The following is a 110,909-nucleotide window of genomic DNA, read 5'->3' as shown; positions in this document are numbered from 1 at the left end:
GAAATTTAGGTGGTGATGGGGATTTAGGTGCTTTCAGGATTAGATGGCAACTGAGCAGGGGTTTTGAGAATGGCAGTGGTGCCTAAACAGAACGCCACTAGCCCCCAACTAGAACCTCTCCAGCGCATCATCAAGGATCTACAACCTATCCTGAAGGACAATCCCTCACTCTCACAGACCTTGGGAGACAGGCCAGTCCTCGCTTACAGACCACCCCCCAACCTGAAGCAAATACTCACCAGCAACTACACACCACTCAACAGAAACATTAACCCAAGAACCACTCCCTGCAATAAACCCCTGTGATGTTACACTCTATATGATTTTATGAAAATATGGTCATGAGTGTGAACATAATGTAACTGGAATATGCTTCATGCAAAAGGTCTCTGGTAAAGTATAATTACAAAGCTTTTAATCTATTGAGCACAGTCATCCAATTTGTATAAATGTATCGTTCTTGTATCTGAAACTAGAAATATGAAATATAACTCTGAGGTCCTATTGTAATTATGCAAAGTGTGGGCCATTAATGGTGGCTTGAAATCTTGATAGCTCCCCTTAACCAGGACAATTGGTTGTAAATGGCTCTGTTTACTTGTAAGTATCCCTGTATACTGTGTGCTGGCAAGTGGATAATGAAGTCTTACAGTGATGTGATTGTGTCACCAAAACTGAAATCCGTCTTTAACCTGGTAATTTTCCATTAAGAAGGAGGGGTGAGAACCCAGAGAGGGACAAAGAATTCCCTCCTTGTGCAACTGATATATAAGGGATTGGAACAGAACAAAAGGGGCTGCAGTCATGAGAAATCTCCTAGTTACCACCTGAGCTGGAACAAGAACTGTACTGGGGAAAGAATTGGGCCCAGACTAGAAAGGAGTCTAGTCTGTGAAAGAAGCTTATTGGAACATCTTTCAGGGTGAGGTTTCATCTGTAGTCAGTTTCTTACTGTATTAGACTTAGACTCGCGTGTTTTTGTTTTATTTTGCTTGGTAATTTACTTTGTTCTGGCTGTTATTACTTGGAACCACTTAAATCCTACTTTTTATATTTAATAAAAATCACTTTTTGCTTATTAATTAAGTCAGAGCAAGTAATTAATTCCTGGGAGAGCAAACAGCTGTGCATATCTCTCTATCAGTGTTAAAGAGGGCAGACAATTTATGAGTTGTAAGCTTTCTACAGAGTAAAACAGATTTATTTGGGGTTTCGATCCCATTGGGAACTGAGTGTCTGGGTGCTAGAGACAGGAGCACTTCAAGCTGTTCTCAGTTAAGCCTGAAGCTTTTGGGGGACGTGGTTCAGACCTGGGTCTGTGTTTGCAGCAAACTAGCGTGACTGGCTCAACAAGACAGGATACTGAAGTCCCAGGGTACTGAAGGGAAAACGGGCTCAGAGGTAGTCTCAGCACATCAGGTGGCAGTCCCAAGGAGTTTCTGTGACCCAGCCCATCATAACCCCATTGCCAACTCTGTCCGCATATCTATTCAAGGGACACCATCACAGGACCTAACCACATCAGCCACACCATCGGACTCGTTCACCTGCACATCTACCAATGTGATATATGCCATCATGTGCCAGCAATGCCCCTCTGCCATGTACAGTGGCCAAAATGGACAGTCTCTATGCAAAAGAATTAATGGACACAAATCTGACATTAGGAATTATAACATTCAACAACCAGTAGGAGAGCACTTCAATCTCCCTGAACATTCAACAACAGACTTAAAAGTGGCCATTCTTCAACAAAAAAACCTTCAAAAACTGACTTCAGCAAGAAACCGCAGAATTGGAATTAATTTGCAAACTTGACACCATCAAATTAGGCCTGATTAAAGACTGGGAGTGGCTGGGTCACTACAAAAAACAATTTTCCCTCTGTTTATACTCACACTTTCTTGTTAACTGTTGGGAATGGGCCACATCCACATGACTGAATTGGCCTTGTTAGCACTGACCCCTCACTTGGAAAGGCAACTCCCATCTTTTCATGTGCTGTAAATTTATACCTGCTTACTGTATTTTTCACTCCATGCATCTGATGAAGTGGGTTCTAGCCCACGAAAGCTTATGCCCAAATAAATTCATTAGTTTCTAAGGTGCCACAAGGATTCCTCATTGTTTTTGCTAACTTAGTTGCTTTATTGTGTAAGTGATTGTGGTCTGTGAGGAGACTGGATAGATACTTGCCTCTCTGGTGAGGGCAGCAGGAGCCACAGAGCTGTCTCTGAGTGCATTACACAGATCTCAGGATAGTAAGTCCAGCCTTCTGACTCCTTATTTTGACCCCTCTCTTCCCCATGGGCAATATGTTCTTTTGTTATGTATTGAATCTGTGGGGTTTGTCAGTGCACACTAGGTGGCAGTCTTTATCTTACATTTCTCATGTCAACTAATTGCTAATGAGCATTTTCCTACATACTAAAAATGACTAATCTGCTCAGGCTGTAAAACAGCAGGGAATCAAGGGAGACCAGCTCTGCCAGTAATCTTACTGCCTCTACAAAGGTTTAATTTAGAGCTGCAGTTAACTGTTCACTAAATATCCAAACTGGCAAATAAGCTGCAAATGAATGGAGGGGCCTCCTTGTAGTCATTATCTGTCCTGTTTTGTCACACCTCCAGTATGTTCTTTATCCCATTGCTGGTAAAAGATTCTGAACACACTTTTGCCTACCAATTTTAGATGTCATCAGGCTCCATTACTGTAGACTCACTTAAACAAAGTCCTTACAGTATCTGCTCCCATAAACACACTGGTTAGGGATAGTACAAACAACATCTTACTATGGCTGGTTCGGGATAGTACACAGGGCCTGTAAAATAAATGCCTTTAAAAGTTGGCCTTTCTAGAATTTTAAAATTAAAAGTAGTTCCTTCAGAAGGAGGAATAGCACCTAGGAGCTGTGCATTATGTTGTAAAAACATAATTCTGTATATTTTCCAATTGACTATTATTTGAGCAATGGGGGCGGGGGGTGGGGGGGACAAAAACAGCCCAAGACAGATTGGACTATCAGCAAACAGCACTCATTTTGTGATGCATGTATTTATTGTATAACTGCAAATCCTTTCTTCCTAATGATAAGGTGTCAGTTTGATATGCAGAGCTCTAATTCATATACACATTTCTGTGAATTGTTAAACTTTCTACTGATGAGCCTAATTCAGACAAAATTATCTATCCTTGGCTTCTCAAGTTGAGAAAGCCCCAGAATGTAATGGATCCTGGCTCTTCCACAGGTGGACATATTAGAAAGGAAGAAAAGGAGTACTTGTGGCACCTTTATTATGCTCAGATAAATTTGTTAGTCTCTAATGTGCCACAAGTATTCCTTTTCTTTTTGCGAATACAGACTAACACAGCTGCTACTCTGAAATCTTAGAAAGGAAGGTCAGCCTGTACAGAAGTCCAATACCTCCATGCCCATAAGCTGTGAAGTAATAATTGATCAGGAAGAAAAGAATACATGAAAAAGATTATGCACATGAACTTTCCATTTCCTGTATTGTTCATTCCTGATTCTTTTTAAGCCCCCATGTGCAGCTACACAGGAAACAGGAGTTACTCCAGTTGCACGCTGAAGTAACTTCCCTGTATGGTGCAAGTGAAGAAAACAAAGAAAGAAAATTCCCCCCTTTAAACAGCCCTTCATATTTTCTCAAAAAAACTGTTCATTACAGTAAGGGGAGACAGTAATAATACTTAATTCATAAGGGTATAATGGGGATTAACTAATGTTAGCAAAGCTCTTTGTGGATGAAAAGTTTAAGTATTATCATCATTAGTACATTTGACCTTATTCAGAACATACAAGGGAAAGTAATGTTTGTCTGATGCAGGAGCATAAAATCAGTAATGGAATAAATATTAGTTGCAATCTTATAAATTTGAATTACAAGAAATGGGGAGGGGAGATGTAGCCATTATGATAGTGTGCTGTGTAAATATTATACTCAAAAGGTGTCTAGCCCTACCTTTAAGATTTTATTTAATTTCAGTTGTGAGGTCAGTAAGAGAAAGTGACTATTTTCAGTGTCTACTTTTGTGTCTATTCCATATTTCCACCCTCTATTGCTGATCTTGGTAACTAACTGTAAACCTTTGGGTGCCAAGTGTACTGCTGACATGCAGGCAAGTTTCCTTAGGGCCAACACGTTTCCCCCCCTATTCTATTGATAGGACACTTCAGCCCATATCCTCTGGATGCTGATGTGAGTGATACATACTATATAACCTTAGGCCTAAATTGTGCTGAAAGTAGCCACTTTGTCTGCTGGCCCATGAAAATGCCATTGGCTTCTTGAACCCTATAGATGTGGAAGCTAATATCTATCTAAAGGCTAATATTCAAACTTTCCTTTTCTGGTGATGCAGAATGCTCAGTCAGGCATTTCATTCTGCCTCCTTACCCCTTGATTCTGCTGTGCCTTCTTTCTACACCAGATTGAACACTTGGAAGTGACATTGGGAAACTCCCTGATGCCCTGCATAAATGTTAGAAAAGAATTTTTGAGAGGCAACAATCCAAGGATCTTACCTGAATGGCAACACCAATCCAAAGGTCAGCCAGGGAATAGCAAGAAAGGGCCACGAATACGTCACAAATGAAGATCCACCCACCACTCTCTCTCTCTCTCTCTCTCTGTGTGTCTCACACACACACAGTCACACTTACTTCCCCCTCCCAAATGCACTGAAGTTTCACAGAGTACCATACTTTGGAAATCTGGGGAAAGAAAGCCTCTTGGGGCTCTACTCCCAGGTAATGTTTATTGAAAGCAGAAGATAGTAACTCACTTACAGATGCACAGAAATATTACTATAGTGTAGAGTTGGAATAATTTCTGTGGTCTTCATGGTTGCGGAAGGAGAGTTGGAAGAGACCGAGACTCAAGCACTGTGTGGTGGGGGGAAATGTGGATCTTACTCACATAACATCTCCTCTAGCTCCAGATTTGCAGAAGTCTCAGAAACCTGAGGTTATTCTTTCTGTTGAAGCAGACCTTTTTAGTGAATGTCTGCCTTTTGTGGAGACAGAAGCCACAAATATGGCTTGCACAGTTTGAGTAGCCTGTAATATTTTGGTCAGATCAGGACCCTAAGGTAGTGGAGAATTAATTATGATGGCACCAGGATCACAATCTTGGAGAGCTCCTATTAAAAGGAACAAACCTGCTCAGTGGGCAGATTTTTCTAAATTCTCAATGCTAGCTCAGTACCTGTGTCCAGTGCTTTTGATTTTGAAAGAAGAGAATTCATTATTTGATCTGATAGTGCAGTGTTGCTTGTAGTGTCATAACATCTTGTTCTAGCTGAGTTAGAGCTTTTTCTTTTTTGTCCCTTTTATCACTCTTCAATGATCTTTCCCCAAGCTGTGAAGTACAGTCAGTAAAATGCTCTGGGTCATGCAGTATCAGCTATCAGTACTACTGGTGCCGGCCGATTCTCAATTTTTGATCTGTGGTAAATTCTATGCACTCTATCTCTTTAAGATAGTTTTGGCAGAAGTAAACAAAGCAGATCTTAATAGCTGGAGACAAAAGTCATCAGGACAAATTATTCTGGTTATATCCATGCTATCCCACTGACTTTATCAGGGTTGGAGAGGTGCAGATGAACCTCAGATTGAGAGGGGTAAAGTTATTGAAATCAGAATATTAAACAAAAGAAAAGACCCATAAGGGAATTGTATTGTGTACACTAGAGGACAGTATATTTGAGCAGACAGACAGTATATTTGTGCAGATAGCTAATTTAAACTCTGGCTGTGGTACCCTTGGGTATATGGGTCAAAGGGGAAGAGAGACAAACAGGCTGAGTAATTGAGAGAGAGAGAGAGCACACATGCACATGAGAACCTTAGTGAGAAGAACACAAATGTAGAAAACACTATATGGCATTACTATAACTGTTCTAAAGTTCCCCATCAGACCAAATATTTAGCATTTCAGCCCCATTAGTAAAATGTTCAGAAAAGTATGAGCTTGTGAAAATAGCGTGAGACTGGGACTCCATCTCTAGGCTTAACAGCAGTATTGGTGGAGTGATCTAATATAAAATAACACCATGTAGATAGATAGCTTGGCTTCACACATACTGGTCCCACTTCTGGGCTGCACCCAAACTTTGGTTCCCAGCAAAGCAGCATTGTGATGAAGAGAGTAACAGCTCTGCCAGCTATCTCCTGTTACAGTGCCCCCTACATATGGTGCTGTAGACAGAGTTTATGCCTAAAATTGACCCTGTGGATGGGGTGGTGTCTTGCAGCTCCCTGTTGAGTCTCCTGTTGAGAGCAACTTGCTTTTTCCTCTTCTAGTACAAGATGTTCTTTTCCTATGTCAGCCAGGTGGATTACTCCCTTGCCTCAAGCCAAAGAGGACCTACCAGTCACCTTTACACTGGGGCAGCTGATCTCATCACTTTGAGGCATCTTGAGGCTTTCCACCTAATTTATACCCCAGAACACAGGCTGGTATTATAAAACCATGTATATGCAAGATCCCTCCTTGCCTCCCATTCCTGGAAGAATAGAAAGAATCTTGCAAACCCCAAAATTTTACATCCCCTGGTGCATCAATTGTGAGGAAGCCTCAGCCGTTTCAATGTTTAAGCAGCAAGATAGATGAGCCCACCAAAAGGTGTACTGCCAGTAGTAGATTAAAGCTATGGGTGGCCTGGATCTAACAATATTTTGGGGTACTCTTGTGCAGAGTGTTGGACTTAGTCTTCCTGCCCAGGCAGATTGATTCTTCCAGTCCTCCCTGACTTCCAGCTCTGCCCCTCCTCTGTTCTTGATGCAAAATTGCTGGAAACACTCAACTGTGAACAGCACCAGGTCCTGCTGGGCTGCCTTTGACTCATTGTTATTTTTACACTCCCTCTTAGTGCAGGAGCTTTAATTCCTCCTAAGTCCCTCTGCCCCAATAGTAGAGCACATAAATATCTTGGTAATCAAATTCAAAGTAGTATATAGCAATTTGATGAGGCTTTGGTAACATTCAGTGCTGCTTTATAAAGTTTACTCAAATCATTGATTTATTCCAGACTGAGTCCCAACATTTCCAGGAGCAGCTCAGGTATGTTTCATGAGAGCTCCCACAGTTACCTACTGCTAGCTTGTGTGGGGTCTTTGGTTCAATCACTGGCCTGTGAGTCACAGTCAAACTGCAGTAACTGCAGGATTTCAACAATTTCCACCCCAGCATCAACCTCAGCCTGGACCAGTCCACACAAGAGGTCTACTTCCTAGACACTACAGTGCTAATAAGCGATGGTCACATAAACACCACCCTATACTGGAAACCTACTGACCGCTATACTTACCTACATGCCTCCAGCTTTCATCCAGACCACATCACACAATCCATTGTCTACAGCCAAGCTCTAAGATACAACCGCATTTTCTCTGATCCCTCAGACAGAGACAAACACCTACAGGATCTCATCAAGCGTTCTTAAAACTACAATACCCACCTGGTGAGGTGAAGAAACAGAGCCAGAAGGGTACCCAGAAGTCACCTACAACAAGACAGGCCCAACAAAGAAAGTAACAGAATGCCACTAGCCATCACCTGCAGCCCCAACTAACACCTCTCCAGCACATCATCAAGGATCTACAGCCTATCCTGAAGGACGATCCCTCACTCTCACAGACCTTGGGAGACAGGCCAGTCCTTGCTTACAGACAGCCCCCTAACCTGAAGCAAATACTCACCAGCAACTACACAAAACTCAACAGAAACATTAGCCCAGGAACCAAACCCTGCAACAAACCCTGGTGCCAACTCTGTCCACATATCTATTCAAGGGACACCATCATAGGACCTAACCACATCAGCCACATGATCAGGGGCTCATTCACCTGCACATCTACCAATGTGATATATGCCATCAAGTGCCAACAATGCCCCTCTGTCATGTACATTGGCCAAACCGGACAGTCTCTACACAAAAGAATTAATGGACACAAATCTGACATTAGGAATTATAACATTCAAAAACCAGTAGGAGAACACTTCAATCTCCCTGGTCTCTCAATAACGGACCTAAAAGTGGCAATTCTTCAACAAAAAACCTTCAAAAACAGATTCCAACGTGAAACTGCAGAACTGGAATTAATTTGCAAACTGGACACCATCAAATTAGGCCTGAATAAAGACTGGGAGTGGTTGGGTCATTACAAAACCTAAACCTAATTTCCCCAATACTCATTTGCCCCAACTGTTACTCACACCTTCTTGTCAACTGTTTGAAATGGGCCATTCTTATTACCACTACAAAGGTTATTTTTCCTCCTGTAGTATCCTACTGTTAATTGAATTGTCTCATTAGACTGACCTCACACTTGGTAAGGCAACTCCCATCTTTTCATGTATTTATACCTGGTCCTGTATTTTCCACTCCATGCATCTGATGAAGTGGGTTCTAGGCCATGGAAGCTTATGCCCAAATAAATTTGTTAGCCTCTACGCCACAAGGACACCTCGTCATTTTTGCTAATGCAGACTAACACAGCTATCACTCTGAAACCTGACAATATGTAGGCACTCAACGTAGGTATATACATAACTTAATTTACATTTTAATGAGTCCATGACACTGTTTTATATTGTAAAATTAAGCAGATATGTTGTCACAAGTCTGCCAATGCTTCCCTCTTTTTTTGCAGGGAGGAGTTGCTATGATGCAATTTTATCTTGTGTGAATGTTTTTAATGAAGCATCAGATATATTTATGCTTTGCAAAATTCATTTTTGAAATAATTTTTACTGATAGTGATGTTTATTTAAGCATTTTTTAATCAGTGTATAATTTCACAGCTATGGGAAATTAGGGGGGGGTCAGACAGTTATTTAAAGACAATGATTGAGATTCATTGAGGTTCACCGGGGGAAGGAGACCAAAGCCCTGAGGTAAGTGGGAAAGCAGGATACCGGGAGGAAGCACAGGCAGGAATGTCTGTGAGGGGAGGGCTCCTGCCTCATACTGGGAATGAGGGGCGATCAACAGGTTATATCAAGTGCTTATATACAAATGCACAAAGCCTTGGAAACAAGCAGGGAGAACTGGAGGTCCTGGTGATGTCAAGGAATTATGACGTGATTGGAATAACAGAGACTTGGTGGGATAACTCACATGACTGGAGTACAGTCATGGATGGTTATAAACTGTTCAGGAAGGACAGGCAGGGCAGAAAAGGTGGGGGAGTAGCACTGTATGTAAGGGAGCAGTATGACTGCTCAGAGCTCCGGTACGAAACTGTGGAAAAACCTGAGTGTCTCTGGATTAAGTTTAGAAGTGTGTGCAACAAGAGTGATGTCATGGTGGGAGTCTGCTATAGACCACCGGACCAGGGGGATGAGGTGGATGAGGCTTTCTTCCGGCAACTCACGGAAGCTACTAGATCGCATGCCCTGATTCTCATGGGTGACTTTAATTTTCCTGATATCTGCTGGGAGAGCAATACAGCGGTGCATAGACAATCCAGGAAGTTTTTGGAAAGCGTAGGGACAATTTCCTGGTGCAAGTGCTAGGGGAGCCAACTAGGGGGAGCGCTTTTCTTGACCTGCTGCTCACAAACCGGGTAGAATTAGTGGGGAAGCAAAAGTGGATGGGAATCTGGGAGGCAGTGACCATGAGTTGGTTGAATTCAGGATCCTGACGCAGGGAAGAAAGGTAAGCAGCAGGATACGGACCCTGGACTTCAGGAAAGCAGACTTTGACTCCCTCAGGGAACAGATGGCCAGGATCCCCTGGGGACTAACATGAAAGGGAAGGGAGTCCAGGAGAGCTGGCTGTATTTCAAGGAATCCCTGTTGAGGTTACAGGGACAAACCATCCCGATGAGTCGAAAGAATAGTAAATATGGCAGGCGACCAGCTTGGCTTAATGGTGAAATCCTAGCGGATCTTAAACATAAAAAAGAAGCTTACAAGAAGTGGAAGGTTGGACATATGACCAGGGAAGAGTATAAAAATATTGCTCGGGCATGTAGGAAAGATATCAGGAGGGCCAAATCGCACCTGGAGCTGCAGCTAGCAAGAGATGTCAAGAGTAACAAGAAGGGTTTCTTCAGGTATGTTGGCAACAAGAAGAAAGCCAAGGAAAGTGTGGGCCCCTTACTGAATGAGGGAGGCAAGCTAGTGACAGAGGATGTGGAAAAAGCTAATGTACTCAATGCTTTTTTTGCCTCTGTTTTCACTAACAAGGTCAGCTCCCAGACTGCTGTGCTGGGCATCACAAAATGGGGAAGAGATGGCCAGCCCTCTGTAGAGATAGAGGTGGTTAGGGACTATTTAGAAAAGCTGGACGTGCACAAGTCCATGGGGCCGGACGAATTGCATCCGAGAGTGCTGAAGGAATTGGCGGCTGTGATTGCAGAGCCCTTGGCCATTATCTTTGAAAACTCGTGGCGAACGGGGGAAGTCCCGGATGACTGGAAAAAGGCTAATGTAGTGCCCATCTTTAAAAAAGGGAAGAAGGAGGATCCTGGGAACTACAGGCCAGTCAGCCTCACCTCAGTCCCTGGAAAAATCATGGAGCAGGTCCTCAAAGAATCAATCCTGAAGCACTTAGAGGAGAGGAAAGTGATCAGGAACAGTCAGCATGGATTCACCAAGGGAAGGTCATGCCTGACTAATCTAATCGCCTTTTATGATGAGATTACTGGTTCTGTGGATGAAGGGAAAGCAGTGGATGTATTGTTTCTTGACTTTAGCAAAGCTTTTGACACGGTCTCCCACAGCATTCTTGTCAGCAAGTTAAGGAAGTATGGGCCGGATGAATGCACTATAAGGTGGGTAGAAAGCTGGCTAGATTGTCGGGCTCAACGGGTAGTGATCAATGGCTCCATGTCTAGTTGGCAGCCGGTGTCAAGTGGAGTGCCCCAGGGGTCGGTCCTGGGGCCCGTTTTGTTCAATATCTTCATAAATGATCTGGAGGATGGTGTGGATTGCACTCTCAGCAAATTTGCGGATGATACTAAACTGGGAGGAGTGGTAGATACGCTGGAGGGGAGGGATAGGATACAGAAGGACCTAGACAAATTGGAGGATTGGGCCAAAAGAATCTAATGAGGTTCAATAAGGATAAGTGCAGGGTCCTGCACTTAGGATGGAAGAATCCAATGCACCGCTACAGACTAGGGACCGAATGGCTCGGCAGCAGTTCTGCGGAAAGGACCTAGGGGTGACAGTGGACGAGAAGCTGGATATGAGTCAGCAGTGTGCCCTTGTTGCCAAGAAGGCCAATGGCATTTTGGGATGTATAAGTAGGGGCATAGCGAGCAGATCGAGGGACGTGATCGTTCCCCTCTATTCGACACTGGTGAGGCCTCATCTGGAGTACTGTGTCCAGTTTTGGGCCCCACACTACAAGAAGGATGTGGATAAATTGGAAAGAGTACAGCGAAGGGCAACAAAAATGATTAGGGGTCTAGAGCACATGACTTATGAGGAGAGGCCTGAGGGAGCTGGGATTGTTTAGTCTGCAGAAGAGAAGAATGAGGGGGGATTTGATAGCTGCTTTCAACTACCTGAAAGGGGGTTTCAAAGAGGATGGCTCTAGACTGTTCTCAATGGTAGCAGATGACAGAACGAGGAGTAATGGTCTCAAGTTGCAATGGGGGAGGTTTAGATTGGATATTAGGAAAAACTTTTTCACTAAGAGGGTGGTGAAACACTGGAATGCGCTACCTAGGGAGGTGGTAGAATCTCCTTCCTTAGAGGTTTTTAAGGTGAGGCTTGACAAAGCCATGGCTAGGATGATTTAACTGGGACTTGGTCCTGCTTTGAGCAGGGGGTTGGACTAGATGACCTTCTGGGGTCCCTTCCAACCCTGATATTCTATGATTCTATGATTCATAAAGTTAAAACTTTAACCATTCAAACACAAATTCTCAAAATATACAAAATAAATATCCCTAAATCAAACTCTGATGTTCTCATGCAGTAAATTTTATCATTGTGTGTGTATGATGAAATTGACATTTATCAATTTTTATAGATTAAAAAGTAATCCTTCCAAGCCTATAAATAACCTACAGCAAGTTATAAGGCCAGGATTCTCATGTTAGTTTATAAAAGATTTGACTATGAAAGTTCCAGAGACTGTGGAGCTGATTCTCATTTACAATAAAGTCCCTTTACACAGTACTCTGGCAAATACAATTACAAACCCTGAGGCTTCTTTATACTGCCAGACTAATATAAAAGGGCTTTATGTAACTGAGAATCAGTCCCCGAAGCCTGGAAATAGTCTGTTGTCATTACATTCTGTATAACAGTGGATTGAAAGCTATCTGAACTTTGAAAGTGACTTTAATATTTGATTTTATATTGATGAAACATTCTCATACTATATGGTGTATGAGCCATGCTTTTCCCTGCACAAGACAAGCCATTAGTGGATTCTTCTAATGTTACAGGGTATAGCAGAAGACGGGAATAGTGTGGCTGACCAAAAATGTGGAATCCAAACTTCACACACACACACACACACACACACCCCATAACCCCTAAAGAAAATGAAGTTATTTCTTAAGTTACCTTGGGCATTAAACTGAGTCTCCCTTGCCCTGAGGAGGTGAAAAAAAGGGGCTTTAACACATTCTGAAGCAACATCTGGCTACATGTTCTGAACAACACATGGCTAGAAAGAAAACTGATAGTGAAGGAGAAGAGAAAGGATGAGGGGGATGGGCAGGGAGAGGGAGCATGGAGGAGAAAGATGGATCTTATTAGTGAGGAGAGATATGAGCAGGAGGGGAAGGAGAGGAATGATAAAAACTGGGGAGAGCAAGAAGGGACAGAATAGAGCAGGAGAGTGAACAAGTTATATGGGGAGAAATGGGAAGGGGAAAAGGACAAAATAATTGAAAAAGGGATACAAGTATTTATTCAAGCAGAGAGAGAAATAAAAAGGGAAAGAAAACAAAGTTGGAAGGAAGAAGGATGTACATGGAATGAGGATAAAAGCTGATACGAACCTCCAAAATGCACTTTTGTATACATTAATGCACCCAGGGGATGCATTTCCAGATGAATTCCCTGCAATGTCTGCATAAGTTCAGACAGCATTTTTATAAGGTTATTTGATGCCATTCTCTGCCCCACAGTTCTGTATCCAGTTCTTTCCATGTGCCGGGGCCAAAGGGTACTAACACAGCACCGGAGAACATTACTCTGCCCAGTTTCCTGGGAACTAACCCTGTCTTTTATCCCATCATTTCCTTTTAATTCACTGCAAATTGAAAAACTTTTAGCTAGCTACACTTTTGCTCACTTTCTGCAGCTCTGTCCATTTTGGAGTACAGACAAGTCCTTGTCATAGGAACACAGAATTACCTTACCATGCCACCGGTTCAGCAAGTCTGGTATTCCACCGCCAGCACTGGTCACCTGGTGCTTCATGGGAAAATGAAATACATACAACCTCACATACCAAGACAACTGTGGGCTTTGGCAACAACCTTTCTTCTGAGTTTTGGGTAACTGGACACATCTGCCTCTTTATTGAGTCTTGGACACTTACCTTTTGAATTATCACGTGCTCTCCTATATGGTGCACCCCAGAATCCATCCCATCTTATATGGGCATTTAAAATGGAAGCAGCTTGATTCAGCTGTTGTTCACTAAAGAGTAGGGTGACCAGATAGCAAGTGTGAAAAACTGGGACAAGGGGTGGGAGATACTATCTGCCTATTAAGAAAAATATATCCCCAAATATCAGGACCATCCCTATAAAATTGGGACATCTGGTCACCCTACTGAAGAGGTAAGGATACTTGTAAAAGACATGGGAAATCATGGGCAGAAAAGAATGTGAAGACATGCTGGGAAGGAGAGGAAAATACTCAGCCCACTACTTGAGTAAAGAAAATGTGACACCACTGCATAAAGGAAAAAAAAAATATGAACAACAGATGTGTGGTCACATCCAAAGCAAAGGGCAAAGGTTACTGCACTGTAGTTAACAGATATATGAGAGAGATCAATTAGGCTGAAATTGCGAAAGTAAGCCATGGGAGAAATGTATCTGACAACTGAGCCATAGAAGATGTAATTGAGAACCCCCTATGTTCTGATGAGGGCACTTAACCAATGCAAATACAGCATTTTGCAACAATGTCTCTAATTGTATATTTAGATGGCTAAAAGTAGGGATTTGTCAATGACCTTGGAGAAAAAAACTAGTTACAATCTTTGCCCAACCTTAGAATGAATTGAACAATTTTGGGGCGTATAAGTCATTGGAAAGATCCTTTTTTGTTTGTACATCTTGCACTTTGGCTGGGCCCAGAACCTCAGATACCGTACCTGGAAAAACTTATTCTAACAAAATATCCAACTCAGATTATTGGACATTTCTATGAACTGAAGTATTTCTTAATATTATTGAATCATAAATTATCTTGGACGTAGGCTGTGTGGGCAGGGCATGCATTACAGATGTGTTAAATATTTGCATAGATCTTTAAATCCACTCAAACTGGTCCTCAGGTCTGACATTCTTTACTTTCCCAAATCTCAGCAGATGCTCACTAAAGTGAAAATGTAAGCTGATGTTGTTTACCCATCTGGAAATCTGGCAAGTCTTTCCCCACCAGCCAGCTTCCCTCTCTCCAGGCTAACAGACACCCTTTGGCTTCCTGAAGACATCTAAGCTCAGAAAGAGGAATCCTGTGGCTTACTAGAGAGCAAGGGCCAGCTGTTTGGGGGGGAGGAGGGAGGAGAAGGGGAGAAGGTTGTTTGTTGAAACCGCCAAGCAAATCTGCAAGAAGTCACTCACGTCCAGCCTGGGCAATGCCAACAAAACCGTTCCGTTTCTGAATCTATGTTACAAGCCAGCTCTGCAGGGTTCACACTAGAGCTAAAGTCCTATTGAATTAAATGCTGTGAGGAATGAGAGAAGGAGGAGATGATTTACATGAACTTTTTACCTCTTGGTCAGCTCTGCATCTTGTGACTCTTTTGTATGGGTTGCCATGGCAAGCTGACCTGTCTGTAAAATAGGTCATCCTCTCACTGAACCAGAATCTGTAGCCTGTTGGGCATCCACAGGATAGCATAATACCATATAGGGGGGCAGATTGCTTGTGACATTGAAACACTATGTAATCTGGGGTCCACAGGGATGCAAACCTCTTGCTGTAATGCAGAATTCAGGGATGATTAAATATCCAAATCTCTTGTATATTGTTGTACAGTGAGAACACATGGGATTTTAAGTTTATTTTTACAGTCTGCTAATGTATTAACATTACTATTAGCATGGTGGTGTTTGTAGGGACTCTCTCATGCAGACAGAGCATGAGCAGTTGCTGGTACAAGCATCCAAATAGGGGTAGGGGAGAAAGAGGACAGCTTTCACTGTTCCAGCAGTGAGTGTAGATTTACTTAACATGATTTAGGCTTGAATCCTGAAGCTGCCTCACACTGATGTGCCCAGGCACTCTAGCAGAGCACCAGGAGATCCCCATTAGGGATCTGTCCACATGGAGCTGCTTGTAGGATCAAGGCTTCAATTCTGAAAAAAAATGTATTTTGTATAGAGGAAAACTCCTTGAGTCTCCTTATTTTATATTTGGGTCTTTTATATCATCCTATCCAGTCCCAGTTCCATTTTTAGAACAAATAAATTACTGCTCAGTAATAACTATACAGTCAGCTTGTCACTGCTCATTGTCAGTGTAGACTACATGTTTGATATTTATTGGTAAAAAGAGTCTCAAATAGGGATGAAGTAGTCCTTTTAACATTTCCTTTACTTCTTTCTGGTTGTTAGGGATGCTGTGTGTAGCAAAGTTGCCACCCCCACTCACACTCCTCTTGGCTATAGTATGGCATTTCAGCACCTTTGCCTCAGTTTTCCTGACTGTCCTTTAGCCTTCTCTACCCATAGGAGTATCCTAGCCTTCCGCCCACCACTTTAGAGTCCATCCCATTCCAGGGCATAGCTTTTAACCAAAATCCAACAGAAAAGTAAAAACAACTAAACCTTAAACCCATCGAGCTCAGCAGCTACCTCTCTCTCACAGCCATACTTTTGCCCCCTATAGTTTTTTCCCTACCCTTTGTCCTCTGGCTCCTAGGCTCTCAAACAACCCCACTGCCCAGGGGGTAATACACCCCTCCCCTCACTCAGGGGTTCAGACAGCTTCATCTAAGTTCCTACCTCCATTGAGGCATCCAACTCACACTGGAAATAGCCTGTCTACTCTTCTCCCACTTCTGCTTTTCAGCTTTTCTTAGGGCTGCTTCCCACAAGACAAGACCAGAATCTTCCTCCCAATCTGATGTCCTCTCTCCTCTTTAAATCCATCCCATTCACCTGACCACACCCTTCCCAGGTACAAGCTGTGAAGTTGCATCACTCTCTGGCTCCTTTAACCCTTTTGGTGCCAGTATGAGGTTTACACCCAGTCACACTGAGCTAAATTCTCCTCTCACCAGTCTAATTCAAGTCAATGTGCCAGTACAGCTGAGAGGAGAATCTGCCTCCTCTGTTTTTATTGCCATTACTACACTGTGTTTTTTAAGAACTACTGAGGTAACAAGTTCCATTTTATAATATATGTTGTACACCTTGGGCTGGATTGGACAAGGAGATACAAATTACAGCTCCCTGACCCACATCATGCAATGTGTCTACTCCCTTTCTCCTTGGGGGTTGCCATTTGGAGAGGCAGATTTACACCCTAATTTTGCAGGTTGAGATCCGAGGTGAACTCCTGCAATTAAAAGGGCTCTACATGAGTGCAGAGGTCCACATGCATAAGCCACTTGCAGGATCAGGGCCTTAGTTTCCATCAGAGACACAATATGATCCTGCTGAGCGATCCACTTGCTTTGGAGACTTCACAGCAGGCTCTGCACCCTGGTTTATGCAATTTGAGCAGGTATAAACCAGGGATTGCATTTATCCTACTTTTTTAGTTTCAGCTGTGGAAAAACTGTTAGAAAGGAACAGTATTGCATCACATCAGTATTGATGATCTGCTTTCTAAATATTTGCACTCAGGAAGACTAAAATATTAGCAGTGCCAGAAGATAAAGTTTTCTAATATTGTCTTTGGGGTAGTATTCAGTTAACAGAGTACTGTTAATTACTTGTTGTCTCTGTGGGGAGTATCGCAGTACACGTATTACCCATAGAAACAAAAGTAATGAGGATATTGTTTTAGAAGTATGTAAAAGAGTCTGTAACATAAGGACAATACACTTTCCTTTGTTGAGAGTCATGAAAAAAACATGTCACACTCTTGCATCTCTTTTAGTTTAAAATTTTGCCATGAGAACCATGGCTCAACCATTTTTTCCCTAGAAACTTAAAAAGAAAAGGGCAGCTTGAGACAGACAAGACACCCTGCATGAAAATTTCAGCTCAAACAGTTCAAGTTTTGGCAAAGTTATAAACAACTGAAAATGTTCTTATAAATGGGAAGTTTGGGGCATCTTTAACTATAGATGGTGCTATCATCTCTGCCTAGGACTAAGGGGCCCTGATCCTGATTAAGCTTTCTGGGCAAAGTAGTAATATAATATATAATAATAGTGATGTGTTATATTTGGTTTATATACAGTACTATCACTTGGCCATGACACCTGAATACATGACATCTGTATATAAAATATATCTTAACTAATGCATAATAAAACATGAAGTAGTTATTCAGCTCTGAGTTCTAAAAACGGGCCAAATCCTGCAGTCCTCACTCAAACAATAATAGATGTGAACACCCCCTCACACCCAACCCCCCCCCAACAAATTAAACAAAAACACTTTGTTTTGAAGGTGGCCTGCAAAAGAAAAAAATATGCTATGCCCCTGTTTTGGCTTTATGATTTATACAGAGAGCTTTAAATTTTTGAGATTCTCTCCTCTCCCCCATGTTTGTTCTATTTACACTAGAAATATGTCTTAGCTGCCTACTTATTGCTGGGAAACTCCTGGGACAACTGAAGAAACAACAGAATTATGAGAGATGGGAGGCTGAGAGGGAAAAGGATTTTTAACCCAGACTCTTTTAAACTCTGTGTCTAGATAGGTTTTGTTAACACCCAATTAATGACATGGGAGCAATGATCTCCTTTCATAGATTCAACTGAGTGTTGAGGAAGCTCTCATCCCAGTTCTTTGTGTCCCAAGGAATCTGCCAGCATAAACAGGGAAGATGAGACTCGATATTTCTAAGATGTTTTAAAAAGGGGGTGGGGAGGGCAGAAAGTACTAATTAAACACAAATGACCTTTTAAAAGTCTTTATATATACATCAATGAATATTTTCCTTAAAGGGCACAAACACTCTTTCTTTTGCAAATCACCTTTAACTCCCAGATGATAATAAAAGTAAAAGTGCAGGTGTGCACTTTCCCAAAAGATGACTTAACACCCTGTTGCTACTAAGGAATAAACTGGAAAGGTTTGGATCTGCTGGAGAGCAATTTATTTTATTGCCTAATAAAACAAGATTGGGCTAGGGAAGTTCTCATACTTACTGCATAGTTATCACAATAGATAACATGAATTGATCTCAAGTATTGGTAACAGGTAATGCCTTAATCAGCTAAGTATACATATATCCATAGTTTAGTATTTTAAAATCATTGGATATTATAAATTTGATAACATCAGGTACAGTGTATCCAATAAGCCAAGTACAATTGTATCTTTGACTTAGTATTCAAGGTCTGTCTAATTTACCTTGTACCGAGTTAGAGGAAGAGCAAGAGAGAGATCAGAAAACTATCCGCTCAATAACAAATAATCCTGTCCTCCTAGAAGTTGCAACCTTGACATTCTTTGTTGTCTACATTCTCATTTTGCAATGTTTGCAGATTTCAGTTTCAGGTATTTTAGGTTTGCTGATAGATTTTCAAAAGTAAAAACTTAATACCATACAATATCTGTTAGAGATTGCAATAATACAAAGATACTATGTATCTGGTAGTAGATAAGAGACATTATGTCACTGTAGGAACGACAGGTTGAGGTCATGGAGATAAATCCAATAGAGTTTTTCTGTAAAGGAAACAAATCTAACCTCACTTATGCACATAGGGCAAATGCTGCCTCACTCTCTTTATAGAGTACAGAAAGCCCAATATACAAGAGAACCAGTGAGGGGCAAATGGGTAAGGCTTGGGCAGGCCAGATGTTAGAGTGTGGCTCTGACAATCTGTCTAGAGACAATTGATGAATTCTGTTTGCTATTATGAACCCTCTATGTATCTTTATGAAATGACAAGCTCCCTTTTGATTATTGTTGGGTCTGCGCCTTCTCTCTTGTCTTTTTACTTCCATCGTGGACTGAAATTCCAAAGGGCATTGAAACAGGGCTAGCAATGGTTGCTAAAGATGATCAGGACCTGTGTAGATCTTGCCCAGGCTGAGCAAAGGAGTCACTGCATTCTAGATAAAACTAGTTTTCTCCAACTTCTCTGCAGAGGACTAGGATTTGAAGGAATGGAATTTCCCCAGAAAGGGAACAAGATGAGATGTCTGGTGCAGCCTTCTGAAGACAGACTGGGTTGGTTGGACAGACAAAGGAAGCTTGGGGCATGAGAGAGGAACAAAGAGGTAGGCTCTTATAGCACCGGGATCTTTTTGACTAATGTGCCAGTCAGGAACTTAAGGACACCAACTGCAAGGGGTCAACGAGAGACAGACTCAGTAAGTAGGAGAAGTCATGACCATCAGGAAAAGGATCCTGGACTTGTTAGAAGAATTTGACCAAACCCCAAAGGACTCTTAAGTGATGTGGAAACTGAGACAGGGAATGATATATAGGTATTTTGTATAGGTGTATACATCTCTTGTGCTGTCTAAAGTAAAAATAATTGTTAGAATCCTTCTGCAAAGCTTGCATCTCTTTGCCTTAACTATCTGGTGCCCTTGAAGAAGTAAACTGCAAACCAGAGAGACCACAAGATTGAAGTTCTTGGAAAGCATGTGCATAAGCAACTGGAGAGTCTAGGGGAGCTGGCACCAGTCTCAGAGCCTAAGCATCTGGACTATGGTGTCTCAGCTCTCAGAAAGGAGTGCTAGAAAGAAGTACTCTGATGGAACCAGAGGCAGCGACTGGACATTACTCAAATAAACTTAAGGACATGTGGCCAGGTGTTGGGATACAAAGCAGCAGCCTGTTAAGTGTTCAGAAGAGAAACTTGACAAGATTTGTGACAATGTCATTGTGATGTACTATTTTAATATGAACGTATATTTCTGGATGGTGGCAGATCTAAACCCATATCAGAAGGCACTATGAAAAATCATCTGTATTTGCATCATGCGTTCAGTGTAGCACTGATGGGTACAGCAGGGCAAGGTGACTTTTAGCCCTCTAACATAAGTTAGAACAGCCTTGAGACTTATTCTTTATGCAACAACCTCTAGGGGCTATTCTATAGCCAAGAACAGATGTGGAACAGAGTGATTGGGCCACATCCCTTTCTTCACTAGGCATGCCCCCTACAGATGGGCTTCAAGGGGCATGGCGTAGAGCCATTCTGTTCTATCCAGGGAATCCAAGGATTCTTCCCTGGAATGATTTTCCACTGGCTTTATGGTCCCTGTATACTGCCAGCAGGGTGTAAAAGGAACACAACAGAAGGGGGAATACAGCCCACAGTCTAAGTACTTGTATATGTGCTGGGGGGAAAGGGGAGATACAGATTTCATGCTAAGGGAACTTTGGGAAGTAATTTTTTCCCCAGTAATAAATTTGCTACTAGCTCCGATGACAGAAATACAATGTGATGCCACTTCCTGTTAAGTGGTAAACACAGAAAGATAATGACACACATCTTGCCTGGGTATACCGTATTATGTAAATGTTCAAATTACTTATTATGTCATGGGATTTTCACAGTACTTAAAGCAGATAGTGTGGAGACTCAGGGTAGAGCTTGAATATTTTATGAGAAATAAGCTGTTTTGTGTGTTTAGGCAGTGACCTCTCAAAATTATTATGTAGCAGTAACACAAGATCCAGAAACAACGTTATAGTGTGCTTTTTATTTTCTAAGGGTTAGATCTTTTATTTGCTAACAATCATCTGTACTGTAAATACATTTAAAAAAACCAGAATTTGTTAATTCACCCTTGCTGCTTGTTTATGAGACTTGGTGGTGGGAAAAACCTTCTATCTGGAAGCAGTAGCCATTATAAAAGTAAGGCTGCAAGCAAGTCTGAAGAATCTTCATCACTGGGCTAGATTCACCCCAGCTATAAAAGTACACTACATCTCTCTGTGCCCATGCATCCAAGGAAGGATTCCCCCAAAGAAAGGCAGGTGGTACTGTGGATGTCCTGCCTCTTAGGGTAAAGTTCTGTTAAAAAACAAAACAAAACCCTGCTTTTGGGCATTGTTTTGGGGATATTCTGATTCAGCACATACCCCGGCCAAGTCACTGAAGTGCTGACTTCTGCACCTTTCTTAGCAGTGTAAAAGGTAGTCATTTTCAGCTGCTGGAGCCTTCCTCTTTCTCCCGAGGACTTGCCATTGCAGGGCCTCTGTCCTACTCTTCAGAAGCCAGAATAGACACGGGTGAATCTGTACCAAGATCCTCCCATTTTTAACAGGAGTACCTGTGATGGGTTGGACCCCCTGGGATGTCACCTGGTGTGCTGGGACACCACTGAGGCAGGCTGTTCTGCCAGCCTGGACCCCCTTTACCTGGTCTTGCTGGACTAGGCTTCCCAGCCTTTCCAGCCAAGCCACAGGCAGGGCCACACCCAGCTGCACAGAGAGACAGAGATCCGCTCTGAGAAGGCTCAGCTTAAGGGGGCTTGCCACAGCACCCAGATGTCCACCCCCTCGGAGTACAAACCCAAAATTATATGAAATTTGCCTCCTCCCTCAATATGGAGGAGGGTATGCGCAACTTCAGGAAAAAGAAATCACATAAACTGGGTTATACTGTAAACCAGAAATACATTTATTAACTATAACAGGTCTATTTTAAGTAGTTAGGAGGTAGCAGACAGAACAAGGCAAATTACTAAGAAAATAAAACAGAGCTTGCAAACTAAGCTTAATACACTAAGGAAACTAATTACATGTAAATTCTCACCCTAAATGTGATTCTAATAATCTTCTTCACAGGCCAGATGCCCTTCAGCCTGGGTCCAGTTCTTTCCCCCAGTTCAGTCTTAGTTGTTTCCAGCAGTCATCTTGGGTGGGGTAGCAGGGGAGAACTGACAACCAAGATTACCTCACTCCCCACCCTTAAATAGGATTTGCATAAGGCGGGAGTCCTTTGTTTCCTAGTTTGACCCCCACCCTCCAACTTTCTCATGGAAAAGTACAGAATTCAAGATGGGTTCCGGTATCAGGTGACATGGTAAAATGCCTCGATAGGGCCCCTGTAGCCATTCTCACAGGCTGACCCACATGTTCACAGGAAGACTAAGCTCTTTTATAGTCCATTGTCCTTGCTGATAGGCCATCCACCCGGTCTGGCTTTTCCATTGTTGTACCTGAAGTGTTATCAGTGGGCATAACCCAAAGTAGCATAGTTGAAATACAGATACATAGTCAATATTCCTAACTTCAGATACAGAAATGATTCAAGCATACAAATTGGATAACTGCATTCAGTAAATCATAACCTTTCCAATGATATCTCACATGAGCCATCTTCCATAAAGTATATCTCAGTTATGTCATTCATATCATAAACATATTTTCATAAAGAATGTGGAATGCAATGTCTCAGTTCATGATCCATTTATATTTTTGTGGAGGGGACCTTGACAATATTTCTCAAAACTATAGCTAGGTTTACCTATGTACCTACATAGCTTTTTAATTAATAAGCATGTTTTAGAGTCTAAGGAAGAGGATGCTGTCTAAATACAAAATCAAAAGATAAACCTTCTAGCAATATTTTACAGGATTAAACAAGCGCACAGGAAATGCTGCAATTTAACAATGCAAATTGTTTGAGTAGATACAGATGGTCTTTACCACCCTCAAATAATCTAGAGGTGACATCAAGAGTTGTCATAGTAGGGGAACTCCCGAATTACATGTCTGATTAGAGTGGGGAATGCAAGAATGAGGAGGGTAAACTGATGACTGGGAAAACTGTTAGAAAGACGTTTGGAGGCAGTCTGTAGGCAGGCATTTGAGTTGGGCTTCAAAGAAGGGAGTTGATATCTGTATGTCTCATAGTTCCTGCAAAGCCCCGGTGAGATGAAAGCACCTAGGATAAAGTTTGTTTTAAAGGTCTGCCAGCTGAATAATTATTGAAAGATCCAAAATACAAAAATCACAAGCTCATTCATGCATCCTGTAACCTAACTAATTAGAATAATGTAGGAAGATTCCAGACAGAATTTGGAGAAACTTGCATCACAAAGTTTCCAAGGGCATCAAAAGTCCAGACTTTAACTGCCTATCTTTTAGATGGATTTATGGGCCCAAACATCTGCACTAGACTTCAGACCAAGGGTGGCCAACCTGAGCCTGAGAAGGAGCCAGAATTTAATAATGTACATTGCCAAGAGCCACCCATGTCAACAGCCTCCCCACCCATCAGCTCCCCACCCCACTCCCAGCACCTCCCACCCACTGGCAGCCCTGCCAATCAGCACCTCCCTGTCCCTCCCCGCACCCTCACCATCAGCTGTTTCCTGGCATGGCAGGAGGCTCTGTGTTGGGAGGGAGAGAAGCAAAGGCACTGCAGGCTACGGGGAGGGGGGCGGGGCAGGGGTGGAGTGGGGGCAGGGCCTGTGGCAGAGCCTGGGGTTGAGCAGTGAGTCACCCCCCTAGCACATTGGAAAGTTGGCACCTGTACTCTCAGCCCAGAGTCGGTGCTATACGAGGAGCCACACATTAATTTCTGAAGAGCCACATGGGGCTCCAAAGCCACAGGTTGGCCACCCTGCTTCAGACAAAGAAGTGATTTTTCTGTATTTAGAGCTGGACACCAAACCATCGATTGTGCGCAGCAAGTTGGAGAGAGTGCACTCAACCACTGGATCATTGAAAGAGTGTTTGGAAAAAAGCTGGGATGGCCTGAATAATATCTTGGAAAAAGGTTGTGGGTTAAATTGATACATCTCCTCTCCGGTACTAATAATAACTCCTCACATACAATGTTTTTCATGTTCAGAGCACAGTACAAATATTATCAAATCAATTCTCACACAGCCCTGTGAGGCAGGTATTATCCCAGTTCTACGGATCACTCCACTAGACCACTCAGGCTCTTTAAGAATAATTGTCTTAATTTCCTTGCTCTTATGACTGCTATTTATAGCTATAAGGAACAATAAATTAGAGAGGGAAGGAGTCTAATGTGACTGGCCTAGAATAGCATACTATTGTTACCCATGATATACAGAGAGATTTTGAAACACATTATTCAAATGAAATAGAGGTTTCACTCACCACAAAGAAACAGTATTGTATCCTCTAAGAGTAACCCACCACTTCCCTTATTGTGGTTAATTTTGGTGGCATGAATTTGCAAACTGATTTTTAAACTAATTTTAAACAAATCAGTGTGCTAGTCAAGAGGGATTAATTGCTCCCCCCCTGCTCCCCTTTAACACTATTCAAAAACAAAGAAAATCAAGGAACTGTAGAACTACAGTCTAGGGCAGAGGTGGGCAAACTACAGCCTGCGGGACTGTCCCCCCGGCTCCTGAACTCCTGGCCAGGGAGGCCCCTCCCCTGCTGCTCCCCGTCCCCCGCAGCCATGCCGTTGCGCGGGCAGCGGGGCTGCGTGCTCCTGCAGGGCAGCATGTCTGGCTCCGGCCAGGCGGCGTGGCTGCCAGATATGCTGCTCTGAGCGGCATGGTAAGGGGGCCGGGGATCACGGGGGGCAGTCAGGGGACAAGGAGCGGGGGCAGTTGGATGGGGCGGAGGTTCTGAGGGGGAGCAGTCGGGGGGTGGAAAATGGGAGGGGGCAGATGGGGGCAGGGGCTAGGCTGTTTGGGGAGACACAGCCTTCCCTACCTGGCCCTCCTTACAGTTTTGCAATCCCGATGTGGCCTTCAGGCCAAAAAGTTTTCCCACCCCTAGTCTAGAGTGTGGATATTGGTACATTTTGTATTTAAAAAAATAACCAGGGGTTTGTAAACAGGTTATTTTTAAAAAATATCGGACTAGCGAGGGTAGGCATTTTGTAACTAAACACCCGTGGTAACTGTAAAAACTGACTGGATTGCAGTGGTGGGATTATACAATTTGGGAGGGAGAATGTAGAACCAAGGAGTTTGTCTGGTTTGAAGACTCCAACTGAAACATTTTCTATAAAGTATCCTGTTTGGTTTTGCTCCCCCAAAAACCAGGGGAATGGGGAAGGATGGGGATGGGGAAGGCGTGTGACTCCAGAAATATTGGTTCTATTCTCAGCTCTGCCATAAACTTTGTGTTTCCCCCTAGACAAACCACTTCAATTTGTGGTGCCTCAGGATGCCCTATCCATAAAATAAGGATAATACTGTCTCAGAGAAGTGCTGTAAGGTTTCGGTTTTTTAATGTTTATAAAGTGCTTTGTGATCGTTTGGTGGAAGACTCTATAGAAATTCCAAGTTCTACTGTTAATTTTTACTACAGTGAAGGAATTGATATTATTCATTTATAGGAAACCTTTTTATTATCGTTTCAAGAAATGTATTTTCTTTTAAACTGTTTCCAGTAAACTATTCAAACCAGTGTGGACCAAATACAGCAGTTTTAATCCTTATTGTTTATTTTTCACCCTCACTTCTGCAGAGCATCCTCCAGTGAAACTGTTCCTGGCACTGGACAGTTTGGAATGAAATTGCATGTTTTTCATTGGGAGGCATTTTCTATCTCTTTTTGCAGATATTCAGACTACATTAATTTCAGGGGAGCAGAACTGTGCCTGAAGAGGACATGTCATGTTTACTTTACTTGAGTTTCAACCAGTGTCATTTACTAAACTCTTTGATGAGCTAAGGGTGCTTGAGGCTGCTCTTTGTTTGTGGGAACTATGTCCTGCACATCTATTAAAATCAAGCAGGAAAGTAAGGGTACTATAGTTAGTTTGATATCATTAATACCTCCCTAATGTAGGACTATAGAGGCATCTGGCCTTATTAGCATGTAGACTGGCGTCTTACACAGAATTTCCTGGGGAGTGGGGGGCAGGCCTTTTGAAAAGCCCCAGTGTTCTCCAAGAGAGAAATTCAGCAGCAACAAGGGGAGGGGACTACCTAAGCACTCTGCTTCCCTACAGAGGCAGGACTTTGGGGGCATATGGCCCCAATAACAGTCTCTCAAACCTTGCTGTTGACAGCAGTTTTGTAGGTTTAGGAGCTTGGCAGGGCTATCAGGTGTTACCCATTTAATGTATTTGGCAGCCCTGTCACACCTTCCAGCAACCTGGCTCTAGAGATCTCCTTCATTCAGCTGGTCTGCAAGCAAATAACTGCACTTGATCCTGTTGATCTCTACTTTTGCACCCAATTTCAGACAGCCTCTGTGCCTCCCATCCATTTGTTCCCCTGCTGGCTTGCTAGTGTGAAGCCCCTTGAGAGGTGGAGGAGGTACCAAGAGCCCCTGGGAGAGTTGGGATGGAGTGGGGTGAAAATGGTGAAAAGAATGGGGGATGATACTGATGAGGCTAATAAGGAGAAGGGCAGAATGAGAGGATTTACCTCAAGTTCCCCTAGCCCCCACCAGCAATACCCTACTACTTCCCATACATATGCTCTCATTGATGGTGGGGGATGGGAGCAGAACTCTGAGGGGGAAAAATCAGTGACATTTTCTCATGAGTGCATGAGAACAGGAACACATGGAACAGGAAAAAACTTGGCAGCTATGGATTGGCCATCCGAAGTGAAAGAAAGGGAAAGGGGAGGTAACTGAATAGATTAGGTAGTAAGCAGGAGCTGGAGACACCACCACAGCCAGACTACTTAAACATGAGAGTTATAAGCTCGATAACTGTAACTGATCAAGAGATTTACTCTGTTTTGCTTCTGACACTTAGTCTTCCTGCTGATTACAAAAGCAGCTTGGATAATTCTTCTCCCATCAGGTGCTGGTACTGCTCCGTTTACTAGCAGGAAAGGTTGTAACCTGATAAACTCCTCAGCCAGGCAACTGTTTTTCCTGCTTGATGAATCCTGATTTTTACCAACCAGTAGAGAAGAAGCAAAGGAGCAGGAGGACAGGTTTCCAAAGCCCAAGAGAGAAAAAGCCAGGAGAGGAAATTCTCCATCTGCTTTTGGCAAAGTATAGGGACCTATGCTCCATGTTACTTTAACCCCCACTCAGCATCATTAGCCTGCTGAGTAGAGTTGCCAGGCATCCGATTTTCAACTGGAATGCCCAGCCAAAAAGGGATCCTGGCGGTTCCGGTCAGCACTCCCTCCTGCCTGCCCTGCCTCCATGCAGCTCCCGGAAGTGGTCAGCATGTCCCTGTGGCCCATAGGCAGAGGGGCAATCAGGGAAGCTCCACGTACTGCCCCCTCCCCCAGCGCAGGCTCTGCAGCTCCCATTGGCCTGGAACCATGACCAATGAGAGCTGAGGGCCAGCACGCACAGCCCCCTGGCCCCTCTGCCTAGGGGCCGCAGGGACATGCCGACCGCTTCCTGGAACTACATGGAGCGTGCCTAAGCCCCACTGCACTGCTTACCAGTAAGTGCCACCCAGCTGGAGCCTGTGCCTCAATCCCACTCCTGAACCCCAACTCCCTGCCCCAGATTGGAACCCCCTCCCACACCCTAACTCTCTCCCAGAGCCTGCACCCCAACCCCCTTCCCCAGCTCTGAGTCCCTTCCTGCACTCCAGAGCCCACACCCCCAGCCAGAGCCCACACCCCCTCCTGCACCCCAACTCCCTGCCCCAGCCTGGAGCCCCCTTCTGCACCCTGAATCCCTCATTTCTGGCCCCACCCCAGCGTCACACCCCCAGTCAGAGGCCTTACCCCAACCCCCAGCCCAGTGAAAGTAAGTGAGGGCAAGGGAGAGTGAGCCATGGCAGGAGGGGGGGATGGAGTGAGGGCAGGTGGGGCCTCAGAGAAGGGGTGCGGTGGGACGGGGCAAGGGATGTTGGTTTTGTGCAATTAGAAAGTTGGAAACCCTATCCAAAGCATTTCTCTGGCTGACAATTTTGGAAGAGTACTAACCTATTATAATAAAGTATAATAAGAGAATTATAAATCACGTTAAAAAACAAAACAACTAAACCCCACTGTTGTAGATCTGGTCAAGCTTCTTCTGCTGGAGCAGGCTGTTGTGCTTGGATCCAAACCCCGATCCAGCATGCTTCTGAGCTACCCTAGGTCTCAGCACGCTTCAGCCAGTCTTCGACCATATTTCTAGGGCATAGACTGTCTGTTAACACTTCCAGGAATGGGATCCTGTGATTAAACTACCCTAGGTCCCCAGCAGCCAGTGCTGATCCCTCCCTCCCTCCCCCGCAAAGTGCCCTAGTTGCTCAAGCACACTCTCCCCAGAGCTCCAACTGGTTTATGCTAGTTTTTAGTTTAACTTTCAGGGACACTGGACTGTTGAAGCCAGAACACACAGACTTTGCAAAAGAATTCCAAACCAATTCCACTTTACTCATAGACAATACAAGAGAGGATACAGATCAAGGAGGGAGACAAAATTTGCATGCAAATCCCTGCCCAGTTTCCTCACCATTCCAAAAGTCCTTCGGGATTGGTCAGCATCTGTTCAGGGGAGTCCAGGATTCTGCTGCATCCCATCCTCTTGCCTCCCTTATTCCTTCCTTCCTTCCTATCTCTCAATCTTCTTGTTCTAGTCAGTGAGCAAGAGCTACTCAGCAGACCTTGTCCTTTTATAACTTCCAGTCCTGTCTGGTGACTTCCCTGATCAGCTTCAAACCCCCATCAACTGATCAAAGCATCCTATCAGATGATCTGTTGCTTGGTCACTAGCCCACCTGGTAGAACAGGTTTCCCTGGGCAATAGACAGTTCTTTGTCAAAGGGTGTTTGCATCGAAGTTTAATGACCCTCCCTGGGTAACCCTCTGCTAAGTTTAAGAATTTATTCCTCCTGACCCTCTTTTTCAGCTCATTATGTATGCTGTGGAGCTAAGGTGCAGGCAAAGAACAGTTTTACAGTCAAAATGGCCCTCCCAAAAACAAAATGGAGTTTGCAGATTGATATAAATACATGCAGACATATGGGTTTCAGTGAGCCCTTTCAGCCCTGATTGTTGGTCAGACCTACTACATAAGGCAATCTTCCGAAACTTCTCCTGCATTTTAGGTGTCCAGAAAAGTTGGATTGAATATGCTACCCACTGTGGCCCATTTAGGAGAGTTACTACAAGCATTTATTAGAGCATAAGCTTTCGTGAGCTACAGGTCACTTCACGAAAGCTTATGCTCTAATAAATTTGTTAGTCTCTAAGGTGCCACAAGTACTCCTTTTCTTTTTGCGAATACAGACTAACACGGCTGCTACTCTGATACAAGCATTTAGTGGATCCCTAACAGGAAATTTACCAGAATTCACCATTCCAACTCAGCTCTGCAATTCCCAGGCACACAGGGTTCTTTGTTTTCTTTATGCCCTCGCACAGCAGACTGATGTGTATCATAGATAAGTCACTCCACCGCACCACCACAATATGGGGGTTGCATGAACTGGAAGGCTGATTATTTTGCCTGGTGAGAGCTCTAAAGAAGGAGAATCACTACAAGTTTTCCTATCAGGGTGCAATTACCATTTAATACAATTAGATATATCGTGTAATGCTGCATTCTGGGAGCATTTTGAAAGATGTGCTGGCAAACAGCTTTCAGAGTTCTGACATCAAAGAAATAACTGCTCCCTTATGCTTGTGAGACAGATATCCATGTTCCAGTTTACTTACATTAAAGCTTGCTGCTGCTTTCTGCAGTAAGGATGAGAAGGAGGGGAATCCCCAATTACTAGATGAAATAAAATAAAAATAAAGATTAAAACTAAAGGTTTCCTTAGAGATAGAAGACAAAATTAGAGACCTAAGGGCCAGATTCTCAGCTGATGTAAAAGAGCATAGCTCCATTGAAGTCAGTGGAGTTATGCTAATTTATACCAATTGAGAATCTGGTCATAGGCATTTAGTTTACAGTGAATTTCTTTTTTCTTTTTCCTCCACTCTTTCCTGCTCCCACAACTGGCTATATGCCAGTATCTCAAATGTTAATAATCAAACACATACAAGATTGTATAGCCTAATTACCTTTTTAGGTTAAAGAAAATCACTTGCAATTCTGATAAGTATACTTTAGGAATAGAATTGTCAAAATCTGTACCATGCCTACAGAATGGGAAAAGATAAGTTTACAAATACAGCAGAATTTCATCTTCTTAAATGGAATAGGTCAGAATTTATTCAGATCATAAAGGGTTTGAGGCAAGAGTAGTTTTTTGGGGGGGTAGGTGAGTGGGAGGTTCATACAGATGATGGATGTTGAGTGTGGGGGATAACTCTTTTTCAATTTCTTGGTAGGCAGTCAGATATCGTAATAATGGACACCTAAATAGCCAAACATTACCTGAATTTAGATAATGAGGATTTTCTGATAAAAATATTATATTTATGGCTGATATTATTTCACTGCTATGAAAAAGCAGCACTTATTTAAAAAAAAAAAAAACTTTTATTCTTCAGATGCTAGTCCTGAACAGAACTGCAGCTGAAAAAGTAACTGTATTTGGCACTTATATAAACTTTCCCATCAAAGTTTCTGGCTGTAATCAAATACATTAGCAGTATCCTCTAATAGTTTGGGGTGCAGGGGAGTGGAACAAAATGTGTGCTACAGAAGTACAACATATTGTTACTGTTAATCTTCAGCCACTACTTCCCCTCTTTCAGATCTGAATTTGGCTTACACTTTGGTATTGTGATGTGTTTACAAGAGGATATTATGTAAATGGTGACAGACATTTCATGTGTTAGGCTTGCCAATACTTCCATGCTTTGTCATGCCAATATAATTATTGAAATAGACCTGAAACTTTTGAGTTGCTTGAGAGGAAGAGGGGTGAGAGCAGGGAACAGGGGAAGCTGGGGTAGGGAGATCTAGAACTGAAGAATGAGGGACAGTGGAAACATGAGGAGAAAAGGAGCTATAGGGTGAGGGCTTAATACGGGGCAGTGGAAGGGGGGATCATGGGGGTGGAGGGCGGAATGGAAAGCTAGATAGAGTCCAGTAAGAGCCTAGACTGAGGAGCTAGAAGAGGAAAGATGGGAGATGAGGACCATAAGTGCAGGGGAAGTGGGGTTACTCAGGATAGGGGTCGATAGGGATGAGGGGGTGGGAGCGGTGAAGGGGGCTGAGGATAGGGTTACCAGAAAGCAACTATGAAAAAATAGGACAGGGGGTGGGGGGTGATAGGCGCCAATATAAGAAAAAGTCCCAAAAATCGGGACTGTCCCTTTAAAAATGGGACATCTGGTCACCCTAGCTGAGGATGATGAGGGGAGGACTAGGAGTGGGGATGAAGAGGGCTGGGGGTTGACTGGGGATGAGGAAGGTCTGAGGGTGAGGAAGGGGATCTGGGGATGGGGAGGAGGATGACGGATGAGGTATGGGAGTGGGATGGACAGCAGAGGGAATGAGAGGATCAGGGAATGGGGAGGGAGTGGGGTCGATAGGGCAAAGGGATGAGGGGGTCTGGGAGGGGAGTGTTTTTGGAGAAGATGGAGGTGAGGAGGTCTGGGGATGTAGAAGGTGGACTGGGGAAGGGGCTCTGCAGGTGGAAAGGGGCTATTGGGGATGGAGAAGGAGGGCTGGGGAAGGGGCTCGGTGGTGGGAAGGAGGATGAGGGGGCCTGGGGATGGAGAAGGAGGACTGGGGATGGGGCTCTCCAGGTGGGAAGGAGGCTGAGGGGACTGGGGATGCAGAAGGGGGAGTGGGGAAGGGGTCTGTGGGTGGGAAGGGGGCTGAGGGGGGCTGGAGATGAGAAAGGGGACTGGGGAAGGGGCTCTGTGGGTGGGAAGGGGGCTGAGGGCATCTAGGGATGGAGAAGGGGGGCTGGGGCAGGGGTCTGTGGGTGGAAAGGGGGGCTGGGGATAGAGAAAGAGGGCTGGGGATAGAGAAGGGGGGCTCTGCGGGTGGGAAGGGGCTGGGGATAGAGAAGGGGGGCTGGGGCAGGGGCTCTGCGGATGGGAAGGGGGGCGGGGGATAGAGAAGGAGGGCTGGGGATAGAGAAGGGGGCCTCTGCGGGTGGGAAGGGGGCTGGGGATAGAGAAGGGGGGATGGGGCAGGGGTTCTGCGGGTGGGAAGGGGGCTGGGGATGGAGAAGGGGGGCTGGGGATGGGGCTCTGAGGGTGGGAAGGGGGCTGGGGCAGGGGTCTGCAGGTGGGAAGGGGTTGGGGGAGAAGGGGGGCTGGGAAGGGGGCTGGGGAAGGGGCTCTGCGGGTGGGAAGGGGGCGGGGGCTGGAGAAGGGGGGCTGAGGCAGGGGTCTGCGGGTGGGAAGGGGGCTGGGGCTGGAGAAGGGGCTGGGGCGGGGTCTGCGGGTGGGAACGGGCTGGGGCTAGAAGGGGGCTGGGGCAGGGGTCTGCGGGTGGGAACGGGGCTGGGAGGAGAAGGGGTCTGCGGGTGGGAAGGGGTCTGGGGCTTGTGGAGAAGGGAGGTGGAAGGCAGAGAAGGGGTCTGCGGGTGGGAAGGGGTCTGGGGCTGGGGAAGGGGTCTGGGGGTGGAGAAGGGGGGTGGGCGGGTCTGCGGTGGGAAGGAGCTGGGGCTAGAGAAGGGGGGGGCTGGGGGGGGTCTGGGGTGAGAAGGGAGCTGGGGCTAGAGAAGGGGGGCTGGGGCAGGGGTTGCGGTGGGAACGGGAGCAGGGGGTGGGGCTGAGGCAGGAGAAGCGGGGCTGGGAGAAGTGGGGCTGGGGCAGGGGTCTGCGGGTGGGAAGGGGGCTGGGCGGGAGTCTGCGGGTGGGAAGGGGGCTGGGGGCTGGGGCTGGAGAAGGGGGTTGGGGCAGGGGTCTGCGGTTGGGAAGGGGGCTGGGCTGGAGAAGGGGGGCTGGGGCAGGGTCTGCGGGTGGGAAGGGGCTGGGGCTGGAGAAGGGGCTGGGGCAGGGGTCTGTGGGTGGGAAGGGGACTGGGGCTGGAAAGGGGGACTGGGGCAGGGGAGTCTGTGGGTGGGAGGGGGGCTGGAGCTGGAGAAGTGGGGCTGGGGCAGGGGTCTGCGGGTGGGAAGGGGGCTGGGGCTGGAGAAGGGGGATGAGGCAGGGGGGCTGGAGCTGGAGAAGTCGGGCTGGTGGCAGGGGTCTGCGGGTGGGAAGGGAGCTGGGGCTGGAGAAGGGGGTTGGTGCAGGGGTCTGCGGCTGGGAGGGGGGCTGGAGCTGGAGAAGTGGGGCTGGGGCAGGGGTGCTGCAGGTGGGAAGGGGGCTGGGCTGGAGAAGGGGGCTGGGGCAGGGGTCTGCGGGTGGGAAGGGAGCTGGGGCTAGAGACCGGGGGCTGGGGCAGGGGTCTGCGGGTGGGAGGGGGGCTGGAGCTGGAGAAGTGGGGCTGGGGCAGGGGGCTGCGGGTGGGAAGGGGGCTGGGCTGGGCTGGAGAAGGGGGCTGGGGCAGGGGTCTGCGGGTGGGAAGGGAGCTGGGGCTGGAGAAGGGGGCTGGGCAGGGGTCTGCGGGTGGGAAGGGGGCTGGCTGGAGAAGGGAGTTGGGGCAGGGGGGCTGGGGTGGGAAGGGGGCTGGGCTGGGCTGGACTGGGCTGGAGAAGGGGGCTGGGGCAGGGGTCTGCGGGTGGGAAGGGGCTGGGCTGGGCTGGAGAAGGGGCTGGGGCAGGGGTCTGCGGGTGGGAAGGGGGCTGGGCTGGGAGAAGGGGGCTGGGGCAGGGGTCTGCGGGTGGGAGGGGGGCTGGAGCTGGAGAAGTGGGGCTGGGCAGGGTCTGCGGGTGGGAAGGGGGCTGGGCTGGGGCAGGGTCTGCGGGTGGGAAGGGGCTGGGCTGGGCTGGGAGAAGGGGGGCTGGGGCAGGGGTCTGCGGGTGGGAGGGGGGCTGGAGAAGGGGGCTGGGGCAGGGGTCTGCGGGTGGGAGGGGGGCTGGAGAAGGGGGCTGGGGCAGGGGTCTGCGGGTGGGAAGGGGGCTGGGCTGGAGAAGGGGGCTGGGCAGGGGTCTGCGGGTGGGAGGGGGGCTGGAGCTGGAGAAGTGGGGCTGGGGCAGGGGTCTGCGGGTGGGAAGGGGGCTGGGCTGGGCTGGGCTGGAGAAGGGGGTTGGGGCAGGGGTCTGCGGGTGGGAGGGGGCTGGAGCTGGAGAAGGGGGCTGGGGCAGGGGTCTGCGGGTGGGAGGGGGGCTGGAGAAGGGGGCTGGGGCAGGGGTCTGCGGGTGGGAAGGGGGCTGGGCTGGGCTGGAGAAGGGGGCTGGGGCTGGGCGGGTGGGAAGGGGGCTGGGCTGGGGCAGGGGTCTGCGGGTGGGAAGGGGGCTGGGCTGGGCTGGGCTGGAGAAGGGGGCTGGGGCAGGGGTCTGCGGGTGGGAAGGGGGCTGGGCTGGGCTGGAGAAGGGGGCTGGGGCTGGGCGGGTGGGAAGGGGGCTGGGCTGGGGCAGGGGTCTGCGGGTGGGAGGGGGACTGGGCTGGAGAAGGGGGCTGGGGCTGGGGCTGGGCTGGTGGGAGGGGAGCTGGGGCTGGAGAAGGGGGCTGGGGCAGGGGGCTGGGGGGGAGAAGGGGGTTGGGGCAGGGGTCTGCGGGTGGGAAGGGGCTGGGCTGGGCTGGAGAAGGGGCGTGGGGCAGGGGTCTGCGGGTGGGAGGGGGCTGGGCTGGAGAAGGGGGCTGGGCTGGGGCTGGGCTGGGGGGGAGGGGAGCTGGGTGCTGGGGCTGGGGCTGTGGCGGGTGGGAAGGGCGAGGGGAAAACTTGCCCTGTCGGTGGCAGCGGGCGCAGCGGCAGGTGGCCGGCGGGCCGGGTTGTGTGGGGCGGGGCGAGCGGCCCTCCCCTCGGGCTGCCATTGGCCGGGAGTGGGGCGCCTCGGGCCTCCCCACAAAGTGCCGGCAGGTGCGGCTGGCGGCGGGGGAGTTGGCTGGGCGCGGCGGCGGCATGCAGACCTGTGCCCGCTGGTGGGGGCGGCTCGTGGGCCGGGGGCCGCCCTGGCGGGAAGAAGCCGCCGGGCAGATGGGGATGGCGGGGGGGCAGTCAGAGCGCGGCGGCGGCGGGCAGCGCCCCCACCACCAGCGCCGCCGCTTCCGAGTCCTCCCGGTACATCGAGCAGCTCCTGCCCCGGCACGATGACTTCTCCCAGCGGCACATCGGCCCACGGGACAAAGAAAGCGGGAGAATGCTGCACAGCGTGGGTCTGGCGTGTAAGTCCCTGCGGGCTCCTTGCCCCCTGTGCTGCTCGCTCTGTCCCCATCCCCCCCCCCCCCCGCTCCTCAGTCTGGTGCCCCCCGTGTTTTCCTGCTCGCTTTCCCCCCCCCCCCCCCGTACCCTGCCTGTGCAATCTTTGCATCCCCTAAAACCACTTCGCCGGCGCGTCCTCCCGTCGTCTGCCTCACCCTCCGCCGCAGGGAAGTTCCGGAGCGAGGTGCACAAGAGCAAGAAGTGGGGACTCGCCCGGACTGCGGGAACATGCGAAACGGGTCTCAACAAAGGTCCCACTGAGAGACTGGAGGGGAGACGGTGGAGGGGAGAGACTCCTTTCGAAGTTTGTGTGGCGCGTTAGTGCAGCTGGCAAACAGAAAGCTGCCCTGTTCCCGTGGACGCGCGGTACTTACATGGATGTCCTTTTCCAGAGTATCGATGAGCTGATCGATAAAACCGTCCCTGCCAGCATCCGCCTGAGAAGGCCTCTGAGATGGCTGACCATATTTGTAAGTTGACCAGTTCACGCCTGGACGCCAGTAGGAGCTTTGTGTAAAATCTCCTCCTCCTTGCCCCTCTTGCTCCTGGTCTAATTAATCGGCTTAAAATAGCTCAGCGGAGGAGTTACAGTTTTGCTTCCTTTCTGTATCCCAGTAATTAGTCTAATGACTAAATTGTGTAAAAAAACTGTAACGAAAACCCACCCATTCACAGTAAAAGCAACAGGACTTACGCACAAAGAAGCAAAAACAATCATGGCCAGTACTATACTGTATTGCTCGTCAGTCCGTGATGTTGTGCCTAGTTGTAGCAGTATGTTGGCTGCATAAAATTATCTGTTGTTGTTTTCACATTTAAAACAAATAAACTTTAGGAACAGGATGAGACTACCTGAAGATGTGTTTTGAGTTAACTAAAGTGCAGTCACCTGGCATGCCCTGAAAGCACTGTAATATGAATTGAAAATTGCTGTTCATAAATCTGAGTCACCCTAGCACAAGTTATTGGCAAACTGCACCTCTAAAATTGTTACCTCCTATGCTGAGTGACACTTTGGGCCTGTTGCTCAGGAATTTGCATCTTTAAATAAAATACTAAAAAGGACTAGAAGGCTTCTGTATCATAGAGAAAATAACTACTTATGGTTTAAAGTTTAGTCTGATTTTAAAAAAAAAAAATAATTGATCCCACTGATCAATGATGTACATAAATTTTAAAACTGGAATCAAAATTCAGCAATCATGAGAAACAAAGGTCCTCCTGGTTGTACTATTTAATAAATGTAGAACCTGTTTTGATGAAAACCTGTTTGCAGTATTTCTACCCAACAGAATTTTTTTTTCTAGTTGAATTAGTCATCAGAAAATAGGATTTAACTTGGGTATAGAGGTTACTTTTAATAGTAGCCTGAATCTTAACTATAATAGTACTAATGGGCACTAGTATAGTTAGCAAATTATTCTTGTCGTAAATCCAAGCTACAGGTGCTGTTAGTATGCTGCGGGAACTTGTAGATTTCAATTCCTTAAAACTAAGGAAGTCTCAAACATTTAATTAGAGGGAACATTTTAAAAATGTACAATTACATTAGTACATAAAGACCATAATAAATGTGCTTGCCAATATCTTCCTGGGAAAACACACTGGTGCCAAAAAACATTTTAAAAGTCTTATTGACTAAATAATTGCACTGAGCTTAAGAGCTGCTAGCATTCTGAAAAAAGAAAAGGAGTACTTGTGGCACCTTAGAGACTAACAAAACTCCTTTCTTTTTTGCGAATACAGACTAACACGGCTGCTATTCTGAAACCTAAGCATTCTGAAAAAAGAAAAGGAGTACTTGTGGCTCCTTAGAGGACTACAAATTTATTAGAGCATAAGCTTTCGTGAGCTACAGCTCACTTCATCGGATGCATTTCATTTAAATGAAGTGAGCTGTAGCTCACGAAAGCTATGCTCTAATAAATTTGTTAGTCTCTAAGGTGCCACAAATTACTCCTTTTCTTTTTGCGAATACAGACTAACACGGCTGCTACTCTGAAACATAGCATTCTGAAAATCACTACATCACTATCCTTTCTTAGCTTTATGTTAGTATTTAACATATTAGCAAATAGGACAAATTATTTGATTGCTCTTGCTCCCTTTTAATATGCTCATCAGCAAACTGTAATTTGAGTGTAAACTTCAGGCCCCTCAGCTTTTTAAGGTTCCTGACCAGTTCAATCTGGTTAGTTTGAGATGACATCACAAACAGAAGCAGCAGCCAGAATGAACAGCTAGGAAAACTATAGCCTGAAAAAACTACTTCTAGCCAGGCATAACACAATATGATGAAAAGTCTTTATTTCAAATATTTATTTAAATCTTTGATGCATTGGTGTATTTTATTTTTAAATAACTTTTTTCCCACCTTAAAAAGAGTGGGGTGCTCTTAAACTCCTCCTCCTCACTATCTTCATGATTTGCATAAGTAGGGATAATTTAATATCTCCCTAATGGTGACATAGCTAGGCAGTATATTCTAGGATTGGAATGTCTCTATTAAAAGTCAAAGCATATTTGTAAATGCTGTTTCCATCAAACTTGTCAGATAATTTTAAAACTGTAAGTGAATTGAAGTAGAACCTCACTAATGTACACTTCTTAAAATAACTCGCATACAAGGCAGTGTCTCCCCACTTCTCAAAGACTTGATAGTAATAGAAAACTTCATTACAGCATCTGCTAAGACTTACTGAATATGCTACAGTACATTTACTGATACATTATAAGTGATTATAAATAATTAAACACTAACTACTGTTGTCAAAATAAACTAAAGTGCATTTTGATGCATTATCCTTTCTATAATGTGCTCACATGCTAATTTGTATAATTAATTTATCATGGTCTCCCAATCACTAGCATGAGTTAGTGATAATCATAACTACTTTCTACTTGATGTCTGAGGCAGGCAGGTAACTGTTTGGAAATATTTTCTTCATTAGATCTCCGTTGCTAACATCCTGTTTACTGGAGTTAACTGGAGACTGATCCAGCTGTTACTCTATTTTATCTTTTCTATTATACTGAAAAAGAGATACTTGAAAAATAAACTTTAGAGGAATACAATTGACCATTGCATGCTACTTTTTGTTTAACAGTGACCCTTAAAACCTAGACAGTTCAGATTTAGTTTAGGTTTGTGTGCTTGGGAACTGAAAATTTCAAGCACTCCAGAAGCCAAACTGGGAAGCAGAAGGGGATTTTGGTTGTGTAATTTATTCTTGTTCTTATTGTGTGGTTTAAACATATGAGTAACAAACTTGATATGTCAACATGTTTACATATTTAAAAAAAAGCCTAGATGTTCTTTTACACTTTGTACCCAAATGCACTGAATGCGTCCCTGTCTGGGATGAGGAAACAATAAAATGTGATTTGGAGGAAATAGTAACTACTGTGTTAATTGAAAATCAGAATTTGAGGAGCTCTGCAAAAGACCCATGTTAAAGTTGCCATTCTTTTCCTCAGTTAATCCTATCTCCTTCAAACATATTTGCATTTATTCTCCAGTTCATTAGAGCACAAAACTTTCATTTATGCCTTCTATGTTGTCCTTATTTCCCATTTTTTGAATTACTGTTTTGATCCAGGCCTCACATGGAATTCAGAATTAGCTTTTTCCAGTTGTGCATTGCCACCTTTTTGTCCTACTTCCCTCCTCTCCCTTCCACCCCGCCTTGTGTTATGATTGGGCAGTATTCAAATTTGCACACTTTTGGAATGTGGCGAGCATTCCATGTCTTTTTGTATTGCTGGTGGAAGACTATATTTGTTTAAAGATCTACTAAAAGCTGTCTAAAAAGTGTGGGACTTGTACTGAACATCTTGTACCCAGAAGAGCTGGATCAAACTTGCCTCCTATCCATGTAGGGTAAGGCTGTCTTTCTAGCTGTCAAGTAGAAGTTCTTATAGAAATGTGGTATGTATGTATATTGTTTCCACACTTATAGATTAAGGGAAAGTCACCTTGTGTTTGAGAATTACACTTTATTTAAAACATGTTAAACTCTCTTAAAAAAATTTCCTTCTCCCAACAATTCATAAAATGTACACAGTATTTTCACATTTTATGTGGGAGCAGGGCAAGCAATCTCTACTAGTGTTTTTTGTTAAACCTGGTAATTTAAATAGCTAACCCTTTTCTAACATGACTGTTGGGAATAGATCAATGGTTTTTGTGTAACAGGGCTTTTAAAATGTATACATAGAATATTTTTATTCCAGAGAATAGAGATCAGTTCAGGAAAGCACTCAAGGATGTGCTCAAGTCCAACTGAAGTCAAAGTTTGGGTTGGATACACATTTAAATTATATCCACTCACCCAGAATAAGCAGGAATTGAGTGCTTTCAACTTCTGCCTTATTTAAGATTGTGGTAGTGGTATATGTTCTTGGACTTGTTTATGTGGGAGGTTTTTGTTTTTTGTTCTTTTTTTTTTTTTTTTTTTCAGAATAAGAATGTGAATTTAAGCCAATATAATTATAAGTATAACTACTCCCCCCGCATGTGAACACTTATTCTAATATGAGTAGTGCTTTATATTTAGCTTTTTTACTTAGCAAAGGGTTTAAACTAACCTGAAAAAGCCACTCATACTGCAATAAGAGTGTTAACACAGGAGTTTATATCAGTATAACTGATAAAACTTTCATGTGTAGACAAGGCCTTGATATTAGCTAAGTAACTGATCAGGCAATAAAGATGATCTCCTATGAGGAATATGGTGTAGGGAAGTGGTATGGCTCTGGAGGGATATGTGGCCTTTGGGCACCTGTGGTTAAATGTGAAGTACACTTTCAAGCCCAAATTAGAAGTGGCGGTAGCAAAGATGCAGAAGACTTATCTGCATATAGCTTCCACTGTTATCAGTGAAAGTACTCCAAAGTGAGAAATAAGTTCTAAATTTCATAGGTGACATCCACACGATAGGCTTTTGTTAGAATAGCTAGGTTGGGGTGGTGAGAGATATGGTCTCTTCCTTAACCAATATAACTGTGCTGACAGAAATCCCTGGTGATGCAGTTATATCAGAAAACATGCACTTTTACAATTATAGCTTTTTCACTTTGGGCTAGTGGAATAAGGTATACAGGTAAAAGCCCAGCTTTGCCAATATAAGTTGCATCAATGCTAGGAGATCTTTTCTGGTATAATATCCTGGTATTCCCATACTAGTAAAGTGTTCATAGTATTGATGTCACATGGCCTTAGTGTAGATAGGGCCAATGGGTGGACAGAAGAGGGGGAAGGAAATGTCATTGATGTTTATTATAAAAGAATAGAGATTCCTTCCAGAAGAAAAAGATGCTGGCACTGGCTTCCCTTCCCAACCAGAATTCAGGGTACACAAGATGTCCTTGACAGTTCCCTCTCTCCTCCTGGCACCTGTGATGTTCCATATCCATTAAGTAAAAATAAATAAATAAAAATTGAACACTCTTTACCTTTTTGTTGTTCCGCGCAGTATTTCTTTTCTGCCAGTGTTTAGTGGGTGAGGGACCATGTCTAGGAAGTTTTAACTACTAACCAATAAAACATTATTTGACTTGGTATAAATTAATTATGAATTAAGGTGGTATAATTCCACTGAGGTGTGTGTGATTGTCATTGCATCACTGGAGTGATATGAGTGTTATATATTCACCAAAACAGATTAAATTAGTTGGCGTTTGATTTTGGTTATGGCTCAACTTCAGATCCATGCTGTGAGCAGTTAAAATTCTCACTCTTCTGCTGTCTGTTCTGTGATGTGTTACTGGTGTTCTCTGTCCCTGCCTTTCAGTGTCTTTTGACCAGTGGCCACATCTTTACTGCCAGCAGGGCCCTTCCCTGCCTACTCTGGTGCTTCTCCATCCAAGATGGACAGAGGGCTTTGCCACTCCAGTGTTATTGATTAAATGAACCCAGAACTATATTTGCATGGACTGGGGCCTGTTCATTTAAAACATTCCAAAACTGGGCATTCTTATTGACTTACTGTGAGAGTGTTCTAGCACGATTTATCATACTAAGATATATGTATGTTACCTCTTCCTTAGTGACAAAGTGGGAGAACAAAATTCAGATAAATAGAACTGCGTGCGATGGGAGTGGAAAGATGCAGAGCTCTGGTTTCAGAATGCCATCTTGCATAGATTAGTGGGTCTCAAACAAGTAAAATCAGGTCATCTAAGCAAAGCTGTGAAAGAAACATTATAGATCACACAAAGAACTAAACTATCTTATAGCTTCTAGAAAGCATCATAGCAAGTGTGTGAGTGCATGAGCAGGTGGATGCATGCATGTGTGTGTATCTGTGAGAGACGGGGGGGGGAAGAAATTGGAAATCTACATAAGGCAAGGTAGCAGTGGGAGCTCTTTCTGCTAAAAAGCAGCAACTTGTTTGTTGAAGTTGTGAAATCTGTAAATGTTAACATTTAACTCTTGGCAGAATCTGCAGTGTTCTCTTCTTTGAGTAGTATTGCCTCTGATAATGTTATATACTGAATTAAAAAAAAAAAACAAGGTCAACTGCACTTATTTATTCAAGAAAAGATTTGTCAGCTAAGGTATGTAAAGGATTACTGGACTATTTTCAGCAGTGAAGATTAAGCATTTAATCTGTGCTGCCCTAGAAAACTGGCAGCAGGAGATTGAATGTGATGGCCGACTTCCACGTGTTTCTTAATCTGTATTCATTTATCAATTTTATTTTGCCCAGTTTGGTATGATGCTTTCTTATTTCACAACCTGGAGGGGAAAAGTTAAAAATAATTAAATCTCTGATCTAAAACCACAGTGTTTACAATATGAAGAATAAATAATACATACAAATGTTGTATATTGTGACCAGTGTCACTAGTCTTGTTCGTACTGCCTGTCTTCAGAGAAGAGTAATATGCAGGAGTTCAATTTGTTTAAAGCCTGTGTATTCAGGGGCAAATTGGACCCCTATTCTGCAACAAGGTCCCTGGATTTGGCAGCATTCAGGGGTTGCAAACTGGAAATTCTCTGACCCCTTAAGTTTAAAAACTCCATTATATAAATTTAAATTTTAAAAACCACTGCAGTAACCTTATTTATCTCTTAAATTCAGTATTTGCCATTCACAGGGTGAGCTGGCACATTGAGAGTTTAGGTTTCAGCCTCACCTGCAACTAGTTTACCTTTTTCAGGACCATATAATGGGAACATCTGACTAAGAATCAGGCTTGCTGCAGGATATAAAAGAACTGGAGCCTGAGTCCAGTCAGGGGAGTGACTCAAAGGAGCAGGTGGTCTTTCTGAGCTGCTTTATACCAATGGCTTTAAAACTGCAGGTTGCGACCCAGTACTGGGGTAAGGGATGGGGTCGTGGTGCTGACCGGACCGTTAAAAGTCCCGTCGGTGGCGCTGCCTGGCTAAGGCCGGCTAGTCCTTACCTGTTCTGACACAATGCTGTGCCCCGGAAGCAGCCAGCAGCAGATCCGGCTCCTAGACGGGGGGGCCTACGGGGCTCTGCGTGCTGCCTCCACCCCAAGCTCTGCACTCTCATTGGCCAGTTCCCATTGGCTTGCGCGCGCCTCCGCCTAGGAGCCAGACCTGCCGCTGGCTGCTTCCGGGGCGCAGTGTGGTCCATAGTGCCAGGACAGGCAGGAAGCCTGCCTTAGCACCCCCGCTGTAATGCTGCCTGAGGTAAGCCTGTGCCCCAACCCTGCTCTTCAATCCCCTGCCCCAGCCCTGAGTGCCCCCTATACTGGAGCCCCTTCCTGCACCCCAAACCCCTCATCCCTGGCCCCACCCCAGAGCCAGAACCCCCAGCCCCGACCCCCTCCTGCACCCCAACCCTCTGCCCCACACCTTGAACCCCTCATTCCCAGCCCCACCCCGCAGCCCTCACCCCCTGCACCCCAACCATCTGCCCCAGCCCTGAGCCACTCCCACACCTCAAACCCCTCATCACCAGTTCTGTTGGGCTGCAGGCATCAACAATTTTCTTCAACTGGGTTGCCAGGAAAAAAGTTCAAAAACCACTGCTTTATACTGAAGCTCTCCTTAAGTTCTGAAGCAGAAGACTAGGGGGAGCAAGTTTACTAGGAGTGAAGCTTCAGCAGGAACAGACATGAGAACTCTGCAACCAAGATTGAGATCCAAAAGAAGGCTGAGCGGAAGAACTGTAGTGTTTGAATTTTGCTAATAAACCAGACTTCTAGAAGTGGGAGAACTATTATGTAAACACCCACATTATGAAGTCTGATTAACTGTGGAAGAAGGGATACTAAGGCAGTAGCAGCATCTGAAGCCAGATAGTTCTTCATATGCCATAAAAAAATTGACAAGACATAACGGCATGAGAAATTGAGAGATGGAGTGGAGAAGCTGAAGATTGAGAGCTGGGAAGAAAACTTTTAGGGATTGACAATTTGTGGGTGGTTTCTCCTTTAAAAAAAAAAAAAGTCTGTAGCGTAAGAGCTACAATATTGACACTTGAATTCTTAGTGAAAACAGAAGACAAGAATGGGGATGGCTGGAGACTTGCACCAAACACCAGGAAAAGTAAGGTCTGTGTAACTGGACTCCCTACTCAGAAGGACAGGCAAGCAGCCCGCCTGTGCTTAGTAGGGAGTCTTCAATTACATAGAGGCCTGTCACAAGAGTGATTTGGGAACAGAAGTGCTTGCTGGTTCCAGGAGCTAAGATACAGGATGTAGATCTGAGTCTGAAGAGGATCCTAATGGGAGCAGGAGACAATCTACTGATTTGTTCTTCATGTGGGAACAAATAATACTGATATAGTCTCCCTTGATGCATTCCAGCCAGACTCTGCGAGGCTGGGGAAGATATGTAAAGAAATTGAAGTTCAGGAATTCAATCATTGGGATTCAACCTGTCCCTAGAGGAGGAGAGTGAAGGGAAGACACAATTATGATGCTCAACAGATGGCTTATGCAATGATACTATAAAGGAGAGATTTTGGATGTCCGACCACTGAGAGGCATTCATGGACAGAGGACTGTTCTCACCATTTCCACCTGATTAGGAGGGAAATAGACTCCTGGGATGGAGATTTAATCAGTTGTACCAAAGAGCTTTAAAACTAGAAATTCAGGGAACATAGCTGAGAGATGCTCATGTAATCATCATTCCTGCTTCTAAATACTGAGCCGGAGGAAAATCAAGTAAGAGGATACAGCAATGGAGAAAGGAACAACAAAAACTAGGAGAATGGACATCCAAGAGAAAAGATAATGCCAAGACCACTGACAGTAATGGTCAGGGAGGTGATATTAGCAGCAGAATGACTGTACCTAATTGAGCAAGGAATCGGGGAAGCCACGCAGAAACTACTAAGATGTCTGTACACCAATATAAGGCATCTGGGTAACAAAATGGAGGAACTAGAATTACTGGTACAGGAAGTGAAACCAGATATAGGGATAACAAAAACATGGTTGAACAGCAGTCATGATTGGACTACAGGTATTGAAGGGTATGTGCTGCTTAGGAAAGACAGGAGTAAAGGTGGTGGAGTAGCACTATATATTAATGATGAGTATAGCTCAGTGTTTGTCATAGAGGTTGCAGAAGTAACAGATTCTGTGACTTCCTGTGACCTCCGTAACTTCTGCAGAGGGCAGTGTGGCTGACCCCAGGGCCACCCAAGCACCTGGCCACATCAGTGCTGGAGCGGCCCCAGGGCCATCCACACTGGTTGCTGCTTTGGCAGCCCTGGGCAGCTGGCCCTGGGGACTGCCTGAGCAGTGGCTGGCCTTGAGGCTCCCCCTGCCTCTGGCAGCCACTGGCCCCCCAGGGCTTCCCCCTGGCAGCTGGTGTTATGGGCCCCCAGGGCTCTCCCTCTGGCAGCTAGTGCCACAGTCTCCATCCCCTCTGCCCCAGCAACACCCCTCCTTAAGATTCAGTCAGGGGTATAAGCCAAGGATAGGTCATGGGCTGTGATGATTTTTTTTGTTTGTTTGTTTTCTTGCCGTGACCCATCCATGACTTTTGCTAAAAACACCCATGATTAAATCACACCATCAATAATGAGGTAGATTCTAAAGAAGTTAGAAGTGATGGAATAGATACAACCAAATCTGTTAGCTTTCTTCTCCAGAATGTTTTTTGAATCAAACAAAGGTTCCACTGGGATACTGGTTGGAAGTCTGCTACAGACTGCCGGAAGCAGATTTTGATATGAATAGAAACCTCTTCAGTATTTTTAATAAAATAATCCCACAATTTCCAACAGACTTCAATTTCACAAATATAGATTTGAGGACAAATGCTACTAATAAGGGTAGGGTCCAGATACTCCTGGATGTCATAGCTGACAGAGTTCTTCACCAAATAGTCACTGAACCAATAAGAGGTGATGCCATTTTAGATTTAATAGTGGCAAGTAACTAGCACCACATAGAAGAAATGGTTGCAGAGCACAACCTTAGTTTGAATGATCATGATATAATTTGGTTTAAACAAAATGGAAAGATAAATAAAAATGCATCTGCAAATAGGGTCCATGATGTCAAAAGGGCAGATGTGGAAGAATTAAGGGAAGTGACTGGACTGAAGGATCTGAATGTGGAAGAGGCTTGGAATTACTTTATCAAAGTTGCAGAAGCTATCTGAAGCCTGCACCTTAAGCAAGGGGGAAAAAATTCCTAAGGAAAGATTGCAGACCGAGCATCTCAAATGGGTTGAAAGAGCCTACAAGGATTGGAAGATGGGATGGATCAGCCAGGAAAGCTACCTTTTTGGAGGTCAGAAAGCATAGAGGAAAAAGTGAGAACTGCCAAAAGCCAAGCAGAATTGGACCTTGCAATAGTAAAGTTTCTTTAGTCCTATAACAGAGGTGACGAAGCTTACTTACCCAGTGAGCCGAATACGACAATTGTCAGAAGTTTGTGAGCTGCGGCTCAGGGCTTCAGCTCTGCTGAAAGCACATCCGGCAGGACTGAAGCTCTGAGAAGTCCCTACCCCCACCACCCTGCTGCAAGGCAGAAGCCCCAAGCGCCCATCCCTCATTCTGGTAGTTGGAGAATGGGCGGGTGGAGAAATGTGGGCGGCTCTGCGAACTGCACTTTAACTGTAGAAAAGCTGTGGTTTGGCCACTTCTGCCATATAAAATAAAAATAAAACAATGAAAAAAGTGGAAATGCTAAACACTGGGGATGGAGTAGTGATTAAAGATAATCTAGGCATGGCCCAACACAAAAGAATACTTTTGCCTTTGGTTTTAATAAAGTTAAATGGGTTGACAGCAGTGGAGTGTGCCTTGCACCTGGAAAAGAATGTGAACCAGTCATTCCTTGATCTGCACAAGCGGGCAACTGACAAGAATGACCCTCATTTGTGTGACTTCATTGGAACTTAAGGGTAGCTTCAGGGTGGCTGATAGGAAGGAAGATATAGAAGTAGGAATTACTACATCTGAGGTAGAAGTCAAACTCAAACAGCTTAATGGGACCAAACCAGGGGGCCCAGATAATCTCCATCCAAGAATATTAAATGAACTGGCACATGAAATTGCAAGACCAATGGCAAGGATTTTTAATGAATCTGTCAACTTGGGGGGCTGTTACTTCTGACTGGCAAATTGTCCCCCCAGCCCTTCTTTAAAACAGGTACTATATTAACAATGATCCAGGAAACTCCAGGACCCCTAAATTATATTCAGGGTCTTGGAACAAATTTTGAAAGAGAAAGTAGTTCAGACCATAGAAGAAAAATTAGGCTAAATTACAACATGGTTTTACAAAGGGTTGATTGTGCCAGACCAACCTGATCTCTTTCTTTGAGAAGATTTCCTTTTTCTAAAAATTGGATATACTGCATAACCAATCTACCTGGATTTCAGTAAGGATTTTATACAGTTCCACATGGGAAATTTATTTAAATTGAAGATGAGGATTAATATGAGAATTGAAATGTGGGTAAGGAACTGGTTAAAAGGGAGACTACAGTGGGTCATACTGAAAGGTGAACTGTCAGGCTGGAGGGAGTTTATTAAAGGAGACATTCCTCAGGGATCAGTTTTGGGACCCATCTTATTTAACGTTTTCATTAATAACCTTGGTAACAAATGGGGGAGTGTATTAATAAAGTTTGCGGATGACACAAAGTTGGGAGGTATTGCCAATATGGAGGAGGCCTGGGATATTGTACAAGAAGATCTGGAAGATCTTGAAAACTGGAACAGAAATTTTATAGAGACTAAAAACAAGAATTTTCTTTGTAAGCTGAGGACATATCAGAAGTGACAGAGCAGGGGAAAGACCTGGACTGATTGGTTGATCACAGGATGATTGAGCCACGAATGTGGTACGGCCATGAAAAAAGCTAATGCAGTTCTAGGATGCATCAGGCGAGGTATTTCCAGTAGAGACAGGGAAGTGTTAATACCATTATATAAGGCACTGGTAAGACCTCATCTTGAATAGTGTAGGCAAGTCTGGTCTCCCATGTTTAAGAAAGATGAATTCAAACTGGACTAAGTGCACAGAAGAGCTACTAGGATGATCACAGGAATGGAGAACCTATCTTTTATGAGAGAAGATTTAAGGAGCTTGGCTTGTTTAGCCTAACCAAACAAAGGGTGATAGGAGATATGATTGGTCTCTAAATACATCAGAGGGATTAATACTAGAGAGGCAGAGAAGTTATTTACGTTAAGGGTCAATAATGGCACAAGAACAAATGGATTTAAACTGGCCATCAATAAGTTTAGGCTTGAAATTAGATGAAGATTTCTAACTATCAGAGGAGTGAAATTCTGGAACCTCCCAAGAGGAGCAGTGGGGGCAAAAAACCTAACTTGTTTCAAGACTGAGCTTGCTAAGTTTATGGAAAGAGATGGTGTGATGAGGTTATCTATAATGGCACATAACTTATCTGTGACTGGTAGAAGCAAATACCTCCAATGGCCAGTGATGGGCTAGATGGGGAGGGTTCTACTGAGTTACTACAGAAAATTCTTTCCAAGGTGGCTGGGGTGGGGGGGGGGGGTTGCATCTTGCCCACATGCTCGGGGTCTAATTGATAACTATATTTGGAGTCAAGAAGGAATTCCACCCACCCCAGCTCAGATGGGGAGAGACCTTGGGTGGTTTTTGTTTTTTGGGTCTCTTTCTCCAGCCTGGAGCATGGGTCACTTAGTTTGAACTTGAGAAAAAAGGTGGATTCTCTGTAACCTGAGGTCTTTAAATCCTGATTTGAGGACTTCAGTAACTCAGCCAGCAATTATGGGCCTAGTATAGGAGCGGGTGGATGAAGTTCAGGGGCTTGCAATATGCAGGAAGTCAGACTAGGTGATCACAATGATTCTTTCTGGCTTTAAAGTTTGAGTTGCTCCCTTCTTATCAGAAAGGAAACATTGCCAAGAAGGCCAATGACATTTTGGGATGTATAAGTAGGGGCATTGCCAGCAGATTGAGGGACGTGATCATTCCCCTCTATTCGACATTGGTGAGGCCTCATCTGGCGTACTGTGTCCAGTTTTGGGCCTCATACTCCAAGAAGGATGTGGAAAAATTGGAAAGAGTCCAGCAGACAGCAACAAAAATGATTAGGGGACTGGAACACATGACTTATGAGAAGAGGCTGAGGTAACTGGGATTGTTTAGTCTGCGGAAGAGAAGAATGAGGGGGGATTTGATAGCTGCTTTCACCTACCTGAAAGGGGGTTCCAAAAAGGATGGATCTAGACTGTTCTCAGTGGTAGCAGATGACAGAACAAGGAATAATGGTCTCAAGTTGCAGTGGGGGAGGTTTAGGTTGGATATTAGGAAAAACTTTTTCACTAGGAGGGTGGTGGAATCTCCTTCCTTAGAAGTTTTTAAAGTCAGGCTTGACAAAGCCCTGGCTGGGATGATTTGGTTGGGGATTGGTCCTGCTTTGAGCAGAGGGTTGGACTAGATGACCTCCTGAGGTCCTTTCCAACCCTGATATTCTATGACTCAGGGCTGGATAAACCCATACACTTTAAGAGGGTACTTGCAAGAAAGGGACTCCTCAAGGTAGTTGTAGTGATTTGCGGGGGTGGGGGGGATCAGACTTATATCACTAGTTCAGATACAATGCAGGGCAGTTAGTATGGTACTCAAGCATCATATAGCTTGATCTGTGACAAGAGCTGATGTTTTGAGGGCAACCTCTAGTCATGACAAACACTGTCATGGGCTGATATCCAGGCCACCACATTCTGTGACTGCACTGAACAAATGCTCCACTTCCTGCACATCAATTTCCCCTTGGCTATAGCCATGTAAAACAGAAGACACCATGACATGCCACCTTATGTGAAAATTCCAATTATAGACATGCCACCATGGCAGTGGCCCATCCCATTCAGATTTGATCAATCTAGTTTGAAGTAATTGGGAAAACAACTTCCCAAGCAGAGGCAAGTAGTATACTTCAAGCCATTAATCTCTGGGGACCAGTTGTAGTAACTGTGATTTTAGAAATACAATAGTGGTGGTGGGGGGGGAAACAATTACTCATCTGCACTATAAACATTTTCGTTATCCTGTTGTGCAACTCTCACTGGTCAAGGTGTCTTCTGCCAATGGCCCTATAAGATTTCACGTAGGTAGAGAGGTCCATTCCAAAGCCTATTCTACTATGAAAGTGACCTGATTTGCCCAATCTTGTATCCTATAATTCCTTCTGGAATAAACTGCATCCGAATTGAGGGGAGAAATCTTTTGTATTACTACTGCACATGGCATTATATTTTACCTTATTCCCAGTAATATTAAGTTCCTTAGCATTCTGGCCTCTGATGTTTAGGCACCTGACATCAATCTTCCTGGGTAGGAAACTGGGAAAATTTGAGATCTATTTATGACCGCTTCACTAAACCTTTAATTATGAATGATGTACAGCTTCATCTAGCTGTTGATTTTGCCAGTTTCAGGTGAGTAAAGATTCCTTCCTAGAGGGCCTGTATTCATGCATACACAACTGCCCCAGAAAGCATGTGGGGTATGAAAATCCCCAACATTCTCCCTCTATAGTATGGAAAGTCTTTTGTTTGGAATCTTTTGAAGATTTAGGCAATGGTTTATCCTTTGGTAGTGGCATTTACTTTTATTTAAATAACTTGCACTGTATTAGTATTGTAGGACTAAAGCAAGAAGAAATAGTTTCCTGCAACTAAATCTTTCATGTTAAGAGATCAGTGGGATGCAACTATTCACAAAGGCAACCTATAAGGGCAGAGTCGGAGAAATGGAATTTAATGTCAGCATTACTCAAATCTGTTGCTTTTTGGAAAATATTTTGATCTTGTAGACTTATTCTCCCTAAATATTTTACTAGATTAATACCTCTCTTACTATTGTCTCTTCCCTTAGTTTGTTCTAAAACTGTTGACAGCTGCCCATTTCTACACAGAGTCAAGCAAGGCAGTTTAGTCAAAATATTAACATTTTTCCTGTATAACATTTTATGCTATAACATTTTCTTTTCAATCAGGTGAAAATGAAATCCTTGAAACTCTACACAATATTGCAAGCAAGAACAAAATCTGGAGGTCCTACATGGGCATGGGTTATTACAACTGCTCAGTACCTCAGGCGATTGTGCGGAATTTGTTGGAGAATGCAGGATGGTAATGTACATTGCTTTCTGATTACAAACATATAAAAAGAACAGTATATATGAAATGTTTCTAAGTGTGATGCATAGACAGATATATAATGCTGTTTGCCAAGACGTTCCCATTCTTGCTACAGATGATGTGCTGGTCAGATTGAAACTTGATTAAGGGAATCCTAAAAAAATATTCATCCTGACTTTAGCAGGAGTTTAATCCATAATGTGGCAGTAGAAAGGTATTGTATCTTACACTTTCACAAATAGAGCATCTCCTTAGTTTGAAAGATCTGGTGTCTAATGCAGAGTATTAGCTAAACAGGTAGCATTAAAGATATATGGTTACTTAAGATTAGGGTGACCAGATGTCCCGATTTCATACGGACAGTCCTGATATTTGGATCTTTTTCTTATATAGACACCTATTACCCCCCTCTGCTTGTCCCCATTTCACACTTGCTATCTGGTCATCCTACTCAAGATGGGTTTCAGAGTAACAGCTGTGTTACTCTGTATTTGCAAAAAAAAAAAAAAAAAAAAAAAAAAAAGAGTACTTGTGGCACCTTAGAGACTAACAAATTTATTTGAGCATAAGCTTTCGTGAGCTACAGCTCACTGCATCCGATGAATTTTATGAAAGGAAAGTTCACACTCTTGTTCACTGAACCCATACTTTGACATGAATGTAAACATCCATAACTTCAATTACTTTGAGAAAAATGTAAAGCAAGACCCCAGACTAAAATAACTATGTTCTGCCCAAAATTTAAGCTTTCAGGTTCAAAATACTTATTCTCACTGGCATCTGCAGTTCCAGGTGGATATTCTGACCATCATGAGAAACAATGATGGTTATGTACTGACTGGAAGGAAGTAGAAAACCGCAGAAATCTTTAGCCCTTCCCCATTAGATTTCTCTAGCTCAGTTTTTCAAAACAAGAAGCTTAGATGTCTTGAATGCATAGTCAGAATTTGGGTGCTTCTCTTAGTTTACCAGTCACTGAAGTAGATGAATAAATGAAGTTCACCCGCTGTTAAGAATTTTTGGATGCACTGAGTGTCTCATTCAGTTTTATTCTCAGAGTTCATGCAACAGCAATGCTCCTACGTGGAAGGCCTTAGAGTACTGTCAAACTAGAACTTTTGACTTATTTTCCAAGTATCTGAAGAGGATAAGTTTCCTTTAGTTACTTCTTGGATTATCTTTATACCATGTGCTTCACTACAGTGACAGTCGTGGCCCTTTACCTCTTTAAAGACATTTCTTGATGAAGACAGCATGGTCAAAACGTTACATTCCCACAAATTTGGACAGAATAGTTAACATGCAAAATTAAAATATGGAAAAACATTGGCACGTTAATGCTCTAATGTCAACTGTAATTGTTGTCTCCATATCTCCACCCACTCTGCACAAAGACTGAAGACATCCAATATTCTGACTCACCCTCCATATGCACATCTGAAATCCCTTATTCCTAGATCAATGGTCCCCAAACTTTTCAGGATTTCACCCCCTCCTTACCCGTCTGCAACCCCTGCTGCTGGGTCTGGGAGCAGGGCTGTGGCTTGGGGGTGAGGGATGTGGCCAGGGATAAGGTGGCCGAGGCTGGATCTGGGAGCAGAGCCGCAGGTCTGGGTGTGGAGCTGTGGGGGCAGGGCCAGAGCAGAGTTGGTCGTGGAGTGGGAATGGCTGGCACTCTCTCTCCACCCGCCATGGGGCCTGGCCTGGGCCCCATCATGCCCCCTGAACTTTCCTCTGCACTCCCCTAGGGGGTGCCCCACACACACAGTTTGGGGATCTCTGCCATAGATATTCTCTCCTCCTCTCTGTGCAGAAGTGAAGACCTCAACTTAAGTCTTCACCTCTAAATCAGCTTTGTCTTAAATAAAAGCAAAGTTTTAAAAAGGTAAAGACAGTGCTTGCAATTTTTTTTAAAAAAAAGTAGAATATAAGCACAGTTAAACTAATCACTATAAAAAGCATTGGTAACTAAGTTCTAAGCTTGATTTGTAGAGTGTAGATTTGTAGAGCCTAAGATTTTGAGTCCTAGGATTATGTTTTATGCTGGAGAGCGCAAAAAGTGCCATTATAAATCTCTGCAAAATTTTTGGTTTTAAGAAATCAAACTTCCCTAGCAAGTCTTGAATTTTAAATGCTAGGTGTTGAAATATTGCAGCCCCATGTTTCATAGCCTAGTCAGTGGCGTAGCTAGGTGGAGGAAACGGGGAGCGGACATTTTAAAAAAAAAAAAAAAAAAAAAAGTGCCAGCTGCTTGTACTCACCTGGCGGCGCCCCGGGTCCTCAGCGGCACTGAAGGCCCCCGCCGCCGAAATGCAGCTGAGGACCCCCAGAGAGAGTGAGGGCCGCCACAGTGCCAGACCCGCCGCTGAAGACCCGGAGCACTGCTGGGTGAGTAAAAATTAAAAAAGGCGCCAAAAAATTAAAAAGGCGCCACTTGTGTTCAGTGGGGGAGTGGCTGCTCCCACCCAAGCTATGCCACTGAGCCTAGTATTTCCCGTGAGGCTGTGCTTACCTTTTCTGATCAGTTATGCACCCTGACAATATAGTAGCTCTTTCCTTCCCAGCTTCTGAGTATCCTAATACAGAAGATATGCACGCTTCAGGATGATTTTTTATATTGAAATATAGCATGGCCCTGGAAAGTGGGTTAGGGTAGAAAGGAATTGTTCATTTTACATGCGTACATCTCAGTTTGAGACGTATGGCCAACGCATTGTCTTCTGTTAAAAGAATTGGGTGTGGCACTGTGAGGAAGTGAGGGGGAAGGGATTAGGGGGTTTCATTTATCAGAGTGTTTTCCAGATGGGAATATTGTCTGTTTTTAGAAGATTTGCTAGAGAACAGTCTTCCAGGGAAGTTTAGATCTTCTAGGAAAATAAGCATCTCTGTAGGAGTCTCAGAATAAGCTGACTTATCAAGACAATGATGAACAACTTTCTTTCACAATGAAAGACTAAACGGCTTAATTATTTTTAGATAAAAATTGTCAGAAGGCTATGCACTAGTTCTTATAAATAGCAGCTGTTTGAGTTAGTTTCCAGAAAAGTGCTTGTTTGAGTACAGAAAACACACCATCTTTCAGACTCTTCAAAAAATCACCTTGATCAATCTGCTTCAAAGATTAAACTTTTTAAAAATAAAAAGAGACAAGATGAGAATTTTCAGTCCAAAAGGAGGCTTGCTTTTTTGGGGCAGAGAGGGGGCAGTCAAAGTTAGTAAGCAATGAGAGTCTTAAGGTTGTAAGCTCCAATCCATTCTAAATGATGGAATTTCTACCAGGCAACTCCATTAGGGAAAAACTTGTTCAATTTTTTTCAGGATATACACTACATCAATTACTTGATTTCCTTTTTCCTCCAGTTACATAGGAATTGTACATAGTTACAGGCTGCTGGCAAGCTCTAATGCTCTTAACACATTTCACTCTTAACACATTTCATAGGAAAGTGTGTGTGGGGGGTAGGTTTCATTTGATCATTGAGAGGACATTCTATTTTATGATATTAGCATGGCAAGCTCTTGAGGTCTGGACACAGAACCAAGTGGCCTGCTATTTTTTGAAAACCCATTTAGTCTTAGTGTACAATAATGGATTTATAGCAGCTCAGCTCTCTGAAATCCAGAGAAGACTTTTCCTGATGGGGTCACTGCAAAATATTGGCAGTTTATCCAGCATTGGCTAATCAGTATTTTTATTTTTTTATGATTTAAAAAAAAAAAAGCTTCTACTCTCTGGGTATTCAATGTTACCTGCCTCAAAACCCTGTAGTATGGTGTAAACTTCACAGCAGAGCAGGACTGTGTAAACACCGCACATTTATGTGTGCATGATTCCTGATAGTCTTCACATTATCATTGCATTGAGCTGTTTCCCTAGAAACAGAGCTAATTAATTCCTGTGATGTGACATGAATGTAAACTAATCACCAAAGAATACAAAGAATATTTGGCTTCATAAATAAGTTTACAACAAGTCTAGACTTAATCTTGTTCATCTTTTATGTTAGTATTTAGAGTAATACTCATTGTCTATATCACAGTATATTAGAGACTTTGAGTCGTTTGACTTTTATGCACTTCAGTTACAAAATTGCACTTTAAGAATAAGGCTCATTTAAAAAAAACCCAAAAACATCTATATGAGGTTGAAGTCAGCAAGAGTGCATACTCAAGAAAAACACGCAAGCAAAAGAGTAAAATTTTCAAAGGGCCTTAGGCCCAACTGAAATTGGGCTCCAAAGTCACTTCTCTTGAAACCCAGTATGTTATCACAATTCATGTGATACTATGCTGAGTATAATTGCGTAACTTGTTTTTAAAAGCACCTTAAGTGGTTTTTGGGGGTGCGGGGAACAAAGCTCTTTTCATGAACTCTGCACGTTGATGGCTGTTGTGCTTAGTGCACAGCAACATTAGGTTATGGATGTGTAGTAAAAATCCCTGTTTTAGTTTACATGGGTTGGGAAGGCACTGTTGATTGAGGCCAAAATATGGTTCAACCAAGTGGGGATCCTTAATAGAGTTTCAGATGGACCCATAAAAATATTTCAGGACTAGTGTAGTTTTTTTTAAGCACTGAAAGGAAAAATATAGTATGCAACCATATAATTAAAGACTGTATCATCATGCATATACACAAGAGGGAAGAATGAAGGTTGCACAGGTAAACTTAAATCTGGCACTTCTGAACGTTTGAGCTTTTGACTCTGCAACATTAAAGTTCTCAACATAATTGTGTCTGTAATACTGAGAATATTCTGCATGTGTGTTTCTGAGACAGGCATTCTTCATCGTGTCTTTATGCCTTAATTTATGTAGACAAATATTGCTGTCTATATTACATAGAACACTTATTGCCTTAATAAAATAAAACATGCGGGGTGGGAGAGTCTCAGAGCCTGGAAGTCTACACAGCAATGAAACAGTCCTGCCCAAGCGGGAGCCCAAGCCCCACAAGCCTGAGTTGCCTGGCATGGACCAGCCCTATGGGTTTTTCTTTGCTGTGTAGACACATACCCTTAGAGTGCACCTTCAGAACTTTCAACAACATCTTAGAGCTTATATTCATACAGATGAACAAGTCTAAGCCCAGTGACAGAAAAACAAGCATAGAGAAGCAGAGAAAAAAATCAATACTCATTACACATATTACTTCTAGTAGTAACGTAGACTTCTTTGTATCGTTTCTTTAAGAGAAAGTACTGAACTTTCATAGCACATGCCTCCAGTCAGCTTTAGAACATACTGGCTTGTTTAAGTAAAAAAAAAAAAATCTCCTTGCCACTCGGAGTGCTTCCTTTAAATCACAGCTAGACTGCTGAAATCAGTTTGGGAATGTTAATTTGTAGAAAACTCCCTTTGATCAGAAAAGAGTGAGTGATGGCCATATGTTTTCCTCCAATTTATTTCCAAAAGAGGCTATTTGTGTTCCTTGTCATTATGCTAATTATTCCTTTTCATTTGATTTACTGTAGTTGCTATTATGCAGATATACTACTAAGTCAAAGTTCCTTTAGTAGGAACCCAATTTTATCTGCTATGACAAAATTGACATATAAAAACTTCAAATATCTACCTTGTTAGTACAAAACAGATTTCAGGAAAATTCAGACAAATCTGGTTCCCTGGACCAAAAAAAGCAAGCCACTTTATTTGAACTAATGATTTGAAATTAGAATTGTTCAAATCCAGGATTTTGGCAGTGTCTCTAGCCATCTTCTAGGGTGAACTAGCTTTCAAAATGACCCGTGTTAAAACAAGCTCAGCATAGAGTAAGTGGTTATACTACATACAGAAGAACTGTTGAACTTCATGAATGATAACTTCTGTACTAAAATGGAGGGCCACACTTCCTTGACTTTTGTGGTATGTATAAACTTTGTCTCCTTCACAGACCTGATTAAAAAAATTTTTTTGTAAATATTTTTGCAATTCAAAGTCATAACATGGATATCGCTAAGCTGAGCTGTATTAGTGATTATGTCCAGTTCTGCAGTATTGTCTGTCACATGCATCAAACCTTATTGTAAAACATAGCAGCAGGGAGCAGAATTGGGAAGCCCTAAAATAATGAATTCCTTACAGAAAAACTTCAACACAGGTTGTATGTACAACAGAGCAAATGTCTAATATGAAAATCATCATCAGACAACATTCTAAATGGAAAAATGTTTAACTGTTTTCTTGAAACTATTTGCTTTCTGTTGTGTGTTGGGACACTGAAAAATACCTTCAGCTTGCTTGACATCTGTTTAGAGTTGCATATTCTGAACCTTTCATTGTAACTTTTATCTCATCCTATTTATCTCCACTGTAGTACATTGAAGTATCCTATGGAAATAAGAGAGTGGTTACTTTTTCAATATAATTGTGGTTTCTTTTGTATAGTGTTTTTTCTGTCCATGAAACTCTCTAGCTTACTGTGAGAGGCAAACAATGATATCTAGATCTTCTCCCACTCCGTCCCCCCCACCTTATTCGGAAAACCACTAGGAAAACCAAAGAAAACTGCTTAAAAATCCCCATTTCCTCCTCCCCAGCCCAATTTTTTCCTCATGGTTGCTTTAAACTAAGTTTCCATCAGAATTCAGTTTTGATAAATACTCTGAAAAGGTTTTTAAATTGTGAATCTGTTTAACTCCTTTTGAGTTCCTGAAGAAGGGAAACTTAGTTTAACAATATAGACTTTTTCCAGGATTTTAATTTAGAAGGGAGAAGTTGTACAATAGCCCATCTTCTTCTGGTGCATTGTGTGGTGTATTTTTGGTGCCTACAGAGACTACTGCATTTTTGATCACAGATGCAGTCAGAGTCCTCAGCAGTGCTGCATCTTTGTTCGGGGAAGAATCTTAATCTTTCTCTTGGTGCATATTCCTTTTGCAGTGTAATCTCTGGAGTATCTCAAATCCTGGATTGTACAACGTGAAACATAAACAGTATTAAAACTACCGAATAGATTTCCCCCTACCCACACTTGATTTATTTGTGGATCTCATTGAGACTTCAAGATCAAATACATTCTGAAGGTTACATACTGTGATGTAATTTACAGTTTGTAAGGCTACATGAGATTCCAGTCAGTTATGTGTTTCTCTCCCATCATAATTTATTGTACTTGACGAATTTTGATTTTCAAGAGACTATATTTTAAGGGCTTACCCTTAAGGCTAAGCTTGTAGACTTAACTCTAGTTGACTTTTCAACCCTTATTTTGCATTTAAACATTAAGGGATATTTGAGTGGGATTTCTTCCATTAAAAAGGAAGACTGACAATTGCCAGTGGATTGGTAAATTCCTTGATGTGAAACTGAATGAGCTGGGTACCAACTGCCTCAATGAGAAGTTTATTACAGAGCCAATTTCTTCATAGCACCCAAGTATTCTGAACCATTATAGCTTTGAAGTAGCCATTAAGAAGATAGTAAAGTTTTTTGCATTTTATGCATACATGGGGGGTGGGAGTTGCCTTAAAATGAGTAAACTTAAAAACCACTCATCTAATTACATGGTAGATTAAATCAACCAAGGTCAGAATTTCTAGCTTCCACCATCTGAATTATACTTGCACAACTTCTCACCCAAACATATGAGGAAGTATTTTTTTGGCACTCACCTGTAAGTCATACAGTTGAAATGATTGTGCTCAAACCATAATGTTGTTATCTTAAAGTTGAAGCTAATCATGGGGGGCGGGGAGGGGAGAAGAAATCATCCTAAAAAGAATTAGTTTAAAAAAGTCATGAACAACTGGGAAAGGATGATTTGGTTTGGAAACAACACTTCTATGTTAATTATAGCAGCAACTTCTTTGTCATATCAAGTAATCCCGTAACAAAAGCATTAAAATGAATGAGAACTATGAGGTTTTCAATGCAGATAAAACTAGCTTCAGTTAATTCGCAAAAAGGGTTTTATTGGTAGAATTTTCACCTGAATGGTGGACACCTAAGTTCCCTCTAAGCTGTGTGACCACCCAGCTGTCTATTAAGCCCCATGCAGGGGCTCGGGGCTGCGATGGGGAGAGGCACCCCTCCCTCGGCCCAGCCCCAGCGCGGACCTGCTGCGGCGGGGAGAGGCTCCCCTCCCTCTGATTTTTTTTTTTTTTAATTTTTTTTTTTTTTTTACATCCATGTGCTGGCTTCAGTTAGCACTATTCTTGGGCTCCTGTCCCTCAACATGCATGTGCAGAGAGACTGGGCACCTAACTCAGGGCTGCAGATTCCACTGTGTGACAGGCTCCTAAATGTGAGCCATTGCAATGCTGAGTCTTAAGTCCCCTTTATGGATTTAGCTCCTAAGCGCTTAACTATCTCTTGAAAATGGGACTTAGACTCCTAAGTCACAAAAGCGCTTTTGAAAATTGTACGTAAGGGCTTCAGTGGTGAAGGACAGCATGCAGGTGAGAAGCAAACTACCATTCTCTCCAATTACGGGGAGAATGGAGGGAGATTTGGTTTCCTACTAGTGTGGTGTTCCTGCTCAGCAGCTCCCGTTTTCATATCAGTCTCTGGATTGTAGGTGTCTGATGAATTTGAGTCTTCCCACTGCTGGAAGGGAAGAGGAGCAATGATCCCGCTGTTCTTTCCCTCCTGTCTCTCAGCCTCCTGGCTGCTGTTTTGGGTCTCTGCTGCTTTAAACTGCCGCAGGCCTCCTGGCTGCTACTATGGTGGTGTTTCTGCTACTCTGCTTCTACTTAAGCTTCACATCTGAATATTCCTCTGTTATTCAGAGTTTCTCCAAGTTGCAGCAGAATAAAATTGACCTGATGTCAGTTTTACTGCTGCCCACCAGCAAAACTTATTTTAATATCTGGAGCATATGATATGCCACATTTGGGAAGTGAAAAGAAAAGGAGTACTTGTGGCACCTTAGAGACTAACACATTTATTTGAGCATAAGCTTTCGTGAGCTACAGCTCACTTCATCAGCAGTCTGTGGGCTTGATTCTGAGAAGTCTGAGTGCCCTCAACTCCTGTTGGGGCTGAGAGTGCTTACAGTCTTGCAGAATTGAGCCCTCTAGCCTCAGAAGAAGGCACTAACAGTTTGTGCACTTGTATACTTCATAAAGTTATGTAGTCAGACAAGTATTTTAGGCTTAGATTTTTAAATGTCTTGACAGTTTCAAAAATGTACTGGCTGCAAACATCAGATTTCTAAAAACAGATCAGTTCAAAGCACAACACCAACAAGTTGAAGTTGTATTAGATCTAAATATAACCCAACTTTATAACCCAAAAGACTTTCAGTTGCTGAGAATTAAGTTCTGTTGACCCAACTCGAAGTGTTAGCTCCTTTGCCTCTGTAATTACAGATAAATATTCTAATAACTTCATGATCTCAAAAACAGTAACTAAACTTAAATTCAAAATGAGAAAAAACAAATCTATTTGCCAGGTAAAGAACCAAATTGATTTTGGCAAGATAAATGTTCTCAATTTCCAGGAGGGTATTAAGAGCACAGAACTACTAAAACGCAGTAGTGTGCTTTTGAACAGATTTCCCTGTTTATATTCATGTAAAAGTGTGTGTGTGTGTGTGTGTGTGTGTGTAAATACTTGTGTTTTAAATCCATTTGCAAAGAAGTGCTAGGGACCTGATATATGAAATTTGTTTATCAAACAGGGTTACCCAGTATACCCCTTACCAACCTGAAGTTTCCCAGGGTAGGCTAGAGAGCCTGTTAAATTACCAGACTATGGTATGTGACATCACAGGAATGGATGTGGCCAATGCATCTTTACTGGATGAGGGGACTGCTGCAGCAGAGGCTATGCAACTATGTCACAGGTAACACTCTTAAATGGATGGCTAATTTAGACTCAAAGAATTGTGAAGTGTTTTGCTTTATTTCCTTATGTGGGTCTGAATGGTTCAGTGGACTAAAAATGACATTGTACCTCACAGTGAATCAGTCTTCTGGCATGCTAGTCTAGTATTTTCCACAAGCAAAGTTAACTGTATATAATACTTCTTACCTTGTGTTTATGAATTACATTTTTCAGAACTCAATGTTCTGTGTGAAATATATGTTATAATAAATATGCGTATGTGGGTGAGAGAAGCAGCTATTCCATTGTAGACTGTTCTTGAGTTTTAGTTTGTTCCCTGATCCACTTAACCTTTTTTTTCCCCTTTCTTTTAAACAGGCACAACAAAAGGAGAAAGTTCTATGTTGATGTCCGATGCCACCCTCAAATGATAGCAGTAGTTCAAACTAGAGCAAAGTAATGCTGATCTCCATCTTGCTTAATAAGTAGCACAAACAGGCACATGAAATATTGTCCTATCACATCCCACCTCTCATTCTACATTGATCAAAGATTGAATATTACAAGTATCTGGCTCCCCTTTGTGTACAGGACACTGATTATATTGGTAACTAGGTGTGCTTTGGGAAATGTATGAGAATCTACAGTAGCTAGTTTGGGACTGATTTTGACGATACTGTAAGTACTTCATGATACTGAGGATTTTCCCTAGAATAATTCATGCAAACCTTGTAAAATATCTTTTCATATCCAGTTCAGGGGCTGAACTAACTGATTAGATCCATTTCCAGTAACTGATACCTAAAGTTCTACCTTGTTTAGCTGCAGCTAAACTTCTTGCTGGTTCAATATTTTATTAGTCCATGTATAAAGCAAATACAAGTAATTTTGTATCATGCAATCTTGTTTGCAACTAACTTATCTTCCAAATAAACGGATGTGAACTCATTCACAATTTTTAAAATTGAGATAAATGTATAGAAACAAGAATATATTTCCCCTGTCTACACTGTAACATACCTGTGCACATCTGAGCATTGAACTCCATTTGAATATTCTCTTACCTAGCAAATGATGCATTACTTTGAAGGAAATCAATAAGGTTTAGTGAAACAAACTCTTAATAAATTCATAGTTACGTACAAAAATCCTTTATTAAGAGAATGTAAATAGAGGTTGCAAACCCAAGCCCTCCGAAGTTAGGAAATGCAAAATATAAGTTAATTCTGCTCCCTTCTGCATATGCAATATGATGATCTTTACTTTCATGATCACATGCTATTTTAAGGCACAATAGATCTTTCACTACCATAGATGCTCACACTTCATTAACAGTGTAGGAGTGTGAAGCATGTTCAATCAGCTATACTTTCAAGAAAAATATTCCCTAAATCAGTGAAGTCAAATCTGTTAAAAGTTATCCCAAAGTATGAAATGGCTTCAATAACTTTTGCGTTCCATATCTCTTGCTTTGCAGTTACAGTAGTCTCGTCATTGAGCTGAAATTTCCCCATGAGATGGATTTCAGTGGTAAAGACATCAGTGGAGTGCTATTTCAGTACCCAGATACCGAGGGGAAGGTGGAAGACTTCACTGAACTAGTTGACAGAGCCCACCAAAATGGGGTAAGATTAAGTACTATCGCGGTGTCTCTCCTCCCCCCGGACTATTTCTGACGTTTAACTTGGCTATAACTGTAGACATTGCAATCCTCTTTAGAGAGGACGTACATAGCAAAGACTACTTTTATGCTTCAGTTTCACAAGAATGTTATAAAACAGCTTGAAGTAGAATCTTGGTTCCCCAAATCGATACTGTGTGTGTGCTTTCAAAGAAGAGGCTAACAACTCTATGCTTTTATGTTTTCAGACTCTTGTCTGCTGTGCTACTGACCTCTTGGCTCTGTGTATTTTGAGGCCTCCAGGAGAGTTTGGGGTGGATGTTGCTCTGGGTAACTCCCAGAGGTTTGGGGTACCACTCTGTTATGGGGGACCACATGCTGCCTTCTTTGCGGTCAAAGAAAACCTGGTGAGAATGATGCCTGGGAGAATGGTTGGAGTTACAAGGTAAAGATGGGACATTTTTCCATAATTTTTCAGCTGGAAATGTCTGATATGGCCCCCCCCAAATCATAGTATCTAAGCACCTCATAATCTTTAATAAACTTATCCTTACAACACCTCTTTCAGGTAGAGAAAGCACAATTATTTTCTTTATATACGGTGAGCTGTGACACACTGCAACATGCCCAAGGTCACACAGCTCTATAGCTGAACTAAACCTGCGTCCCCCAGTCCAGTGTCCTAACTATTCCACTAAATGAGGAGAATGAAGGATGGTGGAAATTTTCCCCAAGATTATAACAAACAAACAAACAAAAATTGGGTAAAGTAAAACAGTGTTTACAGAGAAGACTTAAGAGAATGAAATTCTCCTCTGTGAGAATTCAGAAGCAGAAGTATCTAAGTTCATTTCTGTTAAAGAAGTGGGCCCTTTGGGCAATAATTTAAAAGCCCAATAATGATTTAAAAAACAACAAGACCAAGAAAGCTGTCCTCATGGGTCCCGTTCCCCCCACTGAAGGGACATCTCACTTTGTGGGACATCCAGGCCATCAGAATTAGCAGTATTTCACTTAATTTACTAATTCTGAGCTTACCAGACTTTCAAATGTTTATGGTACTGAGGAGTGAATATCAGTAAAGGTTCAGATAAACTTCTGAATTTTCTGTCTGCTTCCTGAAAACCTGTTGAAGTATCAAGAAATTTAAGTGAAGGAAACTTGAACTACATAATGCACTGAAGGTGGGGAAAACCTTAATGATTGGAGGGGTGGGGGGGAGGGTGAGAACACTGAACAAAATACCCATTTTATACCTATATAGTAGTGTTTTGAAATATTGAGAACCTGCTTAATGGAGTACACTATAACGATCAATTAAAAATTGTCCATATTGGAACAAAAAACGCTACTCATGCTTCTGAAACAATATAAACTTGTAAAATTAATACGTTTTAATGTACTTAGAGTCACAGAAGATTAGGGTTGGAAGAGACCTCAGGAGGTCATCTAATCCAACCCCCTGCTCGAAGCAGGACCAACACCAACTAAATCATCCCAGCCAGGGCTTTGTCAAGGTAGGCCTTAAAAACCTCTCAGGATGGAGATTCCATCACCTCCCTAGGTAACCCATTCCAGTGCTTCACTATCCTCCTAGTGAAATAGTGTTTCCTAATATCCAACCTAGACCTCCCCCACTGCAACTTGAGACTTGCTCCTTGTTCAGTCATCTGCCACCACTGAGAACATCTGAGCTCCATCCTCTTTGGAACCCCCCTTCAGGTAGTTGAAGGCTGCTATCAAATCCCCCCTCACTCTTCTCTTCTGCAGACTAATCAAGCCCAGTTCCCTCAGCCTCTCCTTTTAAGTCATGTTTCCCTGCCCCATCATCATTTTCATTGTCCTCCGCTGGACTCTCTCCCATTTGTCCACATCCCTTCTGTAGTGGGGGCCTCACCAGTGCCAAATAGAGGGGAATCACCTCAAGCTGCTGGCAGTGCTTCTACTAATGCAGCCCCGTATGCTGTTAGCCTTCTTGGCAAGAAGGACACACTGCTGACTCATATCCAGCTTCTCATCCACTGTAATCCCCAGGTCCTTTTCCACAGAACTGCTGCTTAGTCAGTTGGTCCCCAGCCTGTAGCAATGCGTGGGTTTCTTCCATCCTAAGTGCAGGACTCTGCACTTGTCCTTGTTGAACCTCATCAGATTTCTTTTGGCCCAATCCTCCAATTTGTCTAAGGTCACTGTGGACACTATCCCTATCCTCCAGCATATCTTACCTCTCCCTTAGCTTACTGTCCTCTGCTAACTTGCTGAGGGTGCAATCCATCCCATCATCCAGATCATTAATAAAGATGTTGAACAAAACCGACCCCAGGACCGACCCCTTACCACTAGCATGTTTATGAACATTTTTTTTTTTTACATTGCTTCTCACAGTTATCCCAAACAACAATATGCTTGGTGTGACTGAGTTCACTCACCTCTTGTGAGCATCTCCTGTTGGGCCATGTATAATCCTTCACTCATTCCTTTTCCTGCATCCCCCGTCACCCTCATCAGGCAGGTCTTCAGTGGCTCAGCCCTTTGGCCAAGTCTCACACAAACACATGAAGGAACCCCTTCCAGGATAACAAAGGTCCAACAAGGACTATTGCTCTTCCCTTGTTGGTGTCTATAGTCCTGTCTCTGGGCTCAGTTCTCAGCCCCTTCTGGGCAAGCTTTAAGTCCATCCCTGCCCTGTTACAGAGCAGTGCCCCAGGCAGGGGTGAAAGTAACTGAGGCCACTTACCGGGACGGGGTGGCTCCGGCCCCCGGAAGGGGCACGGCCTCAGGTGGATGGGGCAGGGCGGGGCTGGGGTGGGTCAGCATCCCCCAGCCAGCCCTTCCAGTCCGGCTGGCCCGGGGCTCCCGTGTTGATTTAAAGGGCCCGGGGCTCCGGATGCCTGCCCGTCGGCGGCCGGGGGGGGGCCCAAAAGGGGCAGGAATGTTAAAGCACTGCAGGGTCCTTTGCCGCGGCCCCGCCGACGGGGTGGGCACAGCAATGTTAAAGCGCTGTGGCGGCAAAGGGCCATCCTTAAAGCACTGCTGCAGCAGTGCTTTAATGTCCCTGCTCCCTTTGCCTCCCATGTCGGCGGCCCTGCTGGGACAGACCCTATAGGCAGGGCCGCCAACAGGGGCAGCAAAAGGGGCAGGGACATTAAAGCGCTGCCACGGCAACGCTTTAATGCAGGCTGGGTACGGGCCGGTGCGGCTTCTTACCGATACGCCATACCGGCTCACTTTCACCCCAGGGCTCCATCACGGGAGTCTTTGTTCTCAGAGGTTCTCGCTGACCAAGCTATCCAGTCAGGTCACCTCTCACATTCAGTCCCCTTCCAGAGGAGTAACAAAGTTCAACAAATGGTTGGCCCTTTCTAGGGTCTTCAGCCCCATCCTTGCGCCCTTTAAATGCTAGCCCCTTTTTTGGGCTTCTAAACACACTTGTCCCCTCTTTGGGGATTTGGCCACCCTGCCAGTGGCAGGGGAGGGGGTAACTGGGCCCACCGACTACTCTGCGTCCTGACCCAGGGACCCTACAAATAGCAGCCACATGCTGCTTCCTTTAATAATTGCTACTGCTATTCCCTGGGACACTTCCCACACAGCCCTTTCAACTTCATCCTTATCTCAGGGCAGAACCCATCTTCTGGTTCACTCTTGAGCTCCAGCAAGGAGTATATTCTTTGCAGCTCTGGTCACTGCCAGGAAATGGTCTACTCAAGCCATGCACTGCAGCTCCTTTTAACTGAGCCTGCTGGCTTTGATTGACTGCTTCCTTACAGACTTTCTAGGCAGACCAGGAGGATTGACCTTTACTGCTCCATTTTCAGGGGGGTTGTAGTAGGACTGCAAGGCCTCCACCAGGGGGCATCAAATGGCCCAGTATACCCTGTCATACCTGGCATTAGACTTCAGAATCATGAATCAAGCTTGTGGCATATCCTAGCATGCTTATTTCAAACTATGATCAGTTTAAAGAGTTGTGTATCTCAGGGGGAAAGAATGTTCATTTTATTTACTAAAGTTATGTGCTATTATAGTACTTTAGGGCATGCCTTACATTTTAAGTATGTTCTCATCTCACACAGTGTCACCAGAACATTTGGGGGAAAAAACATTAAAATGTAAAGCTACGGTCAGAACTACAATATTTCCCAAAGGCAATTTATGCTATGACCTTCAAATTGTTTTTGTTGTGTTTGCTGGAGGCCTTTTAATTGATGAAGGAACCAAGCTGTGTTGTTGGAACCCTAGGACAACAGCAGGATTCAATTGTCTTTATCTTGGACACCATACAGCAGATGAGCAAATACTGTTTGTGAATAGTTTAGTTTACTGAGTTCCCTGAAGTCTTAGAAATGTCTGTTCTGACACATTTCTTTGTATACAAGATTGTTGCTGTCAAATTTTCCTCTCTAGTTCTGAAAGTCTTTAAATATTAGGAATTCTTTAAGAAATTAACTGAGCTGCACAGATTGATGGATTGGTACAGACACTTAGCAACATCTTGTGCTAGTATCAATGGATTACTCAACTAATATTACATGTATTAAGCAGTACTTTTTTAAGGTAGTAGGTATTGCATATGCAGAGTGTTCCTTCTTTCTTCTAGTGTCTGAACTCTGTCCGTGGGAGTGTTCAATTTAAAAATCAGTAGAAAATTTTTGTAGCCCTTGATAAACACCAGTGTTTTCATACAACTATAAAACCAGTAAAATATGATTTTTTTAATTATTATTTATTTTTATTTTTACAGTACAGGATTAGAGAAGACTAGCTAGATTCTCTAACCTTCCCTTAGAGACAGAGGCTGTTGACAGATGTGATTTGGATAAATATAGAAGTTTTGGATATTTCAGAACCTTCTACTGACTTTATTGTTTTAAAAAAAAAAAAAAAAAAGTCTCCCAATCCAGAGTATCTGTCATTTGAGGGGTAGTGAGAAGGAAGTGGACAGATCTGGTTCCCTTTAGTGTTATCTTAAGTGTTTGTTTTTCTTAACATGAACATCTGTTCAGGGATAGGCTAAGGCTTGGGTCACTTTTTACTTTACTCAGAATGGTTATCTATCGCAGTTCTTCACCCCAAAGAAATTCCACCAGTTAGCTTCAAGTTAGCAAACTAAGCATAGCAGTTCAGCTAATGCAGAGCCTGTATCAATGTAAACTAACAAAGAAATATTTTCTTTTATGGTCCAGAGATGCAAATGGAAAAGAAGTATATCGGCTTGCATTGCAAACTCGAGAGCAGCATATTAGAAGGGACAAGGCCACCAGCAATATCTGTACAGCACAGGTGACCTCTATATCAAAAATCTGTGTGTGTGTGTGAGTGAATTTTCAATCCCATGAAACTTGGAATTTTTGCTTGGAAAAAAAGGATCATCTTAATGATTTGTTTTCATTCAAAAATGAAAAAATTGCAGCCACTTGTCATGGAGAGGGAACTCCGCTGAGTTCCTATAAACTGGATGGTCCCTTTTTGAAGAAGTAGAATTTTAACACTTCAGAATGAAGAGTTCCGCTTTGTATTTGTGCAGAAGTAATTTCAGAATTCAAACAGTGAAAATGTGAACTTTATAGGTTTGTGATGTGCAAATAGCTATTAAATTCTTACTATTATAAAATAGCTATTTTCAAATCAAAATGGAATGATAAATGAAATTGTAGGTTGAGAAGTGCCCAGGAACAAACTAATAACTTTTTTCATGAGATTTTGAGAACTTCTTTGGTACTTTTTGCAGCTGTGATTATGACAAACATCTTTATAATTAGATGTATTCAAAAAACTTTTGGTCCCTATGCAGACTCTATTCATGTTCTTAATGTGTTTTGCCACAATTTCTCTTTTTAGATTAATACTAGATATTGAGAGTTTTAAATCTTTAGCACTCATCAGAGATGTTCATTCTCTTGAGCACAGACCTTAAACAATGATTCTGTTGGAAGTTATATTTAGGGGTTTGTGAGATTCAAACCAAAAACTCAAGCATTCTACCCAGGATACAGAGACTATTGGAAGATGTGGTGTGATGTATAAGGGTAAATTTAATTTTATCTACCATCTAGTGGTCTGAGAGGATTCTACCTCCAGATCAACTACAGTGGTGAGGTTGTCATTAGAATGAGGGCCTCAATGAGCACATGAGAAACAATCCATTGTGTGTTCTCTGATTAGTAATGTTATAAACTTTATTAACAAAACAAACCATCACAAATACTGTAATGTAGCAAAGGAGATAAAGCCAATACAGAATGTCCAGCACTTGCATTACTCACATCATTCCTTATGAGGAATCCTGAAAGAGGTGACGTGATCTGCATATTGGAATACGCGTACCTGATGACTATGTATCCCGCTTTCCACAGGACGGGTATCATCTTTTACAAGGAGTTATACTAACGCCCACCTTCCCTAAACACATATATTAGAGACACAAGGTGGATGAGGTAATTTTTTTTTTTTTTATTGGACCAACTTCTGTTGGAGAGAGAGACAAGCTCAAAAGCATCTCTCCAACAGAAGTTGGCCTAATAAAAGATGTTACCTCACACACCTTCTCTCTCTCTCTCTCTCTCTCTCTCTCTCTCTCTCTCTCTCTCTCTCTCTCTGATATGCTAGGACTGACACAACTATAACAACACTATTTACCTGCACTGAGTATACACCACCGGGGTCATTATAATAATATTTAGTGTTTTATATATAAAAGGTATTAATTAAGCCCAACAGTACTACTGTGATGTACATATGCAAGTATTATCCTTTTGGTTTTATATTGGGAAACTGAGGAACAGAGATTTGACTTGCTAGCCATTAATAGAGCCAAGGCTCAAATCCTGGTCTCCCAACTACCAATATTGTGCTTTAGTAACTATACCATGTTGTGTCTCAAATAGAAATCTACAGGGAGTTTCAGCAATATCTGCAGAACTTTTATACGTATGGCTGGCTATGAAGATTAAGCTTACAAGTCACAGTATTATTTTTTTTTTTTAGTCATTGAACCACTTAAACACCAAAGGATCTTGAATTCATGAACAATGTTACTATTTAAAATGTTTGTAAATGCATAATTTACTAAGAAAAAGATACATAGCTTTCCTATCTCTTAACTTTGTAGATTACCTAGAACTCAGAGTTTACCTTTTATTGATAGCTTTTTTTAATATTGTGGTTATATTGTTGCCTTGGGACACTAAAGAAGCTAGTTATACTAAATTGCCAGCAATCAACCTTAAGTGATTGTTCCTAAAATATGTTTGGACATTTTAGGCGCTTCTGGCTAACATGGCTGCCATGTATGGAGTCTATCATGGTTCAAATGGATTAAAGCACATTGCAAGAAGGGTGCACAATGCCACTCTAATCTTAGCTGAAGGTGAGTATCTAGAAATTATAAAGGGGTAGATCTTACATCTTCACACCTCTTAAAAACACTGACCTTCCATTTTTTGCCCACCAACAGTTTTAAGTAGCAGAAGAAATCCAAAATTTCTGCACTGAATGTATGCCACCAGGTCATTATAATAATAGTATTTAGTGTTTTGTATACAAAGGTCTGTATTAAGCCTAACAGTACCACTATGATGTACATATGCAAATATTATCATTTTGGTTTTAGATTGGGAAGCTGAGGCACAGAGGTTTGATTTGCTAGCCATTAATAGAGCCAAGACTCAAATCCTGGTCTCCCAACTACCAATATTGTGCTTTAGTAACTATACCATGCTGTCTCTCAAATAGAAATTTACAGGGAGTTTTAGCAATATCTGCAGAACTTCTTCAAAATCTGTAGAACTTCTTGAAAGGTTTATGCTTTCCTACTATTACCTGCCCATTTTATTAATCTATACTGGATGAGAAGACTCAACGGATTTCACTAAAGTATAGTTTAAATTTACAGATTAAATAGATTAGATTAGCTGAAGTGAAGGCTGTTCAATGTAATCAAATTATATAGAACAGCGAACTGCTATAAACACTGAAATCCCAAAACTTATTGGCTGACTGCATTACGAACATGACTTGTACTCTGATTATTAAGAACAACAGGAAACTTCTTGATTTTTCCAAATCAAAAGGATATTGAAATTTTATTATTTGAATCTCATCCAAAAATCTGCAGTTCTGTTTCTGTAGAATGTCTGCATTTAGGAGATAATCTTTTTATTACTGACCTTGGCACAAAAAGCGGGAATGTGCTAATAGTATGCAGATGACACACAGCTGGGAGGTATTGCCAATACAGAGAAGGACCAGGATATCGTACAGGAACTGGACAACCTTGTAAACTGGAGTAATAGTAATAGGATGAAATTTAATAGTGAAAAGTGCAAGGTCATGCATTTAGGGATTAATAACAAGAATTTCTGTTTATAAACTGGGGACGCATCACTTGGAAGTAACAGAGGAGGAGAAGGACCTCAGAGTATTGGTTGATCACAGGATGACTATGAGTCGCCAATGTGATATAGCCATGAAAAAAGCCAATGCAATCTTGGGATGCATCAGGTGAAGTATTTCCAGTGGAGATAAGGAGGTGTTAGTACCGTTATACAAGGCACCGGTGAGACCTCATCTGCAATATTGTGTGCAGTTCTGATCTCCCATGTTTAAGAAGGATTAATTCAAACTGGAACAGGTACAGAGAAGGGCTACTAGGATGATCCAAGGAATGGAAAATCCGTCTTATGAAAGGAGACTCAAACAGCTTGGCTTGTTTAGCCTGATCCAAAAGAAGGCTGAGAGAAGATATGATTGCTATCTATAAATATATCAGAGGGATAAATGCCACGGAGGGAAAAGAATTATTTCAGCTCAGTACCAATGTGGACACAGAACAAATGGATATAAACGGGCCATCAGGAAGTTTAGACTTGAAATTAGACGAAGGTTTCTAACCATCAGAGGAATGAAGTTCTGGAACAGCCTTCCAAGGGAAGCAGTGGGAGTAAAAGACATATCTGGCTTCAAGACTAAGTTCAATAAGTTTATGGAGGAGATGATATGATGGGATTAATTGATCTTCAACTATTAGTGGTAGATATGCCCAATGGCCTGGGGTGGGATCTGAGTTACTACAGAGAATTCTTTCCTGGGTGTCTGGCTGGTGAGTCTTGCCCACATGCTCAGGGTTTAGCTGATCGCCATATTTGGGGTCGGGAAGGAATTTTCCCCCAGGGCAAATTGGCAGAGGCCTTGGGGGTTTTTCACCTTCCTCTGTAGCGTGGGGCATGGGTCACTTGCTGGAGGATTCTCTGCACCTTGAAGTCTTTAAACCACAATTTGAGGACTTCAGTAGCTCAGACATAAGTTAGGGGTTTGTTACAGAGTTGGTGGGTGAGATTCCGTGGCCTGCATTATGTAGGAGGTCAGACTAGACGATCATAATGGTCCCTTCTGACCTTAAAGTCTATGATTCTATATTGGCTGTATATGTCTAGTGCAACTATTGCTATTGATGTAGGCATTTAGGAGGTCATAACTAACCCTTCTGTAATTGATGTTGGCAGAAGATTTCAACTCGTAATAAGAGCAATGCACCCTATGAATTGATCACAGTTGTCCAATTGCCCCTGATGGCCCAGCTGTCTATAAAATACTGGAGGGCTCAGATCACTCTCTCCCAACAAGGTTCTGCTCATCTTGCTTGACTGGCCTTGCTCTCTGTAGACACCTGCGATCTCAGAAAGTGAATGCTAGCTCTTCCTTTTAGCAATCAATAGGTTGTAAATAGTTTCTGCTGCTGTTGTGTATGGGACAGCTTCACCTGTGCTGGACCAGTAGGAGTACTAGGGTAGGCTGCCCATTAACATTCTTACCGCCATGTGGTCTAGAGCTGTTCTGATCAAATTTAGATAATCCTGTGGTAAAATTATGACTGCTACCTTACACCAGAGCTGCTACCACTGCTAATACAGAAAGAGCTGTGCTGGTGCTAGAGTAACAATGTAAAATGCTCTGCACTTACAGCCCATCCCGACTCTTAAGACCTGTGCGATCACAGGAAAGATCTAAGCTTTTGGAATTCTCCTGTTCCAAGCCAAACTCCAGGAATACTTACATGTTTACATGTAATGTTTACATCTTTATACACCTACCCCGATATAACGTGGTCCTCGGGAACCAAAATATCTGACCGCGTTATAGGTGAAACTGCGTTATATCAAACTTACTTTTGGCCTTGAGCAAAAGCCTTTTCTGTGGGCACCTCTCGGGGGTGACAGCAGGTGTGCGGTGCCCCGGGCCGGGCTAGCCGGGAGCTCTGGGCATCATGGAGCTGCTGGGGCCGTTCTCGTGGCCGGGCTGCGCCACTCGCTGTGGGGCTGCTGGCTCACAGCAGTTGCTGTGACCGGCCGTGGCGCAGGGCAGCACGGTGGTGGGATCGGCTCGTGCTCTGCTGCCACCACTGCTGGGGACAGATGCGGTTCCTGGAGCCGCGCTGAGGCAGCAGCAGATAAGCAGCTGCTGTAAAGGGGAGGGGGCAAGGGATACTCACTAGTCGCAGCCAGTGCAGCCTCCCTCCCCGGCCTTGAAAGTACGGGTATTAGTGTCTCAGCCAAAGAGTGAGGTGGGGAAGTCGGGGAAGCGCTGCCGGCTTGCAGTGCTGCAGTCCCCTGTCTCTGAATCAGTGGTAGTGGCTCGTGGAACGGAACCCGTGCAGTGTTAATCTGATTATACAGAGGAGGAGGAAAGCTGAGACTCCCACGCGCTATCCAACTCCCCCATTCCCTGACCACCCCACCCCCAGAACCTCCAAACCATCCAACCCCCCTGACTGCCCCCCAAGATCCTCTGCCCCTTATCCAACCCCTCAGCCCTGGCCCAGCACCCTTAACACTGCTCAGAGCAGTGTGTTGGAGCCTGCCATGCTGATCTGCCGGAGCGGGCAGCCCCATGCCCCAGAGCGCTGCTTTATCATGTTTTATCCGAATTCGTGTTATATCGGGTCGTGTTATATCAGGGTAGAGGTGTATTTATGTAAAGATTTGTTTACATTTTTTTTATATTGACAGTGGGGGAACAAATACAAAGACCTATCTCTGTTATATTGAATTTAATAATATCTTGTTCAGCAACAGTTCTCTTAGCATCTTATGTACATTATAAAGAAAGCTCAGACATAAAATATTACATACAGAATTGCACTTCGGTAGAAATGCTAGATTTTACTGTCCCATGCATTCAGTGTAATGCTGCTTGTTAAAATAATACTTACGTAAGAGGCAGATGTGGAGGGTGGGAAGAGGGACCCAATGAAGCATGGAATATATGGGATTAATTTATTTCCTTTAGGTCTTAAGCGAGCAGGTCACACATTGCAGCATGACCTGTTCTTTGATACCTTGAAGATCCAGTGTGGCTGTGCAGTCAAGGAGGTCTTTGACAGGGCAAGTCAGCAGCAGATAAACTTTCGGATTTATAGTGATGGCACAGTAAGTCACAGAACCTTTCACAAAATCTTACAGTATGGTTTTCGTGTATTGAGAGTTTTCAGTCATTAAGTAGTATGGTGGCTATGAAGAACGGAAAAAGCTTTTTTAAAGAAGTTGTCTTTCTAACCAGCTCAGATATGTTACTCCACAATTTTTTCCATAAAATACTTTTAAAATGGGATATAAAAACATGGAATTGCTTGGCAGCATACTGAATATTAACTGATTTTCAAAAATTCCTGGGTCTTTTGCTTCGTCTTTCTAATACTGGTTTTTACCCTCACCAGTGGTGAGAACTTGCTATACTTATTCAGGACTTTGTGGAGAGACTCTTAAAACCTATCACCCACATGATGTGGGTACTATATAAATAAGTTCCAAACTCCAGCTATTTTTGTTTTAGCCATATTTAAAGATAATTATAAACAGAAGTTGATTGCAAATCATTCAACATGCTCAGTAGGAACACCAAGCCTAATGAAGCCATGTCCCCTTTGTGATATATAAAATGTAACTGCATAGCCATAATAGAATTAAATATGTAATCCAATTATTTTTTAATTCAGGATAGCAGTCTGAAGCCCTGAAACCGTAAAGTGAACCTGGAATGGTTTAGGAAGAAAAAGGAAAATAAAATACGCAAGAAATAATACAAATATAACTTAACTATATTGTAGTTTTAGGAACTGAAGTGATTTGTAAATGAAATATTAATGGTTCAGGTACATAAAATGGAATGAAGATCGTATATTGTGATGTGCAAAAACACAACACATGTAATGTAATTCCTGATTTTGGGAACTATGAGTAACTGCTGCTACTTTTTTTTTCCCCCCCATAGATTGGAGTGTCACTTGATGAAACTGTAACTGAGAGAGACCTGGATGACTTGTTGTGGATTTTTGGGTGTGAATCTTCATCTGTAAGTACAATATAGATAATTTAGAAATAATTAGAAGTGTTACTGCACATAAAATCTGTACTTCAGTGAGCTACAAAAATGTATTAAACTATATTCAGGTCAAGAATATTAATAAAAAAAAATTAGTCACTCAGTTGTTTTGACTTCCTCATTCCTCCTGTGAACTCTGCTACTTTGGCTTAGATAGTGAGCTCTCTGGGGCAGGGACTGTCTGTATTTTGTATGTTGTACAGGATTGAACACATTGTCAGTGAACAATACAGTGGTAATTTCAGATTTCTCTTTACTGAAGAGATCAGGATGAGGGTTACCGAGTAATGCCATGCTCTGGGAGTATGCTGCTTAATCCCCTTGTTTAACTTGGACATCCTGTGTTTCGGGGCACTAATTATTTTTGGGATTGAAACCTTGGGTTTGGCAGTAATCCCTCAGTGGCCTGCAGGAAGTATGTCACACTGACTCCACCCACAGTACTTGGTAACTAGCAACAGTGTTCCTCTAGTGTGAATTAGTGAGGCTTCTGTAAATTTTTTATTTTATATAATGCCAGAAGTGTTATGGATGCTTTACAAGAATGTATGATGATAAAAGTATGTGCTTCAAAGAACCTGTCAATATTGGTAATAAGATGGCAGTGTATTTCAGCTCACTCTGATAACTGCATAACTTGTTGAGAGAAGAAATGTAATTCTTTTTCTGTGAAGATGTCTTATTTAATCACTTAATATTTCTCTACTTGTCAAAGGAATTGGTTGCTGAGAGTATGGGAAAAGAAACAAGGGGCATTCTGAGTACTGCATTTAAGAGGACTTCCAAATTCTTGACACATCAAGTATTCAACAGGTTTGTGAAGTTTATTCCCACTGCAGATTTTCAGATTTTGTATAGAGGTTTGACACATTTCCTGCCTCCGCCCCTTCCTTCTTTTGTACTCTGAGAAGGTTGTACTGAAGATTGTTACCTTATAGCAAGGGTGGGAAAACTTTTGTCCAGAGTGCCACATCAGGGAATAGAAATTATATGGTGGGCCATGAATGCTCACAAAATTGGGGCGGGGGTGTGGCTCTGGAGTGGGGCTGGGGATGAGGAGTTTGGGGTGTAGGAGGGTGCTCTGGGCTGGGGTTCAGAGGGTCGGAGGGGGATCAGGGCTGGAGCAGGGGTGCGGGAAGGGATGCAGGCTCTGGGGTGGGGCTGGGGATGAGAGGTTTGGGGTGCAGGAGGGTACTCCGGCCTGGGATCGAGGGGTTTGGAGAACAGGAGAGGGATCAGGGCTGGGGCAGGGGTTTGGGGCATGGAGAGAGGCTCTGGGGGTGCAGGCTCTGAGCAGCGTTTGCCGTTGCTTTTGGGAGCCACTTGAGGTATGTCCCTTCTCCGGCTCCTATGCAGAGGTGTGGCCAGGCAGCACTGCATGTTGCCCCATTCGCAGACACCACCCCTGAAACTTCCATTGGGGTGGGTAGGAGCCAGAGTGGGGCCACGCTGCAGTTTCCGGGAGCAGCATGGTACAGCCCCTGACCCTACGCCCTGGCTGGAGTGCCGTAGTGGCCCCCGACCCTGTGCCCTGGCTGGAGCGTGGTCGAGTCACATGGTGCGGCCCCCACACCCTGGCCGGAGCAGGGCCAAGCTGCATGGTGCGGCTCATGGGCAGGCTTAAAATGGCTTGTGGGCCAGGTCGAAGTTCGCCCATCCCTGCCTTGTAGCATCCATTTACCAGTGTTCATCCTGAGATAGCACTTCAATACTAAACGTCTATTTTTTTGGAGGAAGATACAAGTGACTAAATTTTTTATTTTTTTGGAAGGGTTGTTCAAACCCTTTTTGCTCTGGTCTGAACCAAGCTAAGCAATATATTTTTGTCGTTTTGTGGACAAAATGCATGTGTTCGTATCGGCTTGGTTTCCATAGATGTTTGTGTCCATCTTGTGTTTGTCTACCAAACAAGCACGCTTCTTATTTTCATATTTAATTACTTCTGGGGGAATTCTGCACAATGCAGAATTTTGCAGAAATTAATGTGGGATGGACAGAATTTCCTTTTTTTTTCCCCCCACAGAAATGGGCTGAAGTGCTGCTGGCTGCCACTAGGGGCTCCTGTACCTGGCAGAGCCCAGCTCACAAATAGATGACAAGGCCAGGGGGAGGGGGAGGAAACTGGAGGGTTCACAGCACCCTCTGAAGGAAGGAGGTGGCAGTGTGCAGGAAATTCTGTGTAACTCCAGGATCCAGCATCAGGCTGTTTCTCCCTCTGGATCCCTGGGCTCTAGGAGGGTAGGATTGTGAGTGTCTGGGCTGGAGTGTCCAGCAGCTGGCCTCTGGGGGAGAGGCGGTCTGAGTGGCTAGGTTCGGGAGTGGGGGTAGGGGAGAAGAGGGGTCTGACCCCTTGGCTGTGCTCTGCAGGGGAGGGGTCAGAGAAGCAGGAACTGGGTTGTCATAGGGATTTCTTTAACTCTCTACTCCTGGGGGAATTTTTGTGTGTCTGTGTTGTTACAGACATACTGCTGACAGGTATTTTGAAATAAATTACCAAAATAATTGAAACTGGCATGATTATATTGTGGTGTTCTGACAAATAGCATTTGCAGAATTTTGCAAAATTTTAAAATATTGTGTGCAGAATTTTTTTAATTTTTTGGCGCAGAATTCCCCCAGGAGTAATATTTGAAGACTTAGTCTTGTCAGAATATTTGAACAGTTTCATTCATGGTGATGGTATATTTCTAATGGCAGTAAGGGAGATGTACTAAATTCTTTTAATCAGAACTAAGTATTCTGGTCTGACTGGCTAGCCAGGACATACTGGTGTATTAGGTACTTGTCTGCAAATCTTGTTTATGAAAGACTAAAATTAAATACAAAAAGAAAATGGCTCTTATCCATTGTGCAGTCTTTGTCAGTTCCTGTAGTGGAGCACTTCTGTATGGGTTAAACTGCTTGCCCTAACACTACATTTTGCTTCCCTCCAGCTATCACTCTGAAACGAATATTGTCCGGTATATGAAAAGATTAGAAAACAAAGATATTTCCCTTGTTCACAGCATGATTCCTTTGGTAGGTATTTCCCTAAAAAAAATAAATAAAATCAGGTGATTAGTCTCTCTTTGAAGGAATAGTGACTGAATACATTCTTATTATTTTTTAGGGATCCTGCACAATGAAGCTTAATAGTTCATCTGAACTTACAGTAAGTTCATCTAACAGAATTATTCCTTGTTTGAGACCAGCCCAAAGTAAATTGTCTAATCAGCCAAACAGACACAGTCCCTATTATTAAGTATCAGAGGGGTAGCCATGTTAGTCTGTATCCAAAAAACAACGAGGAGTCCGGTGGCATCTTAAAGACTAACAGATTTACTTGGCATTCTTCAGATGCATGAAGAAGTGGGTTTTTTACCCACGAAAGCTTATGCCCAAATAAATGTGTTAGTCCCTATTATTGTACATGTAAACACTGAATTTTATTGTCTTAAACAACCTAAACTTCAATGTTTTTGGGTGGGATTTTCAATTGGAGCAGAGTTGAGCCAACACTGAGGGATTTTTAAAAATTCCATTCCAAGTAATTTTGTTGGAGGTGGGGAGAAGATAAAGATGACTACTTTTGTCTTGTTTAAATTGAACATATTTCTACCTGCTTACTGATTTATGTTTGGGAATTTCAAAGATGCTTAAAAGAGTTAAGTATCCAACTCCTATTGAATTTCCATAGTATTTGGGCACTTAACGCTTCTTAAGGCCTCTTGAAAATCCTACCCTAAAATGTTATGAATATGGTGTTAATAACATGGGTGGAATTAAAGAATTTGATTTTTTTTTTTTTGATTTTTTTTTTTTTTAGCTCTCTGAGGAAGGGTCTGTCTCTACTGTTTGTATAGTGCCCAGCACAATGGATCTTGATCCTGATTGGGGTCTTTAGACACTACTGTAATGAAAGCACTCAATAATAATAATTAATAATAATAATAATAAATAAAAATAATCCAAATCTCCTATTTGGTACCTGGTCACCATATGACAGGATAGTCTCCTTTCAGTTCAATTTCTGAAACCAGTCAATGAAACCAGCCAGAGACTCCTGCTGCTAGGAGCAACTGCTGCTAGGAGCAACTGCTGCTAAAGCAGGGAACTTCAGGCATTCAGAGAACTTTCTCTAGTTTTGACTGGACTTTTTCCACCTTGTGCTGATTAGCTGTTTGTTCCAACCCTCTTCCTTCCCTCCCTCAGTCTCTTTATGTTGGCTGCACTCCGCACTTTCTCCTCTTACCCTCTTCTCCCTGCTCTGCCCCCTATCCCTTCTCCTTCCATTTAGCTTATCCCCTCCTAATTAACCCTCCCCACCCCCCAATAAATTGTGGAACTAACATGACGTTTGTTTCTGTCACTTAGCTCACTCTATTACATCCCTTTTCCCCACCCCGTTTGTTTGGATTATAAACTCTTTGGAGTGAAGACTGTCGGCTACTTGTTTGTACAGTGTCTGGCACAATGGAGCCCCATACAGTGCTCGCCTGTGGTGTTCTGGGAGTAAAACACTATATCAGCACCACTTAATATGAGCCTCTAAACTCTGATTAACAGCAGAATGTCATTACTCAGAGACCTAAGTATCTCTGGTCTTCTCCCTCACCATTAACCCTTTTCACACCAAACACATTGTTTACAAACTCAATCTCTTGTTATAGCTCAGTATTTTTTTTTTCCCCCTTTAGCCTATCACATGGAAAGAATTTGCTAATATCCATCCCTTTGTGCCTCTAGACCAGGCTCAAGGGTACCAGCAACTTTTCAGGGAGCTCGAGAGGGATCTGTGTGAGATCACAGGCTATGACAAAATCTCCTTCCAACCAAACAGGTAGGGGCTCTTCACTAGACATCCACTCCCTGATGTGGCTTAACAAAAAATTAATCTCTGCTTCTAGAAAATGGTTTGCTGTCAAAGGATTGGAGGCAGGGGTGCTCCCAGACATCTTTGACATGTTACACACCATCCATCCCTGTGGAGGCATCTCTGCTTCAGCCGCTGGCCCTAGCACCTCTCCTGCGGAGTCTGTGCCATACTCTGCCCCCGTCTTTCCGCTGGGCCCGCCCAGGCGCTGTCACTCTGCATTCCTAAGAAGGTGGAAAAGCTGCTGGAAATGGGGTGAGGTCAGGCAGGCTCCTGAAGAGAGCCCTGGTGAAGGATTCGGCCCCATGGCAGCATCAAGAAGCACTAGCCACTCAGGTCTGGCCACACTGGACCTCCATCATGACAGGGGCTGTGGGGATAACCTGAGCGGTGCTGCAGCCCCCATGTACCAGTTCATAATATCACTCACTCAATTTTGTACCCCCTCCACCCTCATGATGGAAGGCCAGTTGGGGCCAAACCTGAGTGGGAAGGGGAATAGCCAGGGCTGCTGCTCCTCACCACTGCCAATGATATGTACTGTGAGTGTGGCTGTGGGCATCCCTGATTGGAGCGGATCTAAAGGTTAGCTTCTTCCACAGCTGTACTGCCTGAATGCAAGACTGGGGCATTGAGGCTTGATTGTGGTAATAATGTTAGAGAATCTTAATCTGGCAATGTTTTCTTCTAAAAGTTTGAGGGTCAGGAAGAGTGACAGACCAATCTTGCCCTTCCCTCACCCCTTTCAAGTTCACTTTGATGTTTTTTAATGTCTCTTCTTTGTTTTTTAATGCTCTTCTCTTCATTTTCAAGGTAGAGCTTGTCAGATGAGGCAGCCTTTGGCTAGACAAGTGCTGCTTCAAACAGACAAATTTGCGGGGTGCTGGTGGTGCTTGGGAGAGACTCTATCATACAGGGCTAAACAAATCTCACCATCCCCTTTTCAAGCGGGCAAGGGTGGTTCGCCAAATCTCATCTTTGAGGGGTTGGTGAGCCATTTAATCTGCCCTGCTGGCAATAACTAGAGGTGACCACTGGGGTGATTGTGTTGCTTTGGTGGAATGAGAGCAGGGGAGCACAGTGACAGGTGTCTACTGGCCATCTGATCGCTCCAGGTGTACTATCCTACCCCTTTCCTGAACCTCTTTGGATTTCTTTGGGGCCTACTTGGAGTGCTTTATCCTGTTTTCCCTCAGCCCCATGATCACTGTTGCTCTTTGAATCAGCCATGTTCTCAAGCAAATATTGCCTCCATGCTGCTCTATCATTCCAGATAGCATTAGCAGGAGGAAGGCTCTTTCTAGAATCAGTAAAGTATACGTAGAGAGACTGACTTAGATTGGGGCCCCCAAATGATCTAAAATAAACAGACAAAGGTTGACCTGTCACTCAAACTGGCCCTCTCCTCTTAAAGGTAAGTAATATCAGACACACCTGAATACTTTGTTCATTGAAATAAAGGTGTAACATCAGGCATACGCACTATGGTGAATTCTTTCTTAGTGTTTAGAAGATATGTGAACGTTTCTTTTCACTTCACAAGTGATCTTGATAAGCATTTGGTCCCCCATTCCAAATGCCACACAATGGTCTATAACTATCCCTTCTGAGAAGCTAGTTGGATGTGATTCTTCCCTCAGTTGGGTGGAGGCATTGATTGAGTAATATGAAGCGTTTTAATTCGTTACAACCTACCTGAGCTGAGCACTGAAGTATAACATCCCTTAATTTCTGTCCACTGACAAAATCACTATGGTCTGATTTTACTGTCTAATAATGCAACAAGCTGCCATGCAGGGAATACGGCTGAGCCCACAGCCACGGGTTTGGCTTTTGGGAACTAGGTATGTTGAAGTTCTGAAAAGCACATCAGCAAAGCTCTTGGAATAGTGCTATTTTGAATACTGTTGGAGAAGCCAGCAGCTACATAACTTAAATTCTTGTTGAAAATGCTCTTCATTAATATGCAAGGTTTTATGAGGCTAGAGAATCTCTAGGGTTTTACTGAGTAGTCGATGAGTACTGTTATGATCCTATGTATTGGAACTATAATCACTCATTTCATGCCAAATATACTGAAATGTCTTCTGCCTCTTTAAATGTCTGTGAAGTTATTCCAGTTGTTGGATGTCTGTTATGTTGTAATGCTTTATCCAGGCCTAGTATTCTTGATGGAACAGGATCTCTGTACTAGCTGTATTATTTATTTATTTTGCTAGTTAAATTAGTATTATGTGGTTAGAAATGGGGAGCTATTCAATGCCTACAACGTTGTTGCAGTCCTAGTGCTGATAGAATGTAAGCTAGTGACGTCACTATAATATGTTTCACCCAGTACACTTGATAAACTGTGTGCACTTGTCTTGTATCTCCTATGCATGTGCAGTTTAAAACATAGATTGTATTTGTTCTTTATAAACTGCTTAAACTTGCTCAAACCCACCAAAAATGGCTTGAGCAAGAATGGTTTAAATGTAACATACAGTACTACATGGACATTCTAGTTCATACTTTATAATGGGCTTTGTGTTCTTGCAGTGGGGCCCAGGGTGAATATGCTGGATTGACTGCAATCAAGGCTTACTTAAATGCAAAAGGAGAACGTCATAGAAATGTAAGTGTGAAAATGTATCTGAGATATAACTTTGTGGAGCAAATGGTTTGGAGAATACATTCTAGAGGAAGAATGGTCCAGTGGTTAGGTTGGTAGCCTGAGATTTGGGAAACCTAGAGTGCTTGCTCTGCCAAAGACTTCATATGTGATGCTGGCCAAGTCACTTAGGCTGTGCCTTAGTTCCCTATATAGAACAAAGGGTAACAGCACTTCTCTACCTCACAGTGTTGTGGTGATAGTCCCTCAATTATTTGATGTATTGATCAAATACTACAAGAATAGGAGCCATATAAGTACCAAAGGTAAGGTCAGGTTTGACCAGGGCCATAACTAGGGCGGGGCGAGTGGGGCAGCTGCCCACAGCCCAGAGCCGCCCAGGCTGCAATAATGGGGTGGCACCATAAGCGGTGCGTGAGTCTTCCATTTTTAGAGAGGCTTTCATGTGAGTGCTGAAAGCTCCCTAGAAATGGGAGGAGCCAGACCCACAGAGGCAGTGGGCCGGCACACCTCCAAAGGGAGGTGATCTATGCTGTATCCATAGCATTTGTTCTCCTGCATGGCCAGCCTTTTTTGGGGAGGCTTAGGCTCCCCAAACCTCTTTTTATATATGCCACCCATGAGCAGAGCACAGGATTGGGTCCAGCGGCATCGGGTTCTCCCCCCCTCCCCCTCGCTCCCCTTGCGGGATCAGGCACAGCAGCATCCTGCCAGAGCCCAGGGTGCTCAGGGCCCCACCTCCCCTGTGACCCCAGCCGGAGCAGGCTCTCCTTGGTGCGAGGAATGCAGCGGCAGGCCTCTAAGTGCCCAGGCTGGTGGAAAGGGCAGAAGGAGGAAGGGCAGCACACTACACGCAGCCACGTGCTGGAGGCAGGAGGTCAGCTGCTCCAAGTGCCTGGAGCGCCAAATGGGGAGGGGGTTCAGGACCAGAAGGGAGTGCAGGGGTTAGGGGAGAAGGGAGGTGCAGGAGGGAAGGGCAGGTGTTGGGGTGAAGGGGGGTCCGGGAGGGGACTGCAGGAGTTAGGGGAGAAAGGAGGTGCAGGAGGGGAGGGCAGGTGTTGGGGTAAAGAGGGGTTTGGGAGGGCCAGGGTCAGGGGTGAAGGGGGTCACAGGATGGGAGTGGATTAATACCTGCATGTCCTCAGTCTGAAACTTCCAGATTCCTGGGCCACAACTTGTTAACCTTACTTCTTAACACTTCTGAAATTGAGCATTCTAAAGCTTGATAATCTAACATAAAGGTAATCAACCCCCAAAACAAATTCCTTCCTGTCAACATACACCCTTAAATTGATATAATAATGTTTCTTTCAGAGAGTGAAAAATCCGTACTATTTAAGGAAAATACCTTTTGCTTTAAATAGTGGGCAATTATTTATCTGTAAAATAAATCTAATAATAAGCAAGTTACAATGGTACCTCAGATCCCCTAAGGTGCACATGGAAGAACATGAAAAAACAGCTTAACCAACATAGCAGGCCTCTAGAAGAACATTTTCCTCATCGTATTTAACCATTATGTTACCGACTAGAACAGTCAGTAAAGGGTAGCATCATTATCTGAACAGATTGGGAAAAAAAAATTGTAACGTCTGGTTTGTTTTGGAGGGAATGTTATGTCTGTCTATAGCGTCAGGTATGAACTTCATTGGATAGTGTAGATTTTTCAGTAGACAAAAAACAAGATGGTGGTAATGAAGTCCACATCTGAGAGGGTTGCAACTGCCTGACCAGATGTAGACGAGGGCAAAAAAAGCTGTCCTGCTCATTCCTAATATATCTGTGGTTCTCCGCCTTTTCCATACTGTGACCCCATCTTAAAATGGAACGTTTTTTGGGACTTCCATCATATCTAGCCATAACAAAAGCGGCAGGTGGACCTTGAACTTGGTCTTAATCCACAGGCTGAGAAACTGTATACCGGGGTAGGCAACCCAGGGCACGTGCGCCAAAGGCGGCACGTGAACTGATTTTCAGTGGCACTCACGCTGCCTGGTTCTTGGCCACTGGTCCGGGGGTCTCTTCATTTTAATTTAATTTTAAATGAAGCTTCTTAAACATTTTAAAAACCTTATTTACTTTACATACAACAATATTTTAGTTATATATTATAGACTTACAGAAAGAGACCTTCTAAAAACGCTAAAATGTATTACTGGCACGTGAAACCTTAAATTAGAGTGAATAAATGAAGACTCGGCACACCACTTCTGAAAGGTTGCCAACCCCTGCTGTATACTATGACTTCTAAGAGCAGCTGGAAGTCTAACGAGATACTTTCCTCTTCCCCACCATTGTGAATTTGACCAATAGCAGATGTGCCCTCAGTTCTTGCTTTACCCTGTGGCAGTTTCCCCATCCTAACCAATCACCTCAGAAACCCCCAAATGGAGCCTCAGCCAGCTCACTCTCCTCCAGGCCTCAATTGCTACCATGCACTGATATACTTAATCATACAGACTGAGTGAGATGACACAGAGAGAACAGTATAATCATATTTGAAAACATTTCAACTCATGCTTAACTAACCCAACCTCCAACAGGAGGGGTGGTAAGGTGGAATCCCAGGCTAGAGAGCCCATAGAGCCAACGGCTATCCTCTGGGATCTTCCTAGATAAACAATGAAATCACCACAGAGCAATAGTCAGTCATCTATTGTTCAGGCTTGCAAGTGAGTGAACTGTGCCTCATGACCAGTGGTACTGAAGGCAGCTGATAAATCTAATATCGGCATGGATACCTGAATTTCATCTATTCTCAGAGGAGACAATCATGTACTGCAGTTTCAGGTTTTATTTACAAGAGAACTTACTCAACAGGAGCTGAAGTTAAAATGAAATGTGATTTTTAAGGTTGCTATCTTGCTGTTATCCTTTGCTTTTTTTCTGCTCTCCTTTCTTTTCTTCTGGTCTGCTTATTAGAGAATATACCCAAGCCAGTTCTCTATATACCTCCAGGAAGGATGATAATTGTGCAGACAGCCTTTTGAAGGAGCTTCCTTTCTAAAGTTATTCAAATCAGCAGGTGCCAAGTATTAGTGAAATCAAAATAATTTTGCAATAAAATGACTCTGGTAGTACATTACATTGTGGAATACACTAATGTTCTTTAAAATAGTTTTTTTTTTTTCTGTTGCATATGGGCTTTTTTCACTTGGTATAGCTTAGTCTATGATGCAGTTCATAGTGCTATAGCTTTAATGCAGAATTGCTGTTTTGGGGCAGTGATAACTTGACAGCAAAAATTGTTTCTGGTCTTGGTTGGACAGAATATTCACCTACTTTTTTTCTTTCTTAGGATTTCCATGAGTTTAAGTCAGACCATTGTAAAGTAATGTTAATGTTCTTGTCACTTGATAATGGATCCCTCAGTGAGGGATAAAATTTTTTTCTTTCTGTGTCTGGAAAGCAGCTAGGTACAATCTGTGTGGAGTTCAATACTCAAAGATAGCCCGTGGCAGGCTTTCAAGGGTAGAACAGAGTTCAAGAGGAGAAGAGACAGGTTGTCAGGGTCAGCTCCCTGGCAGCAGGATGCCTACTAAGTTTTCTTATAAACTTTCGTATGATGAGGAAGAAAGCGTTTGTTAAGATTAGAAAACTTTGTCAATTGAAATTAACACTTGGGCTTCTTTGAAACTTGTTACACAGCAGTATCAGTCTCACATTGTTTCTTTTTTATATGAAGGTACTTCAATACTTACATTTCTCCAGCGAGCCTAAGATAGGCGTTTCACTTAAACGTACACACGAGTTTTGTTCTTTCTACATAATCTGGTGTGCTTGGTCTCTTTCCCAGTTTCTGTAAAAGCTGGCACTGTATCTTGTTATCTACAGCTGTCCTAAAGTTCAAATGTGATGTGCACAGGCATGGGGTATCTAGCTTTTTGCAGGTTTCAGAGTAGCAGCCGTGTTAGTCTGTATTCGCAAAAAGAAAAGGAGTACTTGTGGCACCTTAGAGACTAACAAATTTATTAGAGCATAAGCTTTCGTGAGCTACAGCTCACTTCATCGGATGCATCGGATAGCTTTTTGCAGTGGCTGAATATGAAAGCAAATGAACTCTGACCAAAAGCTCTCTTCAGACTAAGCCTCCTTTCGATTTGGTGCCCCCTTGTGGGGAAAGTATTGTGAGAGATGCAAGCAGCCATCCATCTAATCATTTACATTTTACACCAAGTGGTTGTAAAACACTACCCAGCCAAAATGTAACATTCTGTACCCACTCTGTAAATATGCAGCACAATTGCAAATGACTATATAAGGTGAAATACATTGGAGAATTGGCCCCCTTACATTCTTTTCAGTACACTTGTGGAGATGTTAAACGTAACATTTTATATGTCGCTGCAAACAGGGCAGTTATCTTGGTGCCATAGTAGATTCTCTTTTTATTAAGTGTTTTTTTATTTCACTTTTTAAAAATTGGCTATTTTTATGAACATTTGTTTTGTAATTATATGGAGTAAAAGCAGAAATCTTAAATATTGCAGCACTTCATTTAATTTGAAAGCATGTTACTTGTTGACTGTAAGGCACTTCATTATAAGCTACTTCAACTCAATTTAAATTAAGTAGCTTTATTTACATACTCATTTTAATTATAAACTTAAAATGTTCAATCCAGAGTTGAGGTTTACAAGAGAGGCATCACTGTGCGTATAAAAGAATACTTGGTTTCATGATTTGCAGAGAATACTAACGCAGCATCAGTGGATGTTGGTTGGGGTTGGCAAACTACGATCTGCGAGCTCTCACTGAGGAGCAGGGTCTGGGGCTTGCCCCGCTCCAGCCGGGGAGTAGGGTCGGGGTGCGTACCACGCGGCTCCCGGAAGCTGCAGCATGGCCCAGCTCCAGTGTGCCAGCCAGGATGCAGGGTTGGGGGCTGCACCATGGGGCTCCCGGAAGCCACGGCATGGCCCCACTCCGGCTCCTACGCGCTCCAATGGGAGCTGTAGGGGTGGTGCCTGCAGACAGAGCAGTGTGCAGAGCTGCCTGACCGCGCCTCCATGTAGGACCTGGAGAAGGGACATGCCACTGCTTCCAGGAGCTGCTTGAGGTACCTGCATCCCTGAGCTTCTCCCCATACCCCAACCTCCTGCCCAGCCCTAATCCCCCTCTTGCTCTCCAAATCCCTTGATCCCAGCGCACAGCACCCTCCTGCACTCCAAAGCTCTCATCCCCTGCACCCCCAGACAGAGCCTGCACCCCTTCCTGCCCCAGCCATGATTCTCCCTTCCACCCTCTGAAGCCCTCGGACCCATCCCAGAGCACCCTCCTACACCCCAAACTCCTCAGCCCCACCCCAGAGCCTGCACCCCCTCAGCCGGAGCCCACATCCCCAACCAGAGCACTCACCCTTTCTCACACCCCAACCCCAATTTTGTGAGCATTCATGGCCCGCCATACAATTTCTATTCCCAGATGTGGCCCTCAGGCCAAAATGTCCGCCTACCCCTGATGTTGGTAATGAATTTGAAAAATGTTTTTGTCTAATTCTTCTACAAAGTGGTGGAGTTTTACTAAAACTCCACCAACAAATTTGTCAACTAAATTCATAAATGCATAAAGCAGCTGAGTTTTACTATGCTCATGTACATTCAGTTACAAGAGATGAAAACACTTTCAGTGTAGGTAATTTAATCTTCAAATTATTCCTAGCTTGCATTTTTTATAATTGAGTTTTATTGTCAGTATGAGCAGTTTTCCAAATATTTCCCTGTTACATTCAGATACCATGATTCTTTAGAAGCTCTATCTTGCATCCAGAGATCAAATGTAGAAGTGACTAGGAAGCGAGAGTTGGGAGGTACAGTGGAGAGCTTTTCAATCTTCAGACGAAACTGAAATTAGGATATGTTCACTCCAGGTTGTGTGTGTGTGTGTGTGTGTGTGTGTGTGTGTGTGTGTGTATAGATATTTGACTATCTCAAAATTAGTGTGTAATAAATCATTCCTTCTGATATGAAATACAAACCACATGCAAGCAGAAACTTATAATGGAAGTGTTCTTCAAAAGTGGCCCTCAAGTGTGAGGAATACTCAGTAAATGAACAGTTAATATGGTAATGGGTTTTGGATGCTACAATTTTATGTAAACATTTTATTGTATGAAAATTGTGTTTGAATTATTGTAATACAAGTAGTACTTCTGTTTGTACCTTTTCTGGAAGTCTGATAATGAAATGCACCTTTCGATGGGTTTTACTGCATTGGAATTTCATGGTTGGTCAGTGTAATTAGAACTTACATTTCTCCCCACTCAGGTTTGTCTTATTCCTAAATCTGCTCATGGTACCAACCCAGCAAGTGCCCAAATGGCAGGGATGAAGATTCAGCCAGTCGAGGTGGATAAAAATGGAAACATTGATATTGCCCATCTAAAGGCAATGGTGAGTGTAACATCTGCTGTTTATTTTGGGGGGTGGGAACTTTCCTCTTTCCCTCTGGATAATGGATTGTTAGCAGCTGTATCAGATTTTCTGTTATGCAGGAAAATGGTGCAAATAAATAATGGATATCTGCTTTAAAAGAAGAATAAATCATTCTTCCTTTTCTTGCTATCTGAGAAACAAGTCATTAAACTTGCAAGCCCTCTTTAAATGTGGGGATCCTTTGTGTATAAATGGTTTAAAGAGTGTACATTGTAGCTTCTTTCATGGCAGAGGTGTTGGGTCCCCCCCCCCCCGTGTTCAGTATCCGAAGTGAATGAAGCATATTCATGTGATTCTCAAACGTTTGTAGCTGCACTTAAACCTTCAGCTACTGAAGAGCAGTCCCACGGCTGGGTAAGATGTTGCTAGGCAATTGCCTCTGCATCTCTGAATAGATTGGCTGCAGATGAAACTCAAGTAGCAGATGAAGCTCAAGTAGCAGAATATATTTAAAATATATTTTGGAGCTGCTAGGTATTACAATTATCATTGCCATTGAAGGGAAAAAAAGACTGACAGCCAATTTCCTAGAAAATGTGAAAGACCAATTTTGTTAACCAATGAATGCAGCTTGTTTAAAATCTCTCAAATGTGATTAAACTTATGTTTCTCATTCAAGTGATTGTGCACATATATGTTCCACCGTAGATGTGCGTGCGCCCAATGCATTCGAGTTAGAGATTTTTGCCAGCAGCACATGTGCCCCTGCTATCCTTGTGTGCGGAATGGAGGGCACAAAAAGGGCATGGCCACCACCTTCCTCTCAGTTCCTTCTTACTACCTTTGGAAAGAGTTGGGGCTCCCCACCAGTCTTGAGCCTCAGTTAGCTTTGAAAGAGATTTTTTCCTGTGTATAGTTGTAGTTCACTTCAGTTTAGTTTGTTAAAAGCTCTTTAGTATGTGTGTGTAGGGTGGCATGGGGTGTTGGGGGAGGGCGGCTTGCCATGCAGAAATCTGAATTGAAAAAACGTACCACATTCAGGACTATTATCCATGTCACTGATAGGCACAAGAGTTGCCTCATTTGTTTAGGCAACGGATGTGTGAGAGACAAATGTCCTATCCATACCTCATTCTCTATGAGGACAAAGAAACGGGGATTTCTGCCTTAGAACTCACAGAAGTATAAGGCTGGAAGGGATCTTGAGCCCCCTGCACTAAGGCAACACCAAATATACCTAGTCCATCCCTGGCAGGTGTATGTCTAAAAACCTTCTGTGAAGGGGATTTCACAGCCTCCCTTAGAAGCCTATTCCATAACTTATCCCTAGAATTAATTTTTTTTCCTAATATTTAACTTAAATCTCCCTTGCTGCAAATTAAGCCTCTTACTACTTGTCCTACCTTCAATGGACATGGAAAACCATTGATCATCATCCTCTTTATAACAACCCATAATACATTTGAAGACTGTTATCGGTTCCCTGCTCAGTCATCTTTTCTCAAGAGTAAGCATGCCTAATTTTTTAATCTTTCTTATAAGTTGGGTTCCCTCCAGTTTGTCCACATTTTTCTTAAAATGTAGTGCCCAAAACTGCCTTTCCATTGGCATAGATGGCTATTTTGCCTTTAATATGGTCTTACTGAGAACTTTTAACGGGGTCTTATTCGTATGTACTCTCTAGTCTCTGATCAAGTATCCTCATGGGACCTGGATTTAGTTTTGTCCTGTTTTTCTTAGGCCACACCTGAAACTTGTATGTCTAAGGTTGTAGCAGCATTTCACCTCAGAACATTCATATTCCAATGGTGTTCTCCCCCCCCCCACCCCCAAACAAAAAAAAACAAAAACAAAACCTCCATTCTAGCAAAACTGAAGAGAAGCTTCACACTCTGGCCATTTGAAGGGCTCTATCCTTATCCGGACAGAAACAAAATCTTTCAGATGAGGCGACAAAAAGTTTAGGAGATTTGATGAAAGGGCAACCAGTTACAGCCCAGCATACATCTTACTGGATTTCTGACTGTATCATGGTTTCCTCTCCTCAGAGAATAACAGTCCATTCCACTAGGGTTCGTTGCACTTCATCAGCCTTCTTGAGTAACAAACTGACAGTAGACATTTGCAAAGCAGCAACAACATGGTCGTTGGTACATATCTTTTTCAGACACTACACTATCACTCAAGCTTCCCAGGACAATGCCATCTTTGGAAAGTCAGTGCTGCAGTCTCTTTTCAAGTCCTATCACCTGTAAGGAAACTGCTCATGAATCACCTGCAGTGGAATGTATCTGTGAATAATCACTCCAAGGGCGTGGGGGGAAAACCCACCTGTTTACGTCCTTGTAGTAATGTATAGTAACTTGTTGTTCTTTGAGATGTATTGTGCACATATATATTCCACAACTGTCCCACCTTCCCTGGTACTGTGGGTATTAGACATTTGAGTGAAAGATGTCATGCCCATTTTTATGCCCTTGGCTCCACACACAAGGATGGTAGGGGCACGTGTGCTGCCTCAAGGTACTGCCGGCAAAGTCTCTGACTCTACTGCATTGAGAGCACACATACTTGTATGGTGGAATGGATGTGTGTGCCATATATCTCAAATGGCCATTACTGTACAGACAAGTAACCATTTTTCATACTACTTTTCCCTCGCTATCGTTGGTTTAAATTAGTCTTGGTGAAGAACAGACATCTCTACACAGATGTTTCTGAAGGAAAAGTAGAGCTCAACAGCTTTCACTTACGTAACCAGACATTTGTCATTATAGAAATGCATACACATTTTTTGACTTGGAGATCATTACATTTCCCCAAAGTCTAAAACTTAGCACCAAAATCATGTGCCACGGAGGGTGACTGGACTTGGCTGGATAAGATGGGTAAACTTGTTTTCAGCAGGTAAAACACTTGTGGTGGTGACAGTAACTACTTGATTTTTATAAAGGTTTTTGCTGAAGAGAACTTTGTGACCCTCCAGTGACCTTCTATATTCCCTCCTTTTCTAAAGGTGGATAAGCACAAAGATAACTTGGCAGCTATCATGATCACGTACCCATCCACCAATGGTGTGTTTGAAGAGAATATCAGTGATGTGTGTGACCTGATTCACAAACATGGAGGCCAGGTTTACCTAGATGGTGCAAACATGAATGCCCAGGTGTGCATCTGTTAAACAGATTTTAACTATTAAATGGTGGTAACTTCCAGAGAAACAACAAATGTCAGTTCTCACGTTTTCAACTCTACCACAGCTTCACCATACGATTGATATACTATAAATGTTTGGAAAGAAACTGAGGTTACCAAAAACGCCAGTAGAAATTGGATGGTAAAAAATATTGTCACCGTTCATGGCAGAGATGAGCATCTCTCTCCTTCCTGACCCAGAATTTTCAAGGGTGCACAGTTCCCTGCCTTACACTGTGCTATTTCCAGAAAGCCAGGCTGCCTAAACAGCCCAGCTTTGCTTTCTCTTGAAAGGCTGTGAACAGCATCGTTGCCTGTAGTTACAAGTTATCACACAGCTCTTTATAAGCAAGTACATTTATTAAGGTGAAAGTATTGGAGAGAAAACACATTCAAAACAATAAAAGGACCTGCATGCAAAAAAGCTTACCAGAGGTCACCCATAAGTCTTATGGGGCCCTCACAGGTCAAGTCCTTCCATCACTTCTGCAAGTATTGTTCCCTCTTGGACGGTCCTGTCTACTTGTTAGATCAAAAGGAAGGCCATGAGAAAGTTAAAACTCAAAGCTTTTTATCCAAAAGTCATTTCTTTGTCTGTTAACTCTGGGAATCCAGTTTGAACTAGTATATGCAAGGCTTCCCAGGAGGTGATACCTCTCAGAAAGGGCTACAACCTGGCTGGTTTGTCTTAAACACAACCTATTGTTTTTTAGTTCCTTATAGAGTTGTGGTATCCCTGCGCCATGGAGTAGAACAAAATCATACAAAACCATTAACTTAAAACAATGGACCCCAAAGATACTTAAACTTAGTTCACTAAGTTTTCCCAAAGATATGCAGAAAATTGCTATATGTCACAAATCTAATTTAAAACAGGCTGCATGCTGAATGACCAGAAGTCTAGTGAGTAGAATTATTCATAATGTTCTTATTTGTCTCAAAGATTTTTATAAAGTATCTGGAAGGCCAGATTAATAAATTGAATTTTAAGTCTAAAGTCCTTTATCTGATCTAGGTGTCTGTCTTTTACACATTTAGTTAGGAATTTAACATTTGTAAAAGATGCTAAACCTTCCTATATTTAATGGATATGACCTTGTAAAGGAAAACAAAATTAATCTAATAATTTTAGACTAATTTTTGCATAGAAAACCAGCACAAATTGAAGAAATGACACTAAAGCATGTTGATAGGTGATTAACAGATGCAACTTTCTACAATGGTGACTTCTCCTAGAGTGTCAAATGGCAGTGATGAGATCCGTTTGTATATGAAAAATATATTTTCTGAGACAGCATTTGAATTTTTGGTGGTGATTCTCTGACAGGTGGGTCTGTGTCGCCCTGGAGACTATGGATCTGATGTCTCTCATTTAAACCTTCACAAAACCTTTTGCATTCCCCATGGAGGAGGAGGACCTGGAATGGGCCCAATCGGAGTGTGAGTATCAGGCTCTAGCTCTTAAATTTACTTTGGAGGAGAAGAGACCCTAGTTGTACATAATAATTCTATAGAGAGTAAGGGCCACTATCACTGATTGGGAGAGGCTTTGTTTTGGGAGGAGTTGTGTACGTTTCTATTCTAAGGCACTTAAGACTGGCATTTGAATACCATTGTATTGTCATCTTGATATCACTACTCTGCTCACATATCCCTCAGCCAGTCACTAGAGTCTTGACAAGCAACCACCCCTTGGTGACTCTGGAGCCAGGCATATCAGAAGTTCAGTTTTAGTTGAATGGTGCTAACAAATCTGCCTCATTGTGGTAGTGGTTCTCCATCTCTGTGATGGAAGCTCCCATAGTCCCCTTGCACAATCCAGTATCCTGGAAGTTTCTTTTCTAGACTTCTTATTCACTTCATTATTTTGTTTAGTTTTTGTTTTCTCTCACTCCCTAGAAGGCTACCTGCTGCTCTGGGTAGGTGGGAATCTTTTACTGGTAACTACTTGACTAGCTATAAGGAATGTCTTAGCAGTAGGGAAGAGAAGCTTGTGCGGGTGGGCTGAAATTGATCCTGGAGTCTGCCTATGCAAGTTGCAGCCATGGTCAGCTGCATTAAAAGGCCTACTTAGGGAGGAAAGGCTGGAGGCTTTCAAGGAGAAACTGGATACTTTACCCACAGCTGCTATATAAAGTGGATTGTGGGTGCACATCTGGAGTTGTACAGCTTTCCCAGTCTTTCTTCTAACCCTAAACCTACCCCATCCCTTACTGCATCTCTCTGTTCTACATTTCTTCTCCTTTCACCCATCCCCAATGATTAATCTAACATTCCTCAGGCTGGGAAATACCAGTCTACAGAGATGGTGAAGGGGGAGAATTCCATCATTCTAGAATAACATGGGCAATGACCTGGTGTTTAGTTTGCAACTAATGAAAACATAGGCCATGCTCCACCTGGGAAATGTGTACTGTGTAAGCAAGTGTGTGTAGACTATCATCCTGCTTGTTAAACCTGTGGACTTCTTGCAATATGAAGGGTATTAAATGTTTGGTCCTGATGATATTTACACCACATAAGCAAAACAGATAGGATAAGGAAAACCATTGCAATAATAGAGTAGCATGGGGAACAGCACAATTTTGCATACTGTAGTCTTGATAATCTGTGCTCAGATCTGTGCAAGATAGTGTTTTTTTTATAACCAAGCCAGGAAAGAAAGGATGCGTGTTGGACTTGCATTTGCAACAGTAAATAGGCATGGGTAAGTAACGGTAATTCAATATGGAACCTCTCACTAGATTACCAACTCAGATTTATTTTTGAAGTAAGCTGTCTTCAGTCTAATCTTTAATGGACTAGTGTACCTCTTGTAAAATTCACCACAGCAATTGATTCTATTTGGAGTGAATGATAAAGGAAACGTAGACTGGTATGGAAATCATTAAAGTGGATTTCTGTATGTGGGTATTTGTTCCCGTTAGATTAAAAAAGAAGCGGGAATCCTCTTCTGAAGCTAGCCAAAATGATACAGCGATGCGTTTGTTTTAAAATCAGTGTATCTGTGTTTCAGGAAGAATCATCTGGTGCCCTACCTGCCTAGCCATCCCGTCGTTGCACTACAGCTTCATAAGGATGCATGCCCTTTGGGTACAATCAGTGCTGCCCCTTGGGGCTCCAGTGCTATATTGCCCATTTCCTGGGCCTATATCAAGGTGTGTGGATTTTTTCCCCCAGCATCAGTTAAGGATCTGTTTATTTTTCCCAGTGTGGCATTTCTACATTTGGGAAGGTGAAATTGAGTATTTTAGACCTATCCAACATTCATGCTTTCAAATGGGTTCACAAGGTCACTGAAAATGGTGGCACTGATTCTCACATTCTAATTTCAGATATAGCATATGGCAGTCTTGCAAAATGCTCAGGAAAACTTTCCAACCCAAGTACAAAATCAGATTATTTGCCCTTCACCTCAAGGAGTTATACTTTACTCACATGTCAAAGGAAAAAAATTATTTCACCTGGGCAAGTAGAATGTTATAAGGCCGTTTAATGCAGTTTTCCCCCAAGAAGATGTGCACGCCATAAACAAAACAACCAGTGCCTCTGTTAGAAGTCCTAGAGCAGATTTCAGGAATAAATTTCATGTTAAGATCCTTGCTATCTTTGGGTGTGCTGCTTCTATAGATAGTGAGGGCAGTACAACGAATTATTGACATAGATGAATGTATGCAACTTGTTTAATGTCCTTGTTTGTTGCCTTTTAATATTTGAGGCCAGAGTTATAACCACATGTATAATTAGACTGTATCCAAGAAAGATATTTGTCCTCCCACTGTTTCTCAGAATCATCTGGTTTTCATGTTCTTCAGGGAGCTTCTTGGCAATAGTAAATTAATTTCTTATTTACAGAATTTCTTACCTACTTTGTCTCAGTATGCTACAGTATTGTGTTCAGAAGTGTCAGAAACTCTCCACAGCTAGTAAATGCAACTTTCCTGAAACATCTTTCTTCAGGAGACAATCAAATCTGATTAGTTTTGATTAGGGCACATGAGAACTTGGCTTTAGTGTTTCTGTATTTAAATATTTTGGAACACTGTGAAACTTGCTGATGAATCTGTTGACACATGGTTAGATTCATGGGCTAATTTGACACTTACTTGGTAAATACTATTAAAAATGTGCCTCAGATCCTCAAGTTTAACCTGTCAAGTTTAAGATAAGCCTAATTCCCATCTTTATCCTAAAGATGTGTAATGATCCTTGGTATTGTAAGCTGATTCCAATTTTGAAATATTCATACTGGAGCATATTATTTTAAGTCTAGGCATCTCCCTGCTCTTTCATACTGAGCATAGATAATAAACCAGAAGCCTCCATCAGCTGCTCCTCCAAGTGAAGTGAGAGACTGTGAACAGCATTTTGGAAATCCAGGGATGCATTTGCCCCTGTGTCACACCAAGCAACCCTCTTCTACACATTTTAAAGCTATTTAAGGACTGTGGAAAGTTCCTTGTTTTGTGAATTAGCCTGTTGCTAAACAGAAAACAAATCTTTGTCTAACAAAATTCCTTCATGTGAAGGAATGTGCCCAGTTTGTTTTTGTTAATTTAATGTAAAAGAAAACTAAGTATTATCTGAGTGTGGTGCTAGAGCTGCCCACACTAATCACTGAAAAGCATCCTAGCTTTCAGTGAATCTTGGGTTCAGCCCTTCCAAAAGAGGGTTAGGTGAAACAGGAAATGGCTTGTGTGTTAGTGAGTTTATGAACTGACGTGTTCAGCTATGAGAATATGTTCACTGTTTATGGGTAAAAGGTTGTTTCAGACCTGTGTTCTATAGTGTTTTTGCTCTTTTCAGATGATGGGTGGAAAGGGTCTTAAACACGCTTCGGAGATTGCTATATTAAATGCTAACTACATGGCAAAAAGACTAGAGAAACACTACAAAGTCCTTTTCAGAGGGGCAAGAGGCAAGTATTGAGCTTACTTTGTCTCCTGACATTCTAGTTTCTCCCAGCATCTCCTATAGCACTTTGGATTGTAGATGTGGTGTTTGCTTTAAACTGATGTGAAGGTTTTCAGTCCCAGCACATATTGAAAAACAGTGCGTACACAGGAAAATAACTAGGCAGAGGGAAATATTTAGTGCTAATCCTAGACAGGAACCAAAATGAAGCTAAGGTATTGGCAGAGGTGAAAAGCGCACTTTTGGTAACTAGTTGCAAGATGTTAAAAGCTGTAAAATGAGTCTTCTGCCTGTCTTTGAACCAAAGACTGTTCTCATCAAATTGGCAAGCAAATCTTATTTTAATTTAAATAGTGGAAAAAAAAACTGCTAAAAATAGGAAGTCATTGAGGTGAGACTGTAGTAATTCAATATAATATGAAGCACAGTAAGCAAAGAGCATTTTAAATGATTTCTTGTTCAATATCCTGTATTACCACCCTAAAAAATGCCTGTAGTGATGCATGAATGGTTTAGGAGACTAATCCAGATCTGTTTCAGTTCCCTAACATTTTTGTTATGAAATGTAACCCCTTTGGGGAATGGTTCAGCTATTGCCTACCCCCTCTTTTGTTTCCCCCTTAAGGCAGGGCAGAAATTTATGAAGAATATCAGATTGCAAGTTTCAAGTCAGTAGAAGAAAGATCTTATTTGCCTCTTCCCTGTTTCAATTGAATCCAAAATGCATTCCATATACTCTTCAACCTTGGTGTGTAGATATGTAATATGTAAATACTTTACTTTACTTTAAAGCAAGTAAAGATTGATTAAAGTTGCTGACAGTATTTTAAAAATTAGAACCTTAGTTCACAGAAATACAAAGCTAAATCTCAAGTTTTTGAAAGGTTCTGAAGTGAAATGTTCAATCTTCTATTCAAGAGTAACTCTATTCATCTGGAGTGGTGATAGCAATGTAATTGGGTCTCTCGGGTCACGCTTGCATAAAAAGCCTGGAAGAAAGTATTTTCCTCTGGAGAATCCAAGATCTTTCCCTTGTTACTCATCCAAGGGCCTGAGATGATATTAATCCAGCTTTTCTGGCAAGGTTGAATACAGTTTTCTTCCTCAGCCCATTAGCAAGTCTCAACATTGGTCAGAGGGGGTCATTCAAAAAAAAATGAGCTACTGTTTTCTTTCAGAATTTGAGCATGCTCCTTTCTCCGGACCTGCTGATCTGGGGAGCTAGTGAACCAAACACTAATCATCATGTGGCAGTACAGTACTGCTGCATTATTGGACAGGCCTGAAAATGTACTTAACCTAAATTGTACAGGAGGAAAGGCATGTGGATAATAATAATAATATATCTTGGGAGGATATGCTCACATATAAGAGAACCTGCTTTGAGCATTTGTCTGATTGTGCTCTGGCTAAATCTAATGTGCTCCAACACAAAGTGTTGTTTCTGTATGTGTACCACAGAAATTTGTTTTTAAAAGTAATCATTTAAAAGAGTGGCAATGGAGAGGTATGGGGAGGGCAAATAAGTATTCAACTACACTTGTAGTTCACATAGTCTCTTAAATGTGCAGTTTTGAAACTACAGTCTCCAACTGGACAATCCTTGCACATCCTGGAGATGAGTTCTCCACCAAGCCACTGGAACAGAAATGTGGTATTAAAATTGAGGCCAATCTGCAGTTCTTCTCTGTTCCTCAACAAGTGAGATCAGTATGTAACCTTTGTTCACTTACAGGTTATGTAGCTCATGAATTTATTTTGGATGCCAGACCCTTCAAGAAAACAGCAAATGTAGAAGCTGTGGATGTTGCAAAGAGGCTTCAGGACTATGGTGAGAGAGTCCAAAAAAGACATGTCATTTACAGCAGTAAAGACTAGAATTTCTTAAACCTACCTTCAAGGGCTACAGAAAGATTCTAGTCCTCTAGTGTTCTGTGGCACCTTAGAGACTAACAAATTTATTTGGGCATAAGCTTTCGTGGGCTAAAACCCACTTCATCAGATGCATGCAGTGAAAAATACAGTAGGAAGATATACACATACAGAGAACATGAAAAAACGGGTGTTGCCATACCAACTCTTTGAGACTAATCAATTAAGGTGGGCTATTATCAGCAGGAGGAAAAAAAACTTCTGTAGTGATAATCAGGACGGCCCATTTCAAACAGTTGACAAGAAGGTGTGGGTGACAGTAGGGGGAAAAATTAGCATGAAGAAATAGTTTTTAGTTTGTGTCGTGACTTATCCACTCCGTCTTTATTCAAGCCTAATTTAATGGTGTCTAATTTGCAAATTAATTCCAATTCTGCAGTTTCTCGTTGGAATCTGGTTTTGAAGTTTCTTTTGTTTGAGAATTGCTACTTTTAAGTCTGTAACTGAGTGTCCAGGGAGGTTGAAGTGTTCTCAGACTGCTTTTTGAAGGTTATAATTCTTGACGTCTGATTTGTGTTCATTTATTCTTTTGCGTAGAGACTGTCCGGTTTAGCCAATGTATGTGGCAGAGGGGCGTTGCTGGGTTAGTGTTTTGTGTGGTCTGTGGTTGCTGGTGAATATTAGCTTCAGTTGGCGGGCTGTCTGTAAGCGAGGACTGGCCTGTCTCCCAAGATCTGTGAGAGTGAGGGATCGTCCTTCAGGATAGGTTGTAGATCCTGGATGATGCACTGGAGAAGTTTTAGTTGGGGGTTGAAGGTGATGGCTAGTGGCATTCTGTTGGGTCTGTCCTGTAGTAGGTGACTTCTGGGTACTCTTCTGGCTGTGTCAATCTGTTTCTTCACTTCAGCAGGTGGGTATTGTAGTTTTAAGAACTCTTAACGGAGATCCTTTAGGTGTTTGTCTCTGTCTGAGGGATTGGAGCAAATGCGGTTGTATCTTAGAGCTTGGCTGTAGACAATGGATCACGTGATGTGTTTTGGATGAAAGCTGGAGGTATGTAGGTAAGTATAGTGGTCAGTAGGTTTCTGGTATAGGGTGATGGTTATGTCACCATCACTTATTAGCACCATCATAAGACCTAATCACATCAGCCACACCATCAAGGGCTCGTTCCCCTGTACATTTACCAATGTGATATATGCCATCATGTGCCAGTAATGCCCCCTGCCATGTACATTGGCCAAACTGGACAGTCTCTACGCAAAAGAATAAATGGACACAAATCCATTAGCCCATGAAAGCTTATGCCCAAATAAATTTGTTAGTCTCTAAGGTGCCACAAGTACTCCTTAGTCTGTATCAGCAAAAAGAACAACACAGCTACCGCTCTGAAACCTGTAGCAACATAGTGGCTCATACCACCACCCTCATATCCCCTGTGTTTGGACAATCTCCAGATACTGGAATGATGCCTTGGGGCTGTGGGCATCCAGCACAGACGCTGTTCTTTGTTGCACCAGGCAAGAGTAAAAGGGACTTAATGTTAACTTTGCAACCTCCTCCTGGGCTGTGCAAGGCACATGCAGACAGGATCTGAGGATCTGGCTTAGTCCAAGAATTTTGTGGGATTCAAACAAAATTAAACATCTGTATGGAAAATGAGAGAATCTATAGTTATGTTAAATAGTTTAAATCCTTACATTTTTAAATTTTCTTATGCTTTGTGGCATAGGTCAGCCAATGATGGAGGTTAGGAAGAAACTTCCACTGTGGGCACAGTATTCCTTAATTAGCCATTATGCAATTTCTTGCACCTTCCTGAAGCATCCACAACTGGCTACTGTCAAACAGGATACTGGACTACATTGACCACTATCACTGGATTGATCCTCTATAGCAACTGTTATATTCCTAAATTAACATGGGCAGCTGTCACTAAAATGCCATCTAGTAAGAGATTCTCAATAAAATAGCTCAGTGGTTTGAGCATTGGCCTACTAAACCCAGGGTTGTGAGTTCAATCCTTGAGGGGGCCATTTAGGGATCTGGGACAAAAATTGGGGATTGGTCCTGCTTTGAGCAGGTGGTTGGACTAGATGACCTCCTGAGGTCCCTTCCAACCCTGATATTCTATGAAAATAAATAATCCTAAAATCAGAGAAAAAATCCTCCCTGCTCTCTAGTGATCTGCTTCTGTCCAGGAGAGGGCACATCATACCATTAAAAATAGTTAGGTAATGGCTTCAGTATTTATGATGTGGATCCATCTGATTGGTAGAGGTTCCAGTTGAGCTTCTTCCAGGGTGGCTTATAGACCTGGCTTACTTAAAAATAGTGACAACAGGACAGTTACTAACCTACTCCCTTTACCTCACCCTATCCTTCCTACAGTGCTGCTATCTTCCTTTCCCTAGATGCCCCATGTCTGCACCAATGTTCCCTCTAATTTTTTCCAGCCATGTGCGGAATAAATTTTGTTATGGGCACCACCAGTAGCAACAGAACCTAGATAAAGTAAAAGCTGTTTTCCGGTTGGTGAAGTTCTGGATAAAGCTCTATAAACCGGCATTTCTGATCTTCATTGAAATTCCAGTTTATAGTCTGGTTGGTGCGGGGCTGGCGGCGAGGGGATTCTGGGAGGGAGTTTGGATGCGGGAGGGGGCTTGGGGCAACAGGTCAGGGTGCAGGATCCAGGGGGCGCTCAGCTGGGGTGGCTCCCCGCAAGCGGTGACCTGTCCCGGCTGCCCCTAGGCAGAAGTGCAGCAGGTGGCTGCCCTGCCCTGCCCTGAGCACTAGCTCTTCAGCTCCCATTTGCTGGAACCACGGCCAATGGGAGCTGCGGGAGCAACGTTTGCAGGCGGAGGCAGAGCTGTCTGCCATGCCTCTGCCTATGAGCAACCAGGACAGGAGCTGCCTGAGGTGAGCGCCCCCCGGATCCCACACCCCCCTCCCATGCCCCAGCCTGCTGCCCTGAGCTCGCTCCTGCACCCAAACTCCCTCCCTCTTAGTTAACCGGCATTTTTCACTTACCGGCACCCCGCATTCCTCCAACATGCCTGATAAAACAGCTTTTACTGTATTGTGTGTGTGTGTGTGTGTGTGTGTGTGTGATATAGATACATATATAAAAGCTACCAATATGGATAATTACTCTAGCCAGGACAAATTAGGCATTTTAGAACTCGCTACTCAAAGAATTAAGTTTAAGTCTAAAAGAGAAGTAAAAATTATGAAATGCATAGACCAGTCAAAAAACTAAAATAACAGCACTTTGAAAGAATAAAATTACAGAGAGTATATGTGCATTGCAGGAAGTACCAAGAAGTAACAACCACTGTGTTGGGAGGTGTCCCACAGACGTGTGTGTGTGTGTGTGTGACAGACACTGTGTGCTGACTGCTGGGGAAGTTGAGAGAGATGCCTGTCCGCTGTCTCTTTAAGGCACTCTCCTCCTGAACTATGTCCCTTCTTCCCCACTCTGTGGAAATGGGGTACATGGGGAGGGGAAGAGACTCTGTGTGTGTGTGTGTGTGTGTGTGTGTGTGTGTGTGTGTGTGTGTGTGTGATTGGCTGCTGGGGAAGTCTGACTCTAACGAGTGACGGTCTATGTAAAGCAGCTGTAATTAAGAACTTGCTTTTTCAGCTTTTATGAAAACCAAGCACATCAGTTGCTGGTTAATACTTTTACTAGCTCACAAGCACCCTGTAATCAGTGATGGGATTGCTTTTTATTCAGGCTTCCATGCTCCAACAATGTCCTGGCCAGTGGCAGGGACCCTTATGATTGAACCAACAGAATCTGAAGACAAGGCAGAGCTGGACAGATTCTGTGATGCAATGATCAACATTCGTCAAGAAATTGCTGAAATAGAGGCAGGCAGAATGGACTCCACGGTTAACCCATTAAAGGTGAGTTGACATCACAATGCTAGTGTCTCGATTGCTGCTGTTTTGAAGTCATCTTATTTGTAGTGCTACCAAAGGTTTCCTTTCTGAAATTTTCAGTACTGTAGGAAACTTATTGTATGCAAATGAGAATATGAAACAGCTAAGGAATAAAACATTCATTGATGTGCAAATTTGAGTGAATATTGGTCTAAATTTCACAGATCTTTGGGGCATTCAAAGGGTTCCGTCAACTTAAATGCTTTTCCCTGAAATCTTTTAGACTTGACCTAGTCAGAAGTCCTGTGACTATCTGATAGACTGGAGAAAAAATTCTGAAAGGTTTGTGAACAGTGTGTATATATTGGTTTCAGAGTAGCAGCCATGTTAGTCTGTATCTGCAAAAAGAAAAGGAGTACTTGTGGCACCTTGGAGACTAACAAATTTATTTGAGCATAAGCTTTCGTGAACTACAGCTTACTTCATCGGATAATTTTAGTTTTTCATGTTTGTATTTTCTTGCTCTTTTACCTAGTAATGGGTGAATGACACTGACTTATTCTGAGGAGGGAACCAACCCCAAAACTTGATTGTAAAAACCATAAAAATTGGAAGAGGCATTTGAGCACATATCGTACCCGAAACTACTTGTAACTCATCTTTGGAAACTCATTCTGTGTTTCAAGTTCACTGCACCTTCTCTACTGTTGCACTGGATTTTTAAATACCTGATTTATTTTTTCTTTGTATTGGGGTTTTAACCATATTGGTTCCAGGAGATGAGACGCAAAGTAATATCCCCTATGGATCAGCTTTGGTTGGCGAAAGAGCAGCTTTTGAGCTGCACGGAGCTGTTAGACGTGAAAAAGACTCTGTGTAGCTTGTAGTTCTTCTCCCCCCCCCCCCCCCCAAGCCGAATGGGTTGGAACTTGTATAGTGATGAGGAATACAGTTGCCCAACACCAAAGTTATAGGGTGGAGAAGAATCAGATTACTGCTACTGTTCTTGTATTCAGAAATCTAGTAAGGCAGAAGGAACAAAAATTCATGGCCACAACTATAACCAGCTGCCTCATGCTCCATCCTCTCTCCACTTTCCTATTTTATTTTCATCTCTGAAATAATGCCTATAGCAAAGCTGAAAAAAAATTGTATATGGCTATTCTGAATCACTTCAGTCCATTTCCCTTTTGTAAACCAGTCTTTCATTTTGTTAAACATGCTGTAGCCACAAGAGATCCCCTGAGCACTAATCTGAACTATTGAAGAAATACATGTTGTATCAGCAATATATGGATTTGTGAGGGTTGGTACACTGAAATATTTAATTGAATCCTATTCTCCTGCATGTTTTAAATATCTTTTATTCTGTTGTAGATGTCACCACACACTCTGACTTGCATTACATCCCCTAACTGGGATCGTCCTTATTCCAGAGAAGTAGCAGCTTTCCCACTAGTAAGTAACTAACTATTTAATCTTAGTATCTCTTAATTACCAATGTTCATTAGTTTGTGACAAAAGGTAAATGTGTCTCTTTTCTTGGTTGGTTGTTAGTCTGTTGCTGGCAGTATCTCTTGAGCTTAGAAATGGAGAACATTTTAGTAATCCCAACTAATCTAATTAAAATATTTATCCCATTGACATACTTTCATTTAATGGTTTAGATATGATCTATAGCAAATTGGGTATTATTTTCCTTTCACCAAACAGGGAGATGGGTACTGTTTGACTTCTGCATTCTGCCAAACTTGCCCTCTACCCACCTTACTCTGGCTTTCTAACATCTTACCCTTGCCCCTGAGAGAAGCTAGGTAGGAATCCCCTCAGTTCCATTCCTTCTGTGCAAGGTTATCTGTATTACAGTAGTGCTAGGATCCCTAATAAAAGATCTGAGTTCCATGGAGTTAGGACTACACAGACTCCATCGCAAAGAACTGTTTAGCTTCTGACAAGATGCTGACTGATGGGGTAGGGGAAGTTGTTTGCTTTACTGTCATTATACGAGGCCCTTCTGAGATGAGGAATGCAAGCTGATACTGCTATAGCACATTCTGGAGCCTTTCAAAGGAATAGGCAGACCCTTATGTTTTGATACCTAAATGATGCTAGTGCGTCCTGGGTAGACGCTGAGCTAATGGATGGCACCTCACCAATTCTAAACACGTTTTCTGTATTTAGCCATTTGTGAAGCCTGAAAGCAAATTCTGGCCCACAATTGCTCGAATCGATGACATCTACGGAGATCAGCATCTGGTTTGTACCTGCCCACCAATGGAAGTCTATGAATCTCCCTTTTCTGAACAGAAGAGAGCCTCCTCCTAGGTCTTTATCCCTTTATTTCCAGGTGGTTGGATTCACGCCGTACCACTGCATTTCAGTCCACCATGATGGCGTTCTTTTCCCTGCACCCGATGAGGGGATTTATATACTATGTATATTTTTGTAATCTCCATACTGTTAATTGAATCACTGCTCAGTTAAAATATAAATACAATCACTATATTGAGTTGATTCAGTGCCTCAGTATCTAAAGCAGTTACAGTTGCCTTGTTTCAGCTCCTTTTGTCTTCTGTTCAGTGATGACGACCTCTTTGTGCAGTAAGGACTTTAACTATTAACATAGAATTTTTCAAGGTTGTAAGGAAAGGTGAATAATTTTTATTCCAGGTATTTCACATGACCGTAATCATTAAATATTAACTGCCACAGTAATTGTTTACATTTTGTATAAGTACAGGCACTAGATTTTATTATTAATGTACTTAATCTGTTACCACTGACCGTGGTGGTGTTAATTGTTTAATATTAAACTGTGGTATTTTTGTGTTTTACCTGTCAATGCTTGTATTCTAATAAAGTCCACTAGAGTTTTAAGAATGGCTTTTTGGGTGGGTCGGGCGTTTCCTAATCTAATTTTTCTTTGGTATTGAGTTGTCAAAAATGCCAGTAGAGATGTAGATCCTACAAGAAGTGAAAGCTGCTGTCAAATCTGTTTGTGATACTTTGATGTGGTTTTTGGGTAGTAATTTACTCAACTTCTGTGCCTATCTACCTTTAATGAAAGTGCCCTCTTTCAGTCCCCTGTTACCTCTCCTCAGGTCTTTCATAATGAAAAGTCACACACTAGTATATCCCTTAAATAAATTAAAATGAAGCTTTTATGTAAGTGCTGAAGAGTTGCAACCTGAACTATTCCTTGGGTACTATGGTGATGGAAGCCATATAATTAGGGCCTGGTGTAATCTTTATAAAAAAAAAATCATGACAAAATGGCAAAGTATTGAGTTTCATGGCATTTCCACAGAATGAACTGTACAAATAGTCAATCGCAAGGCTGGAATGACACTGACTAAAATTGACTCAAGTTACTTGTAAAATTCATTCCATCCTTGAAAGCTTCCTTAAAAAAAAAAAAAACAAAACCCCAAACATTAAATGATCAGTGTTTAGGAACATTTTCACAATTTCAGTGCCCTCCTATGAAATCATGATACACTGGGTCATACATACAATTACTTGTATCTGGCAAATGAAACATTACAGTTAAAGACTGAGGGGTGGAGGAAGGAGAGCTTTTTTTTATCTTAGTCCCTTTACAATGGAACATTCAAATAAACATACTTTTGAGGTACAAAATTTTTTTTCCACTGGAAGGTGTGATTAGGTGCTGTAACTGAACTAGTTTCACCTCAACATGAAACAACGAAAAACTAAAAATGACAGCAGAACTAAAAATAACCTTCACTTGAAAATGTTTCTTACAATGGACACTAGATCTGCTAAAGGGTCTCCATCCTGTATCTTAGACCTCAACTTTTACTCACTATCCCTTTTACAAGTTAGTCTGCTCTTGCTCTGAAATGTCTCCATAGATTCCCTAGTCTCAGAGTAGTGTGCAAAGATGTATCCCAAACTATTAAAACCACTGAAGCCAAACTAGGTGTGACTTCAGTGGGCCCAGGGATTATTCTTATAATAGAAGCATACAGAATCCCCATTGGATTTTAATCTTGCATCCGCCCTCTCAATTTGGGGCTGCTGCTTTTTGTGCACAGATGTTTAGTAGTTTGACACAGCCCAGAAGCACTTCAGCCACTCTACTTATCAATGCATTGTTAGCTTCTCTAACCACTGGAGTGATGATTTTTTAAATGGAAAAAAATGCACATCAAGTTTGGCTGCCATTACCTGAAAGTGAGATCACTTCCTTGCTTTGGACTTCTGGGTGCAGATCTATGAAAGAGCTGAGCTCTCTTTACAATTGAATTTCCATGTTAGTTAGGGAGATGCCCCTTTTTCCACAAAATATTAGGGCAAGGTATTCTGTTGATTGATGAAAGGATCCCCAGAAACCGTGTTCTGGAAATATTGTTAGTTAATCTTTAATAGGAAAATAGAAAAAATGCTGCTTATAATTCTCACCCCCTCCTCCTGAATCAGAGCTCCTGGCAATTTACATTCAATTGTACAGTAGCCAAGTGTAGAAACCAAAATGCTAGTCCCTCCAGCTCATGAGTAGAACTACAACCAGGTAGACATGTCCTAATTATTTGGAATTAAGGCATGGAGACTGATTATTCTCAATGAGTGAGGCACCATATTCTCTCTATTGTTATTTCCTCCAAACTAGTACAAGCTGTTCTCTCTAGCCATGTCTAGAATAGGAAAATAGCTAGCCAGCCATATATGCAAATACTAACTTGTTTTTAAGGATGCCTTTATGTCGACTGTAGAAAGGTCCAATGTGGATAGTGGTAGTTCAATGTAGAGGATAGAGTCCTGCAATTGAACCTAGATTTCTTTGCTATTATAGTGCCAATAGACATAGGTTAGGTTATCCATATATACTGCCTTCCTTTAAAAATATTTCAACTTGTATAAAATGGTAACTTCATAATATATTCCATGGGGATGTGAAGTGCTAAAAGGTGAATTTACATTTTGAAGTCACTATTGTACATCTCACTGCAATGAAAGTGCAGTGGTTGTTATGATCAGGTTACTGTAGATTAATCAGCAGCCCTACTTTTCATTCATCACAGTTAACTCTCATGATTAACTCAATTATTAATTGTGATTTTAAAAAATTGTGATTAATAGCATACCAATTGAAATGTATTAAATTTTTGGATGTTCTACATTTTCAAATATATAGATTTCAATTACAATAAAGAATGCAAAGTATACACTGCTCACTTTATATTTGTATTACAAATGGTTACACTGTAAAAATGATAGTATTTTTCAGTTCACCTCATACAAGTAATGGAGTGCAATCTCTTTATCATGAAAATTCAACTTACAAATGTAGTTTTTGTTACTAACTGCACTCAAACAAAACAATGTAAAACTTTAGAACCCAAGTCCTACTTCTTGTTCAGCCAATTGCTAAGAGAAATGCATTTGTTTATATTTACAATAGATAATGCAGCCCACTTCTTAATTACAATGTCACCTGAAAGTGAGAACAGGCGTTCACATAGCACGATTGTAGCTGGGTGTCACAAGATATTTATGTGCCAGATGCACTAAAGATTCATATGCCTCTTCATGCTGATGGTGCTCGTTAATAAAATAATGCATTAATTACATTTGTGACTGAACTCTTGGGGGAGAATTGTATGTCTCCTGATCTTTTTTTTTTTTTTTACCCGCATTCTGCCACATATTTCATATATTTCAGGTTATAGCAGTCTTGTTATAGCACATTTGTTTGTTTTAAGAACACGTTCACTGCACATTTGACACAATGCAAAGAAGATACTAATGTGAAATTTCTAAAACTAGCTACAGCACTCAACCCAAGGTTTAAGAATCTGAAGTGCCTTCCAAAATCTGAGAAGAATGAGGTGTGGTTCATGCTTTCAGAAGTCTTAAAAGAGCAACATTCTGATGCAGAAACTACAGAACCTGAACCACCAAAAAAGAAAATCAACCTTCTGCTGGTGGCATCTGACTCGGATGATAAAAATGAACATGCGTCAGTCCGCACTGCTTAGGATAGTTATTGAGCAGAACCAGTCATCAGCATTATCTTCTGCGAATGTAAACAAACTCGTTTCTCTTTGATTGATTGAACAGGAAGTAGGACTGATTGGACTTGTAGGCTCTAAAGTTTTACATTGTTTTGTTTTAGAATGCGGGGGGGGGGATTTGGAAAATAATTCTACAATTGTAAATTCAACTTTCATGATAAAGAGATTGCACTACAGTACTTGTATTGGGTAAATTTAAAAGGACTTTTTGTTTTTTACAGTGCAAATATTTGTTATCAAAAAAATATAAAGTGAGCATGGTACACTTTGTACTCTTATAATTTAAATCAATACATTTGAAAATGTAGAAAACATCCAAAAATATTTAAATACATGGTATTCTATTAACAATGAGATTTTTAAATCACACGATTAATCGTAATTAATTTTAATCACTTGACAGCCCTAATGAAAAGGTATATTTCAACTCTATTTACTCTGTTTTTTCAGATTGTCCCTTTGTGCGGAAACTTTCCAAACTTGGTCATTGCTTCGAGTCGTCTTTGGAAAATCCAAGCTAAATATATTCCACTACTTGAATTTTTTAGGCTTTCTAAAAAGAAAAGGAGTACTTGTGGCACCTTAGAGACTAAAATTTATTAGAGCATAAGCTTTCGTGAGCTACAGCTCACTTCATCGGATGCATTTGGTGGAAAAAACAGAGGAGAGATTTATATACACACACACACACACACACACACACACACACACACACACACACACACAGAGTGTTTCATGTTCTCTGTGTGTGTGTATATAAATCTCTCCTCTGTTTTTTCCACCAAATGCATCCGATGAAGTGAGCTATAGCTCACGAAAGCTTATGCTCAAATAAATTTGTTAGTCTCTAAGGTGCCACAAGTACTCCTTTTCTTTTTGCGAATACAGACTACTACGGCTGCTACTCAAACTTAGGCTTTCTAGTAGTTTTACAAGTATTAAGCATTTTTAACACTTCTGTGAAGTAGACAGGGAGTTTAGACTCATTTCCATTTGAGAGATGCACTTGTGGCACAACAGGGAACAGAATCCAGAAATACTTACTTTTTGTACTGTGCTTTAACTACTAGTTTCCTACCTCTAGTAATGCAGAGCTCAGGTTGCACATTTGAAATCAAGAAATGTAAAACTTGTTTCCATTGTACTGCCAACTTGGCCACATTGCATACAGGCAGTATTCTTATTGTTCCTCCTAAAATGTGAAACTTGATCTTCAGTGGAGAAGTTAATGGTACTGTGGGGACTATTTTGCATTTCTTGATTTTTGTATTCAAATACACAAATGAAACTGCAGAAATACAAGCTTTGCAACTAACTTAGCTAAAAAGAAATGCTATATTATCTGCATGTATTCAAGATAAAAGAAAATAACTGAGGAATTCTAAATAAGTGAATTACTTACATATGCCCAAGCATCTTTACAAAAAACTCTGCACCAATGTTAAATCCCTCTAACACAAATGTTTCTAAATTTCAGACTTATAATTTACATAGCACTGAAAATGTTTGCTTTAAGTGGTATAAGTTTTACTGTATTTAAATTCAGTACGTGATTTGTAAAGTGAAAATAGTCTCAAATCTCCAGGGTACAAAATGCAAATTGCAACACTTGCCCCCCTCTGTAAGCAAACTGGATGAAATGTCTTATCTATAGCAGTAAGAGTGACCGTAGTAGGTAGAGTTCTGCATAGTGCATACATGAGCTGTACAGGCTTCCCCACCCAACTCTACCCCATTACCTCACTCCTGATCTGCAGTACCCTAACTGTTTTAATGAGCAAAGCTGAATCAATGCAAATAGATATCTTTTTCATGCAACACTGCTGCTAGCACGATGCTGCCTCAAAACGAGGCCCAGCATGCCTGGCACACAGGATGGAGAAAAATATGCCATCTACTTACATTATAGACAAGATTTACCTAACTAATACTAAGCCACAGTTCACTCAGACAGCTGCAGTTTAAAGTTTACTGGTAAGAGAAGCTGTTTCATTCACAGTGGGGCAAATACTTTCCATGGAAAAATGAGAGAGGTTGTATGGGACTATATGCAAAAACTTGGCCAGTGGTCATTGTAGTGACCGTAGCAGCAGCAGCGTTTTTTAAAAGCCATTGCTTAGCAAATGAAGTGGATGAGTACAGCGCCTGTCTGGATTTTTGGAAAATGACCTCCCCCCCACTTTTTTTTTTTTTTTTTTGGTCTGGTTTGGTTTGCCAGGAGGGAGAGGCTGAAGAAAGGAAAGACTGCTAGCAAACTGCAACAGCTGCTCCCATGTGAACAACAAGGGAAGATGTTCCCACAAGTCCATTAAGGGGGAACTTAGGTGTGTTAAATTTCAGAATCCTCTTTCCAACAAGAATAATAGAATTGGCTCTTACTAAAATTAATGTAGTTAGTAAAGAAGAGGTACAACTCAGGCCTTGTCTGCTTCAGGGAAAAAACCTAGTCACAGCCACTTAAACTGCCCTGATGAAAACGCTCTACTGTAGATTGCACCACTGCACAGTCTGAAGCAGGCATG

General features: G+C 42.7%; 1 protein-coding gene and 2 long non-coding RNA genes across 3 annotated transcripts; 1 reads left to right on the top strand and 2 right to left on the bottom strand.

The window, feature by feature from the left end:
* Nucleotides 1-21,928: 21,928 nt before the first annotated feature.
* Nucleotides 21,929-35,797, bottom strand: LOC119856183. Its single transcript, XR_005293196.2, has 3 exons — nt 35,670-35,797; nt 29,850-29,907; nt 21,929-23,218 (listed from the first exon to the last, which is right to left on the bottom strand). It is a non-coding gene; the product is annotated as an uncharacterized LOC119856183 (long non-coding RNA).
* Nucleotides 35,199-105,233, top strand: GLDC (glycine decarboxylase). The gene is made up of 25 exons (XM_038403392.2): nt 35,199-35,256; nt 35,687-35,765; nt 50,741-50,876; nt 60,508-60,672; nt 61,032-61,109; nt 62,131-62,278; nt 62,523-62,719; nt 67,458-67,554; nt 69,535-69,640; nt 73,558-73,697; nt 74,539-74,619; nt 75,365-75,462; nt 77,583-77,667; nt 77,759-77,800; nt 79,326-79,468; nt 82,040-82,115; nt 88,376-88,501; nt 91,500-91,649; nt 93,006-93,118; nt 94,695-94,836; nt 96,485-96,596; nt 98,328-98,423; nt 102,201-102,373; nt 103,727-103,807; nt 104,531-105,233. The coding sequence occupies exons 2-25, from the start codon at nt 35,750-35,752 to the stop codon at nt 104,672-104,674; spliced, it is 2,745 nt and encodes a 914-aa protein (XP_038259320.1). The 5' UTR covers nt 35,199-35,256; nt 35,687-35,749; the 3' UTR covers nt 104,675-105,233.
* On the bottom strand, nt 104,991-107,525 carry LOC122460301. The gene is made up of 2 exons (XR_006281540.1): nt 105,405-107,525; nt 104,991-105,313 (listed from the first exon to the last, which is right to left on the bottom strand). It is a non-coding gene; the product is annotated as an uncharacterized LOC122460301 (long non-coding RNA).
* Nucleotides 107,526-110,909: the final 3,384 nt, after the last annotated feature.

Source organism: Dermochelys coriacea, chromosome 5 (genome assembly GCF_009764565.3).
Source record: "Dermochelys coriacea isolate rDerCor1 chromosome 5, rDerCor1.pri.v4, whole genome shotgun sequence".
Lineage (NCBI taxonomy): Eukaryota > Metazoa > Chordata > Testudines > Dermochelyidae > Dermochelys > Dermochelys coriacea.
This window is presented reverse-complemented; position numbering and strand designations above follow the sequence as displayed.

Coding starts and splice junctions, on each gene's coding strand:
- GLDC (XM_038403392.2), top strand. Junction 79,469..82,039: donor ATCTCCTTCCAACCAAACAG/GTAGGGGCTCTT, acceptor GTGTTCTTGCAG/TGGGGCCCAGGGTGAATATG. Junction 93,119..94,694: donor GGAATGGGCCCAATCGGAGT/GTGAGTATCAGG, acceptor TCTGTGTTTCAG/GAAGAATCATCTGGTGCCCT.